Here is a 144,179-nt window from a genome sequence, read left to right on the forward strand (position 1 = left end):
ATGAAGTCTCTAGATGCATTCGAACACCTCCAGCACAAGGGGGACGTTGCAGGGAACATTTTGTGCAGTCGAGCGGGCATGTAATACCATTGTGTCATAACTCTATATGCATTTTCCCTCTGTGAAATGCTACGATAGACCCTAGTGTTGTAATTTGGCAGCGATTGGGTTAGCATTAGCAGAAGCCATCTTGTATTTAGAGGCTATCTTGTCCGTTTTCTGGAATCCATTTTGTATTTCTGGCAGCCATTTTGCCATGTGCTACCATGTGCGTGCCATGTGATCTGTCCTACCTTGCTGTTATCTGCTCTTGAAATTTGCCTAGAGACAGGTTATATTTAGGCTCTTCTGCTTCGCACATGCTCAGTTGAGCTTGCAGCTGTCGCTAGTATGTAACTGTCAGGATGTGTTCACGAGGATTAGCAACTGCTAGATCCTCCCATTTGTTGACTGAGCCTTTTCTGTATGACCTTATATGTACCTAAGACCTTCTTGTACTTGTACCGCCTTCTTTTGAGCCCCTGTGTGGGTATAAAAGGACCAAGCTTCTTCTATTCGGTGTGCTACTTCATACACTCCGAAGGGTGTTGTGTGAATGTAGTTCCACCTCATGAGGTTTAATAAACTTTGTATTTTCTATTCCAGTTTCTGTGCCAACTTCTATCCTATTGGTCTGGGGACTTGTGTAGAGAAGGGCGAACTCCTAGCCCACCTCTACAAATTGGCGCTCCAACACGGGGCTCATCGGCGACTCGGATGCCTGAAGGGGTAGTCGAAACGAAGGATTGGAATCTCGCTTTGGACGCGATTGCTGCCCGAGGAGACCCGAGTCTTGGCAACCACAGTGTTTTTCCTTTCTTTCTGATCTGACCATCCAGGTGGTGCCAGTGCTCGACTGCGATCTCTTCTGTTGATTCGCAGTGCAGTGACCATTTGGTCGATTTTGAGAACTGGCAGTTGGAACCTGGACACCAAGTGATTGGTAAGAGTTGTTCTGTGGTGCTTGTTGTTGGTTTTGATGACTGGGATTGGTAAGCTAGTTTAGCCACACTTACTGTGGCTTTTGGAATTTGTGTTGGCCAACTTTGGATTTGTATGTGATGTATATATAAATTGCAATTTATATAGGCAGGTAATGAGGAGACTTTTCTATATTTGACTTGATTTGAATGGCACATTGTACTAAAGGTACCTTAAGTGCTACTTTGGTTATTATACTGCATATTTTGCACTTTTATTGGCATGCCTGTTTCTAGCACACTTCGTAGGATATGTTGCTTTTGTAGTGGTACCAGTTTGAGACTTGATGAAGTACAACCGGCCGCCCCGGAGGGGTCGCTTAATAGTGATATGTAGATTAAATATGGTATTTCTTCTGTAATGTACAGTACGTTATGGAATAAATATACTCATAAGGATACTGTGTTGTGTTGGCCTATGCATGGGTCATTTGATTTGCGAAAGATTCAGTATGTGGAACAATGTAGGTTTGAGTGAAAGACTAGGCAAGATATGTTTGACTGTGTGCGAATGTGGGCAAAAGAAGTGCGTGAACAAATGAAGCGTAAACAAGCCTAGATTGAAAAAGAACAGCGAAAGAACATCCATGCGAAAGCATTAGAAATTAAAAATAATTAAATAAAAGAACTAAAAGAGAGAGAAGAGAGGGAGCGCCATTTACAGGTAACTGGCCAATACGCTGTTCGGCGACCACTCTATCCTATTCTGAATAGATCGTTCTCCGCCTCTGTCTATTTTTTCTTCTGCTCCTTATGAGTCAGATGAGGATTTTCCTACAGATCGGGATAAAGCACGAGCTACTCGTTCTATGTTGATCACTGCGCATTCTGCTGAGCTTAGATCTACTGCTCGCAAAGCCGCCCGTAGTACTGCTTCTGCTTCTGAACTTTTAGGTGACATGAAGGATTGGCAGGAAAGGGAGCAAGTATATTTTACAGAAGTGTTTGCTGCAGAAGTTGTTGAACGGTTTAGGAAACATTCTGACAATTTGGAGCCTGTTGATATAGCAAATGATTGTAAGCAAATGCGTGATGGTCTTTTTGTCTTTTCTCAGGTGACTGACTCAATCAGGAGTTTGGTTAAATTGCGTGTTGAGGCAGTCCGTTTGCAAGAGGATAAAAAGGCATCGAACGCAGCTGCACAAACATCTCAGACCGGCGTAGCACAAGCTTCTATCTTCGAAACAGATAAGACTGATAGTTCATGCGAAACCTATGCGGGAAGCCGCACCTTTGTTTGTTCCTCCTAAAGGAGCTGGTACGAGTGATGATAAGGCTTCCTCTGATGCAAAGGGTCATTTTATTTATAATTGGGTTAACACTCCTTGGAATAGAGCGGATGTTATGGCTCTTAAAACTGCATTACCTGATCCGCTGTAAAATCCAGCAGCTTTTAATGAGGAGGTTGAGGGAGCCATTAGCTCTTGTACTATGACTTTGCCCGATATAATTTGTTTTTCAGATTGATATTACCCCCTGATATGTGGAGAATTGTACGTAAGGTTGATGATCATGCGACTTTTGGGCCAGTCTGGAAAGATTTCGAATGATTGGATGTAGAGAGGGAACCCGCACAGAAACCATGTCAGTTAATTTTAGATCTTCCTGCAGCCACACTAGTAAAGTTAAAAACGATTATTCCGCCCAAAAAGATAGATTGGACTGTATTATTGTAGTGTAAGCAAAAGGCTGAGAAGTCAGTGCCAGATTTCTTTATGCGCTTTGAGGAGGCATTCCACGATTTTAGTGGCCAGTCCATGACAGATGACACAGGCAGGCATCTGTTCGTCGATAAATATGTCGCAAACCTGTTGCCAAGAATAGCTAATCGCCTAAAGGCCAGTGAGTGCTCATGGACTACCTCTTCTCCGGTTTCTCCTTTAACTATGGCTCAATATTATGAACGGCAGGAATTAGAAGCAAAGGGTAATGAGGATAAGAAGACTAAAGAATTAAAAACGAAGGTTATGATGGCTCAGGCTTATGGTCCGCCTTCTAGAGGTAGTGATAGAAGTGGACGTGGATTTTATGGTTCGTCTTTTCCTTCTTATACTCGTTCGAATTTGTCTGTTGACCAGTGTGCGTCCTGTAAGAGATTTGGACATTGGGCTTCCACGTGGACGGGGACAAATGAGGAATCGTTCAGGATATTCAGGGCCTAGAGGAAGCACAGGTGATCGTGTTAGATTTGATGCTAATACACGTGGGCAGGATGGGTTTAACACTTTTGATAGAAGGAACCAATATCAAATGTCCAACTATGTGCCGTCTGATTTTCAAGATTATGCTTATGCATAGGATTGCCTAGGATGGGGTAAGGAATCAGTTGAAGTTCCCGTAGATCAGAGGGGTCCCTATGTTACAGCACATGTTTTAGGGTCTACTGATCATTTTCTGGTTGATATAGGAGCTACTCGTAGCGCCTTATCTAAATAATTGGTTCCTAGGGCTCCCCTGTCTGGCTCAACCATTACATCGATAGAGTTTGATGGAACACCTTCCCTTAGCCCATTGTCACAACCACTTGCATTCCATGTTGATAAGTCCACTGCTCCATGTCCATTTTTGCTCTCTCCGAACACACCAGACAATATTGTGGGTCTTGTTATGCTCAAGTATTTCAGGGCTACGATACGATGTTCTCCTGAAGGAGTACATGTTATTTACCCCACAATTGAGAGATCTTATCTTGTTAAAGAGGATACTGCATTAGCTTCACTCCCTAGTACTTTGTGGGCTACTTCAGACACAGATGTAGGACAGATGGTTATCCCACCAGTGCACATTAGTGTCAAGGAGCCCGATTCACAGAATGAACTTAAGACTCAATCCTAAACTTACTACTATTTTGGTATTCACATGATGAACTTACTACTTTTGGTATTCACAGAAGTTAGGAATTTGTCTTAAGTTTGTCTTAAGACAGAAAGTAGTAAGTTCATTCTGTGAATACCAAAATAGTAGTAAGTTTAGGATTGAGTCTTAAGTTCATTCTGTGAATCGGGCCCAAGGAGGGCACTTCATTGCCACGATTGCCCCAATATAAAATTTCACAGGAAGGCATAGAAGCACTTATACGCATTGTTCATAATTTGATTAAGGCGGGGGTTGAGGAGGTAGTCCCTTACAATGTTTGCAACAGTCCTATTCTTCCTATTTTGAAAAAAGATACTGACACAAGGATTTACAGATTCATTATTGATCTGAGAGAAGTTAACAAGATTGTAGTACCGCAATATCCTGTGGTTTCGGACATAACAACACTACTTACTTTGGTTCCTCCGACAGCAACTATATTCTCCGTGATAGACTTGAAGAACGCTTTCTTTTCGATCCCTATTCATCCTGATAGCCGATATTTGTTTGGTTTCACTTTGAATAATCGATTGTATAGATTTTGTAGAGTTTCTCAAGGTTATACTGAGAGTCCTAGTATTTACAGTCAAGCATTGAAGAGACAGCTTGATTCTTTCGTTTTGCCTAAAGCAGTGGCTCTCATAAAACATGTCGATGGCACCTTGTTGGCAGGCAATACGCCTGAACTGTGTGAAGAGGTGCACTTTGTCTTTGCTTTCTTCTCTTGCTACACACCATCATAAAGTGTCAAGGAAGAAATTGCAATATTGTAGACCGAAGGTAACCTACTTAGGTCACCTTCTGTGTAAGGAGGGCCGTGCACTGACACCATATCACATTCAAGCAATTTTAGACACACTAGTACTTTCTACTCAAAAAGATGTTTGCGCCTTTATTGGTTTTACTTCGTTTTGTAGGAAATGGATATTAGGATTTTTACACATTGTTAAACCTTTGCTAGCGCTTTTGACGAAAGACACTCAGTGCCCCTTAAATGGACAGATGAATGTGAGAATGCTTTCCGACAGTTACGACAAGCTCTTTGTTCAGCACCAGTGTTAGGTACTCCAGATTATACGAAGCCTTTTACACTCTATGTACATGAGAAAGATGGATGTGCATTGTCAGTTTTAGTGCAGACACATAGTGATAAGCAGCGTCCCTGTGCATATTTTTCAGCAGTACTTGATTCTGTTGCTCGTGGGTTTCCTGGATGCTTCCGTTCAGTTGCAGCAACAGCTGTGTCCATACGTCAGAGTGAAGGGATAGTTTTGTCACATAAACTGTTGGTGCTAGTACCCCATGCAGTCGATGCACTTTTGAATCAGACTAAGACACAACACTTAACTAGTGCTCGCCTGACAGGATATGAATTGACATGTTTAGCACCTCATATTACCTTGAAGAGGTGCGCAAAACTGAACCCAGCCACTTTGTTGCCATATCCTGAGACTCAGTTTCAGTCAAAGGAGCCTCACGACTGTATATTTCTTAATGAGGAACAGACAAAGGGTTGCATCGACTTGCAAGATATTGGGGTCACACCCGGCGTCTGGGGCGTCTCCACTGGCATCGGCGCCGGGGAAGGTACTGTGAGGCGACCAGCACCAATCCGGATCCAGGCCTGGATCCTTCGGGACCCTGCAGCGCAAGGGCCGGAGCCGCCGGCATCGAAGGCCTACAGCCCCTAGCCGAGTATGTGGGGCCCGAAGGCACCCCTGCGGAGTCGGGTTGCCCAAAGTTCCTGTGCAGTACTTTGTTAAATTGATGAAGCTGGGCGGGGGACGCTCTAGGAAATGTGCTCCGAGGAAGGAGCCGGAGAGTGACGAAGCTCCAGTACCCACGTCGCGTTGGCCGACGGACAGAGAGAAGGCGAAAAGCAAAGATGCTTCTTTGCCTTCTTTTTGTGCATCAACTTACTTGAGGAGTGCAAAGACTTCGAAGAGGAATGGTGATGACTTTCCTCTCGATGAGGACTTCAAGCTGCGCTGTGCAGACTGCCAGGCCTTCAAATGCTTTCTGGACCGCTCCAGCAAAGACTTCAGGTTCATGGCTGGGCAGTCAGAGCACTACTTCGCATCGTGGTCATGCTCCAGGCACCAAAGGCACACAAGATGCGGAGCGGTGACAACATCAAATTGTGACAGTCATAGGGCTTGAAGCCGGTCCAACGATGGGACATCCCTTGTGCTACCAGAAGTCGAAGACTCAAAAAAGAGGTCCTGCACAGAATATATGTAACAGGGCCACGACTGGTTCAGATGGGAAAGACAGAGAGGGCAGAGTGTAAAAGAGGGTGTGGAGAACCAGGGACGTTACTCCACATACTGTGGGACTGTCAATATATACAATCATACTGGAGACACATACATGACACCTTGCGGGAGGTATTGGGGGTAAACTTGCAGCCAGAGGCGCGAAGGTGTATCCTCAACGTCTGGGAACCCACAGATTTAAATACCAACACGACGCAATGGGTAACCCTGGCATACATGATTGCGAAAAGAAGCATTGCACAGCAGTGGGGTGCACTCCAGCCACCCCAATTAAGGAAATGGGAGGAAGATCTAGACTGGAGTATGTATAGGGAACAGTCGGTCTATGTGGCCAGAGGATGCCTGGGAAACGGAGTAGGGTGTGGGGAGCGTAGAATCACTATAGAGGCGACATTTGCACCCCACCAAATCGACAGGTCAGTACGGACACTCCAGAATCCCCTTGATTTATTCAGCTCATTTATCCTGATTTATGTTGCAATATCACTGTCAACAATGTAAGATGATGATGTTGCTTGCCTGACTGTAATTGCTGTGATGTATGTCGAAATTGTTTAATAAAAAGAAATATATAAAAAAAATGAGGTTGATAAAAGTCGAAAAAGGGTTTAGTCAAAAACTGACTAAGAGGCACGCTTTCTCCGGATCTGGGCTGGCTGGCGCAGAAAAAAGAACGGACGTCAGCGCGCAAGTGCGGCGTCTAAGTAGACACCACAATGTCATCTCACGACTACGAAGCCGGACACGGAGTCGACCGACCCCTCCTACTGAAGCGCAGGGGTACTTCTAAGAAAACATTTCTCTGGATCCAGTCTGAAGCCTGGGGGTAATTCTAAGGTAACAAATCTATAGCTAATAGTCTCTTTCAGATACAATCATCCTGGGACAAGGTTCGGGGTAAAGCCCCTCATCGGCCAGGCTAGCTTGAATCCAGTGGCAAAGTAAGCAAGGGACCCATGTCTGGGCGTGCCCTGCCAACTTAGGGCAAACAAAGCAAACACAAGGAAATGATGGACAGAAGGCTGAAACTTTTCAGACACTCACCGCCAGTCACAGATCTGGGTTGAATCCATCATCGTTCTTATGCTCACTTCTCCTACCCAGTTAAGCCCAGCCATGTAAAAATCAGTCTTGACCCTGTGCCTCATGGGAACAGTCCAGACCGAACTACCAAGTCAGATCTTAACTGGACCAGAAACAAGCATCCTGGGATTCAATCTAGCCTGGCTGATAAGAGGTATTAATCCAAAACCGGTCCCAGGATGCTGGTTCCCGGTCCTTGAAAGACCTGGCTTGGCAGAACGGTCTGGACTGTTCCCATGAGGCACAGGGTCAAGACTGATTTGCACGTGGCCTGGTCTGAACTGGGGTTGGCGAAGTGAGCTAAACAACGATGATGGACTCAACCCAGATCTGTGACTGGGGGTGAGTGTCTGAAAAGTTTCAGTGCTCCGTCCATCATTTCCTTGTGTTTGCTGGTAAAACTTATTTCAAAAAGCAACCACTTCTGCTCTAAAGTACGTGCAACTAAAAAAAAAAAGCAACAGAAATGAAATCACAATGTAAAGCTTTACACAAAGTAATGAAAGAAGGGCAAGATCAACCACCTGCAAAGAAAAGAAAAACAAAAATGTTTGAAGTAAATTTGTACAAACCGAGTTTAAATATAGCTGCACAGCAGTCTATTGAGGTCAGGAAAAAAACAGAATAAGATCAGGTGACAAGGGGAAGATGAATTTCAAATACAAAGTCTGCCTTATGGTAACCCAACGTGATTAGGAAAAAGTCAGAGTAAAAGTGCATAAGGAAAGTCCGAATTCATACCAAAATCACCCGCAGCAAAAAAGGGAAATAAATACTGAAACCTATGCACTATGCAACATTGGTAGTGCCAAAGAATGGAAAGAAATTGTGAACAGTTTGCAAAAAATCCACAAAAGAGGGTGAAAACATATCAACTGAGAGAAAAAAAATTAAACCTCGTCAATTCACGTTCTTAGAAAATGTTTTTAAAAACACCAAAAAAAGGAATACAGTGTAAACAGGAATACAGTGGACGCATAAGAACTCAAGATGTAACATGCATTGGCATAGCCAATAGGTCTCACTTTTGACACCTTATAAGTGTTTAGCCATGCAACAGTTGTTGTTGTTGCACCAAGGATATTGTGCTGCATAACTAAATACTTATAAGGTCCCAAAAGCGTGACCTATTAGCTATGTCAATGCTTGTTATTATAGTAATTTGGCAATTCAACTGGCCTCAATTAAACAAGCAGTAGAATATCTCCAGAAATCCACTGCCAGCGAAATGTAACTGTCTTATAAATGCAACTGTAAATTCCTTACTAACGTTGTAATACAATGCCATGGTTATTTATTTTTTTAAAGGCTGATTAAGAGATTTGTTTTAAAAATGAAATACTATGTTCTGGTAGTAAAGAATTGTGAGATTAAATAATCAGGTTGTGGATTAAAAAAGCAACTCCACAATGTTTAATAAAGTTTGATAGCCCTCTGCCTAAAACTACACTGCGTGTTGAAGGTCCTGAACCAGAGTGATGGGGGGTTGGTAGCTAGAGGGTCTTTAACAACCGCTATAGCCCGAGGCTGAAAGTCTAGTCCATCCACTGAAGGTAAAATGTTATATATTAAAAAGGGAGAAAAAGAAAGTCAAACCTTGGAATGTCTGAGCAGAAGGTCTATACCAGTCACTATTGGCCTGAGCAACTCCACTGTCTTCAGCTCTTAGCATTCCAATATTCTGATATTCAGAACATGAGCACCCTTGGCATCACCTGCTGTCAAAGACCCCCCTCGCTCTGTCATAATCCTTAAAAAAAAATCTAGCTATCGAAGTGTTCTCAGTAAAAAATATAAATTAGCAGGATGGAAGAGAAAAATATCAAAGCAAGATTTAAATGTAGAAATTGAAAAATCGGACACAAAACGCCTAGTTCTTGAGTCAAACTGTGTTAATGCTATAGTTTTATATAATGGACTAGAAGCATTCAAAACCCTCAACCTGTTTGTCTCAGGTAATACCAGAAAGGATCCAGGAGGTTGTACTGTGGCTGACCTGGGAAGCGAGACCTGTCATCCTTTACCACAGTAAAATAGTCAGTGCACCTCTAAAGTTGTGGATTGTGATCCTCCTTAAGAGATCTGGTAAGAGGTTTCAATGACCCCCTCACACCTGTGGACTTTAATCCGTAATTTAACCCAGTAAACACTAGCTCCTGCCTCAAACGCAGGATGGATTTACATAGCAGGCTTCCTGAGGACATGTTTCTATAGATACCTAAGCTTCGTTAATGGACAAGCTATTCGATGGCTCTCACCTTTTAAGCAGGAAAATGGACTAGGCCCCAGACAGATTACTTGGGTCTGTCTGCCTCCGCCACGCAATTTCATCACATATCTTGTCCCCTTTTGGCTACAGTAGTGTTTTTCAACACTGCCAGCGCCAGACCCTGCTGCAAACCCAGCAGGTCTCACAGTTCTTTCATGGCCATGGCACACAAAGGCAACGTCCAGGACATCATGCCACTGTGTGACCTGCTGCTACAGCTGGCACAGCCGTAAAACCTCTTTGTGTCCTTCGAGACACTGACTCACCTTATTGTAGGCAGTATCCAACATTTTCTCCGGTGAATTAGATTGTGCCAGTGGCAGACCCCTCTCCCTATTCCACCCAGACTTAACAGTGGAGACGGATGTATCACTTCTGGGATGGGAAGGCCATATGGGAGACAGAGACTAGGGAACCATCGTCAGTGGCAGAGACCCAACTCCACATCAAGCTGGTGGAGTTGCGAGCATTTCACTTGGCGATGAAGGTCTTCCGGCCCACCATCACAGGAGGGCTGGTGCAGCTTCTCACAGACAAGACAGTCAATGACGGTGGTCTCAGCAGGAAGTGTCACACAAACTTGTTTGACAGCAAGCGGAGCATTTACTGGCTGCAGTTGTTTGGTCCGGCGAACAGGACCTGGAACTGCTTAGTTGAATTTGACTTCCTCCCGGGTACGCTGCCCCGAGATACAGAAGAATCCTTACTGGGTTGTATTGAATATAGTTGAGAAGTATATTGGAGAGGCCGCGATCTACCGTCCTGATGAGACCACGGTAATTAACTGGAACAGTCGAAACTTTGACTATACAGGTACTATTTCATAGAAATGATGTCTTCTAAGAATAGCCTTTGCTTAACTTGTATTGTACGAAAGTATTTACAGCCCTGATTTTGTGTACAATATGTGGATCGGACGGTTTTATCATCATATCTCTTTCATCTTGAGCACTGCGCAGTCATCACTCAACGATTTATATATACACTTGCTGCTGAGAATACAATTACAATTTTTGGAAATGAAAAGGCCTCATCTGAATTCTAACCATGATAAAAATTGTGAATTAATATCTGGCCAGGGCCTGCATATGTGATACAGACCTGTGAGATAATAAACTCATAGGCCTCTGTAGTTGTACACAGTGCACATGTTATGTTATGTTATGTTATGCGTTTTTTTTTGGCGCACAGATGCTCCAGCTAAGGAGCGTCCTGGCGCCCGACAAGGCAGCTGCACAACACAACTAAACAATAAACAAACAGTGTAAAGAACTAAGGGAATAAAAAGGTTTTCACCGCACGGCGAAAGGAAAGCAGATCCCTCATAGCACGGATCGCCGGGGGCAGGGAGTTCCACAGAACCGCCGCGCGAACTTGAAACGAACGTCCTCCTGCCCTACTCCGCTTAAAACGCGGCACAACAGCCAGTTCTAGGTCCGCAGATCTTATGGGTCGAGCTGGGGTGTAATGGGCTAGAAGGGCCATAAGAATCGTTGCTGGGGACCCCTTCAGAATCTTATAGGCGACACAGAGGACCTTAAACTGGATCCGCTGGGCCACCGGGAGCCAATGTAGTGACCGCAGGGTACTGGAGGTAGGACAGAATCTTGGGAGGCCTACCACCGATCTTGCTGCGGCGTTCTGGATCCGTTGTAAACGCCCGATCTCTGTCTGAGTCAGACCAACCAGTAAGGAACTCGCATAATCCAGCCTGGAGATGACAGTGGCTTGGATCATGAGTTGCCTGGTGGGGGCATCGAAGAACTTAAGCACTGGACGGAGCCCGCGCAGGATGCCAAAGCAACAGGCCGCCGTGCGTTTGGTGTGTGGAGTTTTCTGTACTCTGCGGAGCTCGCATAGTTACTAAAAACTCTGCTCCATGGAGCGTAGCAAGGTTTTTTTCTACGCTCGCGCTCTTCAACGTCATTTGCCGGAGCAGGGAAAATCCACCTCCTGATGAGATTTTTCCTTGCTCGCGCTCGCCAACGTCTAGTTGGCGAGCAAAATCAATCTCCTTGCGCGATTTCTCCAAGCAGGTCGTCGGATTTCTCAATGTGAGTGGTTGCGGCAGGTCACAACCACCTCGCGTTGAGAAACCTTCCTTCGCATTGACAAAGCTGCAGCTCGACTAGAAGCAGCTGCACCCTCTTGTACGGCACAAGGTGCTATTTACGATTATTTTTACAGGGCGGGACAAACACCAGGAGATCAAAATCACCACGAACAGTATGACCCTTACGCACTCCGCTGCTTGCGGAACTCCGCGTAGACCGCCAGAGTTTTCTTGTCACTTCGCGGAGTTCTTCACTGAGGAACTCCGCCTAGGCTTAATCTTGTCATGAAAATATAGATATTAGTCATATGTTAAGAAACAAGGGTGAGTAGAAACCTTTTGGGTGGAGTAAAATTTAAGACATTATTATTGTGATTTTTTTGACAATTAGTTGATTTTTGCAAGTACTAACACTTCTCTGTGTAAAGTAAAGACCTTGAGAGTTTTTAACTTTCAGATACTCAAATTGTGGATACTGTTGCAATTAAAAAAGAATTCCAGGCCAGAAATTTCTTTGGAGGTAGCATGCGGGCAGCCTTAGTTATCCTGCAAGAGTTTCTTGATGAATCCTATTGCAACTACAATATGTGCTCTCTCATGTAAAGTCAGGTTGTTAGAAGCTTTTCTGCAACTCAAGATATGCCTTACTTTTCACCTGGTGTGGATGCATTTCTCATGTGTAGTGAGATCTCCTTTCCGAGTATTACGTTCTGGCTTTCCCCTCCTGTTTAAGGCTTTAGACCAGTGTGAATTCTCTCATGTGAAGTGACATTGTATTCGTGATTAAACCTTATCTGACATTCAGAACACACATAAGGCTTTTTTCTCCCGTGTGAGTTCGCTCATGTCAAGTGAGAAGTAATTTGTAACCAAAACTTTGCTTGCATTTCGAGCACTCATAAGGTTTTTCCCCAGAATGGGATCTCTCATGAAGCATAACACTGTCTTTCAGATACAAGCTTTTATGGCATAAGGACTTTCTCCAGGGTGGAGTTTCTCATGGTGAGATATCGTTTTTCTCTGCAGATTTTCTGGCATTCAGAGAACTCATAAGGTTTTTTAACAGTATGGAGTCCCTTATGGTTAGTGAGGCTGTGCCTATCAAACAGCAATTTCTGGCTTTCACAACATTGATGATGTTTTTCCCCTGGGTGCGTCTGCTCATGTAGAGTGAGATTGAGTTTAAAATTGAAGCTTTTCTGGCATTCGGAGCACTGAATTATTTTGACAGTGTGTTTTCTTATGGCGCTTGTAACCATCTCTACCTCTGAATCTTTTCTGACATTTAGAGCACTGATATTTTTTTTCACCAGTGTGGATTCTCACATGTTCAGTGAGATGAGATTTTTGGCTGAAACATTTTTGGCATTCGGAGCACTGATATGGTTTTTCCCCAGTGTGGATTCTTATATGGTAAGTGAGACTGTTTTTTGCATTGAAACATTTGTGGCATTCAGAGCACTGATAAGGTTTTTCCCCAGTGTGGGTTCTTATATGATGAATGAGATTGATTTTTTGACTGAAACATTTGTGGCATTCAGAGCACTGATAAGGTTTTTCCCCAGTATGGGTTCTTATATGCTGAGTGAGACTGCTTTTTTCACTGAAACATTTGTCGCATTCAGTGCACTGATAACGTTTTACCCAAGTGTGGGTCCTTGTATGTTTAGTGAGTCTTTTTTTGTCACTGAAACATTTCTGGCATTCAGAGCACTGATAAGGTTTTTCCCCAGTGTGGCATCTCACATGTGCAGTAAGAAGTGATTTAAGTTTGAAATATTTTGGGCATTCAGAGCACTGATAAGGTTTTTCCCCAGTGTGGGTTATTGTATGTTGAGAAAGACTTCTTTTGTCTTGGAAATATTTCTGGCATTCAGAGCACTGATAAGGGTTTTCCCCAGTGTGGGTTTTTATATGCTGCGTGCGATGGCTTTTTTCACTGAAACATTTCTGGCATTCAGAGCACTGATAAGGTTTTTCCCCAGTGTGGGTTTTTATATGCTGCGTGAGATGCCTTTTTTCACTGAAACATTTCTGGCATTCAGAGCACTGATAAGGTTGTTCCCCAGTGTGGAATCTCACATGTGCTTTTAGAAGTGATTTAAGTTTGAAATCTCTTGGGCATTCAGAGCACTGATATGGTTTTTCCCCAGTGTGGGTTATTATATGCCGAGTGAGCCAGCTTCTTTCACTGAAACATTTGTGACATTCAGTGCACTGATAACGTTTTTCCCCAGTGTGGATTCTTATGTGCCGTGTGAGACTACTTTTTATACTGAAACATTTCTGGCATTCAGAGCACTGATAAGGGTGTTCCACAGAATGGGTTATTGCATGTCGAGAAAGACTTTGTTTGTTACAAAACCTTTCCTGGCATTCAGAGCACTGATAAGGGTTTTCCCCAGTGTGGAATCTCAAATGTGCAGTTAGAAGTGATTTACGATTGAACTGCTTTGGGCATTCAGAGCACTGATAAGGGTTTTCCCCAGAGTGGATTCTTGTATGTTCAGTAAGTTTGCTTTTTTCAATGAAACATTTCTGGCATTCAGAGCACTGAAAAGGTTTATCCCCAGTGTGGGTTCTTCTATGCCGAGTGAGACTGTTTTTGTCAATGAAACATTTCTGGCACTCCGTGCACTGATAAGGTTTATCCCCAGTGTGGGTTCTTCTATGCCGAGTGAGATTGTTTTTGTCACTGAAGCATTTCTGGCATTCAGAGCACTGGTAAGGTTTTTCACCAGAGTGGGTTATTACATGTCGAGAAAGACTTTGTTTGTTACAAAACCTTTCCTGGCATTCAGAGCACTGATAAGGGTTTTCCCCAGAGTGGATTCTCATATGTTCAGTGAAATAAGATTTACGGTTGAAACTTTTTTGGCATTCAGCGCACTGGTAAAGTTTTTCCACAGAATGGGTTAATGCATGTCGATATAGACTCGGTTTGATACTAAACCTTTTCTGGCATTCAGAGCACTGATAAGGTTTTTCCCCAGTGTGGATTCTCATATGCTCAGTGAGATAAGATTTACGCCTGAAACTTTTTTGGCATACTTTGCACGGAGAGTGGTTTCCCCCAGTGTGGATTCTCATATGCTCAGTGAGATAAGATTTACGCCTGAAACTTTTTTGGCATACATTGCACTGAGAGTGGTTTTCCCCAGTGTGCATTCTGTCAAATTCTGTGAGATAAGATTTATGGCTGTATCTTTTTTGGCACAGGTAACTTTTTTCCCCAACTTCGGTTATTTTGCCTCGAGTGAGGTGAGTTTGAACACTGAATTTGTTTTCACACTCCGTGTTTTTATAAGGTGTATTCCTAGAGTTAATATCTCTACGTTTAGTTTTCTCTTGCTTATATGCCACGGTAAGAGTGAACCTGATTTTAGAGTCGGGCTTGTTTAGATCATTTTCAGCATTTATCCATAAAAGAAATTGTGTGTAATTTTCTCAACACTTGAATTGAGCAGAATATGTCTGGAAGCAGCCCTGTAACACCTGTTGAAATTTTTCTAGCAGATAATAGTGTTTAGGTAATAGCCTCTCCGGCAGCAACTTATTTTGTGACTGAAGTTTTTCTCAAATCTATTTGTATAGGTTCTTAGCAAGGCAGAAATAAGGTGTTAGTCTGATATTTAATGATTAAACTGATAAGTACCTTTTTGCACTGACGTAATGGCAGTAACTGAGGGCGCTAGAACGGCACAGTACTATTGTGGATCATTAGTCGCAGAACATCAGTTCCTTTTCCCCTGTCTATGTTTGGTGTAAGGTTAAAGTTTGTAGTTCTAAAGACGAGGATTTATTTACATTAGCTATAGCGCAACGGTGCTCCTTTAATGCATTTTTATATTTAACAATATTACATATCACTCCTGCACAATAGATAATGTTGAGGCGATTTACATAGAATTACAGAACAGTACACAATAAAAAGGAAATAATCTGAGATGGTCATGAACACAACAAAGTGGTGAATTTTTAAGGTTTTTGCAAGGGAGCAGAGTGGGTCGAGGTGTTATATCCCGAGGCAGATAGTCTCAAACTTGCGTAACTGTTTAAAAACGGTTGTTGAACAAAGGTGATTTTCCAATCTTTTGGCTGTTAACGTGTCAGCTTCGGAGTCTTCTTTCAGTGTCTTTTCTTTGATGGTATCCAGAAGAATCCTTTTATTGTAACTTTCTTTTATGCAGTGTGTGCTTCCTCTCTAGAATTACATGATGCTTTAGATGAACGTTATTCTGTCAAGCTGAGGCAATTTGTCTTTCTGATAATATTTCAGATGAGGATGCTGAAGTGGTGTTTCTACATATTTCTGATATTGTGTGTATAGATATGGCTTTGCTCTGGGTTAATGAAATGCAAAATTAGAGACTTCGCTTACAGGTATAGTACTTTCCTCTCCACACTTAGATTTTTGGAAATTGTTTAAACGTAGAATGCTTGATGTCCTTCAATTTTTCAAAATAATCCTTCTTATGGCACTGGCATTCAGTTGCTTAGTGCTAAATCTTGCGTTCTTCGTCCGTAATTTCAATCACCTATAGTATTAAAATTAAATAGTTAATACATGTACATTTCCAAAAATATAATTTACAAGCCAAATCAAGGCACAATTTCGAAAATGTTGAGCTGTTTTTCAGACAGTGCAGAGTGTAGGATGGTAGCTTGAGAGTACTTGGATGTAGGAGTGAGGATTTGTAGAATTTTCAGCATTTTATTAAGCTCACAAAGGATACATGTACCCTATGGAGTTGTAACATAGAATCCCAAAGGCAGATATTAAAGTCATATGGACTGGCACCAAACTGATATTAAAAAATATACACTATTAATTAATTTGTAATGCAGATTTCTGGGACGCTAAGGACTCTGTCATGGACAACAGGCATTCTCCCCTGCCCTGAGTTACCACCTACTTGTATCTGCTATCCAGACTTTTGAGCTCTGGCCTCTGCCGCACGCAAATCCTTTGTGTGCTGCGAGGACTATGCCAGACCTATCCCTCTACTATGGCCCAGAGTATGAACTTAAGGGCAATGAAATTATGGCGTACTTTCATGTGTTCATTTTATTCCACCTGATTATCAGTTGTTAGGTTTTTCTGCACCTGTATTTACTAGGTGCAGAAAATCAGGACACAATTTTTTTCCAGTCAGAAAAATTAGACTGAAAAGACGTATAAGACTCTGGGTGCAGCAGAAGGAGCCAAGACTTATGCTGTTTTCTTTACTAACTGGGGGAAAAACACAATTCTTCCCTCTGTTGGTGTTCACAGTCGTTGTCAGCCTGTGATTCGGCATTGAGTGCAGAGCGTACCGATTAGAGCTGAGAGGCCGAGCCGCGGAGGAGTTAACGAGCAAGAGAAGCGGAGCCTGGGACGACTGCCCGGGTTTGTTTTGTGACCGGTTCCCGCTCCCGAAGGTTTCTCCCACTTCTCCCGTGTCCTATTATATGGGTGCTTTAAGTTTGACGGATCTGCTTTGGGGGCAGGAACGGCCGCTGCCGGCCCTGCAGTGCTAAGGCACTGCAGGGCTGGCAGGTGCGGCAGCCACTGCAGGGGTCAAATTAGCCTTGGCCTGCGGTGCTGCTGGTGCGGCGGCTGCTGCAGGGCACAGAGGAGCACAGAGGGCCCAGAGGAGCCTTGGCCTGCCGCCTGATTTTACATATTTACTAAGCATTGAGCAGAGCAGAACTGAGCCGAGGAGTGGAGTGAAGTGCCTACATCTGCTGTCTGTAGTGGGACTGGCTCTGGATTCCGCACTTGCTCCTCAATGATTGCCAGCATTCTCCCTTGTACTCTTGACAGCGATGAATAGCAACAAACAAGCAATGAACAGTGAGTGGTGAGTGACAAGTGGCAAGAGGTGTGTGGCGTATGGCAAATAGTTAAAGTTGATCAGTCCGTAAGTCGCTGAGCCATTGGAGTCTGTAATAAGTCTCTAATACAAAATCCGAGAAATTATTCAACCGGGAAAGTGACAATAGACTTTGACCCTGTTGAAGCACCCCTCAACCCCTGAATTACTCTGCATGCCTACACTACACTCCTACCAGGAGGCCGGATATTAATCAATCGATTAATTAATTAATTAATTAAGTAACCAGCAGCACCGGCGGATTCTGTACTGAGGTGTGCCTTGGGGGTGTTTTCCCTTGGAGGTGTTTTTGTCCTACCAAAGCACCCTTTGGTCTTGTCACTGGCCCGTTTGATTCTCTGAAAGAAGCAAGGCTTCTTCGCCTTAGAGGGTGTATTATGAGGTCAGGAAAGGAGCGGCCACCTTTCCCTCCTATCAAAAGGAAAAGAAAAATACAACAAACACTAATATTAGATACGTTTAAAATGAAACAGGCAGGTGACATACAGTCCTTTAAATCATCTAAGGTCCATACATTTGGGAAACTAGGAAAGTCGCCGTCAAAGTTTGATTTTATGAAAGATCCAACTGGTGCTATGCTAACATTGCTAACTGACCCATGTGATCTTCAAACTCCAATTAAACCACTGAGTAGAACAAATATTATATCCCCTAAGCAAGGAGTAAGTGTACCAGGCCACCCTGAGTCTGAATCTGAAGTCAAATGAATGTCAAATTCAACTAAGGACCAAGTCAACCACTAGGGCCAAATAATGGACCTAAAGATGTTAACTATTCCACTTACTGGTCGTTCACAACAAGAGGACGCAAAATGCACAAATCTAACAATGTGAGATACTCAGCAATTACTACCAACTAAGCAGCCAACGCCAATAGAAGAGCTAACGGTATAGGGGAACCGTCTAATTTGGGCCAAAGAAATCAACCAGAGCACGAAGCTCCAAATGAACTAAATGGTGGGGTGAAAATCATATGGGAAGCCAATACCCCACTGAAATCGGATCTTACTCTGTCTAAAATAAATTCCGTTCAAAAAACTGGACCAGCCGAAATTTAATCAAAATAACGGATCTCAAATTAATAAGGACGAATACACAGCAATCCAGAAACTCTGCCTCGTTGGAGTACTCCATATCAAAAAGACGTTTTGAATAGTAGTCCACAATTCATTAATTCTTGGAACGAGGGACATGATTTTGAAGGACCACAAAAAGAGGAGTATAAGGACCTATCATTCATAAATGGGCAACAACATAGCCCAGGTACTCAGGTACCTGGAAGTGGGAACGCTGGAGCAATTTGGGATTTATTCTTCAAAACCTCGCAATTAACTCTGGAAGCTTTAACATATCAGTCCAACAAAATCGAGGTCCAAATAGATCTCTTGAGCGCTATAGCATCCTCTGTAACCGGAATTGAGCAGAAGATAACAACGAAAAATAATCTAATAGTAAGGGCACAATCTCAGTCAATATCAACGTATGCAGAGTGTAGTTGTGCCCAGCTAATTAACAAATTTGCTACAATTCCGGATATTTTAAAAACGATAATTGACAATGTAAAAGGGAATTTTCCTAATGTGGGAATTCAACCCATCAAGACCGACTGGCCCTCCAAAGATACAATAAAGTGTAAAGACAATACTGTTGTTGTTAAAGAAAAAATAGATGATAAAACAAAAGATCAAGAAGTGATAAACCTATGCTCGACACAATCAACATTGACAGACGCAGCTCCAGAAGTTCATCTATCAAAAAGACAGAGGAAAAAACAACAGAAATCAAGAATAAAACTTCTAAAAGTATAAAAAATACAAATGCATCAGATATAGTGAGATTGAACACTGGAAACAACCATGACCAAATATCATATTGTGAAGGTGAGGGTAAACAAATGTTACCAACAAAACCCTTTTACCCTCTATTTAATAAGGATCCATCGGAGGTACAAGCAGTTATGAAAAAGTAAATGCTTAAACAAGCAAGCTGATAGTATGGAAATAATAGAGAATGGGAAAATTCAGTCCTTAGAAATGCTGCAAGTGGAGGAAAGTAATAAACAGGTGGAAAATAAGCCATCACAATTGGAAACAAATAGAGCAAAGAGTGAGAGTATAAGAGAGGATGAAACGAATAGAGATTTGTTAAAAACCTGGAAGGATATTAAATTACCACAAGATCTGGGAACCGAAATGAAGCAGTTACATAAACATCGACAATCATAGTCTCAAACTGTTAGAATTCATAATGGAAGGTTAATTGAACATGCTCAAGGTGAAAATAGCCTGCAACAAATTAAATTAAAGAACCCAGATCAAAAAGAAGGAGTGGTGCAGGTAATTCTTACGCCGGAGTATACATCTAGGGGTAATAATGATATCGTGACTCTTGGGAACATATTAAAATTGTGTAATGCAGTACCCTCATTAAAGAAAATTAAATGTACCGACATAGCATCAATTCAATTCCTCATAATCAAGAATAATAATCGAGAATCGACATTAGTAATTTGGACATCTTCTACTGCCGCCAGCCTTATTATGCAAGAACATAATCTCTTTCAGGACTGGGGAACAAAAATAACTCTCCTGAAACCTTTCTATCCCAGCCCTTTTGTTTCAAAAAAATTACAAAATCATAACCAAATGAGAACCGAGAATAATAAGAAATACTCAATATTTAAAACAAACATAGGTATGACTAACGGGCATCTTTTAAAATAATGAGAGGAAAAAAATAGGAGAATTATTATTTGACACTGTCAAATTAGGTTGGCTAACAGCAGCCCTCCATAATGTCTGGCAGGAATGACATCTACAATCTGAAGTTCCTTTAAGGGGGCCAAGAATTATGAATGAAAGGGTCAGATTATGTTTGTGGAATATAAATGGCGTTTAAGCAAAGATTCAGAATAACCAATTAGCTACTTTGTGCTGTTTTCAAATCATTTGTTTACAAGACACTTGGGCTTTAGTTCCTTTTAGATTGAAAGGGTATATGGTTATTACTCATTAGCTAAGAGAACAAGTAACTATGGCAGACCTTGTGGGGGTTTGGCTATTTCTATATCAACTGAGCTAAAAATGGAAAGTGAAATGGACGTCCCAAGTCAAAAGGATGATCTAATTGCCAAAATACGATACAAGGAACAAAATATAATTAAATCTCTTGTAGTAATCAACGTATATAATTACGAAGAACAATGGCGACCAATTTGATAATTATGATATTGCAGCAACTGGACAATGACACCCAAACTGAGATTATTATTACCGGGGATTATAACATGAATATGCTATGTTCTTACGATAGAGATGTTGAAATACAATGGCAAAATTACTTAGGGTCAATTCCAAGTTTTTCATCAACAATGGGTATGAGGGAACAAAAGAATGAAAAAATCGGCAAGACTCTTGTAAAAGAATTAGAAACGATAGGTCTAAGGGTGCTAAATGAGCAATTTCCCCAAGATTCGCCATCAGCATGGACTTTTCAAGCAGGGTATCATAGGTCTAGAATAGATTATACCATAGCATTGTTGAATCTATTTCATAGCATTTTGTCTTATCAAATAGAGGGAATATATATAAGCGACCACGATCAACAAATAATGGAGTTAAACCTAAATGGCCTAAGATTTAAAAAATATACAACACTTCCGGGAGAAATAATGAAAGTAAATTATAAGAAACTATATTGGTCAGATAACACCAAAGATTCTATTACAAACACTGCGCAGGCAATTGTTGATTTTCACTTCGAAGGATAATATTCGAATGCTGTCGAAAAATGGTCTCTCTTCACAAAGCAATTACTTACCAGTCAATCTCAATAATATGCTAATAAAGGTCAGTGGAGGAAAAAACACAGCATGTTCATTGGTGAAAATTTCGTTTGAAAGCCATCAATTAAAAAAAGGACGTAACAGAATCCTGAGATTGGTAAAAAAAGTTCGAAGTTAATTTAATTTACAGAGTAAAACCTAAAAAGATAAATAGAGGAGTAAAGAAAATGGTCTGGAAAGACAAAATGCAAGAAAAGCAATAGTTGTGGGCAAAAGCTCTATATGCTTGCAAAAGGAGTAAGTCAAGAGGCTTCTGGATTGTATTAAACAAACTGAGTAGATCTAGTAGGAAATCTACTTCATCAACAGTAACTGAATCGGAATGGGTATCGTTCATAGATATGCATTTGAATCCTACTCCTAACATGGCTGTGAATTCTACTGATTGGGCTATAAATGAAATAGGAGGAGAAAAGAATAATAACTCAGTAGCGATAACAGAAAACCAAGTATGTAAATTAATACAGAATCAGAGATCCAATGGTGCCCCAGGCCCACATGGGATTCCCGCTGTGTTGTATAAGGAGAAATCATCATATTGGTCGAGCTATCGAACACCAGTATTTAATCATGCTCTCCAATCAAGAACCGTCCCCGAGGTGTGGAAGGGATCTATCATTTCTCCGATATATAAAAGTTGGGACTGGTCCCTCCCATCCAATTACAGATTAATTACGCTCCAAGATATTGAAGCTAAATTAGTTGCATCGGTTCTACTTAAGGAGTTAATTGATTGGGCTAATGAAAACCATTTAATTCCACCGAACCAATCAGGTTTTGTACACGGTCAAGGTACAACAACAAATGTGTTAACACTGGGAATTTTAAAGGAAAAATATAAAACAAAAAAACAGCCATTATATTTATGTTTCGTTGATTTTAAAGCTGCTTTGACTGCATAAATAGGCAGATTTTATGGAGGAAACTGGATCGTTATGGCATTAGCTCCAGCCTTTTAAATGCAATACAATTGTTATATACTGATACCTGGACAAGAGTCCGGCTAGGGAATGGCTCAAAGCTTTAGAGGAAAATTTTAAAAACTCAAGGCCTAAAGCAAGGGTGTGTTTTAGCTCCATATTTATTTAATCTATTTTTATCAGACTTTACCCTTGCAATGAACAATGAGTTAGCAGACTCACCAAAGCTGGCTGAGAAACAAATATCAAACTTATTATACGCTGATGACGTCGTCCTGCTAAGCCAAACAAGGATAGTACGGCAGCGATAAATAAACAAAACATCAATGTATTCAATTGAGAACAAAATGACAATAAACGAAAACAAAAACAAAATTAATGGAAGTCAGTACCAAGAATCGGAAGGGCAGTCAATACAAATGGTACCACCAAAAGCGAGAGCTAGAAAAAGTTCAATGTTATAAATTTCTTGGGATACTGTTTGACATGAAAGGATCTTTTTCATATCATAAAATGGAGATGAAGAAAAGAGCCAAAAGTCTACAAGGGGCTTTTCGCCTACTTTATAGCTTCTTGGGAGGCCCAACTTTTACCCCATTAATAAAAGTAATAAAAGCGAAATTGCTCCCGAGCCTTATATGGAAGTGAAATACTCGTGGCTTGATGCCGCCCAGGCGGCGTGCTCCAGCCCTGAGACGCTGGCGCTGCTTTGCCAAAAGCATACCGAATTCTCGGATGAAGCCGGCTGTAAACTGTCCTTCCTTGGTAGAGAGGGTCGAGCGTGCAGCTTTGGGGAGGTTATCGCCCATGTTTTGCCATCGCCATGGAGTCCCTGGCTGCCAGGCTACGGCAACACCATACACACAGGGGCATTGGTTTCCCTTCCCGCTCTCTCCTGGTCTCAATGTATGCGGATGACGTCACCCTATATGTCCGCCACCCCAAGGAAAATCTTAGCCCCCTGGTTCGGGAAATCATAAATTTTGGCGGGCTTTCGGGCATCCAGATGAACTGGAGTAAGTCGGTCCTATTTCCCCTGACTGATGCTACTGGTCCCTTCACACCGGACTTTCCATTCGTGTGGGCATCCGGCCCCACGTGCTAGTTGGGCATCTGGTTAAGTAGGGATTTGGATGAATTGTGGAGGTAGAACTTAAGGTGGGCTGTTGATTGGCTTGAATCGAGAATCCCTTCGTGGAGCCGACTGCCGCTATCCTTGGCTGGCCGTATCGCCATAGCAAAAATGGTGGTCCTGCCTAAATTTCTCTATCTCTTCTTGAACATACCTATCCCCCTCACCTCTCATTTCTTTCGCAAACTTCGCTCTCTAGTCATTTTGCTTATTTGGGCAGGTGAACAACCCAGGGTGGCCTACGATATCCTCACCCTCCCTATGTCTGCTAGTGGGATGGGTGCGCCTGACTTTCGGATCTACGCCTGGACTCAACCCACCCCATGGAATTGACATTTTGGAGGCCGACTGGTTGTAATCAAACCAAAAAGTTGTCCCCGAATTACCGGCTCTGCCTGATCCACTTCAAGTACTTGCACAGACTGTACCGCACCCCAGTGCTGCTCCACTGGTTCGAGCTCACCCCTGGCGATACTTGTATGCGTTGCGCTGCTCCCGCCGCAGACTTTGCCCAGCTTGGCTCTGCCCCAAGGTCTCTGAGTTCTGGCAGGCAGTGTGCTCCACCGTCTCTGACATCACCGGTACTGCAGTGCGCCCAGACCCTCCCCTGTGCCTTCTTGGCTTTGTTAAGTTTTGCCCTGATGCTTCCCGCCGCCTGATTTCGATGCTTTTGGTCCTCGCCAGACGTAGGGTGGCCATGTGTTGGGGTCGGCGGCCTGCTCCTAGGGTCGAGAGTTGGTTCGAGGATGCCTATCGATGCCAGACTCCTCTCTGAGTTTTGGGATTTAATGTCTGCCAGGTCCCGCCCTGTCGACATTTGGGCTCCACTGGTCGCCTATCTCCTTTTCCCGCTCCTCTCCGCTACCTCTCCCGCGCTCCCCGCCGGGCCTGGGTCCACAGCGGCCGACAGGGTTGGTTAGTAAATGCTCCCACCTCCCCTATTTCCCATCAGCGCATCTGCTGCTTTAGACTTTCATATGTTATTGTGCTTCTATGCGTGCTTCCCCTTGGGAGGCTGTAGCCCTGGACTGTGGTTCTGTGACTTTAACATTCCTGGTTTTACTGAATTGCTATAAACGTAACCCAATTGCAACTCAATGTCTGTATTGTAATTTATCTTGCTACCGCGTGCGGCGGTTTGCACGGTGTATTGTGTCTGCCATGTTGATATTCCTTAATAAAGGTTTTTGAAAATAAAAAAATGTCACTTTTAAAAGACAAAGAAGTGTTTATTAAGAGATCCCACGCAAGGATGTTGGTCCAGGAATATACAAGTCTTAAGGTCCAACCATATTTAGAAATACCATGGTCTCTACAAACCAAAAACACCTTTATGAAAGCACGATCCGGCAACTTACCTGGCTTAAAACATGTAGTGCCCTGGTTGAGAACATCTAAGCCGACTATGCCACCTATAGGACGAAAGTATTTTGCATTTTGTTTGTGTATGTGTTCTAATGATAGCGGAAAGAAAACGATATTTGAAAAACTGCTTCACTGGCAGAGGTGTTCGTATCTGCAGACATGCCATGATAGTTTTTTTTAGACCATCGAATATTAAAATGAACGCCAATTTTACTAAATTTTTAATACTTGTTAAAAAGAAGTTGGATACTTGAGAGTTGCCCACAGGAAATATAGAAGTCTAAGATAATTAAGGACAACATTTAGTAATATTTTTATATCACACATCAATTACAGAAATGTTAATTGTCACAATTTATATTAAGTCCTGGAAAGATGACGATCTGATGTAATGTCTATAAATTGTGTTTATGTTATTTAAGAAAACTAATTTGGATTTTTTGAAATTTTAAAATCGTTGGTCTGTATTTAAATAGGTGTGTTTCCTTTAAGAATGCAGTAATTGTACGATTTTTGTTAATCATGCAATTAAAATTTACCTTACTCCCTCTGTTAGAAAATGCTTTCCCTTTCAATCCCCTGCTTCACCTATCTCCCCCAACCAACCACATGCATATATCTACCACCTGCTTAAAACAAGTGGTAAATAAAAGCAGAAAAACACTATGAAATAGTGAATGGCATGTGGTTTGACAGGCAGAAGAATCTGTTCCTGGTGGCAACTGCCCAGTCCGTGGCATCAAACTTGTAAATGGACGTTACTGGGGTAAATCCACCACAAAGTGAAAAAACAACAATTACATGAGATTTTGCTGCCACTCTAGTACTGTGCAACTTCTAACAAGGGACTATGAGAGGTCTTGGACCGGTCCTGTGACCTGGAGGGTCACACCAAGTGTTCCCTTATTTAAGGCAGAGGACTGTCATGGGTTTAACAGCTAGAGCGGTGGTGGCAATGCACCCTGTTGTAAGGATCCATAGCCTAATGTGATCTTTGCATCATGGTCAGTGGAGTGGCATCCTACTGACACACACATGTAATTCTACATTTCTATACATGTGCCCAAACTTTGCGCTAACATCAAGTGCGTGTTTAGGGTGTTGGTGTGCGTAGGTTAAATGCAATGTGAGAGTGCGACAGAGTAAACCGCTAGTCTAAGGGACACCCCCCACCACCAACCTCAAGACTCTCCCAATAGTTCAAGGCAGAAAATAATACTCTACGACAACGTGATTGTTGAGGCCCAGTTGGATGATTGTGTGCTGCCAACCGAGCCGTTCAAGGCTGCATTTGCTAAACTCCTAACACAACAGGGTCTGAATCTACTGGCTTCCTGGAAAGCCTGAGTTCGGTTTTTAGTGGCTGAATTCCTGACTACTCTGTGTCAGAGGTCCATGAGGGACTACACTTACTCAAGTGTCGAACACCCTATCTGAGCTTACGCCTGTGGTCCAGCCGGCCACAGTGTGGGCTCAATTGCTGATGCCGGACTTCCAGGGAGCTGCACTTACCGACAGGCCAGCTGTGACTATTACCTTGGGACTGCTGATCTTCAGGCAACTGCAAAGAAAAGACAGAGTGGGTGCCCTACTGAATGCAGTCCTACCTCCAGGACAAAAGCACTCCACAAAAGCCTGCTGGTGGGTCACTGCTCTCTCAAGTGTTTGGGCGTGCCATTCAAATGCCGGGAAACAGGAAAGAGACCCAGACAAGACTGACTCATCCTGTGAAAGGGTAAAACGCTTACAACAGAACATACACGCATTGGGGTGACTGGAGTGACAGAACTGCACCTATACTATATTCATGATACTCCTAAATGCTCTTAGAGGGTAAGGGGGTATCAGAACCAGACGCACCTGTCTGCAGCACATGGTAGTCTGGCATGCCTGCACTATCTTTTCACCCAGACTGTCCATAAAGTTGATTTTAGTGCCGCTACACACATAGCAGGGGGAATCTCAGACCATTCGCTGGTGGAGGTGCAACTCGATGGTCCGGTTGTGCACTTCATCCTACCCCCAAGGGTTGATCTGGGATATTTATAAGACAAGAAGTTCAAAGCTCGTATGAGAGATGGAGCAGACCTCTATTTTAAGGAGAACGGGCGGCCTGTTGAATCAGCTTGCATGCTACAGGGTGAATTTAAGACAGTGATTCGAGGCCAGACACAAGCCTTGATTGGGGGAATGCCGAAGGAACGTAAATTGAAGTGCGAGGCTGTGGACAAGGAATGTGCTTTCCTGGAGGCACACTGGGCAGGTGGGGAATCAGTTTCTCTCCCATTACACCATCAACTGAAGCAGCACACATTAAGAGCACTAATGGAAAATAGCGGGCACTCATGCGCTGGCTACCCAGAATTGTCTCTATGATGTCGGTGATAAAGCCAATGAGTTGCTTGCATGGTGTTACGGGTGCGGCAGGAATAGGCAACACGCTGATCTTAGTCTTAGTGGGTTTTATTTTGATATACAACGAGTCTGAGCTTTTCTTCTTAGTTGTTATCTTTCCTCTCGGGGAACGACTTCTCGCGGTCTTCCTAATCCCAGATTCCGCCGACGATGCTCTATGCTCCCTGTCGAGTCTTCTCCGCGGAATAGGATCTTCGGTTTCCGTCTTGCCGCTCGTTGGAAAACAGGGAGAAAGATAACGGGTATAAGTGGTCTGTTTGCTCTGTCTAATTACTGAAAGGGTAAGAGAGTGAGGACCAAACTACCGGTGACACACAAGTAAGCTATTGCCGGCGTGAGGGGTTTAGTGCTCAGGGAAGGGGGTACCAGGAAGACGGGGGGATATCCCAGGTTTAATCGGTACCAACTGCTTTACGTTTGACCCAGCCCCTGAGTTTATCCCGTACCTGGTTGAGCCATACACCTCCCGCGGGTGTATGGCTGGGCAGCTCGTGGGGTCAGTGGCTTCCTGGCTTCTCATCCTCCGCGTCCTCTTCAACGACTCTTTGTCTTCTCTCTTCATACGCTGCCGAACTCCGCTCTGCTCCGTCTCTCGCTCCGTCTCCGCTCCGCTCCTCCGTCTGCTCCCTCCGGGTGAATAAACACCCACCTGATTCGTTGTCCCTGGAATAAGACGTCTCCGTGGCCTGTTGTGACTCCTCCCACTCGTATTCCCAGTCAGCATTAAAGGGCCAGTGTTCCGATTGATTGTCTACCTTTGTGTCGACGTTCTGTAGAGAGTACAATGAGTGAGAGGTAGTGGTGGCCAATTGTTCATTTGCATTTTGTCTATATTCCTGTGCTTGTGACGACCCCAGGTTGTTACACATGGTTAGAGAGACAAGACAAAGGACGGAACTGGATCCTTGAGGACACTGACAACAAAGGGACAGAAATACCGGGAGAGACTTCCTGAAAGACCTGACCCTGCCAATGCTAACGAATGAGGACCGAGATGCACTAGACCAAGACCTGACAGTAGACTAAATAAATAAGACAATAGGAACAAATAGGGCAAGCGACGGGGTCCAATGAGCTCACCATAGAATTATATAAAAGCATGATGGATAAAATCAGAGAGTGCCTCCAGAGGAGGTTTCAGACTGCCTGAAAATAAGGGTGTCTCCCAGAGGACCAAATAACATCTGAGGTGGTGGTCATCGCAAAAATGGACGAACCGGCAACTGAGTGTGGGTCTTATAGACCTACCTCCCTGCTTAATTTTGAGACTAAGGTCCTTGCGTATGCCCAGGTGATCTGCCTGCGGACAGTAATTGCAACAGTGGATCATCCTGATCAATCGGGCTTTATGCCACACCAGGGAACGCGCTTATATCTCTGACACCTTAATGGAGTACCACATGCAATAGGGCCAGGAGGCCGGTCAAAGGAAACCAAAAGCTGTCATCGTAAGTTTTGATTCTTGAGGATGTAGCAACACCTTTTGTCCTCTTCACCAAAGCCCAGGACGGATGGTTGCAAGGGTGCCTTTTGGTGTCAGAAAAGGCATACCAAAGCACGTCAGGGTTGAGGGGGGTCTCCTTGCAGAGGCTGAAGGTAACGTTGAGGAGTCCAGACGAGGTCCGCTCATGGTGGAATCTTGCTCTAGACTGACTGGGAGCGATCCTCTAGAAAGGAGCTAATCTAACTAAGGGCTGAGCTCTGATTGCCAGCCTCCTTGACATGGTCCAATAAGATCCCATGATCGACCCTGTCAAAGGCGGGCGAGAGATCCAACAGCACCAGGGCCTGAGGAGTACCCGTCAGCCCTCTCTCGCAGTATTACGGTCTCCATTGAGTGGGCAGGCCGAAAACCAGCTTAGTGTGAGTCGAGATAGTTGGATTGGACTGTTCAATAAAATTGGACAGGCACTTCACCACATGAGCCTCCAGTACCTTTGCCAGGTCAGCAAAGAGATTGGGCGGTAATTGAACAGGATCTGGGGTTTGCCCCTGATTTCTTCAGAAGGGGAACCACAATTGCATCTTTAAAGGCCTAAGGGGCACAGCCCTAGAATAGGGACTCATTCAGAAGAGAGAGGTCTGGACCCGGGAGACGGTGAAGGCTTCTTTTAGGATGTGTGGTGGGCAGCAGTCCGTAGGGGATACAGATTTTACTTTAGACAAAAGGTCCTGGAACACCTGTGTACAGTAGTTCTCTGCAATCTTCTCTGCTGTGCACATCGGTAGTGCCCGGCTCTTCTTAGGTCATCAGGAACTGAAGTTCAGAAACTGGGGATGCCACTTGAAAACTAGATTTAAGGGCATTACAAGGGAGTGACAGGTAGTGTCCAATGGGCCCTTTGCATGGGGTGTCTATGCCCTCTAACATGCCCACCTTCTGTGAGAGGAGGACACAGTTGTAGCCCTAACTGGATAAGTCCCATCATCTTCAAGATGGTGGGCACTGAAAAGTGAACTTGACCTAGCCTCCAGCACCCGAGGGCTAGAGTTGGCAGAGGGGGGTACATCTCCTCTTCTATCAAAGGTTTCCCACCTGTCCTGCCGCCAAAAAGGGTGTGAGGACAGGATGGAGGCCAGCTCCTTCGAACAGGAGAGGCTGGGGTTGCATTACAAAGGAGACAAGACCTTTGAAGCTCCCCACCACGGATGGCTCTTCCTGTCCAGGGGAGACATGAACACCTCCACCCAGGAAAGGCATTGTTCTCAGCCTCAGAGTGCGCAGGCACTCTCCCTTGAGGTCCAAACACACTCCGGTGGTAGCAGGCTGGCTCGGGCCAGTCAATGACCACACTAAAGATTGATTGGTTTCAGGGGACCCCGCTAAGGGGCCCTCTGTTTTGCAATTTTTAATAAAAATTTACACTGGAATCGGTGCAAGTTTATTATGTTGCGATGCTTGGTGCCAAACATCACATATTTCAGTGAAGCCATCATGGAGCTGCGAACTCATAATGACGAGTGTCCAGCCTATGTACTTGCTATGGGGAGAGGATGTGGTGCAGCAGCCAGAGCTGCTAACTTGGGCACCCTTCAATGACGAGGCAACCTTCGACGAGGCATCTGTCGACGAAGCAGGTAGAGCCTTGAGAGCCATCGACCGTCTCGTCGGTGAGGAGGCATCTAACGATGACCGACCGGAGACAGTCCTCTTTTTCATCGACGGCGAAGTGAGGGAGGTGGCAGACAAGCATGACAAACATCGACGGAGAAGACGCGAATTAAATAATCATTGTAGGTTTAAGAGAAGAAAAGGTGGAAGTCGTCATTGTAGCAGTGGCGACGGAAGTCTTCGTCGACGAGGAACCCATTTTTTAGGCAAATTTGACTCAGGAAGAGACTTAGACGCCTGAGACTTAGAGGCAGTTCTCGGAGGCGTAGAGGGCATAGCTAGTCCCTTAGAAGGAGCAGGAGCCCTTTTTGAGGAAGAAGTCAGGCCTTCATGAGTAGAGGTGTGGCCTTTCTTGAGCACCTTAGCCATAGCAGATACCAACTCCGCCTCACAAGCCCTCTTCTTAGAGATGACAGTCTTGAGAGAGGAATCCCTCTCAAAATCTGATAAGGGATTATCCTTGGTCTTGAGTTTCTGTAACCACAGAAGTAGACTTCCCTCTCTGTCTCTTAAAGTCTTTTGAGGAAAAGTCCAGCAGATTTTACAATCTCTCACCTGATGTTCAGGGTGGAGGAAGTAGATACATTTTTTGTGGGGGTCTTTGGAATGAAGCCAGAGTTTCACACAAGACTCACAGTGTCTGATGAGTGACCTCTTTCTAGTAGACAAAGCAGTGAAGACGGGTTTCTGAAGAGAAAAGGTAGAGGTACTGAGCAGCGCTCAGGGAGACTCCCTAAACACGATGTGCCTCTGAGGAGAAGGTTCCAGAGGGCGCTGTCGCCTCATTGGCTGGAGTTTGTACCATATCTAATGATTTGGACAAGTTATTAAAGTGACACGTTTTTTTCCTATTAACGTCCATGTTACAATACTTCCTATTGCTCTTTTAGCTATGCTTTCGCTATGCTATTGTTATATTGCTATTCTATGTACCGTGGGAATCCCACTTCAACGACGGAGAATGATTCAAGCATGTGAATCTATAAAAGATACCCCATTACTGGAGAACAGTAGATTTCTCACAACTGAAGCTCTTACCCAAGTTGCTTTAGCCTTAGTCATCTCTCACATTGACTACACTAACTCTTTACTTTGGCATTCCGGAATATCAATCTAAAAGACTGCAACTAGTGCCAAGCCAGGCTGCTAGATTAATCTATCGCCAGCCAAGAATGCAGTATGTCACCCCTCTTATGAAAAAGTTACATTGGCTTCTGGTAGTCGAACCCAGTGCATTCAAGTTGGAATGCCTCCTCTTTACAGCGCCCCATGGCAACTGCCCAGTGTCTGTATCTACTCGGGTCCAGAGATATATACACACTCGGGATCTTAGGTCTTCCCATTTGAATCCCCTAGCTACTCTGTCCTTTAAATGCTAGAAATTGGGGGGACTAAGATTTGCGGTCCTGGCCCCTCAATTTTGGAATTCTCTTCCTCAGGACTTTAGATAGATGATATCATATCCTCAATTTTGGAAACTCTTAAAGACCTGACTCTTTCGCCAGGCTTATGAATGAAATCACTTAGCGGCAGGACTCCCTTGTCCGCAGCGCCATGAAATCTTGTGGTGTGCGCGCGCTTTATAAGTATTTTTAACATAGCATAGCATTTAACATCGTCTAATCGATAATTCTCTCGCCTCGGTGCCCACTCTGATCAGCGATCACACTCGGCAACTCTGGGCACTAGCTTGCCTCATCTTCACTAACGGCCCCACCAGACTGCTGGGGATGCCTGGTCTCACCCTGGAGATACCCATTAAGGGACCATCTCTCAGGGAAGCCAGGAAGGGTTTCGCAGCGGTCGAAGCGTGGAGGTACCCCTTCGGGAGTGATTCCAGCGCTATATAAGCACATAATTAAATTAAATTAAATGGCTAAATGGGACAACCTGGAAAGTCCATCTGCATTGGCACTCCCAGGTCTCTGTTTCACTTCAAAGTCTATTCCCTGTAGGGTGATGGACTACTTTAGCCATGAGGGATTTCCACCTTTCATTTGCATTAACCATCAGTGAGGCCTGCGGTCGGTTTGAACTAGGAAGTGAGAGCCAAAGAGGTTTGACATAAACTTCTCAAGGGCCCAAACCACAGCAAAGGCGTCAATCTAAATGGCACTTCAACGCTGTTCCCTGGGGATTAGCCTTCTACTGATGAAAGCAAGTGGCTGATCTTGACCGTGGTCATGTTTTTGGGATAGCACTGCTCCTATACCATGTTCCCAGGCATCAGTCTGCACAATGAATTGCTTGACATAATCTGCAGCTTTCAGAATAGCTGCAGAGCACATCGCTTCCTTCAGCGTGTCAAGAGCCTTTAGACAGCTCACAGTCCAGTTCACTATTTTTGGGCATTCTTCTGGAAGTCAGTTCTGTGAGGGGTGCCACAATGGTGCCATAATCCCTCACAAACCTCCTATAGTACCAGGGAAGCCAAGGAAGGCCCTCACTTGAGTCTGGGTAGTTGGAGCCACCCAGTCCAGAATGGGCTAGATCTTGGGTTGTAAGGGCTGAACCTGGCCCCCACTAACAAGGTGACCCAAGTATGCAACCTTTCCCTGCCCTATCTGGCACGTGAATGCCTTGATAACGAGGCCTGCACTTCTCAGAGCCCACAGTACTTTCATAAGGTGGATCAGGTGATCCTGCCAGGTGGAGCTAAAGACAGCAATATTGTGTAGAAATGCTGCACTCAAGGATTCCAATCCAGCAAAGGCTTAGTTCACCAACCTTTGAAAAGTGGCAGGGACATTTTTCAAACCAAAGGGCATTACAGTGAACTGATAAGACCCATCTGGGATTGAAAATGCAGATATTTCTTTTGTTCCTGGAGTCAGATCAAACATACTCCTATACTTGGCTGCTCCCAACTTGTCAATAAGTTCATCTGCCCATGGAGTTTGGTATTCATCGCTTTTGATCACAGCATTCACGCCCCAAATGTCCACACAAACCTAATTTCTTTCTTACCATCCTAGTTATGAGGCTTGGGGATTAAGACAACTGAGAGGGACCAGGGGCTCTCAGAAGGCTTTAGAACTCCCAAATCCAGCATCATGCTTACTTCAGCTTTGATGCTCTCTTTCACATGTTCAGTCTGCCTGTATGTTTTATTCTCGACAGGTAGGCATCCATCAGCGTCTACAGCATGGATACACCAGCTAGTCTGGCGAGAGGTCAAAAAGAAGAGCTCAGCAAACTGATTTAGGACTTGTCTGCAATCAGTCTCCTGAAGGGCAGGTAGGGTGTCTGACCAGACCACACCTTCCACTGACCCATCTTTTGGATTGTTGGACAGGTCAGGGCCAGGTTCACTCTTTACTTCCTGATCCTCATCTGTAACCATGAGCATGGTCACATCTGCCATGTCATAGTAGGGTGTAAGGCGGTTGATATCTTATGATTCCTTTCAGAACCAGGGTCTACCAGGTAGGTGACCCGCCTTTTCTTTCTAGGATAGGGTAGGGTCCACTCCACTTTCCTTGCAGAGCCCTAGGAGCCACAGGCCCCAAAACCCATACCATCTGCCCTGGCTGGAACTCAACCATAGCAGCCTTTTAGCATTACCAGAGCTTCTGCAGCTCTAGGCTGGCCGCAACGTTTTTGCTTACTATTTTAACGTACTCATACATCCTGGAGCAAAAGTCAAGCACATAGTCCACTATATCTGCTAAGGTTCAACAAGAGGTTTCTCCAATCTCAGACATAACTAAGCACACCTGGCCGTGCTATCCGACAGCTCCGCCGCATACTCAAACCCTTGAGGGGCTGCTAACCTATGGTGCGTGTAGACACCTAATTATGCATCTTTACAGAACAATGCGATCAGATACAGTAGGCACTACACACGGGCCCGAGAGGCCTGGAATTTAGACTTTGACATTACATTGGAAGATCAAGCCTGGCAGCAGGCCTGTGAACTAATACGCATGATTTCTAGTAATGACCATTTTCAACTGATACATTATAATTTTCTGCAAAGAACCTACTTAACGCCACAAGACCTTTATCGAATGGTCGTGTCTTGCCCAGATATATGCTTGCGCTGCAACACTGTGGGGGCTGATTCCTTACATTAACCATGATCCTGCGATGCAATACACTCCTTCTGGCAACAAGCTGTCGAAGAAATGGTGCATGCCACACAACTAAGTATTGAGCTGACACCCAAATGCTGTTTATTAGGCCTGTTTAGATGTCAGAAGGGCGCAAGATAACCTATACATTTGGTCAGCCGCCTATGGTACTGGCATGACGTAGAATTGCAATCACATGGCTGCCCCAGCATGCCCCGATTGTGCTCTGGCATAGAGATGGGCCTCTTCTTCTACGGCAGACGCTTCTATCTCGTCTTGCTCAGATTCTTCCCCGAAGATATCCAGAGTGTGTTGAATGCTTTGACGCTGCCTCTCTCGTCATCGAGCCTGATGATCGGGTAGAGTCCTCTTGGACCGAAATGACTTACAAGCGTCGTAGTCTTCCTCCTTGTGCTGCGGAGAGAGGCACAAGTTACAAACTTGATGTAGGTCGGTGCGAGGGTACTTGGCGTGCCACCCAGGACAGAAATGGAATGGAGTCCGTTCCATTTGCAGATGGCTGGCCCTACGCAGCAAAGCTCGACGGTTGCCCACAAGGTTTTCTATCAAAAATGGAGAGTTTGTCTATCGATTTGAAACGCGGAAAACACGGAAACGCGTACTGAAACAATACCGTTGAGGGTAAGGTGGACTGCGCACTGAGGGGAACCCGAAGAGCAGTTTCGGAGCGCAGAAATACGCATCCCAACCAGTTTGGCGTAAAAAAACAATCTAACAATGGAGTCGATGCCCATGAGCACTATCACCAAAAGGAGGAGTCCTCTTACCTCGTGACTGGAAAGACTTCTTCAAAAAAAACAACTTGCAAATATCCGGACCCAACACAAGATGGCAGGAGTATGCAAAGCATGTGCATCTACAGCACACATGCCTGGAAGAGAGGATTAATGGCCCCCAAATCCCGGCCGTGGTATCTGGTCATGTTGTGGCTGAGTGTGCCATGTGATGTGGCAGGCTATAGTGCTTGGTGTGATTTGGTCATTTTTGACAAGGTGGAGTGCTGAATGGTTAGGCAATTTTTGATTTTCCTTTTTTTTGGGATCGTGTGACATAGTGCTGTACCTACCGTATGATGTAAGTAAATAAATTACATTGCTATTTTACGGTAAGGATGCGGGGGTGAGTGTATTTAGGGCCGAAGCCTTGCTGATTAAATGTAGAATAACAGGCCTGGTAAGTCACTGCTGACTAGAGCAGGTTAGCATCTGCACAGGCCTTGGCATTGATCCTATTGGGGATAATATGTGACGGGCCACTGGTGACTGGAGCTGGCTAGCAACAACACTGGCCTCTGTTATTCATTACAAGTAGGGTAACAATGCATGTCAATATTGACTGGAACTGGTTGGCAGTAGAGTTGACCTCTGGTTTTGAATATTTGCAGGATTTAAGGTGCAGGGGTCACTACTGACTGGAGTTACGTAGCAGGATAATCCGTCTCAGTCGGCCAATACTGACTGAAGCTGGTTAGTATGATCACTAGTCCCAAGGTGCTACTAAAGACTCAAGTTGGCTAGAATGATAACAGGTCCCAGGGGCCAGTACTAACAGGAGCTGACTAGAAGAATAACAGATTGACGTAGCCCATCATTGGCTGTGTGGTGTGCTGGGCGATGCCTGGCATCTTATTATCGTTGGCGGGAGGATGAAGCTCTGATAGGAGCTACTACAAGAAGAGAAGAGAAACAGAACCACTGATCGCCACAGAGTGACAACTGCCCAGAAGCTGAAGAAAGAACTCTGGAACAGCAAACCTCCTCCACCCTGGAGATTCTCCAGGATAAGCAAATGATGGTAATGAAATGCAAACTGCAGCATTAAGGTCACACACTACAACATCATTCCCTTTAAACCAAAGGTAACAGCCTACAATAAAAAACGAACCAAAAAGCAACAAAGCTAGAAAATGCATTTCCAAATGCTGCAAAAGAGAAACAGTTAATACAAATGAAAAAGATTAAACTTTGTTGGTACCTTAGTAGTGTGCTTACTTCTGGGCTTCACTCCATCTGCAGCAATAACGCTCTGAAAGGAGAAATTACTGCTGTGAGTCTCAGAGTCTTCAGTGTTACTGGTCTCAGTCACGAAGACTGCGGTGTCGGAAGATAACTTTCTCTTATTTGGTTTTATAGTTCCACCAGTCACGCCATCGCTTTTAGCAGACACGCTACTGTCGGCAGCATCACAACTTCAGGCAGACCAGCAATGCGGATCTCACCACTCACACTGGGTGAATATTCAACAAGTACGGTGTCGGTTTACCAAGTAGAACAAAAGAATCGGGTCTCACAACCATACTCAGAGGCACAGCTAGCTCTGCCGCCACTTGAGCATACACAAACACCTCAGCACTTAAGCACCAGTCCCAGGGGAGACCATCTGTGAAGTCCTTGTTAACTTGCACCACTCCTGGGTCAGCGCAAGCAGCATCATGGCTAGCGTCCAGCACCGCTACCACAAACATTCATGAACATCCAAATCCTCGTCACACAAACTACCCAAAAATGGCTTTCTAGATAAGCAGCCAGCCCTGTAGTTTCTGTCTCTGTGCACTAATTTGATGTCAAAGTTGTAATTTTAAAAACAACCTTAGCAACCTTACAGGGGCCTTACTGACACCATTAAGCTTTCAAACCAAAGGGCTGTGGTCTGTGAACTTTGAATGCCCCCAGACCTCTTCTGGACAATAAGAACTGGTGAAACCATTCAGAGGAATTGGTGACATCATAAATCATGTAAAAGGGCAGTAAGCTCACTCCGTACCCTCAGAAAAACAGAGCGCACTCTATGAATGAGAGGTACCGCCTGAGCTTTAAGTTTGATACAATGCTCAACCCATTCACTGGACCCACTCGGTTAACAACAGGAGAATGTAGTAAAGTATTCTTAATGTCATTGGCATTCGATACCGGCATGTCACTCAACACCGCTGGATTATCAGGCACCGGCCTCATAGCGAAACCAACTTAGTCTGATTCTGCCATTCCATCCCTTACCTTCCATTGATAGATACACACATTTTTGAGTGAATCTTTTTACCCAATCATTCCAGCAGACTAACAAAGTAATCCAGTATATATCGATATCCTGCTCACCTAAGGCTTTGGGATTTATACTGGAGCTGGTCAGCTGTTTCTCACGGCTCTAGTTTTATCAAAGGCTACATCACACAAAATCTTGATGGGTAGTCCTGATTCCGCCCTTTCATTTAACAACACCGTACCAGCATGAACCATACACAAGGGACACATTACCTGTCGCAGGAAGGTGGAACGAACTATGGAATCAATTGCTAAAGCTAAGTTATTCCCTCTGGAGACATTCTTCCTCATGAACATCAATTGTGCCGACTTTTACAGTAGTGCATACACTCATACTGCTTGAAAATGCCCCAGCACTGCAACATTGTCCTTGATCCGGGCATTTCCCATTACTTCCCACGTGTGCCTTAAACCCACACCTGTAACAACTGCCATGATGAGCTTTCTCAGCTCAATTCCCATTTCTCTGGAGTTCACAGAACAACCCAGAGCAGTCCCAAGAATGCGACTCACTGGTGTTGCGCCCTCCTCAGAGGTCAGTGTCTTAGATGAAAGCGTGGAGCGCTCTATGCTTTTAGGAATATTCACTTCTCGGGGAGAGTTGGGTTCTGCAGCTCAGTAATCTCTCATGCAACTTCTTAGAGAATCAGTTAAACACAAACTCGTCTCTGCTACATACATCCACTCTGTTCTCAGATTTGCTAGGGGTTCTCAAAATGCAAAGAGCTGCAATATATTCCTCACACTTTCCTGACTACCTTGTTTTAAAAAGTTGTGACATTCAAGCGTGATGCTTGGTTCATCTCCATACTGAATTATTTAGAGGTTCTGTTCCCGCACGATACTCGTCCCATATTCCAAGTGCTTCAACCCTGGTAGGTTATCAACTGCCTATTTGCAGATCATTTCTAAAAACTCTCTGCTACTTTCTGCAAGAAATGGAATTATTATTTGTGGTGAAAGAGGAAAAAACACAACCCCTGTCAGAGTGAATTTTCAACGCCATTAAAAGCAATCTGGAGTCAACCCCCTGGTACCTAAGGCACGGAACAGGCAGGCTTAACTTAGGGTACTATGTAAAATATGTATGCAGAAACCAAAACAGTAAAAGTCAAAATGCAAAAAAATAAAAAAGCGAAATAGAAAAATAAAGTGAAATGTAATGAACAAAATAACACTAAAATGACAAAACCCAATAAGCGGAATCTGAGATATGAACTGTAACGCTTTAAGTAGAGATAGTGCCAAGAATCACAAGGTGCGAATGATACTCCATTGTTGCGGAAGACCTAGGCGTAAATTGATGGTGACCACGATGGAAGTCAGGTCGGATACACCAACCAGGTTCGTGCTGGTCAAAGATTTTACCTTTTGACTTTAGTCTTCTTCCATAATAGGAGTGCACTTCTATAGCCTCCCAGGACCTCAGGGGAAGCACTTAGAGCCTCATATGGGCTCAGTCAAGGACCAACAGCCAGGACCAGTCCAGTCCATGCAACTGGTCAGCTGGACAGTTGCAGCAAAGGCCTTTTTAGTGTACTGTATCCTTGTAGGTTGAACAGGAGGTCAGCCGTATTACCCTACAAGTCTACTTCTTTGTCCAGAGTAAAGGACGGAGCAGATCCAGTCCTTCAGGGCTTTTTTCAGATCACAGACAGGAGGTCCTGTCCTCTTCTGCTCTTCCTCAGGTCTAGGAGTGTTCTGAAGTGGGTGCCTGCAGATGCCTCATTTATGCCGGCACAGGCTATTAAGTGGGACTGACTCCTAGGTATGCCCAAACCAATGGAGTAAAGGTTACCCGGCAATCAAACCCACTTTAAGCATTTCTAAGATGACAAACTTCTTCAACCACACAACATTTGGTCTTTGAGAGATGAGGGTGTCCATGGGGCATATACTGTGGCAGTGCTAGTGCCCTTCCACATCCAGCAAGGTAGGTGTCATGCTTCAAAACATGAGCCTGCTCCTCGTTGGGCCGGCGCTGCAATGCCCAACGGGCACCCTTACAGGGGCTCTTTATCGAAGATCTTTTGTTCCTTGCCGTATGGGTGTAGTGGGTGTGAGGGGCCTTAGTCAAGTGTAGATGTGTGTGGTGTGGTTTAAAATAGGTTAGGGATTTCTCATGAAGACTTTATTCTGTTGGGTACCCTACCTAAATAAAATACTAAGGGAGCAGTAGTGTGTTTTGTTATCTATGCGACAAAATACCTATTCTACTCCCAGATGGTCGACATGTTTCTCGCCTTAGAAATGTCAATAATTGATCAGTGGTGATTCTTCAGGACCGTGAGTCAAACAAATTGTGAAAAACAACCTATCTACATACAAGTGTGGTAAGGGTGCAATGCTACCTACCACTGGTATTCGCCTAGGGAATGGCCTCCTAGGGAACAGAGATCACCTGTAATAAAAACAAACAGTGAAAAGGCACAGCAGTCCTAAGTTTTTATACTACAGGTCATGAGACGTTTTGCGCATTATATTCATTAGAAAGTTGAAAAGCACTGTTTATCAGAGGGGTAACCCATTGATCAGCGACCACCTGATATTCACAAGGCTGATGCGCCAGTGTGTGCAAGACTCACCGAAATTAGTGTGAAGTCTGGCCTCATCTGATGCAACGGATAAAAGACACCCAAACAGTGGTGTCACTATGAAAATAGGAAAATCGAAATTCATTGAGTCAACGAGATAGGCAGGCACGAATGTGTAAAGTCTGCAACGGTTGAAGCACACATGCGCTGGGAGGAGGCACTGTCTCGCACACAAAGGTTCAAAAAGTGTCATGAAATGTTGGTTTATAAACAAGGGGGACTGTTGTGTTTTCAACCTCGTGGCACCCCACTCGTATCGTATCCCAAACAAAGAACCGTGGGGAGTGGGCAGTGTCAATGTTTCCTGTGGCTAAATATGTGTGCAGTCTCGAGGCAGTCAAAAAACAACTCCCTGCTGCCCGTACGGACTTGTGTGAACAGTAGGGCGGGGACCACAGTATCAGCGGATACACTGGGGAAGAACAAAACAAGACACACCCCGTTACCATACTCGTAAACCGTTTGTAGCTTTTGCGGGCAAACAAGGAGTCACTATTCCATGCTGTACGAGCGCTACAAAAAAGAAGACGACACAAACACCTACAGTGGTGCTTACCTGTTCCCAACGCAGAACCAGTCTCTCGACCTACCCATACCGCTGCTCTTCAGGAAGGTGAAGTCTGCTCCGGACGCGGAGTATAAGTACTTTTCATGCATGTTGGAATGACTGTGGTGGAGGAGTGGCCTCGTTACTCAACAGCGAAGAAGGCTGAGAGGCATGCGTTAAATGCTTAAAACAAGGCGGCCTTCTTGGAGTGTAGTATATAACCCAGCTAAGAGGTAGTTGGCCCTAGAAAACTACGTACGCTGAGTGTGTATCGCCCTGTGGGTTGTCTAAGTGTATATACAATTCAATGTAATATAAGGGTATATAATAAGTCCTAGTTAAGGTGAAATCAGTGATAAATATGTTGGCACAGTAATGGTATAGCGTATGCCAGCCTCCCTTATATTAGACTGTGCCGGGGTGAACAGCCACCTAGGTCCATGCGAAGTTGAAAGAGAGTACGTGGGTCGATGTGAAGTTAAAAAGCACCCGGTAGAATGTCTTGGACGTTTAATTAGTTATTCTTTTAAGTGGTGTTACGGTAGAGGTTCCTATGGGCCAAAACAGTACAACAGGTAGGCACAATGTGTCCGTCAGAGTACCCTATATTTGGCTATAAGAGGGTAGAGCGAAGAAAGTGTTTAAGGCCAGCTTGATATTACTGTTGTGTTGGGTGACAGAAACGTATGTTACTTCGTAGTTGTTCCAGGAGGAATAAGTGCTAGGGTGATGGAGGCGTTTGTAATCATGCTAGTTGTCTCATTGTCCTTAGTAGGCCAGATAAAAAACAATTAGAGATAATGAAGGAGATATGTTCTGCAGGTGCTTCAGGTGTTCAGCGAAACCCAGGGGATATCATCGTTAACTGCATCTAGGGCATGACCGCTGGACTTAGAAAAAGCCCAATAACTATTCCCTCTTTTTAACCCTTTCGATGCCGAGCTCAGCACGTCATGAGGCACAGTTGAGCTGTGCTGATGACGAGCTGAGCTCGTCATGAACAATGAGGATTCATAAAATGTCAGCACAGGAGGGGAAAATGCACAGCAGCCATGGTGTTAATAGCATGGCAAATATGAATTGCCATTCAATACTATCGAATGCCATTTGGGCATCCAATGAAAGGAGTACCTCCTCCTCATCTTGTGTCTTTTTGGTCCAGTATGGCCTTCGAAGGTTGAGCCGTGTGTCCCTATGACGCATAAACCCTGACTGATCCAGATGGACCACTGTGCTAGTATCTTCACCAGCACCTATGCCTCTGTGTTTAGCAAGGATATCAACCTATACGACCCACACTCGACCAGCGATTTACCTTTTTGGGGGATCACTCGTGGCTGTGCGTTGGTCCAGGGGGAGTTCCCCTTTTTCTCCTAACTCACATTTAAAAGATGGGGAGCAACCTTACTTGCTAGACTCTTGTACAGTTCAAGTTTTTCAGTTTCTCTATTTTGTTCTTTTCTATGACTGCCTATTTGTGCCTGGGTGTATCCTCTGATCACTGCCTTGTAAGCCTCTCACAAATTGGAGGCCGATTCCACCGAGCCCTCATTGTCTTGAAAGTATTGTGTAGTTTGCAGTAGTGGTGGGTGACATTTCAAAGTGGTGGGGCGGCAAGTGGTCTGCGAAGTTAAGTACAGCCCAATAGCAATCAACGTATTGGCGTTGCCACAACTGCCTCTCCCTCCCTCTGTGTCACTCCATCCCTCACTCCCTCCCTCTGTGTCACCCCCTCCTTCTGTGTCACTCCCTCCCTCTGTGTCACTCCCTCCCTCTGTGTCACTCCCTCCCTCTGTGTCACCCCCTCCCTCTGTGTCACTCCCTCCTTCTCTGTCACCCCCTCCTTCTGTGTCACCCCCTCCTTCTGTGTCTCCTTCTGTGTCACCCCCTCCTTCTGTGTCACCCCCTCCTTCTGTGTCACCCCCTCCTTCTGTGTCATTCACTCCTTCTGTGTCACCCCCTCCCTCTGTGTCACTCCCTCCCACGTTCTGTCCCCGCTTCCCTCACTTCCTCCTACTGTCCTTCACCTCACACGTTTCTCTTCCACCCACCTATCTCTTCTCCCTTGCTTGGGTCACTCTTTCCCTCAACCCTCCCCCCCTATGTTTCACATGCTCTTCCTCTTCCTTCGTGCCTGCCCTCCCCTCTCAGCAGTGACCTAGCTTCTCTCCTCACCCCCCCTCTCTCTCTCTCTCTCCCTCTCTCTTACATTCTCTTATCTTCTCTCAGGGCTGTCTTCTCTCTTCTCGTCCCCTTCTCTGCACGTTGCCCCCGTCTCCCTTTCTGCCTCTCGTTCTCTCCGTCCACGCTCTTATCTCGTTTTCCTCCCTCGGCCCCCTCCACTTCACTCCCGCCTCTCGCTCTCTCTCTCGATGTGAAAGAGATGCTACTTAAAAAAACACTGCACCAACATCACAGTAAGTTGATAGCACCGCAATAGGAAAAACAGTGCTGCTGCTTAAGTGTTGTTCGAAAGCAAAATGTTGCATATTTTACGCGAAACAAAATAGTGTTTCTAATTTTGGATCTGATATAGAAATTTCTACCTGTGACACAGACAACGGAAAGGCGTGCGAGTTGGACGGCTGAAGTGGACGCATCTTCACACCATTGCACACACAATTTTACAGGTTTCCATGACACGGATTCGGTGACTGTGGGCAGATGGAGAGGCGATCACTGTTTGTTTCACTTTCAGCTGTAACCGGAATCGGGCACCGCCGGCGCCAACGACCAGTCCTCCTTGGCTTACGACAAGACGAATGCTGCCGCCGGGCCAACCCAACGCGCGGCATCCAATGGGATGCCGCTTGCAGGTGGACCAGCCAATCCTGGCGCAGCAGCAGCGCCAGGATTGGCTAGGGGGTCATTTTGCTGCTCGCCCTTTCGCCCTAAGGAAACCCGGGCTACAGCAGCACTGTGAAGCACCCCAGGGTCCCACTGGGAAACTTACAGTGCGCATGCTTGAAAAAGTTGAAAACTTTCTCAAGCATGCGTACTGTAAGTTCCCCAGCGGGACTGCGCACTACAGTCTGCTGCAGCCTGAGTGTGTGGACTGTCACTCAAGCTGCAGCAGGCCACCCCCCTGCGCAATTTTAAAGATACGGCCGGTGGCCGCGATGCGTCCATGGTGGCTGGTGGGGCTCCGCCCCTACGCCCCAATGGACGCACCGCTGCTGGTAGTTTGCATCTGTACCTTTTGCATGAACTGCTTGTTTCTGACGTGCCATGGCAGTGTAGTGTTTCTCGTTGGTCCCTTTAATTGCACTGTGACTGAGGGAGTGGTCGGATATAGAAAGCGCTTTGTGTGTGGTCTCCCAAAACTGTCCCACCTGTGATTTGAATGTGAAGATGTACTCTAGTCTGGAGTGGCGTTTATGTGCCGCGCAGGTATGTGTGTACTGTTGACTCGATGGATTATGAGCCCGCCACAGGTCAATCATGCCCATCGCTGCTATCAATCCCTGTAGTGGTTCGCTTCAGAGTGTCCCCATTGCCTCGGTCAGTCTATCTAACTGCGGGTCCATGACTGCATTCATGGCATCCCCAAGAATGGGCATGCCTATGGGCAACTCAAGTATGGTGTTTCCCAGCAGTGCAAGGGTATCACTATGCAGACTCGGAGGAATGTATACCGAGCAAAGGTTCAGAGTTTTCCCTTCCCAAGAGCTGGTGATTGCTACATACTGTCCTAGCTTGTCAAGCCAACACCTATTCACTATCAGTGAAACGGATGCCTTAATTAGAATCCCCGCTCCCCTTGAGCCTGAGGTATACCTTGCGTGCATGTGCAACTTGTAGCCATATCTATCCATTGCATTTCAGTGATTGCCTCTTAGGTGGGTCTCCTGAAGCAGCACCACGCCAAGACCATGCCTACGAAGGCAGTGGAGCAGCAGCGTTCGCTTCACCTTACTACCCAAACCATTGATATTCCACGTCAAAATTGTAAGTGCCATCACGGAGAGTTGGTCATGTTATGGTGAGTGAAAACTCTCAACCCCTCGCCCCCCAGCTGGTTAAGTGCATCTCCTTAGCACCTGTGTCCACCTCCATGGAATTGTTTCATGTGTCCGACAGCTCTCATCCATGTGCCCTCCTGTATTACTGTGTTTATTAGCTCCGAGCATAAAAATAACAACTACTGTAACAATCACACCCACTTGATGGGTTTCTATCCCTTTAACTTGCACCCCCCACCCTGCTTCCCTGCTTGAACTACCCTCTTCCCCAACCTGCAGGGAGCTTTTCGCCCTATAGAACATGCTTAATGCTAAGGTAGGCTGGAGTCTCTCATCTGACCCATTCTCGCCTGCGTTTCCAGCACATTGTAACTATTAAGTTTTGTTTAATTGCATAGTGCCTTAGTTAAAATATCTCTTCCCATTGTCATCTATATTTCGTTGTCCCCCCTCCCCACTCTAGGGCCCCCCCCACCAACAGCAAGGCTACTGGAGTGAAGTCCATTCCTCGCTGCTCCCTGTTCAGAGCCTTTGCACAGGTGACGCCTCCTATAGCCAGTCTTGTTTCCCGCATAGTCACTCAACGCCATTCTCCACCAGACCGGTTCTCGCCTCTCTTTTGGCTTCCCACGAGCCTGGGGGTCTCTGCTGATGTAAGAGGTTTTATATAGCGCTGGCTGGACCCAGGAGTATCAGAGCACTTTACAAGGTGTTTCAATGCAGGTACAGTGTGTATAAGCACAGACAATGGATTAATAAAAGTAAGTCCACATAGGATACATGACAACTAGATGAAAAAGTAAAAACAATTGCTAGACACTATGAGAAATACAATATAGCGGTCACAGCTTGGTGCGAAGCTTCACCTAAGTATACAAAAACATGCAAGAAAAAACTGAGGGTCATAAGGAGGGGAGGTAAGGTGATCAGATTGAAGGAGAGGGGGTTGGGTAGGCGGGTGGTCACTAGCCATATGCGGAGCAGCTAGGTGTGGTGATGCAGAGGGGCGAGGCTACTAGGGAGAGATTAGAAGCCCCAGTATTTATTAAGGAGAAGAAGTTTGAGTTCTTTTTTGAAGCTGGGGTAGAACTGGTTACAACGGAGGTCTTTTGGGAGGGCATTCCAAATAAGTGGGGCATTGCCTGAAAAGGAGCGTGACTGAGTGGAATTCTTTTTCTGAAGGGGGGATAAGTAGGAGGGTGTTGGAGCTTTTCAGTGATCGCGTGCAGCCTGCTTTGGTCAGTTTGTTGGAGAGGTATGTCGGTGTGTTTTGGTGGAGGATTTTGTGCGTAATGCAGGCGGTTTTATATGTGGATCTACCTTCAATGGGGAGCCATTTGAGGGTGGGAGAGATGTGGTCAAATCGTTTGCAGTCCGTGATAAGCCTAGCCGCGAGGTTGAGCACTGATTTAAGAGGTGCCAGGTGGGTTTTAGGAATTCCGGTGAGGATGGCATTGCCGTAATCAATGCACGATAGAGTAAGAGATTGGACTGCCAGTTTAAAGTCATCAATTGGGATGAAGGGCTTAATTTTCTTAAGGTTACGGAGGGTAAAGAGGGCTCCTTTGGCAGAGTTGTTGATGTGTACGTTGAGAGTTAGGCGGTTGTCAAGGGAGATGCCTAAGGATTTGACTGAGGTGGCTAGGGACAAGGAGCAGTTAAGGGCGTTAAGGTCTGTGATCCACTTTTGAATGGAGAGCTGGTTGTTTTTTGGGGAGAAAAGAATAATTTCAGTTTTTTTTTTGGTTAAGTTTGAGATAGTTCGAGTGGAACCAGGCTTGAATTTTGATGAGGGTGTTGTTGAGGTGGAGGTTGTCGGCATGGGTTTTTATCTTATGGTAGAGTTGTGTATCGTCAGCGTAGAGGGGATAGTTAATCCCAGCTTGTTTGAGAATGAGGGTGAGGGATTCCATGAAGAGGTTAAAGAGAGAGGGAGATAGTATGGATCCTTTCGGAACTCCTATAGAGATGGGGAGGGGTTCGAAAGGCAATTGTGGATTTTAATTTGCTGAGCAGATGGGAGTGGTCAGATGCACTGGAGCTCCGCGGCAGTCCCAACACCGCCAGGCCCCGCTTCAGGCAACACAGGACACGGAGGCACATTGGTCTGCCCAGCAACAGGTCCAGGATCGGGGGCGGGCCGATGGAATGCAGGCCCATGGCGATCCCGCGAAGGAGGAGGCAGATCGTGTTCAGTGAGCCAAGGCCCAGGGGGTCAGCGCCCACCACGGGGAAAGGAACCGACGGGGGAGGCAAGGAGGGGCTCCCCGCCGGGACAGCCAAGCAACGGCAGCACCGCGGCCCGCACGAAGGGCCGAGACCAGGAGCGAACTAGGCTTCACTAGGCCGCAGCGCCACACCACCCGGCCGCTCAGCAGATGGCCCCCAAACCCTGCAGGCACTAACCCCAGGCAGCGGCACAACTCACCAGAGGGGAACGGAATGACGATCTCCGCAGCGGAGCCCAGCACAGCCAGCAGGCTCACCACCAGCAGCAGCGGCAGGTCCAGCAGCTTGGAGCTCGCCACCGGTACAGGGGCTCCGGGCCCACCACGAGGCCAACAGCGTCGACCAGCGGGCCAACAGAGAGGCGGAAACTGGCCAGGAAGGTGCAGGACAGCCCCCGGGGGCGGAGATCAAAAGAGCAGCGCTGGCGAGGTAAGATGCCAGGAGGAAAATGACGGATTGTGTTGCTTGGCCGGCAGAGCCCACTTAGAGTGCGGCCATCTTGCAGCCGGCCAAGCCACGCCCCCACAGTGTATCATTTATAAGAAATGCTTTTGCTCTTTGGCTTTCCTTTCGAATTTACACTATGTGTAGTTATTGAATATTATGTACTGTGCATACATTGAGTATGTTGTCGTTTCACCCTTTTGCCTCGGTGGCACGGAAAAAATGGGTGGAACTGATGTCATCACACCCACTAGCCTCTCTTATGGCTCAGGTGACGAGTCGCGTGCGGAGGTGTGGTATTGTGACGTCCTTGTTGGCGTGCTGAGCTAGGAAAAAAGTTTCTGTGGAATGCTGGCGCAGGGGATATTCATACAGTGAGGAATCCACAGGCAGACACTGTATCCACCAGAAAAAGCGTTACCGAAGGTAAATTACTCCCAACAAGAGCTTTCACACATGTTTTTTTTAATGTGAAACATGAAAAATGCAAAAACAAGATTTATCCAAAAAATAGGAAGGTGAAAGAGCGCCATGCACTTTGTGCCTGCCTGCAGTGGGAACCAGCGCTCGCCATTGCGGGAAGGGAGGGGGCCATCTGTTTTCACTCAGCCGTGTGTTTATATTTGCATCGCGCTTTCACTTTCACTTTAAATGAAAGCACCATGCAAAAATAAACATGGGGCTGAGTAAAAACAGACGGCCCCATAAAGATAAGAAATTGCTTTGCGACAGCAGCAAAGCAGACAAGCCTGTCCGGATGGACCGGACGAAAAGGTGAAGGGACAGCGGCTACAAAACCCCATTTCCAATGGCAGGCCACCGTTTAGCATAAATGGTGATGCAAGCCAATGAAAGTGAGGGGCGGCGCTTTGAGTCCCCTTCTCAAATCCCCTCTCTTACTATAACTCTAAAGGGCAAGCAGCGCATGTGAAGCAACGCTAGGTGACACCTAAAATAGGATTGAGTTCAAATCTTCATGCATTGCATTCAAGGCACTGCTTAACTCCAGTCCAGAATACCTTAGTCGACGCTTCCAGTGGTACGTCACTAAAAAATCACTGCCCATATCTTATACATCAAATCTCATTATAACTAAGGGTAGAAGCGCTCCTTGGGGATTGTGCAGCTGTTTCTTGTGCAGATCTTCTTTCCGGGCAGGACTTCTGTCAGCTGTGCCATGAGCAGATCTTCCTTCCAGGCAGGACTTCTGTCAGGTGGTCCTTGTGCTAATCTTCCTTCCAGGCAGGACTTCAGTCAGCTGTGCCTTGTGCAGATCTTTCTTCCAGGCAGGGGCTTTTGTCAGCTTTGCCATGTGCAGACTTAAGTCAGCTGCGCCTTGTGAAGATCTTCCTTCCGGGCAGGACTTTTGTCAGCAGTTTCTTGTGCTGATCTTCCTTCCAGGCAGGATTTCTGTCAAGTGCACCATGTGCAGATCTTCCTTCCAGACAAGGGCTTCTTTCCTCAATGATCAGTTCAAAAGTTGGGAGAGGTAGAACTGGTCTCGGTCATCTTCTTTATTGCAGCTCTACTGGTCAAGCCACAGAGCTCGAGGTCTGAGATGAAGGAGAGTCTGGATTTTCTGATCTCCGTAGAGCATTGGGACAGTCCTACCGCATCCAGCATATACAAGACTCCAAGAGTCAACGCTACAAGTGCTGCTCCAAGGTTTAATTCAACCGGACCGTCAACAAGGTGTCAAATTAGGCTCCCACAAATCCATCTGTAGGAAGCTCACCAAAGTAGTGCCTCAGGGCTCTTGCTTAAGCCCCACGTTATTTAACGTATATGTGGCCCCCTTGGCAGACATCATAAGATCTCACGGGTTCTCCCCAATCTCCTACGCTGATGACACCCAGTTGCTGTATCCCTTCCAAACCCTCACACCGACAGCTATACAATCTTTTCAAAATGGTATGAGAGCCGTGGCAGATTGGATGGCCCATAACTTCCTCCAATGCAATGTGACCAAAACCGAAGTCATGTTGTTTGGAGGGGCCACCCTGCTATGGTCCCCCGACTGGTGGCCACTTGAACTAGGACCTGTCCCTGTACCAAAACAGACTGTCAAAAATCTGGGAGTGCGCCTAGACCAAGCATTGATACTAAAAGATCATGTCAATCAAGTTACGGGCACTTGTTTCCGAGTAATTGGGCTATTACGATGCATTTTCCCCTTCCTGCCTGACATCCACAGGAAGACGTTGGTACAAGCATTGGTCATCGGTCGGATAGACTATTGCAATGGACTCCTCATCTCTGCCAATCAAGAACAACTGGGCAGACTGCAGGTGGTACAAAACACCGCAGCAAGACTCATCTTGAATGCCTTGCCCCGAACTCCTTCACGTCCACTCCTCTCTCAACCTCATTGGCTCCCGGTGAGACAACGCGCCAACTTTAAAGTTTGCTGTATAATGCACAAATGTATTTACGGGTCTGGCCTTAAATACTTAAGAGACATATTTGTCCCTTACTCACCCGGACGTGTCCTGCGTTCTAGCAACACTATGTTGCTACAGGTCCCTAGAGTGACGAGAGCAAGACAGGGAGGACGGGCCATCTCACTTAAAGGCCCCATGCTATGGAACTCTCTGCCCCCACAGCTGAGACACACCCCTAATCTTCTCTCCTTTAGAAAGAAGTTAAAAACATACCTTTTCACACAAGACTAATGACTTCTCCTGTTATTTTGCAGTCTCACGTCCTTGGCTGTTCCTAATACCCTTCCAGAAGCTACGCGCGGAGATACCCCTTCGGGGCGGATTCAGGCGCGATATAAATATATAAATAAATGAATAAATAAAACCAATGTATCTGAACATCCCCTGGCAAATGCCAACTGAAGAATAAACATCCAGCCAGCACCAGCAGAGTGCAGAAAGCTTTTCAGACACCTCGTGGTGCTTGGACGTTCTTTATCTGTCATAACTGAAGATGTTAAACCGTGGTAACATCTATTCCCTTTGGACAAGGTCCTCCATTTTGTCATCAGAATGTAACTCATCCTGCGCAGACACAAACCCTCAAGTCCGTATTGCTTGAAGCTAGGTGGTTCTCACACAAAAGAAGGCCCTCCAAAAATTGCTGACATTTTCTTACACCCCCTGGACAGCCATGGCAACACCCACACCAACTACACCCCCTCAGGGATCACCAGTCCATCTACCAGCATCAAGACTCAGATCTTTCAACCTTCTCTGGTACCGTCTTTGGAACGGCTCATCTCTGAGATTCGTGGAAGCTCCACACTAAGTGAGCTCAGAGTTCCCTTGTAAAACCATCTCATGAGAGTGGAAGAAAAGAACAATAAGTGACACGCACTGCACAGAAGTGTAAATAAATCTACCATTATCATTCCATGTACCATTGTTCTACTGCTGTTGTTTAGATATGGATGTTTTGCCGTCTATCACAGCAGCTTCTTCGTTACTCAACAGTTTGTTTTCCATCATACCTACTTACCTATGTACTGTTTCTGACCACATGTTGTGCTGTCTGTTGCTACAAAAATTGGAAATAGATTGCTACTGCAGGATGAGTGCAGCGTCCTTGTAGTCAGATGCACTTGATTGAAATATAAAAGGTACCATGTTTGTTAAAAAAGCTGCAACTATTAGAATAATAACACACCAAAAGCAGTGCATACAATGCAATAACACGGACCAGGTACTAGAAAAACGTGAGTCAAACAATGCAATAACACAGGTCAGGCCTAGGAACACGTGACACAAACAATGCAATACCACAGACCAGGCATCGGGAGAATCTGACGCAAATAATGCAATAACACAGGCCAGGCACCAGGAGAATCTGATGCAAACAATGCAATAACACAGGCCAGGCACTAGGAGAATCTGATGCAAACAATGCAATAACATAGGCCAGGCACTAGAAGAAACTGATGCAAACAATGTATTAACACAGGCCAGGCACGAGGAGAATCTGATGCAAACAATGCAATAACACAGGCCAGGCACTAGGAGAATCTGATGCAAACAATGCAATAACATAGGCCAGGCACTAGAAGAAACTGATGCAAACAATGTATTAACATAGGCCAGGCACGAGGAGAATCTGATGCAAACAATGCAACAACACAGGCCAGGCACTAGGAGAATCTGATGCAAACAATGCAATAACATAGGCCAGGCACTAGAAGAAACTGATGCAAACAATGTATTAACACAGGCCAGGCACTCGGAGAATCTGACGCAAACAATGCAATAGTACAGACCAGGCACTAGGAGATTCTCATGCAAACAATGCAATAACACGGGCAAGGCACTAGGAGAATCTGATGCAAACAATACGATAACATGGGCCAGGTACTAGGAGAATCTGACGCAAACAATGCAAAAACATACGCCAGGCACTAGGACAATCTGATGAAACAATACAATACTACAGACCAGGCACTAGGAAAATCTAATGCAATCAATGCAATAACACATGCCAGGCACAAGCAGAATGTGATGCAAACAATGCAATAACACATGCCAGGCACAAGGAGAATGTGATGCAAACAATGCAATAACACATGCCAGGCACTAGGAAAATCTAATGCAATCAATGCAATAACACATGCCAGGCACAAGGAGAATGTGATGCAAACAATGCAATAACACAGGCCAGGCACAAGGAGAATCTGATGCAAACAATGCAATAACACAGGCCAGGCACGAGTAGAATCTGATGCAAACAATGCAATAACACAGGCCAGGCACGAGTAGAATCTGATGCAAACAATGCAATAACACAGACCAGGCACCAATGGGTTTGCACCCAGTGGAGTTACTAACAGAAAGTGTTCAGTGTCTAACAGCAGGAAAAGTTCTATTCTGTCTGTAAGTTCTCTTGAGAGGTGAGCATGTAATAGGTGGCGGGATTCAGGGTACTGTGTGGACAAGAGGGTGGGAGGGCAAAGACTAGTTTCACATGGCCTGAAGTATGAGCAAAATGAGTAATATTTCAAGGAAGTATTACCATATAGTAAATCATGCAGTCAGTTTATTTTTTTTTTATAATATGGACGGACAGAAAATCGACCTACAAAAATATGGGAAACAAAATTTCGTAGTCAAGAATATTGATATCCTATCTACATTAAGCACAAAAATATCGAAACAAAAAAATATTGTTGTTAAAAATATTAGTTTTTTTAAAGTTAAAAAAGAATGTAAAATAACTATATATATATATATATATAAGAAACATAGTTAAATATTTTTTAATATTTTAAAATAACTAGTATATATAATGTTAACATAAATTAAATATATACATATAATATATATTATATATATACTTACTTAATATTAATTAATAATAATTTTCTTAACTTCTAAATTGTTAACACAATTTGTATACATGTTAAATACATATATACACATGCAAGTTCAAGTTCAGCATTTGTATAGCGCACTACTCACCCAGAGGGTCTCAAGGCGCTTGGGTGTGGGAGGCGGGGTTAAGTTACTTATCAAAGATCCAAGTTTTTAGTTGTTTTCTGAAGGAGAGGTGGTTCTGTGTAAGGCGGAGGTGGGTGGGGAGAGAATTCCAGGTTTTGGCCGCTAAGTAGGAGAAGGATCTTCCTCCCATGGTAGATCTGTGGATGCGTGGAACTGCGGCGAGGGCTTGATTGGACGATCGTACTTGGCGGGTGGGGGTGTAAAAGGACAGCCGCGTGTTGAGGCATTCAGGTCCTAGATCGTAGAGGGCTTTGTGTGCGTGGGCGAGGCGACGGAACATTATTCTCTTGTTGATGGGGAGCCAGTGGAGGTCTTTCAGGTGACCGGATATGTGAGCTTGGCGGGGGATGTCTAGTATGAGTCTGGCTGAGGCGTTTTGGATGCGTTGGAGTTTTTTCTGTAGTTTGGCTGTGGTTCCGGCATAGAGGGTGTTTCCGTAGTCCAGTCGGCTTGTGACTAGAGCATGGGTGACTGTCTTTCTTGTTTCGGTGGGAATCCAACTGAAGATTTTTTTGAGCATGCGTAGAGTGTTGAAGCATGATGATGAGACGGCGTTGACTTGTCTGGTCATCGAGAGGGAGGAGTCTAGGATAAAGCCCAGGTTGCGTGCGTGGTCCGTGGGGATGGGTGCGGTTCCCAAAGCCGGTGGCCACCATGAGTCGTCCCAGGCAAAGGGGGATGAGCCTAAGATGAGGACTTCTGTTTTGTCTGAGTTCAGTTTTAAACGGCTGTTCTTCATCCACTCGGCTACTTCTTTCATCCCTTCGTGTAGGTTGGTTTTGGCGGTGTTTGGGTCTTTGATGAGGGAGAGGATCAGCTGAGTGTCGTCAGCGTAGGAGATGATGTTGAGGTTGTGTTGGCGCGCTATGGATGCGAGGGGACTCATGTAAACGTTGAAGAGGGTGGGACTGAGTGATGATCCTTGTGGTACCCCGCAGATAACTGGGGTGGCTTCTGATCTAAAAGGGGGGAGGCGGACTCTCTGGGTTCTTCCGGCAAGGAACGAGATGATCCAATCTAATGCTTTTCCTTGTATTCCGACGTCGCTTAGGCATTGTATAAGGGTGCTATGACAGACTGTGTTGAAGGCTGCGGAGAGGTCTAGTAAGATGAGGGCAACTGTTTCCCCGTGGTCCAGTAGTGTTCGAATGTCGTCGGTTGCTGCGATGAGGGCGGTCTCGGTGCTGTGTTTGGCTCGGAAGCCGGATTGTGAAGGGTCGAGGGATTTGTTGGATTCGAGGAAGGTGGCGAGTTGATTGTTGACGGCTTTCTCAATGACTTTGGCAGGGAAAGGGAGGAGCGAGATGGGGCGGTAGTTTTTAAGTTCAGTGGGGTCAGCTGTGGGTTTCTTCAGAAGGGCGCTGAGTTCGGCATGTTTCCAGCTTTCCGGGAAGGTAGCGGAGTTGAGGGAGCAGTTGATGACGTCTTGGAGATGGGGTGCGATAAGGGAGTCTGCTTTGTTGAAGATGTGGTGGGGACATGGGTCTGTTGGCGATCCTGAGTGGATAGAGTTCATCAGGCGGATGGTGTCTTTAGTGGTGATTGGGTTCCAGGTGCAAAGGTTGTTAGAGGGGTGTTTTGGTTCTGAGGTGGGTGGAGTGGACTGGACTCCGGATTGGTTTTCGAAGCTGTTATGTATATCGGCGATTTTGTTGTGGAAAAAAGAAGCTAGGGAGTCGCAAAGGTCTTGAGAGGGAGTGATGTCGTTGGTGCCTGCGGTGGGGGTGGTAAATTCTTTGACGATGTTGAATAGTTCCTTGCTGTTGTGGGCATTGTTGTCAAGTCGATCCTTGAATGCTGATTTCTTGGTAGATCGGATCAGTTGGTGTTTGCGGGTGGCGTTCTTGAGGATGGTCAGGTTGTCAGATGTTGGGTTTTTTCTCCAGGCTTTTTCGAGGTTACGACAGTGTTTCTTGGATTTCTTAAGGTCATCGTTGAACCAGGGTGCTTTATTGTTGCCTTGCTTGATTTGATGGTTTTCCAAGGGAGCTAATTCATCAGCGCTTTGGGTGATCCATTGTGTGAGGTTGCTGGCTGCTTGGTTTGGGTCCGATGATTTGGCAGGAGGGATTTGGTGAAGTGATGTGAAGAGCTGTTCGATGGGAGGAGCTTCGCGGGCAACCAAGATGGCCGCGTAAGCTCGGAGCTCCGCGGACCTTCCGATCCTCCTCAGATATCCTGTCTGAAATCCTGACCCACAAGGGTGGATTCTTATTGCTGATGGTCTACTGAGGCGAGAACTGTTTTCCGATTTCGAATCGGTGCTTCCTACGCTGAGCTACGTCGAGTGGAACTCCGTGCCAGTGCTGTGCCATTGTCTCTCCGGACTCCGTCACTCCGCACGATCGATCTGCGGAGTGGCTGCCTGTCGTCTCTGCTGGCGGAATACTAGCGCCCGCAGTGCGTTTTCAAGACGGCCTGGTCTCCCTGTCCAGCCCGGAAACTTTATCTTGCTCGTTGGGCTCGGGCTTGACTGGCACATCCCTTTGTCCTCATCGGACCCAACATGGCGGGCAGAGGGGACCCCGACAAGACATCGAACAAAGGCGTCCGCGGGAAAGCACAGTCGCAACAGAACAGGATTGAGCGCTATACCCAGCCGAAGACGCCGCCCGTTACGGGACCCTCTGCCAAGAGCCTCCCGCCTACGGGCTCGCCCGACGGCTCCGAGCCTACCCTGGGCAACATTATGGGAGCCATCACCAGTTTCCGGGCGGACATGCAACAGCAACATGAGGTCTTGACACACAAGGTGGACACTATGGCCGTTGACCTGACTCTTATTAGAGCCGACCTGGGCAAAACTAATGATCGAGTCAAAACACTGGACATTAGGACCTCCAGCCTGACGGCCGACGTCTCGGACCTGCAAACAGAGGTCCGGAACCTGCGGATGACTGCAGATCAATTCTCAAAGAGGCTGGAGGACTTTGAGGGTTGTGCCAGGCGGCAGAACGTCCGCATTATTGGTGTCCCGGAGGGCTCGGAGGAAGCGGCGACGGACCTCTTTGTTGAAGAACTTATAAAGACCCATCTGGCACCGCCTGGCCTTAGCAACTTTTTCTCGGTGGAGCGAGCCCACCGGGTGCCGGGTGGCCCGCCGAAGTCGGGCGTGGCGCCTAGGCCATTGTGGCTCGACTACTCAACTTTCGCGACCGGGACGCGGTCCTGCAGGCATCCAGACGACATGGACCGCTCAAGTACCAGAACGCCGACATTCATTTCTATCCGGATTTTACCAGGACGGTACAGCGGCAGCGCCAAAGCTATGCCGGGGTGAAGCGGAGATTGCGTGATATGGGATATAAATATTCCATGATGTTTCCTGCCAAACTCCGGATTGAACATGAGGGCCGGGCCCTTTTCTTTGACTTTGCCGAGAATGTGAGTGACTGGTTGGACACTTTGTCGCCGCGCCGGACCTATGAGACTTGGCTCTACAGTGGGAAAACCGTCGCTTGGTCTTTCCGCCTCATGTGACTATTGGGTATTGTTTTAATTGACCCTGTTGACTTTCCTGTTTGTACATGGAGGGTGGCGGGGGGTGTTCGCGGAGATTCCTCACTCCTCTGGGTCTCTTCTTGTAGAGTAGTATTTGGGGCGACAGGCACACTGCTGGTTGGGGGGGCTTTTTAGTCTTATGCAGGGGTGCAGGGTGGGGGGTGCAACTATGCAAGTTTATCTGTGTGTTCGTTCTTCATCTTCTCTTTTCTTTGGGCAATGGATTGTGTTTACTACTGTTTACTTGATGATCGAGTTGGCTGGGGTCGGGTGGGACGGGTTGCGGGACGATGGGGGGTAGGAAATTAAAAGTGATCAGTTGGAATGTTAATGGGTTGGGTGACCGTGTTAAGAGAGGGGTGGTGATTCAACTGATAAAGAGACATATGCCCGATATTGTGCTTTTACAGGAGACGCATTTGGTAGGGAACTCCTGCAAGGCCCTTAATCGTAAAGGCTACAAAATGGTGGCCCACTCTGGGTTCTCTTCGGGTTCCCGGGGGGCGGGTATCCTGGTGCGTGCGTCCCTTCCCTTTGAGATAGACGTCACTGTGATTGATGAGAGGGGACGCTACGCCGCAGTGGCGGGAAGATGGGAGGGGCGTTCCTTAGCGCTACTTTCGGTTTATGTTCCCCCGGGCCTGCAATCCAGTACCTTCCAAGACCTTGGTGGCGCCATTTTGTCCCTGCCTGCGGGCCTATTGATAATGGGGGGTGATCTCAACTCAGTCTGCTCTGGCTCCCTGGACCGCCAACCGCCGAGAGATCTCTGCAGTTCCCAAATGTGGTTGCCTTCCTTCCTCGATTCCATGGGGTTGGTGGACAGTTGGCGACTGCTACATCCCGTGCTCCGCCAATTTTCCTTCCTATCGAGTGCCCATGGAAGTCTGTCCCGTATAGATTACGCCCTTACCCCGGCTGCGCATGCACCTGCCGTGTCTGAGGCCCGTTTTCTGGCACGGGGTATTTCCGACCATTCCCCGTTATGGGTCTCGTTTGATTTCAACATTCTCCTGTCTGACCGTCCGGTGGCGGTAAACCCATGGTATTTTCGTAATCACAAGACGCGTGCGCTCCTGGCCAAGGCCATCGACCTCTATTTCTCGGAAAATGTAGGCTCGGTTGGCTCGGCTATCACCTTGTGGGAGGTATTCAAGACTGTGTTGAGGGGTGAGGCCCTTGCTCTCATTGCGGAGGCCAGGCGAGTCAGAGATGCCGACCTCGCGCGTATTGAAGATGAGGTTCTGTACCTCGAGTCCCGTTTGGGGCCCGAGCCCGACCCTTCTCTTTTGCATGACCTCTCCCTTAAACAATCGGAATACCACGATCTCGCCACGAATGCTGCCCTTATTCTGGCCAAGGAACAGCAAGGTCGTATTTATGACGTTGGGGACAAGGCCGGAAAGCTGCTGGCTTGGTTGGACAGGCGCGAGATGGCTAGCCGTGTGGTGCCGGAGATCTTGGGCGATGACGGAGTGACCGTCACGGACCCAAGTGCCATTGCCGAGTCTTTTGCTGATTATTTCCGGGGTGTCTATACTTCCAGCTCAGACCGCTCCGAGGCTGACTCGGCCGCGTTCCTCTCGACAATTGACCTCCCGTGTCTTTCTGAAGAGGACCGTGCCGACATAGATCGGGACATAACCGCTGACGAGGTTGCCTTGGCGATCCGTGCATTACGGTCGGGTAAAGCGACTGGCCCCAATGGTATCCCGGTCGAGTTATACAAAATTCGACCGGATGTGGTATCCCCGTATCTGCGGACTATGTTCCTGCGGGCTCGGGAGGAGGGCCTCCTCCCCTTGGATCAGCGGTTGGCCACCATCGTGGTTATTCACAAGGAGGGGAAACCGAGAGACGTTTGCAGATCCTACCGTCCCATCTCTCTCCTCAACGCGGAGCCTAAGATCCTAGCCAAATTGCTTGCAAATCGGTTGATTGGAGTCATCGGTGATTTGGTGCACCCGGACCAATCGGGTTTTATTCCCCGCCGTAACACTGCCCTTAACCTGCGTCGGCTTCATGGTGCCATGGCCAGAGCTCACACTCTGGAAGAACTGGCTGTACTTGCTTCTCTTGACGCCACGATGGCCTTTGACTCCCTTGAGTGGAGTTATCTTTGGGCGGTGCTAGCGAAGCTTGGCTTCGGACCGGGCTTCCTGAGCTGGGTGCAACTTCTTTACGCTTGCCCGTTGGCTAACGTTACAGTCAATGGCCGCATGTCGGCGTCCTTTGCTCTCCACCGAGGTACCAGACAGGGTTGCCCCTTGTCACCTCTCCTGTTCGCGCTGGCCTTGGAGCCACTCGCGGCCATGCTACGTGCGCACCCGGACTTGCACGGTATCACTTGGGCCCCGGGCTTTGAGGATAGAGTTTCCCTATACGCAGATGACATCCTGCTCTATCTTACTTCTCCCTGCAAGTCACTTATTGTAGCATGCGACGTGCTCAGGCTGTTTGGACGCCACTCTGGCCTGGTCATTAACTGGGCTAAGTCTTCCCTTTACATTCTAAAAGGGGACACGCCGCGCCTCCCTAGAGGCTGCAATATCCAGTTGGCCGGACAGGGCTTTAAGTACCTGGGAATATACATTTCCGGTAGTTCAAAGGCGCGATATGATCACAATCTCCTTCCCCCTCTCCAGCGGCTGCGGAGAGATGTGGATAGTTGGCGCAAGCTCCCGCTCTCTCTCCTGGGCCGGGCGGCATTGTTTAAAATGATGTCCTTGCCCAGGTTCCTGTATGCCCTACAGAACACTCAGGACTCGGTTCCGGCTCGCTATTTCCGAGAAATTGAGAGCCTGCAACGTGCCTTGCTCTGGGAGGGTCGACCCCGTGTCGCCATCCAGAAGCTCATATTACCGTGGTATGACGGAGGTATCGCCTTGCCGGACGTACGGCGGTACTACTGGTCCTCTCAGCTCACTGCCATCAACCATGGTTTTTATGGCCCCGCGGATAGCCCAGGCTACGCAATGGACAGATGGCTCTTGCGCGGTGGCAACTACTATCGCGCCCTGTATTCCAGATCCTTCGATCGGCGCCTCACGGGCCCGACCAAGGCAGCGGTTCACATCTGGCGGATGATTACTAAAGCACAGGGTTGGCAGGGCAGACTGACTGGATTCACCCCACTGTACGACTCTGATATCCTGGGCAGACTGTGGCACACCAAGGGTTTTGATAAATGGGATCTCATAGGTATCTCCAGGGTGGAAGGCATGGTTGTTAAAGGAGAAGTCAAGACCTTTCCCCAACTGCAGGCCGAGTATCATTTGGGCAGCTCGGAGTTTTTCCGCTACGCCCAACTGAGGCACGCGTTGATTTCTGCTAGGCCAGCGGAGGGCGAAATCCCTGAAAGCTCCCCCTTGGAGGACAGGATTCTGGACGGCCATATGCCTGACAGTGCCATTTCCTTGTCTTATAAAAAACTGATAAATGTTAGAACTGACCTCCTCCTGCGCTTGAGAGAACAATGGGTGGCAGATGGCCTGGAACTTGACGACGAGGACTGGCAGAGTGCAGTGTCCTCCCCTAAGGAGGTCGCCATTTCCTCGCGTCTCCGACTGGTGCAATTCAAAATCCTTCACCGGGTGTATGTCACCGGCCCCCGGCTTGTGCACATGGGCTTCTCGCCCGATGGCCTTTGTCGTCGTGGTTGCGGGGTACTCGCTACCTTTATGCATATTCTGTGGGAATGCCCCGTTATCGCCCCTTACTGGGCGAGAGTACATCGGATTATGAGAGAGGTGACTGGTGTTGAGTTGGCTGCGGAGGCGCGGAGGTGCCTCCTCAATGTCTGGGAACCGACTGATTACAACACGGCGCAGACTCGTTGGGCGACACTAGGCAATATGATTGCTAAGCGAGATATTGCTCAGAAGTGGGGTGCTGCTACGGCCCCCCTGGTGGTACAATGGAAAGCCAACATGGATTGGTGTATGCTCAGAGAAAAGACGGTTTATGCTGCCAGGGGGAGGCCTCAAACGTGGAACAAAGTGTGGGGGGCATGGAATGCGTACAGGGGTGATGTGTGCTTACCACCGGAGCCTATTCCCCGGGACGAACACCTATCACCGTAACCTGTGACACCAACTGTCTTATGCTGATTGTACTTCTCCTGTTCTTTCCTCCCCCCCTCCCCATCCTACTATTCATTCTTTTATCGATTCTCTACCTGTCCTCCTCTGCCTCTGACCGACTCATACACGTCCTCTTTACTCCATTGCCTTTCTTATGCGCCCTTTGGCGTTTCTTTCTTGGTTTGGTTATCTTTATAAAAAATAAAAAACAACCTGCAATGTTCTGATGTAAATCGCCTTGCACTATTTTCCTCCTGATACTATGCTGCCTTGCCTCCGGGATGTTAGGCTGAATAGCTGTGTGCTCTTTTATAATAAAGGTTTTAAAAATTAAAAAAAAAAAAAAAAAGAGCTGTTCGATGGTAATTTGGTTCCAGTGTCTTCGGGGAATTGGTTGTGGGTGGTTGTGGGTCGTGCGCTTTTTGTAGTTGAAGTGAATGCAGCTGTGGTCCGTCCAATGAAGGGCTGGGGTGTGATTGAAGATGTGTTTGCTGGAGGTGAAGATTGGGTCGAGCGTGTGCCCAGCATAGTGGGTGGGGGTGTCAACAAGTTGTTTGAGTCCGAGATTGGCGAGGTTGTCCAGAAGGGTGGTGGTGTTGCTGTCGTTGTTCTTTTCCAGGTGGAAGTTGAGGTCTCCCAGTAGAATGTAGTCCTCGGAGGGGAGGGTGTGAGGGCTGATGAAGTCAGTGATGTCTTCGCTGAATTGTGTGCGGGGTCCTGGTGGCCAGTAGATGAGGGTGCCTCTGAGTGTGGTCTTGGGGTCGGTGTGGATCTGGAAGTGTAGGTGTTCCGTGGAAGAGAGGTTATCGTCAGAGCTGGTCGTGATGCGGATGGTGTTCTTATGGACGATGGCGATGCCTCCTCCTTTTTGGTTGGTGCGGTCTTTTCGGATGATCTTGTAGCCGTCCGGGATGGCTACGGAGATGTCGGGTGCTGATGAAGCATTCATCCAGGTTTCTGTAAGGAATGCGACATCTGGCGATGTGGGTCAAGTAGGTTCCAAAGTTCAGTGGCGTGACTATGGACCGAGCGGGTGTTGAGCAGGATGCAATTTAGGTAGTTAGTGTCGGAGTTCTGTTTGGGGTTTGTGGATTTAGTGTGGGTTCTGATGCAGTCGAACTTGCAGGAGTGGCAGGTATTGCAACAGTAGAGAAGATATTGGATAGCGTAGGGGTTAAAACTACTGTTCCCACTGCAGTGAAATGTAAATGTAAATGTAGAGTATTTATATAGTGTACTTCTACCCGGAGGCCTCGTAGCGCTGTATTCATACCGCTGTGGAACCCATCCTGGCTTTCCTGTGAAATGTCCACTCCTGGGCACCCCAAAGTTGAAGCCAGGTATCCACAGCGCTGCTGGGGCCGTTGTGGAGATTAAGCAAGCTATTGCCCAGAGTCACAGAGTGTGACCCATGATTAGACTAGACCCGAGGTGAGAATTATCAGGTCCGGGGAAATTGTGTTTAAGAGCCGCTGAGGCGGGAATGGAACCCTGGTCCCGGGCCAGACCTCTGCATCAGGGTCTGCCGCTCTAACCATTGAGGCACGCTTCTTCCAGTGAGTGGAACAGTAGGAAAAATATTGGATAGCGTAACTGTAAAAATTACTATTCCCTCTCCAATGAGTGCAACAGTAGGGTAAGTGTTGGAGGGGTAGGGGTTAAAATTACTATTCCCACTCCAGTGACTGCAACAGTAGGGTAAATATTGGATAGCGTAACTATAAAAATTACTATTCCCACTCTAATGAGTGCAACAGTAGGGAAAGTGTTGGATAGCGCAGAGGTTAAAATGACTATTCCCACTCCAGTGAGTGCAACAGTAGGGAAATTGTTGGATAGCGTAGGCGTTAAAATTACTATTCCCACTCCAGTGAGTGCAACAGTAGGGTAAATATTGGATAGCGTAATTGTAAAAATTACAATTCCCACTCCAGTGAGTGCAACAGTAGGGAAATTGTTGGATAGCGTAGGCGTTAAAATTACTATTCCCACTCCAGTGAGTGCAACAGTAGGGTAAATATTGGATAGCGTAGTTGTAAAAATGACAATTCCCACTCCAGTGAGTGCAACAGTAGGGAAATTGTTGGATAGCGTAGGCGTTAAAATTACTATTCCCACTCCAGAGAGTGCAACAGTAGGGAAAGTGTTGGATAGCGTAGGGGTTAAAATTACTATTCCCACTCCAGTAAGTGAAAAAGTAGGAAAAGTGTTGGATGGCATATGTGTTAAAATTACTATTCCCACTCCAGTGAGTGCAACAGTAGGGAAAGATTTGGATGGCATATGTGTTAAAATTACTATTCTCACTCCAGCAAATGCAACAGTAAGGAAAGTGTTGGATAGCGTAGGGGTTAAGATGACTATTCCCACTACAGTAAGTGAAATAGTAGGGAAAGTATTGGATAGCGTATGTTTTAAAATTACTATTCCCACTCCAGCAAGTGCAACAGTAGGGAAAGTGTTGGATAGCATAGGGGTTAAAATTACTATTCCCACTCCAGTGAGTGCAGCAGTAGGGAAAGTGTTGCATAGCGTAGAGGTTAAAATTACTATTCTCACTCCTTAGAGTGCAACAGTAGGGAAAGTGTTCGGATAGCATAGGGGTTAAAATTACAATTCCCACTCCAGTGAGTGCAACAGTAGGGAAATTGTTGGATAGCGTAGGCGTTAAAATTACTATTCCCACTCCAGTGAGTGCAACAGTAGGGTAAATATTGGATAGCGTAATTGTAAAAATGACAATTCCCACTCCAGTGAGTGCAACAGTAGGGAAATTGTTGGATAGCGTAGGCGTTAAAATTACTATTCCCACTCCAGAGAGTGCAACAGTAGGGAAAGTGTTGGATAGCGTAGGGGTTAAAATTACTATTCCCACTCCAGTAAGTGAAAAAGTAGGAAAAGTGTTGGATGGCATATGTGTTAAAATTACTATTCCCACTCCAGTGAGTGCAACAGTAGGGAAAGATTTGGATGGCATATGTGTTAAAATTACTATTCTCACTCCAGCAAATGCAACAGTAAGGAAAGTGTTGGATAGCGTAGGGGTTAAGATGACTATTCCCACTACAGTAAGTGAAATAGTAGGGAAAGTATTGGATAGCGTATGTTTTAAAATTACTATTCCCACTCCAGCAAGTGCAACAGTAGGGAAAGTGTTGGATAGCATAGGGGTTAAAATTACTATTCCCACTCCAGTGAGTGCAGCAGTAGGGAAAGTGTTGCATAGCGTAGAGGTTAAAATTACTATTCTCACTCCTTAGAGTGCAACAGTAGGGAAAGTATTCGGATAGCATAGGGGTTAAAATTACTATTCCCACTCCAGTGAGTGCAACAGTAGGGAAAGTGTTGAATAGCGTAGGGGTTAAAATACTATTACCACTCCAGAGAGTGCAACAGTAGGGAAAATGTTGGATAGCGTAGAAATTAATATTACTATTCCCACTCCCATAAATGCAACAGTAGAGAAAGTGTGGGATAGCATAGGGGTAAAAATTACTACACCCACTCCAGTGTAACAGTAGGGAAAGTGGTGGATAGCATAGGTGTTCATTTTAGGCACTTATAATTTAAATATTTTAATAGAAATAACATTTGAAAAAGTTCATTAAAAGAATTATTAATAAATATCAATACAAATAAATACATGTTTACGTAATTAACATTAAATTACATTTCACCCTATTCCCCTCTAAATACACTACACACTATACATAAATTATAAATTAATTAAAAATAATGAACAATTAGTAATTAATTAATAATAATTTCACATTAATTATTTAAAAATAATAATGACTTATTTATAATATATTACTTCCAAATATATTCCCCTATAAACCAACAACACACTACACATAAAAAATAACACAATTATTTTGTATCAATTAATAAAACAATATTACCAATTAATAATTATTTAACAATTATTAATTAATAAATATTAATTAATTAAAATAAATAATTAATTATAATACATTAGTTCCCACCCTATTCCCCTATAAACACACAACACGCTACACATACAAAATTAACAAAATAATATAATTAACGATTAATCAATTAATAAAAATGAATTACCAATTATTAATTAATACACAATAATGCAATTATCAATAACCATAAATAAAACTAATAACACATTATGTATTATTAATATACGTATTAATTAATAAAGTCATAAAAGCGAATGGCCAATTATTAATTACCAATACATTAATAATAAATACAAATTAAATAAAAATATTAATTAAATAATTAAAGTACTTCCCACCCTATTACCCTACAAAGCCATAAAACGCAACAGACCTAAAACACAATTTCTCATTAAAATTAATTTATATTTAATAAAAATGTCTATTTAATATAATTTAATTACTTCCCACCCTATTCCCCTATAAACCCACAACCCGCTCTAATACTAAAATGCAAATGTTTATTAAAATTAATTTATATTTAATAAAAATTAATATTTAACTTAATATAATTACATTTCTTCTCACCCTCTTCCCCTATAAACCCACAACCCGGTCTAATACTAAAACACAACATTTTATTAAAATTAATTTATATTTAATGAAAATGATTTTTTAATTTAATATAATTAAATTACTTCTCACCCTATTCCCCTGTAAACCCACAACCCGCTCTAATACTAAAATGCAAAATCTGCCTAAAAATATTTTAATATTTTCTAAACATTTCATACATATATTTAAAAATAAATAAAATACATTACAAAAAATATTAAACGCATACATATAAAATACATACTTAAATACATAACACTAATATAAATATTGATATTATTTACAACTATATTTTTGCTAACGATATTACTTACATCAATATTAAATAAAACAAAATTACTTACCTTAAGGTCGATATTCTGGTCACCGATATTCTTGCTGTCGATATTCTGTACCTACGATATAAAAAACTTGATATTAAGGTAGGTTGATATTACAACATCGATATATTGACTGTGCACCACTTTTTTTGGGCCAGGTGTGGGGTATTACGTACCAAGTGGTGTCAGAGAGATTATAACCTTCTCTACAAGGGTCATCTGCTTTACAATGAATTTCAATACGAGGAGAGACTCTAAAAAGCAGCGGCGGGCATGGAGTGAGAGGAGATAATGCAGATTGTCACTAACGTTATGGAACAGCACACAACTTTAGAGGCTATGTAGATACAAGGGAGACACCTAAAATGGGCTCTCCACCTCACATGAATCCAGTACATGAAAGCGCCTTTACACACAGACCAAGCTTCCTTATTTATTATTATTGATTTTTTTTGGGAGATTTGTAAAGCGCACAAATACCCTGGGGTGTCTCGGTGCTACGGACCGCAGTAGGTAACCCTGTTGGAGATCTTATTGATTGAAGAGTCAGGTTTTTATCAGCCTTCTAAAAGTAAGCGAAGACTGACAGGATCTGACCTCCAGCGGGATAGTATTCCAGAGTTTACCCGTGGAGACCACAAATCTTCTGTCGCCCCAAGAAGCTGTTTTAGTGTGTGGCACATTTAGCTGAAGTGTATGTGAATCTTTGGGGGATATATTAGAAATTCGGATCTGTTTTGTGAGATGCTTTAAAGGCTATGCAAATTGTCTTGAACTTTATCCGATTCTTTACTGACACCAGTTATAATTCTTGACAATGTGGGAAATGGACTTGAATTTAGGGGTTCCTGATAAAATTCTAGCAGCTGCATTCTGAACTGTTTGAAGTTTTTGAATGACCTTCTTTTGCACATTCGCAAACAGTCCATTGCAGTAATCTATGGGAGACATAACTAAGGTGCTGACTAGAGCGTTCAGAGGAAGAAATGGCAGAAGTTTTTTAATCATGCGTAATTTGTGAAACGATGCTGAGGCTACCGAATTAGCATGTGGAAGAAAAGTCAGTCTATCATCAAATGTAACACCCAGATTCCTAACCTTGGTTACTGGAGTTGGTGGGTGCCCATGGAGGGGGGCCACCAGGTTTGAGACCAGCAGGGGAGTAGTTTACCGAAGAGCATGACCTCTGTTTTTTCAGAGTTTAATTTGAGGCAGTTGCTGGCCATCCAGCTACAGATGGCGAGAATGCCTTCCTGAAAGTTAGCTGCAACCCTTTCTCCGTTGTTGTTCATAGCCAGCACCAATTGAGTATCGTCGGCGTAGGAAGTAAGGCCCATCCCATGAGCTTTGATGACTTTGGCTAGGTCCGACACATAGATATTAAAAAGAGTCGGACTCAGGGATGAGCCTTGAGGGACCCCACATGGTAGGGCCAATTGGGCAGAGTGGAAATTGCCTAAGTTTACCGACTGAGTGCGATTGGTGAGAAAGGATTGCAGCAGTTCTCTGGCCTTGTGTTGGATGCCCATACAAGTGACACGATCGATCAAGATAGTATGATCGACCATGTCAAAGGCCGCTGAGAGGTCCAGCAGGATGAGTATTGCTGTTCCTCCCTGGTCCAGGATAATTCTAATGTCTTCCGACGCCTTAATTAAAGCGGTCTCTGTTCCATGGCCTTTGCGGAACCCAAATTGAGTGTCATCTAAGAGATGATGGTCTTCTATATACTTGGAAAGTTGAATATTCATGAGTTGCTCTACACTTTTAGCTGTGAAAGGTAGGCTAGTTATAGGCCTATAGTTTTTGGTAACAACTGGGTCCAGGTTGGGTTTTTTAATAGAGGTTTTAAGATTGTCTTCTTCCAGGTGGTGGATAGGTTCCAGAGGAGAACATTACATAAAAAATGTTGAATAAAACAGCAGCCACCTGCTCAGCAACTGGTGTGAGTGCGTCCTGTGGTCAAGGGTCATTTGCTGACCCTGACTTTATAGAGGACATTGTATTAAGAATTTATTTCTTCTGCTGTTATGTTTTCAAATTGCTTCAAACAATGTTCTGGGGTACTGTTGATCAGAGGTTGATCGGCCAACTTGGTGTGAGATGCAAATTCCAAATAGATGTTGTTAACTTTATTATAGAAGTAATCCGCTAAGGAGTTACATAGTGACTGGGAGGGTGTTGTAGCAGCGGTAGGTGTGTGACCTGACAGCTTAGAGACTACTTGATAGAGCTTTTTATTGGAGTGTTTTGCCGATTCTATTTGGGATACATAGTATTCACTTTTTTCCTGTGCAATAATGCGTTTATATATGGCAAGCTCATCTTTGTAGAGGAATTTTTCTTCGCTGGTGTAGGATTTGCGCCATTGCCTTTCCCGATTTCTGCATACTTTCTTTTGTTCCCTTGGGGTTTCAGTGAACCATGGGGCTGACGGGGAGGTTCTATTTTTGGAGAGGGTTTTGCTCGGTGCCAGCAGATTGAAGGCCTTCTGCAGCCAGTTGGTGTAATTGGCCACGGCAGTATTAGAGTCTGGCGAGGCATCTGGTCGAGGGGAGGACAACTGGGTATTGAGGAGATGATTGTCTACCTTTATTCAAGCTTTAACTACATCTGGCCTATTTATGCTGGCGTTTAGGAAAGGCTTACTGTGGGTAGAAATGTCAAATATGAATGCGTGATGGTCGGTCCACACTAGAGGGAGTATATTTTTTACAAGGATATTTTGGTTATTTGTGAAAAGGCCATCCAGCGTGTGACCCGCTGTGTGGGTGACTTTATGAACTCGCTGTGACAGCCCTGCTGCTTCTAGGTCCGCAAGTAGTGACGAGGTGTCCTTATCTAGGTGGTTTTCTAAATGAAAGTTGAAGTCGCCTAGAATACAGAAGGTATCTTCGGCTACTGTGGATTCTAGGAGGTTACCTAGGCCGGACAGAAACTCTGTTCTCGATCCTGGGGGGCGGTATAGTAGTATCCCCTTAAATGTTTGGGATGGAGTGAGCAGGATCGTGAAGTATAGTGCGTCGCAAATGGAAGAGGGGATAGGATCTATTTTAGTAGTTAGCTGGCTGCGAAAAATTATTGCCAGCCTGCCTCCTTTATTGTCCAGTCTATCTTGGTTTTAAGGCAGAATAGCTCTCGGGCGTAGCCACTACGAGGTCTGGTCCAGATGCAGGGTCTGTCCAAGTCTCTGTTATAAAAAGGACATCGAGTTTATGATCAGTGAGTAGCTCTGCTATCTCATCCTTATGTTTGCCTAAGGAGCGGGCATTGATGGTGGGAAGGCACTTATAAATATGCTCAATACATCTAGAAAAATGATGTAAAAATAACCCTTGACACAACCCTTAAAGAGGTGGGCAATTCACAGGCGTGTGCGCACAACACCACTAGACATAACATCTAATCCCAGCTTCACCACTTTACCTAAATATGCTGGAAATAGACACCAAATGTTCCTTCTCGACAGTGCCACTATACAGGTCATTATCCAGGGATTGTAATCCCTCTGCCTCTCCATCACAATCTCCAACACCCCAAGTGTGGTTTACTGCACTACGAAACTGGACAACCAGGAGACTCTGTGTTTATTCCTGACCTACAATGTGTGAAATAGTGAGCTTCAGGAATCACTAACTAAATGTATGCCTTTCCCCCATTTATGTCCAAGATCAGGGGTATATACAACCATTCTAAAGTTGTAAGTAATACTGTGTTTTTTAAAATGGCCCCAGACTGTGGTGATGCGTCTTTAACTAAAGATTCCTTCCAGCGGCTCCTGGAATGTTGTTGTTGATGCGTTGCCAGGTTGTTACCGGCAGTTACATTCCTGGTGCAGTTGGGTGAGTGGTGAATAAATCTTACTCTTAGCCTACCGATGACACGAGAGTTTGATTACCACATAGACATTGCCTCTGGGTGGTACACATTGCTTTTGGGATGAACAAGATGATATCTTAAATGTGTTTATTGAATGGTTGAATGCCAGATCAGTAGATATACAATTCTGTGTGTCCAGTAGCCAGTCATCTATCACATTTTTGGATGTAGCAGTCTTTGGCCACAATGGCAGATTATGAACTACCATCAACGAGCCTTCTCTGGCGCTGCACAAAATATTTGGAACTCTCTCCCACCGGAAATTCATAGAATCTCCTCCAAGGATGCTTTCAAGTTGGAAGCAAAAAGATTCCTCATGAAGAAAGTTCTTACCTTATCACGACGGACCCTAATCGCTCTGTAAATACTACAGCATTGGTTGATAATTCTGTTTGTTACAATTGTATTTGCCCCGCTTACATCATTATGTATCATCACTCCCTTGATGTCATTTTATCTTTGATGAGCCCACTCTACGTTAACCCTGAATTAGATAGGATCTGTTATGTTTGCTCTATGTGATTTTATGCTTATTAGTTTCACCATTTTAGTCTTGTTGTGATCTGTTTCCTTCCTCTCCCTCTAACTGTAAAGCGCTCTGATATCCTTCGGGATCAAGTTCGCGCTATATAAAACTTTATAACTAAAGAAATAAATTGTTTACCAAATCAAGGGTTAGGAACAATGCCCTGCATTATACAAGCCATCATCCACACAGTTTACATGACAATTTGCCTTCGGGCCAATTTCTCCGAATAAGACGGAATTGCTCAGGTAAAAGTGATTATTTTATGAATGCAGAAATTCTTGTGCACAAATTAAAGGAACGCGGATACCCAAACAAGTTGCTGAAAATACGATGAAACGTGCTTGGTGGACTCCAAGAGAGACCATTCTGGAAAATAGACCAGCAAATGACAAGTTAGAACGCATGGTATGCATCTCCACATTTTGTTCAAAGACTACCTGTAGGAAAGTGGGTTTCTGTTATAGTAACCCCCCAATTTTTGACAGACCACTGATTCAATTTGACTTGATGTGCCCTGGTACCCTGTCATTCACCTCCTCTGCATCCCTGGACAGGCCTCACCTCCTCTGGACCCCTGGACAGGCCTCACCTCCTCTGAACCCCTGAACAGGCATCTCCTCCTCTGCACCACTGGACAGGCCTCACCTCCTCTGCACCCCTGGACAGGCCTTTCCTCCTCTGCTCCTCTGGACAGGCCTCTCCTCCTCTGCCCCTCCTCTGGACAGGCCTCTCATTCTCTGCCCCCCTGGACAGGCCTCTCCTCCTCTGCTCCTCTGGACAGGCCTCACCTCCTCTGCCCCCTGGACAAGCCTCTCTTCCTCTGTATCCCTGGGCAGGCCTCACCTCCTCTGCACCCCTGGACAGGCCTCTCCTCCTCTGCACCCCTGGACAGGCCTCTCCTCCCCTGCACTCCTGGGCAGGCCTTTCCTCCTCTGCCCCTCCTCTGGACAGGCCTCTCCTCCTCTGCCCCTCCTCTGGACAGGCCTCTCCTCCTATTCCCCTCCTCTGGACAGGCCTCTCCTCCTCTGCCCCTCCTCTGGACAGGCCTCTCCTCCTCTGCCCCTCCTCTGGACAGGCCTCACCTACTCTGCACCCGTGGACAGGCCTCTCCTCCTCTGCACCCCAGGACAGGCCTCCTCTCCTCTGCACCCCTAGACAGGCCTCTCCTCCTCTGCAACCCTGGACAGGCCTCTCCTCCTCTGCACTCCTGGACAGGCCTCTCCTCCTCTGCCCCTCCTCTGGACAGGCCTCACCTCCTCTGCACCCCTGGGCAGGCCTCTCCTCCTCTGCACCCCTGGGCAGGCCTCTCCTCCTCTGCCCCTGGACAGGCCTCTCCTCCTCTGCACCCCTGGACAGGCCTCTCCTCCTCTGCACACCTGGACAGGCCTCTACTCCTATGCCCCTCCTCTGGACAGGCCTCTCCTCCTCTGCACCCCTGGACAGGCCTCTCCTCCCCTGCACTCCTGGGCAGGCCTTTCCTCCTCTGCCCCTCCTCTGGACAGGCCTCTCCTCCTCTGCCCCTCCTCTGGACAGGCCTCTCCTCCTCTGCACTCCTGGACAGGCCTCTCCTCCTATTCCCCTCCTCTGGACAGGCCTCTCCTCCTCTGCCCCTCCTCTGGACAGGCCTCTCCTCCTCTGCCCCTCCTCTGGACAGGCCTCACCTACTCTGCACCCGTGGACAGGCCTCTTCTCCTTTGCCCCTGGACAGGCCTCTCCTCCTCTGCACCCCAGGACAGGCCTCCTCTCCTCTGCACCCCTAGACAGGCCTCTCCTCCTCTGCAACCCTGGACAGGCCTCTCCTCCTCTGCCCCTCCTCTGGACAGGCCTCTCCTCCTCTGCCCCTCCTCTGGACAGGCCTCACCTCCTCTGCACCCCTGGACAGGCCTCTCCTCCTCTGCCCCTGGACAGGCCTCTCCTCCTCTGCACCCCTGGACAGGCCTCACCTCCTCTGCACCCCTGGACAGGCCTCTCCTCCTCTGCACACCTGGACAGGCCTCTACTCCTATGCCCCTCCTCTGGCATGCCTCTCCTCCTCTGCACTCCTGGACAGGCCTCTCCTCCTCTGCCCCTCCTCTGGACAGGCCTCTCCTCCTCTGCCCCTCCTCTGGACAGGCCTCACCTCCTCTGCACCCCTGGACAGGCCTCTCCTCCTCTGCACCCCTAGACAGGCCTCACCTCCTCTGCACCCTTGGACAGAGCTCACCTCCTCCGCACCCCCAGGCCTCACCTCTTCTCCCCCCCCCTGACAGGCCTCTCCTCCTCTGCCCCCCTGGACAGGCCTCACCTCCTCTGCACCCCTGGACAGGCCTCACCTCCTCTGCCCCTGGACAGGCCTCTCCTCCTCTGCCCCTCCTCTGGACAGGCATCACCTCCTCTGCCCCCCTGGACAGGCCTCTCCTCCTCTGCACCCCTGGACAGGCCTCACCTCTTCTGCCTCTCCCTTGGACAGGCCTCACCTCCTCTGCACCCCTGGACAGGCCTCTCCTCCTCTGCACCCCTGGGCAGGCCTCATCTCCTCTGCCTTCCTGGACAGGCCTCTCCTCCTCTGCATCCCCGGACAGGCCTCACCTCCTCTGCACCCCTGGACAGGCCTCACCTCCTCTGCACCCCTGGACAGACCTCTCCTCCTCTGCACCCCTGGACAGGCCTCTCCTCCTCTGCACCCCTGGACAGGCCTCACCTCTTCTGCCTCTCCCTTGGACAGGCCTCACCTCCTCTGCACCCCTGGACAGGCCTCTCCTCCTCTGCACCCCTGGACAGGCCTCACCTCTTCTGCCTCTCCCTTGGACAGGCCTCACCTCTTCTGCCTCTCCCTTGGACAGCCCTCACCTCCTCTGCTCCCCCTGGACAGGCATCTCCTCTGCCTTCCTGGACAGGCCTCACCTGCTCTGCTCCCCTGAACAGGCATCTCCCCCTCTGCACCCCTGGACAGGCCTCACCTCCTCTGCACCTCTGCACAGTCCTCTCCTCCTCTGACACCTGGACGGGCCTCACCTCCTCTGCACCCCTGGACAGGCCTCTCCTCCTCTGCACCCCTGGACAGGTCTCACCTCCTCTGCACCCCAGGACTGGCCTCACCTCCTCTGCACCCCTGGACAGGCCTCTCCTCCTCTGCACCCCTGGACAGGCCTCTCCTCCTCTGCACCCCTGGACAGGGCTCACCTCCTGTGCACCCCGGGACAGGCCTCTCCTCCTCTGCACCCCACTCAGGCTCATCACCATGAATGCCAGGGGGGAGAATCTGATCCATGGATTAATAAATTGCAGCCAAGTGAGTTGGCAGCTCTCCTACCTGAGCAGAAACCTGTCCAGGCTCTCTCCTCCTCCTGGGGGTCTGAGGGGGGTCTGTAGATGGAGGTAACTACAGGGCTCCTTCCTTCTCTGCTGCAGGCTGAACACACCAGGAGAGGCCGGAAGTGATGTCGGCACCGCTGCTTGTGCTGTCTCTGCCACCGCTGACCCGGAAAAGGAAACCCCTCTCCCTTTCAGCCAATGTGCAGTTCAGCATCAGCAGGCGAGGAGCGCCCTCTGGTGGCCGCTGACGGAACCACCGCCTCCAGTCTTTAAAGTGAATTGGAAATGACATCCTGAATTTCATTAAATACATGAAAATGTAAGAAAACTGCCGTAATTAAACTACTCAACGTTTTTCTGTTTTTCTATTTTTCCTGTTTCTGTGGGTAATTCTTTATATTTGATAGGACTGTGTATATTCAAACAACTTTCCAACGATTTGCCCCAAATTAAGTTTTGCATTTCTCTGCATTTTTTACCCACTCACTCCCATGTGGAAACAGAGACCATTATGAAAGGACTGACTTCATGTTCAGCTTTTCTGCACAATACAAAGCCCCTGAAAGAGAAAAGAAAAGGGACTCTATAAGAAAAGGGGCTCTTCATTCAAAGTGCATCACTCCTTTTGCTTGCTTGTTTCTATTTTCACTTGAGTTTCACAGTTCATTATTACATATTATTTGGGATGTCTGATATTTCTAGGATGGAAATATAGGGTGGGGGTGTAAAGGGGATGGATTTTCGTTTAGATTCTTCAGGGTTTCATTTTGTTCGTGTTACCAGGCACATGCTCCTGCGAGTTGAACAGGATCACTTTGATTCTAATGAGTAACAAATTGTTGTCAGACTGTGAGATGGGATATAGTATAAAGTCATGGACTGATAATAGTTTGAATACTAAAATTAAGAGGGGGACGTTATGTTGTTTGTTGAACATCACACCCCTGATATCCTGTTACTTCAAGAGACTCATTTACTAGGTACAACGTTTGTGTTCCTTGGTAGTACACATACACCTGTGTCAATCATGCAGGATTTACTCAGTGGTCCACAGGGGTCGCCATTCTTCATTCGCCTCTGTAGGTCCTTCCCATTTTCAGTACAGACAATTCATGTAGATGACATAGGTAAATATGTCAGTCTCTCCTGCGGGCTTTTCGATCATTCACCAGTCCAACTAGCCCTCTGACATCGACAGTGGGAGTTGAAAAGTATGTGGTGTTTGAATGCCTGGTGGTTATTAGATGATACTCTTGTCAAACTTCTTCTCAGCAGTTACAGTTTGGGAAGTATTCAAGGTAGTGCCTAGAGGATATACCATGTGATACCAAAGGGGATGATGGCCGGAGCCTTTGAGCCAATCAAACACTCACCCCCAGCCAACTGATCTGGGTTTAATCCATCGCCATTTTTTAGCCCACTCCACCACCCCAGTTCAGACATGGCCATATGCAAATCAGTCTGACCCTGTGCCTCAAGGGAACAGTCCAGCCCGAACTGCGAAGCCATGTCTTCCCTGGACCGGAAACAAACATCCTGGGACCGGTTTCGGATTCATATTCCTCATCAGCCAGGCTATCTTGAATCCAGCAGTAGAGGGAGCAAGGGACCCACGTCTGGGCATACCCTGCCAACTCCAAGCGAACAAAGAGATACCTGGTATCGCTTTGTTCGCCCCAGCCAGAGCATAGCAGCTTCCCTGCCCGCACTGGTCCGGACACGGAAACCTGTGTTTGCTCTCGCTTTGTGGGAGCAATTTTAAAGCTCCTGCAAAGCGAGAATAAACACTACGTCTGCTCCCAGCAGGCAGGAGCATTAGAAAATGCACCTAGCTGCTGTGAGCAAACTTTACAATTGCTTCCCTGCCCGCTGTGAAGTGGGCAGAGAAACATAAAAAAAATTGCTCTTGCATGCAGGGAGCAGCATTTTTAGCTTCTCCCTGCGAGCGGGAGCAATGCTGGTACATGCCGGAGGCGTGGAGCATCAGAGGCAGTGCCCTAATGTAACTATAACTCACACCCTGGCCATGCACTGCTAATTACCCCACATATAACATCACTCATGATAACTTCTATGCCATCATTGATGATATAATTTGCAGTAAAATTATTGATATGAAAACTGCATGGTGGGCGTGCAAGTTATAGTTACCCGAGGGCACGTGTTATAGTTTCTTGAGATAACTCTAACCATTACTGCTGAATTTCTATGGTTTTGTGTATAAATTGTGATCCGAACTATACCGTCCCTGTAACCTTTTTTTTTTTTTAGCTAATTTCTCAGGTTTTTTTCAAATTCTATTTCCTAACTAGAACGTCCCTGTACATTTTGTTTTTTTTCAGTGGATAAATATATAAATATATATATATATATAATATTTATAGTTAAGCACCTATAGAACTATGGAATTACTAGCCCCTAGACAATCTCATAAAATTCTCTTTTACAGGTAACTTGGCAAAGGTGTAAGAAGATCTTACTCAGTAATCACAGTGAAGAAGCTGCGTAGACAACCTTTGCTAGGACTTTATCACAGTAAGGTGTTCAGAAAATAGCCTCTCATACTATGAGGAAAAGTATAAAACGATGAGTTAGTCCGAGACCTAAGAGGAACAACATTCTGGATTATGACCTTTGCAGGAGCGTTTCAACAAAAATCAAATAACCATTACTTTATAACTGATGACCCTTTACCCTTACTTGATGCTCTTAGGTTTATGAGAAGCTCTTTGTACTGAGCTCCTCCATTCCACAATAGTTACTATACATAATTTTGCCGTCATGCATTGATTCTATCCTAGAATGTGGTTGAATGAGTCTCTGTAAATAAGAAACTCATCACATATATTTATACAATTAATCTAACCGGGACTCATTTACACAGCCAGCGGTGACCAAGATCCAGCTCGATGATAAACACCTCTGTTATATACAATTCATCTGACCGTGACTCATTTACACAGCCAGCGGTGACCAAGATCCAGCTCGATGATAAACACCTCTGCTATATACAATTCATCTAACCGCGACTCATTTACACAGCCAGTGGTGAGCAAAGATCAAGCTCAATTCTAAACACCTCTGTTGTATACAATCCATCTAACCGTGAATCAGTTACATAATCAGCGCTGGGTGAGTTAAGATCCAGCTTGATGATAAACACCTCTGTTATATACAATTCATCGAAGCGTGACTTGTTTACACAACTATTGGTGAGTCAAGAACCAGCTCGATGATAAACACCTCTGTTATATACAATTCATCTAACCGTGACTCATTTACAGAGCCAGCGGTGACTAAGATCCAGCTTGATGATAAACACCACTGTTATATACATTTCAACTAACCGTGACTTATATACATACCCAGCGGTGAGCCGAGATCCAGCTCTATGATAAACACCTCTGTTATATACAATTCATCTAGCCATGACTCATTTACAGAGCCAGCGGTGACCAAGATCCAGCTTGATGATAAACACCTCTGTTATATACAATTCATCTAACCATGACTCATTTACACAGCCAGCGGTGAGTCAAGAACCAGCTCGATGATAAACACCTCTGTTATATACAATTCATCTTACCGTGACTCATTTACATAGCCAGCGGTGAGTCAAGAACCAGCTCGATGATAAACACCTCTGTTATATACAATTCATCTGACCGTGACTCATTTACAGAGCCAGCGGTGAGTCAGGAACCAGCTCGATGATAAACACCTTTGTTATATACATTTCAACTAACTGTGACTTATATACATACCCAGCGGTGACCAAGATCCAGCTCGATGATAAACACCTCTGTTATATACAATTCATCTAACCGTGACTCATTTACACAGCCAGTGGTGAGCCAAGATCCAGCTCGATGATAAACACCTCTGTTATATACAATTCATCTAGCCATGACTCATTTACAGAGCCAGCGGTGACCAAGATCCAGCTCGATGATAAACACCTCTGTTATATACAATTCATCTGACCGTGACTCATTTACAGAGCCAGCGGTGACCAAGATCCAGCTCGATGATAAACACCTCTGTTATATACAATTCATCTGACCGTGACTCATTTACACACCCAGCGGTGACCAAGATCCAGCTTGATGATAAACATCTCTGTTATATACAATTCATCTAACCGTGACTCATTAACACACCCAGCGGTGAGTCAAGATCCAGCTCGATGATAAACACCTCTGTTATATACAATTCTTCTAACCATGACTCATTTGCACAGCCAGCGGTGAGTCAAGAACCAGCTCGATGATAAACACCTCTGTTATATACAATTCATCTGACCGTGACTCATTTACAGAGCCAGCGGTGAGTCAAGAACCAGCTCGATGATAAACACCTTTGTTATATACATTTCAACTAACCGTGACTTATATACATACCTAGCGGTGACCAAGATCCAGCTCGATGATAAACACCTCTGTTATATACAATTCATCTGACCATGACTCATTTACACAGCCAGCGGTGACCAAGATCCAGCTCGATGATAAACACCGCTGTTATATACAATTCATCTGACCGTGACTCATTTACACAGCCAGTGGTGAGCCAAGATCGAGCTCGATGATAAACACCTCTGTCATATACAATTCATCTGACCGTGACTCATTTACACAGCCAGCGGTGACCAAGATCCAGCTCGATGATAAACACCTCTGTTATATACAATTCATCTGACCGTGACTCATTTACACAGCCAGCGGTGACCAAGATCCAGCTCGATGATAAACACCTCTGTTATATACAATTCATCTAGCCATGACTCATTTACAGAGCCAGCGGTGAGTCAAGAACCAGCTCGATGATAAACACCTCTGTTATATACAATTCATCTGACCATGACTCATTTACACAGCCAGCGGTGACCAAGATCCAGCTCGATGATAAACACCTCTGTTATATACAATTCATCTGACCATGACTCATTTACACAGCCAGCGGTGACCAAGATCCAGCTCGATGATAAACACCTCTGTTATATACAATTCATCTGACCATGACTCATTTACACAGCCAGCGGTGACCAAGATCCAGCTCGATGATAAACACCTTTGTTATATACATTTCAACTAACCGTGACTCATTTACACAGCCAGCGGTGACCAAGATCCAGCTCGATGATAAACACCTCTGTTATATAGAATTCATCTGACCGTGACTCATTTACACAGCCAGTGGTGAGCCAAGATCCAGCTCAATGAGAGAAGGAAGCAGTCTGAGTAGGAATCTTCTGTTAATTTGTTTTTAGCATTATATGTTTCAGATGTGACATTTGTTTTAACCTAGAACTGCCTTTTATCTAAACTGCCTCTTAACTGATTACGTTTCGCGCATTGTTTGGATTGCTCTCCGGTCCACCGCAATCGGATTTCCGATTGATTGAGTGGAGAGAGCACGCCCATAGTCTTTCAGACCTGTGGGGCGCCACTCTAACGGTTAGCGCTCTAGTGGACAGCCCTCCCAGGTATAAAATCACTGCATTTCCTGCCGCGCGCAGTGGGCGTGCCACTGGCCCAACGAAGTCGCACCTAAGGCAAGCCCGTCTGCGCTCATCCGCGCCTGGACGCTGCCGGCTGCCAGGGGATGCTGCCGGTTTATCCCAGGCTGGTGTACCCTAAGGAGAGGTTGGTAGAATATGGGCTTGCCTCAGCTTGTGCAGGGGAGAGAATTAACCTGCAAGTAGTAGGTGCTGTCACCTTAGAGAAGTGCCCCGATTGTGGATGGACATAGCGGGAAGTCATGCATACTCCCCTTAGTTCACTATTATGTTCCATCCCCAGTCCTACTGGAAGGGTGCAGGACACTGGAAGTGAGAGACAGACCGGGATGGGCCTAGCATTACCATATAAGGGGTTGTATCTGAATGCGCGATCTATCCCAAAACACGTGGTGGAAATTTGGGACCTATTAGACGAGACCAGGCCAGACATCTGCCTTTTCACCGAAACCTGGCTGAATAATGAAGCAACGCCAGCTTTGGCAATGGCTTTTCCACAAGATTATGCTGTGGTCCATCTGGATAGATCAGGAAAACAGGGTGGAGGTTTGGCCATTCCCACTCGTCCCCCTTATCATATTAAGACTCTTGATACACTATCTTCCCCCAATATCGAGCTATTGATCTTCAGAGGGCATCCCCGCCAAGAGATTGAGTGGGGGGAGCTCTAGCATATCACCCCCGGTAGGTATCAGGAAGGAGTTTTGTTCAGCACTGCTAGAACGGCTGGCCCCTTATACGTTACAGACCAACAGGTTTCTATTGGTAGGGGACTTCAATCATCCTCTGGAGGTTCTCTCCAATACAGAATCTGTCCGTCTGGTGGCAGTGATGGAAACTCTTGAACTGACCCCTAGAGTCACTAGCCCTACACATGTGGCTGGACATGTGTTGGACAGGATTTTTACCAGCATCCCTGAGTTAGTTGCCGAACCCCCCCTAAAGTTAAGCTGGACTGATCACCTGGCACTACATTTTTCTTGGGTGTTGAAAAAACTTTCCGGCCCCCCACACACTCACAAGGAGTTGCGTAGATCCTGGAAAAAGGTAACTTCCGCTGCGTTTAGTCGGGTCTATATCCCTCCCATACTTGAAAGCTGTGACAATTGTGAGACTGCCTTAGAAAGGTTCGAGGCCTCTATAACGGATGGCCTCGACTCTATTGCACCTTTAAAAAGGGTAAATATTCAGGCAAGGGCAGCTCCTGCCCCCTGGTATTGAGATAGTCTTAAGAGAGGGTGTTAGAAAGAAAATGGAGGAAATCCAACTTGGAGCATGAGGAATCGCGCTACCGAGTGGCTCATAGAGCCTATCTAAACAGCTATAACATAGCTAGGCAATCCTACCTAGGCTCCCGCATTATGGAAGCTAGGAATTCCTCTCGGGAGCTCTTCTATCCTAAAGGAATTCACAAACCCGAGGTCTAACAACCCACTCCAGCCATCCACCCAAAAATTATGTGAGGATCTAAGGAGCTACTTTACTAAAAAAATGAACGTGATCTATTACGCCTTTGGGCCTGAAGAGGTAGCTCTTGAAAAGGTCCCTGTGCCTGAAAACCACTGTCCTTCGAGCCTAGAATATTTTCTCAACATCTCAGGGGAACAAGTAAGCCTGTTATTAATGCAGGTGAAATGCGGTTCCCGCTAGACCCGGTGCCGCCTGTTGTTATGTCTGAACTAACCCCAGTCTCATCTTATGTGCTTGCTCAAGTTTGTAACATCTCAATAGGCACAGCAATGGTGCCACGAAAAGGGAAATGCGCTCGTAATAAACCTTTGCTTAAAAAGGCATTAGCGGACCCTACGGATTTACAGATTTTAGATTGATTTCCTCGCTTCCCTGTTGTTAAAAAATTATGGAGACACTAGTCAACCGGCACCTTTCCTGCTACTTGGAACAGAATAACTTACTGGACATATCCCAGTCGGGCTTCCGTGCTTCTTATAGCACAGAGGCCGCTTGGTTGGAGGTTACTGACACTTTAAGAATGTCTCTGGACAAGGATATCCCTGTGATGTTAGTTCTGCTTGATCTGTAGGTGGCCTTTGCCACCATCTCACATCGCATCCTGTTGGACAGGCTTCGAGAGATTGGTGTCAGAGGCATGGCCCTTAAATGGATTCAGAACTATCTGTTTGATAGAACACAGAGTGTCCAGTTGGACTCTTTTGTGTCAAAAACCACTTTGGTAGATAAAGGAGTCCCACAAGACTCAATATTGAGCCCTACCTTGTTCAATATATGTGTGGCCCCCTTACCTGCCACCATTAGGAATTGTGGTTTTGAAACTATTTCCTATGCAGACGACACACAGGTGATAGTCCCCTTTGAGGCTAACCCTTCAGTAACCAAACTTAAATTTATAAACTGCACGATCAGCATAGCAAGCTGGATGAGGAAGAATTACCTCCAACTCAACTCCTCGAAAACAGAGATCTTACTGTTTGGCAAGGCGGAGGAGATATGGACCCCAGATTGGTGGCCAGCAGAATTAGGAGAATCCCCTTCACCTAGAGGATGGGCTAAGAACCTGGGTATCAAAATTGACAACAAATTATCCATGGAAGAGCAGCTGAAGAACGTGTCAGGCACGTGTTTTGGTACTGATCCAGCGCTCCTACCAAAATTCTGCATAAATGACGCTACCTACTACCACCAAACTTACCAGGCCCATAATAACAACAGGGTGACTGAATCATGAGGCGACTAGATCTATATATGTTGTTTAAACAATCCTCAATAAACAAGACCAGCTCGTCATTTAGAAAGTTTATTCATACAAATCACGAAAACGTAGGTTATGGAACTTTATTAAACAAGCATTTTAAAGAGATGTCATTTAGAAAGGTTTCATTCAGATTTCAATAGAGAGAGCTTTATTCAAGAAATATTATTCATTAGCAGAAATAAGCGAAATGAGCATTTCCAAAACCTAACTAATTCCCTGTCTCTACCCTCATCGCCTAGAAACTAAGATTTAATAAAATCTCCTGTCCTTACGTGCGTTTGTCCATCAGCGTAACACGACCCTCTGGAGTCAAAGAGCGTAGGCAAAATGTCTGCTCCTCGGGCCAATTCTTATACCCTTTTCCCTGTCTAAACTAACTAATTTCTGCATACCAGCAACCGAATTCTGGCTCTCCATTGGCTGAGCCAGCTCATGCCACGATAATGTGTGACATCTTCCAGGATGTATGACGTTACAACACATTATTTTACAACGCAGACCGTTACATCGCAATTTTTACAACGCAGGATCCATTACAATGCATGCCTTTACAACGCATGTTATTACATAGCAGATACTATTACAACGCATTTATTTTATTTTATTTTAATTTCTTTTATAGCGCTGGAATCAATCCCGTAAGGGTATCTCCGCACTGAGCCAGCTATAGAGTTCTCAGTCAGTGCATCTAGAGGAATTAAGTGGACAGGAATGCTTCTTGATAAAGAAGGGTTTTCAATGTTTTCCTGAAAGATAAGTAGTTAGTAATTGATCTGACATCAGGTGGTAATTTGTTCCATAAGGCAGGTCCAACCGATGAAAAGGCACGGTCTCCTTGTCTGGATTTCTTTGTGACCGGAGGTTTTAAGAGCGTTTGGTTGCTTGAGCGAAGAAACCTGCTCGGCTGATATAACACCAGAGATTGAGACAGGTATTTAGGACCTACACCATAAATGCACCTATGGACCGTGCAGCAGATCTTAAAATCAATGCGCTGTCGTATGGGAAGCCAATGTAATTCCTTCAGCAGGGGCTTGGAGGGGGTTCTAGCTGGTGCGCCCGTGACCAGTCTTGCTGCCGTGTTCTGGACCACCTGCAAGCGACCTATTGCATCAGCATTTGCTAGTGTCAGCAGGCCGTTGCAGTAGTCCAGACGACTGGTCACTAAGGCCTGCACAAGTGTCTTTCTGTAGGTGGCAGGGAGATACGGGAAGACACGTCTAAGTAGACCAATAGTATAAAAACACAATCCTGCAATGTAGTTGGTGTGCTCCTTCAGGGTTAGCTTTTGATCCAACTTCACCCCGAGATTCTTTACATGATGTTTAGATGTGGGTGCAGGGCCAAGATCTACCGGCCACCAGTCAGGGGACCAGAGAATGCTTGCTTTACCAAAGAGCATGACCTCAGTTTTTGTGACATTACATTGGAGGCAGTTCGTCGCCATCCAATGTGACACCGCCCTCATACCCTCAGCAAAATTCTCTTTGACTCTAGAGTCAAGGGAATTAAAAGGGTAGAGGAGCTGGGTGTCATCAGCGTAGGAGATCGGTGTGAACCCATACTTCCGCACAATCTCAGCAAGGGGGGCCACGTATACATTAAACAATGTTGGGCTAAGACACGAGCCCTGTGGCACCCCCTTTGTGAGCCCCCTAGAGTTGGAGCGGAAGGGGCCCAGGCTGACAGATTGTGACCTCCCGGAAAGGAAACTCTCCAACCAAGATAGTGCAGGGCCTCCGATTCCTACTCCTTGCAAACGGCTGAGAAGGATGTTATGATCCACGGTATCGAAGGCTGCTGACAGGTCCAACAGCACTAGAATCATGGAGCCACCTCTATCCTGTGACATTTTGATCTGATCAGTCACGGAAAGAAGGGCTGATTCGGTGCTTTGGTTGGGCCTGAACCCAGATTGTGATTGGTCCAGGCCCCCTGTCGCTTCGATAAAACTGGAAAGAATGGTATTTACATGCTTCTCTGCCAGTTTGCTGATGTAAGGAAGGAGAGAAATCGGACGGAGGTTGGAGAGTTCAGACCAGGGCAGGATGGAATTTTTGCGTATGGGGTTCACCACCGCTTCCTTCCAGGCTGATGGGAGCAAGCCCTCAGTGTAAGAGAGATTAAGTAATTTCTGGATGGAAGGTCCTACTATGTCAATAAGAGGGGAAATGAGTTTGGCAGGTAGCAGATCAGTGGGGGAGCCGGTCTTTACTTGATGAATGAGTATGGTCAGGCCCTCAAAAGTTATTGCTGGGATTACCTGAAGGGTCGTTACAGGGGTCAGTATAGGGGACATTACAGGGACCTCGTTTCCCAGAGGGTCTGAGACTGCAGTGATTTTTTGGTATATCCCTTCTATTTTGTCCTCAAAGAACTGAGATATATCATCACACAAGGCCTGGGTGAAAGTGTCTGGGCTCTCACACACCTCAGGATTAGTGAAAGTCTGGATGATTTTAAAAAGCTCTCTTGTGGAGTTACCTGCCTCTTCAATTTGGGCTGTAAGGCCTACTTTCCTGGCCTTTTTGATATTTTTATAGTAGGAGGTCATTGCTTCCAGATGACGGGTTTTATCTTCCTCCTTGCCTGTTCGTCTCCAAATTTTCTCTAGTTTTCTGCATCCCTGCTTTTCAGTTTTTAGGGCCTCGGTGTACCAAGCTTCTCTTTTGGCCATGGTAGGTTTCTTTACGTTTTTCTGAGGGGCAAGAGTGTCAATAGCCATCGTCAGGGTGGAATTAAACTTACAGAGAGCAGTATTGATGTTGTCAGAGTTGGAGAATGTTGGTTGTTCCCATGTTTGCATGAGTTTAGCAGAAGTTATTTTATGCCAGGGTCTGCGCTTAATATGCTGGGAATGCGAGCGAATCATAGGATTAGTAAGGTGGGTGAAGGAGAAATTAATCAGTTTGTGGTCAGACCAAAAAATGTATTTCGGGGAAGAACAGTCAACATTCGGATGCGAAGTAAAAATCAGGTCCAAAATATGGCCACCTGAGTGAGTGGGTTCACTGTTTCTAAGATGGAGACCTAAAAGAGCAAGGTCCGCGAGAAAAACTTTAGTGTCCGGGTGATCCTTAATATCAACATGAAAGTTAAAATCTCCTAAGAGAATAAAATCTCCGTTAGCTTTCAAATGAGGAGCTAACAGTTCAGTGAGGGCAAGAGAGAACCCCGCATTAGGCCCAGGCGGACGGTAAACTAGTGCTCCTCGCCAGTATACCTTGGGGCTGAATGCTAGGTGGAAAATTAACACTTCCATAGTGGGTAGCATGACTTGGTCTAAGATTCTGATATTCAGAGTGTCCTTATATATGATGGCGATTCCACCTCCTATTTTCACAGGTCGATCAAGCCGGAGAATTCTGTATCCTATGGGTATCCCCAGAGTGATAGTAGGGGTAGTGTGGGGTTTCAGCCAGGTTTCCGTTAGGAAGCAAATCTCTGGTTGAGTACTATGAATGGTATCCCATAATTGTGTATGATGTTTCGGGAGGGATCTGAGGTTCAGCAAAAAACTTTTTACGCATGCCATTACAACGTAAGTATAGGTAAGTATATCTTTTTAAAAAAATGTAATTAAGTTAATTTAATTAATTTAATTTAATTAATTTTAAAATAGTAATTAATTTAATTTAATAAATTTAGTTGTATTAATTTAATTTAATTAATTTAAAAATTGTAATTAATTTAATTTAATTAATTTAATTTAATTAATGTAATGTAATTAATTTTAAAATTGTAATTAAATTAAATTAATTAAATTACTTTAATTAATTTAATTTAATTAGATTAAAAAATGGAATTAATATAATTTAATTAATTTAATTTAATTTAATTAATTTTATTTTATTAATTTTAAAATTGTAGTTAATTTATTTAATTAATTTAATTTAATTAATTTATAAATTGTAAATAATATAATTTAATTAATTTAATATAATGTAATTAATTTAATTATTTTAAAGTCGTTTTTTACAAAAACTGAACCCTAAAAATACCCCTGTACCCCAAAACCCAAACCCAGCCCTAAAACCTAAAAATATCCCTGTACCCCAAAACCCAAACCCAGCCCTGAAACCTAAAAATACCCCTGTACCCCAAAACCCAAACCCAGCCCTGAACCCTAAAAATACCCATGTACCCCAAAACCCAAACCCAGCCCTAAAACCTAAAAATACCCCTGTACTTCAAAACCCAAACCCAGCCCTGAAACCTAAAAATACCCCTGTACCCCAAAACCCAAACCCAGCCCTGAAACCTAAAAATACCCCTGTACCCCAAAACCCAAACCCAGCCCTGAAACATAAAAATACCCCTGTACCCCAAAACCCAAACCCAGCCCTGAAACCTAAAAATACCCCTGTACCCCAAAACCCAAACCCAGCCCTGAAACTTAAAAATACCCCTGTACCCCAAAACCTAAACCCAGCCCTAAAACCTAAAAATACCCCTGTACCCCAAAACCCAAACCCAGCCCTAAAACATAAAAATACCCCTGTACCCCAAAACCCAAACCCAGCTCTAATACCTAAAAATACCCCTGTACCCCAAAATCCAAACCCAGCCCTGAAACCTAAAAATACCCAAACACCCCAAAACATATACCTCAGTACCCCAAAACATATACTCCTATACTCATACTTATTTTTAAAATTACTTAAATTAATATATTTAATTTATAATATAAAAAAAACATAAATAAATATATTTATTTATAATTAATAATGATTAAATTAATTAAATAATAATAAATAAAATAAAAAAATTATATACTTACTTATACTTACGTTGTAATGGCATTCGTTGTAATAGCATCTGCTATGTAATGTCATGCGTTGTAAAGGCATGCGATGTAATGGATCCAGCGTTGTAAAAGTTGCGTTGTAATAGAAGTCCGTTGTAAAAGTTGCGATGTAACGGTGCAATACCCATCTTCCACCTCAAGTCCGGGCCTTTACACAAGCCCATTGTCTCTCCACACTGTTTTAACGGCACTTCCTCAGACTGCTCTTCCTGTCCTTGGGCATTAACATCCAGTCCTTCCTGTGGCACAATAGACTTTAAGAAAATGTTCTTACAATGACATCCACAAGGAAACTTTCCTCTGCCACGTAGCTTTATTTTGCAGGACAGGCCTTCGTTTTTCTGCAGCTCTTAACGATCACCCTCTTGCCTTTTACAGGCCCCATCACGAGAACTAATATTAAACAGACACAAGGCATTGATTAATTAAAGAACTGAAATGTATTCTGTTACCCACCCCCTTTACTAATTGTTAACCCATTAATTATGTTACCTAGCAAAATCACATTTAAGCAGCATCATACATTACCAAATATGAAATCCAGACCGAACTCCATGAGCCTTTGTCACAGAAAAGACAGAACATGAGCACAGAAATAAAGCTTTGTGCCATCAGTTTAAACAGCCGCATTTAGTACTGACAAAGACAATAGACAGTGTCAATTTATTATTTTTGCGTTTGCAACACATAAGCACATCTGTTAGTCCTGTGTGTTCTGAATGTAGGTGCATTTTAATCTAGGTTGAATTAGTTATCACACAACATGCACATTAATCACGTTATAGTTACAGGGCCTTGACTGCACAAGCTTTAAACAAAATTTTGCTCGACAGCCTGCTTCATCACCATGAGGATGCTCAGAAAAATCTTTCAGTGGATCCCGCTAAATGCTAGAAAGACTCTTATCCAGTCACTCCTAGTTAGTCGACTGGACTATGGCAACTCTTTGTTGGTGGGAGTAAGAGAGGACTTGGCGGCCAAACTTCAAGTGGTTCAAAATACGGCAGCCCGCCTGGCCCTCAATAAGCCTGCTCGAACCCCCTCTTTACCTCTCTTTCACCAACTGCATTGGCTCCCCATTGCCATCTTTAAGCTGTTGTGTATGGTTTTCAAGGCCCTCCAGGGTATGGGCCCATTATATCTGACAACAAAATTGATTGTTATCAACCCGTACGACAGCTGCGATCCAGCAACTGCAACCTGCTCTGTACTCAGAGAATTCGGAAGACCAAAATGAGTGGGCTAGCCTTTTCTTATCTGGCACCCAGTTATTGGAACTCTCGCCCCGAAGAGCTCTGTGCCTGTTCCAGGTTCTTTCAATTTAAGAAACTGCTTAAAACCTGGCTTTTCTAATCTGGTTCCCACTGTCAATAGGTTGTTCTCTTCTCAAGCGCCGAAAGATCCCCCTGGGATGATTCGCTGCACCCAATAAATGACCAAAATATAATAAATAAACAAAATAAATGATAAACACCTCTGTTGTATACAATCCATCTAACCATGAATCAGTTACAGTCAGCGGTGAGTTAACCTCATAGATGCTATTAAACATCTCTCCCCAGTGCTGCGCTGTCCATTGGAACTAGTGCTGAATGGACGTCCAATGGTCGTGCGCAGCACTGGGGAGGTAGTGCTGCCGTCGGCCAATGCACCGAGGCAGCACTTAAGGGGTTAAGGTCCAGCTTGATGATATACACCTCTGTTGTATACAATCCATCTAATCGTGCATAAACTACATAGTCAGCGGTGCGTAAAGATCAAGCTTGATGATAAACACCTCTGGTAAAGGGCCACTTTGATGGGTGCATTTACAGACGCAACGATGGACAATGGAGTCACTTCTTCCACATCAGGGCTTGGGTGGTAAATGCAGTGCACTACAAGCATTAACCCTGAGAGTCGCAGCTCACATTCTTCTCCTTTCATTCTTCCATGTCAGGGCCGTAGTGGTAAATGCAGTGCACTGCAAGCATTAACCCTGAGAGTCGCAGCTCTCATTCTTCTCCTTTCATTCTTCCATGTCAGAGCCTGGGTGGTGAATGCAGTGCACTGCAAGCATAAACCCTGAGAGTCACAGCTCACATTCTTCTCCTTTCATTCTTCCATGTCAGGGCCTGGGTGGTAAATGCAGTGCACTGCAAGCATTAACCCTGAGAGTCAAAGCTCACATTCTTCTCCTTTCATTCTTCCATGTCAGGGCCTGGGTAGTAAATGCAGTGCACTGCAAGCAATAACCCTGAGAGTCACAGCTCACATTCTTCTCCTTTCAATCTTTCATGTCAGGGCCTGGGTGGTGAATGCAGTGCACTGCAAGCATTAACCCTGAGAGTCACAGCTCACATTCTTCTCCTTTCATTCTTCCACATCAGGGCTTGGGTGGTAAATGCAGTGCACTGCAAGCATTAACCCTGAGAGTCACAGCTCACATTCTTCTCCTTTCATTCTTCCATGTCAGGGCCTGGGTGGTAAATGCAGTGCACTGCAAGCATTAACCCTGAGAGTCACAGCTCACATTCTTCTCCTTTCATTCTTCCATGTCAGGGCCTGGGTGGTAAACGCCGTGCACTGCAAGCATTAACCCTGAGAGTCACAGCTCACATTCTTCTCCTTTCATTCTTCCATGTCAGGGCCTGGGTGGTAAATGCAGTGCACTGCAAGCAATAACCCTGAGAGTCACAGCTCACATTCTTCTCCTTTCATTCTTCCATGTCAGGGCCTGGGTGGTAAATGCAGTGCACTGCAAGCATTAACCCTGAGAGTCACAGCTCACATTCTTCTCCTTTCATTCTTCCATGTCAGGGCCTGGGTGGTAAATGCAGTGCACTGCAAGCAATAACCCTGAGAGTCACAGCTCACATTTGTCTCCTTTCATTCTTCCATGTCATGCCCTGGGTGGTAAATGCAGTGCACTGCAAGCATTAACACAGAGAGTCGCAGCTCTCATTCTGATCCTTTCACTTGTTTCGCGTCAGGGCTTGGGTGGTAAATGTTGTGTACTGCAAGCAATATACCCGAGAGTGACAGCTCACATTCTTCTCCTTTCACTTTGCTGTTGGACACTGTTCTCTGGTCGCTGTCACTGAATCATTACTGTTGTAGAAAACAACCAAACACCACAATCAGCTGTGACTATTCACCAGTGTGTGCTTGTTAAATTAGTTCTTCTTGCAGGGACTCAGTCCAAGTCTGTTGAGTTTATAGGTTTTATCACTAATCCCTAAAGTTAGCTGAAAATACCCTTCTTAGTCCAAGCATTGTTTCTAGAGCTGCTTTTGTTGCGTGGATTTTGCTCATGCACAGAACTATGCGCAGGAAACCAGGACCTCAGTGTATTGTGGTGTACCAAAAACCCACCTCAGTGCCCAGAACCCCGATCCGACTAGCAACAGTGCCTCATTCATTCTCGGTACTACAGCGAAGCTACCAATGATTGGACAACCCAGAGCAAGTGACTTTGGGACCTCTCAGGAATAGTGGGAATCAAGAACACTCTTTCGTTTTTATTCCTATAAATGTCCACAATGTGAGTAATCAGAGACACGGTTTAGTTTAAATGTTTATTTCAACTACATGCTCTAAGAAGCAGTATCTTTGCTAACATAAGTAAAAAGATGCATAAAATCATTACAAGCTGCATTGTTACAATTCCATAAAATACAAATGGAGAAATCATATTATAATGATAGTGCAACCAGGTCTATAGCGCCTTGTGTACCACCCTCCCCTTGATAGGTAATAAAATATTAGCGGATCTCTAGGTTAAAACGGGGACCGCATACCACCAAAGTCAGGTGAAGTGAATCACATCCCAGACCAGCACAGCTCTTTGTTGATGGAAAGGTTTGTTCCGAGTGCTAGTCTCATGCATGCAAAGCAATATTAAAAGCACCTGAGTTTCAGAAATGAGCAGCTGTGTTCATGTTGTGTCTAGAGCGTGGGTCGATCAACCTGCATCAACAGCATACATTGTTATTTTAACCTTGACTACTTTGTGCAGACTTGAGGTCACAGTGTGAGTCTAGAGATGTGAAAAACAGACTGTTCTAATGTGAAGAAAAAGCAAGCAGTTTGTCTTTATAAAAAAAGAGACATGTAGTGTCATGTGCAAAAACAGCGAAATGGCGTTTGAGCAACTAACTCACTTATGCTAATATAGCAATGTGTGCAGGCAGAACCGTATTCATCCCTACACTTTTACAAGTAGCATGAACAGGAACTCTTGGATGTATTTTCTTTGTAACTCTTCATCGCCAAATAAAAACCGCCAGTGTTTCTTTTCTTTTATTCCACATTGTGCTAGTCTCCCAGTGGATTTCCTGTTATATCACGTTGTTTTTTTCTATGTGTACCGAAGTGAACAATCACTGGGAATAGACACTTTTATTATTCTACAAATCTTTGGTTTTCTTCTTTTCTTCTAGTCGAGCCTTTATTCATCTGGTATTTGAATATCCTACATGATTATACATATTTTTCCTGTAATTCCTTCATCTCACAATAACGGCACTGTTCTGTTCCTGTCAATGTCCTCAGATGAGTCAAAATTATTTTTATTGTTATTAAGTTCTTTCTGAATTCACTGCATCTCTAGGGTTATTTCTAAGTGAGTTAAATGAAGGTGTGTGTTCGCTGAGGCTATGTAGGATCAGAAATTGACAAAAGCTCATCACACTTTTAGTGCAATTGTACGGTTTACCCCAGGTGTGTTCACAATTGACAAAATCACTTCTGACATTCATTGCAATGCCCATTTTTACTCTGTGTATGTTAGTTGATGTATCCGTAGGTTTTAAAAGTGACATAAGATATTCACACATTCACTGCACCTGAAAGGATTTTTCTCTGTGAGCATTAACTGATGAATCCTTAATGCGAAAGATTTCCTAAAGGTACTTCTACACTCACTGCAGTTGTACGGTATTTACAGAGTGTGTGTAAGCTGATGTTGGTGAGTAATTTTGCCACAACCATGGAGCCAAAAAAACTTCCCAAACATCTGCCCAATTTGACAAATCTGAAAATTATTTTTTGTATTATCTGTCTGTAAAGGAAACTCCACACCTAAGCACAGAACGGTGGCTCCCTCGCACAGTGTATAAGACCTGTCATCCTAAAGAAAAAAGGTACATCAAATCTCCTTTCTGATTAATTAGTGAAAAGGGAAATCATAAAGAACAAAAATGAATAAATATATTCTTTTCTCCCAAATAGATTAATCTTTTCTATTGACTCATGGCCAAACAGATCGTACAAGACTGAGGTAATACTTCCCACTTATATTTACAAGAGTGGATGATAAGAATAAATTTTAAGGTAAGATACCTTACCCGGGGTCAATAAAATTAACCCCGAATACAAATTGTAATGGAGGAATGATAATTATTTCCTCCAAGCGCCAGCCTATATATATACAGAAGAATGGCTGGGACAACTTAGTTTCATTCACAGATGCCTAATGTCGGTTTCAGTCAATAGAGACTATCTGTTAAAAAAGTGATAGGGTGATGGGCTGTAGTATGGTTTTGAACCACCAAGTAGCAGTATGACCTGTATAAAATTTGCTGTTTTGATTAATAATTAATCATGCCTTCATCGACAGGATGTTTTCAATGCTTTGTTAGTAAAACTACAGAACTGTACAAGTGCAGGGTGTCTAATAGTCACATGTATAGTCAAAAGAATGTAGTTCTTTAACTGTAGAATATGTACAAATCAATAAACAGTGGGTAATTGTATGTTTTTCTAAAATAACCTTTTAGAATCGGTCCTGAAGAAGGTGTTACATAAAGAAAACCGAAACGCCGCGTCAACCTAAACCTTCGATTCTTGTTGTTATGTACCCAATTTGTTTTTATTTTTATTTATATGTATAACATTGTGTGCATTGATATTCATATTTTACCATTGTTTTTAATACCACGGCATGTTTTAATTTGCATTGAAAAAATACATTTGTACTTTTTCTACCAGAACGCAATTTGTTTTCACATTAATTTCGATTTGAGTCACCCTGTAGTACAAGCATTCCATGTCTTTTCAATTTGTCTTTTGAATATGTTTCCAAATGGCTTAAAATTGTCTATTTACAAACAAGCATATTAAACAGCAATTGTATATTATTGTCAAATCCATACTAAGACCGCCCAAGACCCGCCCACACGCAAATTTGTCCTATTGGACAAATAGGACCTGTAGATCCACAAGCGTGGGACATCCTATATTTTCTATAACTATTCCCCCTAGTCCCAGATAAACTACCTAAGGGAGCCTCCTCATTAATTTCTTCTGTAAGCTGATGTCTACATAGGCTTGATAATTGACTACATTTCTTCACACATTCATTGCACTTGAAGGCTTTTCTTCTGCGTGTGTTCGCTGATGCCTGTTTAGAATTGATAATGGACTTCAGCTTTTCAAGCATTCATGGCATTTCAAAGATTTGTTTCCCCTTTGTGAGCTCGCTGATGATTTCGTAATGCTGAAGAGTAAGTAAAACTACTGCCACACTCACTGCAATGGTAGGGATTTTCCCCTGTGTGTGTTCTCTGATGTGTGTGGAGGTGTGACAGTAGCCTAAAACTACTTCCACATTCACTGCAATTGTATGGTTTTTCCTCAGTGTGTATTCGCTGATGTCTGCGGAGGCCTGTTAACTGCCCGAAGCTCTTTACACATTCACTGCACTGGTATGGTTTTTCCCCTGTGTGTATTCTCTGATGTGTGCGGAGGTTTGCAATTTCACTGAAGCTCTTCACACATTCACTGCAATGGTAAGGTTTTTCCCCTGTATGTGTTCGCTGATGTTTTTGGAGTTTTGCTAACGTAATGAAACTCTTCACACATTCACTGCAATGGTATGGTTTTTCCCCTGTGTGTATTCTCTGATGTCTGTGGAGGTTTGTAATTTGATTGAAGCTCTTTACACATTCCTTGCAATGGTATGGTTTTTCCCCTGTGTGTGTTCTCTGATGTGTGTGGAGGTGTGAGAGTAGCCTAAAACTACTTCCACATTCACTGCAATCGTATGGTTTTTCCCCTGTGTGTATTCTCTGATGTGTGCGGAGGAGTGTATTTTGACTGAAGCTCTTCACACATTCACTGCAATGGTAAGGTTTTTCCCCTGTGTGTGTTCGCTGATGTGTTTGGAGTTCTGCTAACGTACTGAAACTCTTCACACATTCACTGCAATGGTATAGTTTTTCCCCTGTGTGTATTGTCTGATGTCTGTGGAGGCTTGCAATTTGATTGAAGCTCTTTACACATTCCTTGCAGTGGTATGGTTTTTCCCCTGTGTGTGTTCGCTGATGTGTTCGGAGTTCTTGTAATCGACTGAAGCTCTTCACACATTCACTGCAATGGTATGGTTTTTCCCCTGTGTGTATTTTTTGATGTACGTGTAGCTGTGAAATCTGATAGAAGCTCTTTACACATTCCTTGCAATGGTATGGTTTTTCCCCTGTGTGTATTTTTTGATGTGTGTGGAGGTTTGAAATTTGACTGAAGCTCTTTACACATTCATTGCAATGGTATGGTTTTTCCCCAGTGTGTATTCGCTGATGTTTTTGGAGGTGTGATAACCGACTGAAGCTCTGCACACATTCATTGCAATGGGATGGTTTTTCCCCTGTGTGAATTCTCTGATGTGTGTGGAGGTTTGAAATTTGACTGAAGCTCTTCCCACATTCATTGCAATGGTATGGTTTTTCCCCTGTGTGTGTTCGCTGATGTGTTTGGAGATGTGATAACCGACTGAAGCTCTTCACACATTCAGTGCAATGGTATGGTTTTTCCCCTGTGTGTATTCGCTGATGTCTTTGGAGGTGTGATAACCGACTGAAGCTCTTTACACATTCATTGCAATGGTATGGTTTTTCCCCTGTTTGTATTCGCTGATGCTCTTTTATGGTTTCTAATTGGCTAAAGTTCTTGACATATTCAGTGGAATTGCACGATTTTTCTCCTGACCGTGTTTCCTGAAGGGTCAGCATAGTTAACAAACCACTTGCGTTATTTTCACATTCCCTGTATGTGTGTGATATTGTGGACGCTTGATTTCCGATTTAACAATAAAATACAAGACTCACTAAATACCTGCCACATTCATAATATCAGTTAAGGCTTCCTTGTGGGTGATTGCATCTTTAGATTGGATAATGGCTTCGCATGCTTGCGGGTAAAGCTTAATCTTCTTTCCGGCAGGTGCAAATTGGGACAATACTCTGTACTTCAGAGAGCAGATCTCCCCTTTCCTTTAGCCTCCAGTTGTTAGGATCCACTTCGTTGTGCTTTTACCTGGTGCCTGCAGTTTGGCTAGAAAGAGTTTGCAATACACCTAGAGCACTGAATGCTGGTCTGGTGCCAGTTTAGATAGCGAAGCACTGCTCTAGCCATATCATGATGGTGAAGCGACTTGTAATGTGTACAGCTACTCCAAAGAGTGTCCTGGGGCCAAGCACAGGTCAGAAAAGAAAGTAAATCAGTTTGGTTCAAACATGGACAAAAAGCCAAGTTTTCAACCTATTTTTAAACATTATCATGTTGCTAACAGCTCAAAGCTGAAGAGGGAGTTTGTTCCAAGCTATGGATCCCAAATAGACACGAGACCTTCCTCCAACTCTCATACCGGCCTCATGATCAAAGCTGGTGTTGGACACTTGTTTATACAGCGGGTGATTTGCCAGTTTTGTTGTCTTGGTTTTGTTGAGGTCATTTCTTCATCTTGGGGTGTCGAGGTGCGGAGCTCAGACTCGTACACTCACTGAATTGCCTTTGACTGTGTCTTCCTGGATCTGTCCTCTGCCTCTGATTGCACTGATGTTTTTGGAGCTCCTTATTTTTGACAATTTGTGCTGGTTTGATGTGTTATCTTCATTATTCATAATCATTTAAGGCTTATTTTCTGTTGGATGTAAAGAAATGCAATATTACTAAATGTAAATGTAAAGAATGTGAATACACAATATTTAACCAGCTGTAGAAGACATCTCTTCTCTACCATATTTGAAATTTAGTAAGGAACATTTTACCATACATGGATATTTCATTAAAACTGTGGTTGAACATGTCACATTGTACTTACTTCTGAAAAGGCGGTGTTTACCATTATTCACAGAGTAACTTACTAAAGAAAGGGCAGCTACAGAGCACTCATGTGCTACAGGTAGAGTTTTAGTTAGATATACATGGACAAGATTTCATTTAAACAGAACAGATTGTGGAAAAAGAGAGGAATCAGGAAGCGCTGCCGTTAATTCAGTTTCAGAAAGAAGCTACCAAAGGTAGCTCTTCAGTAAGTGTATAACAAAGGTAACTCTTCAGGAAGTATTTAACCAAGGTAACTCTTCAGGAAGTGTATGACAAAGGTAACTCTTTAGGAAGTGTATAACAAAGGTAACTCTTCAGGAAGTATACATGACAAAGGTAGCTCTTTAGGAAGTATATATGACAAAGGTAACTCCAGACACCTTTTTCCACAATGCTTTCCTGTTCACACTGGATCAGCTCCAATGTCAACTCCCGTCTTTACCTAGCAGCTTACTAAGAGTCTTTCTATAAGTGCGACGGTCCACATGATCGCGGTACTCGCGGTTGCAGTCCAACTGCCACCATCCAGGCGAACTGACCGCCATATTATGAGTGTGGTGGTGGGACCGCCCCCTGCCAGGATCAAGGATCCCGCTGTGGCGGCGGTCTGCAAACACCCCAAATATGTTGGCAGTGCCGATTCCGACATCGCCGATCATATTACGGTCTGCATATCCACCGTCCTTTTCCCTGGCGGGGACCCCGCCATGAAAAGGATAAAGGACATGCAGGTAAGGGGGCCCTCACAGGGCCCCGGCCGATTCTGCTCCTGGGGTTGCATGCGGGGGGCACATGTTGTGCCACCCCATGGAATTGCACCCTTGTTCCCGCACAGTGTGGCATGCATGACATGGCGCAGGAACGTGCTGCAGGCACTCTTAAGGTGGTGGTATGCTGTTTAGGCTCTCTAATGAGCCTAATACAGCCGCCGCGAGACCGCTGCTGCACCGCCCAACCACCCTGGATTTAGGTCATAATCCGGCGGCGGGCTCTCAATGGGCTTGGCAGTCTGCCTGGTACCTCCGCTGTGGTAGTCCCATTGGAAGACCGCCACACTCGTAATAAGCCCCTAAGTCACCTTCAACACATTTTACAGTCCTCCGGGCTCAAGCATTTCTGGATCCTTCTAACCTGGAAGACTGGAGCATTATCCTGAGTTGAGGTGGATTTTCTATCAGCGTAATATATATCCATCTCCCTTGAACTAGTGCCTGATTCTGAACTGAATGACAACTTACAAAAGTAAGACTTTAGTTCTTCCTAAACTAGTTAAAGTTAAGATCCTGTGGTATTTCAATCAGCAGCTCCTTCCAGGGTTTTTTGTGAAACAGAATGAGGGGTTATTCCAATGGCCCGTCTTTATGTTGCGCACACAGATATGGCAAACAAACATTAAATCATGTCATTCATTATTCAAGGATATCAGTCATTTATTCCTTATAGAGAATCCATCACAACCAATAATTTAACTGAAATATCAAGCATCCAACAGATGTGTGCATATTAATAATTGTTTTTGTTTTTCAACATTTACAAGATATTTGACTTATTGTTGTCTGTCTGAAGGCCAGGATGCTACTTTGTGACTCATCAGGGCTTTGGTAGAGCGGGAAGAGGTGTCTGATGTCCACAGGTGAAGTCTCATGTCTCCATTCCCATCTTTCTTTTATCCAGGTTTACCTCATTCCATGTCCTTCAGCTCCCTAATCCCCTCGGTCTGTGTACTCACTCCACAGGGTTCATTGTTGGGTGAGGCAGGGGACACACGTGAAGAATGCACACAGCAGATGCAGATAATGGCCTGATAGAGAAGAGGCCGTGGTTGGCAGTACGGAGCTCACAAGCTTCATTTCAGAAGCTCACCTGGGAGGTACTAACTGAGGAGGTGCACAGGAAGGGGCCAATTAGCTATAAACAGAGAGAGTGCACAGGCGGGTGCTTGTGAGGTATAAACAGATGAGGTGCACATATAGGTACCTATGAGGTACAAAGAGAGCAGGGTCACAGGTAGGTGCTTATGAGGTCTAAACAGAGGAAGTGAAGAGGTAGGTGCTTCAGTGCCTCGGGGTCTATATCTGCTGCTAGGCCCTCTTCCTATAACGCTGGCTCCTGCTCCTTTTACAACACTTGCTGCAGACATAGGGCCTGATTTAGAGTTTATCCGACAGGTTATTGCTTCAAACATGACAGATCCCGTCCGCTTTATTACAAATGCCACAGAATATAATGCACTTTTAATAGGGTGGACGGGACACCTGCCACATTTATGACGGAATAAACCATCCGCCTAAATATAAATCGGGCCCTTGGCAGACATTGTGTCCAGTGTCTTTTCAGTTTGGAAAGCATCCATTTTATTAATGGCACAGTATTATCTCACCACTGCTGTGGCTTGCAGTCAAGGCCATTATGAACGGACTAAGTTGTGTGCCAGAACGCCTGTGAATAGTTTAGCAAGAATGTTTAGGAGGGAGATGGGTCTGTATGATGAGCAGGGCTAGAGGGCTTTCCAGGGCCTGTGAATAAACGTTATTACTGTTTCTCTCTTGGTGTCAGTGGGCTTGTCTGTGTCCCCAGAAGAGTTTGCAGCTTATCTTATTTATGCAGAAAGAGTTGGTGTTTTGAGGACTAAGCAGCTCTTTCAACAATGTTTGAAAACAAAACTAGTCAGGTGATAGCTGCCAGGTGTAAATCTTTTGCATGTGTAGAATTACACACTAGTAAATGTATTTACTATTTATTTATTTGAAAAGTTGTATAAAGCGCGAATATGACATTTGCGGGTATCAGAGCGCTGTAAATAGAGGCCGAAGCATGCCTGAACATTTTTAAAACAACAAGGAGTAAACCATAAACAGTAAACAAAGTCAGATACCTACAAGTTCAGTTTCTCATATAGTGCAAAAAAAAATTTTCCTGTAACATTCAGTGAAACAATCATATACTGGCTCGTCACAGCATAGTAGAGTAAATGTCAAATCTATAATCCGTCCCGAAGTAATCTTGATATTTAGTTGCGAAACAGCCCTAGAGTAAAATAAAAGGTTAACAACCAATCAAAACTACGCAGCAAAAAATACGTTGGGAAAAAATTTCAAATCTGTCAACAAGGGGACTAGAGAAATAGTACATTAAGGAGCAGTTAATGACCACTCAGGAAAATCCATTTGGCCTGTTTCTTGAAATAGGCAGTGGGGGGATTGATTCTCAACTCCGTAGGAAGATCGTTCCAAGTTCTAGGTGCAAGGCCAGAGAAAGCACATTTTGTAGGTACTTTCCTTTTTGAATTTTGGAGGTTTCAAGAGTAGTGTGGACGTACTTCTTAAGTTCGGACCGGCTCCAAAAAGAACAAGCTTGTTCACCAGATAGGCTGGAGTGTTGAAATGCAGGGCTTTGTGTGTGACGCAAGTTATTTTGAAATGGATCCTGGCTTCAATAGACAACGAGTGGAGCTGCAAAAGGTCAGGTGTGATGTGATCGTGTGTTTTGGAGCCTGTGATGAGCCTGACCGATGCATTGAGCGTGGCTCTGAGAGGGGCCAAGCTCGCTTTAGGAAGTCCTGCAAGGGTCACCAGGCCATATTCCAGTCGAGATATCACCAGGGATTGTACTGCAGGCTGTAAGTCTTCTGGCGGAAGGAAAGGCTTGAATTTCTCAATTGTGTTAAGATGAAAGTTGGCACCCCTAATGGTGGTTTTGATGTGAGTTTGCATATTAAGGTATTTGTCCAAGGTAATGCCCTATGATTTAGCGGAATCCACCACATGAGGGGTGCAGTTCAGGGCTGTGAGTTGTTTTAGCCATTCGCGGATCGGTGCAGAGTGGTTGTGGGGGCAATCAGCAGGAATTCAGTTTTGAGGGTATTCAACAAAAGATGGTTCTGGGCTAACCATTGTTGAGTTTGCGAGTGTCACGTTTCAGCCAGGGAGGTGTAAGATTGGCAGCCAGAAGGTATGAATGTACTAATAAGGACAGAGAACTACAAGTCCCATAAAACCTGCAGGAGGGCTCTGTCTTCACTGTTTACTATCTGTCCTACTACTTCCTATATATGCTTCCCTTTCCTGTTGGCCAGTGCTTTTCACTTGTTTTCTAAGGTGCAGTCCATGTCAGAGGAGATACGCTGCTGTATATCTGCCCGTGTATTCTTGCCGAGGTACCAGGGGATGCCACATTGTGTGATATACACAGCTCCTTTTTCCATTCAGCAAACTTACTACGACGGTCCAACGGGCCTTCTCTGATGGAATGCGAGCTGTGTCCCAGTGGATGGTAAACAACTTCCTGCAATGCAATGTAGGGAAAAACGGAAGTGATGCTGTTCGGTGATGCTCCTCTTATTTGGACCCCGGAATGGTGGCCTTCAGATTTGGGCCCCAATCCCGCCCCTAAATCAGTTATAAAAAACTTAGGAATCCGATTAGACCAGGCCCTTAGCCTAAAAGAGCAAGTGACACAGACTGCTGGCTCATGCTTCCACATAATAGGAATGCTCCGGAGGGTCTTTCCATTACTTCCGGACTCTACCCGTAAAACTTTAGTCCAGGCTTTAGTGATCAGTCGCCTGGTCTATTGTAATGGGTTCCTGATCTCAACTAATGACTCCCTATTAAGCAGACTGTAAATAATCCAAAATACTGCAGATAGATCAGTCCAGAATGCTCCTCCTAGGTCACCTTCGCACCCTCTACTAGTGAAGCTCCACTGGCTGGCCATCCGCCAATGGATTAGGTTTAAAGTCTGCTGCATTGTCCACAAAGCACTCCATGATCTGGGCCCATCCTATCTGACTGACAAATTTATTTCTTACACTCCTTCACGCGCCCTGCGTTCCAGCAGTAAAAATCTTCTTGAAGTACCTATTGTTAAGAGGACAAGATTGGGAGGGAAGGCCCTCTCCTACCTCGGTCCTCGTCTCTGGAATGAACTTCCTGACTCTCTCAGACTCTGTTCAGAACATACAACATTTAGGAAATTGCTAAAGACTCTCTTGTTTCTCACTTATTAACTTCGCCAGTTCCTACTCTCCTTCCTACTCTCCTCCTCAAGCGCAGAGATACTCCTTCGGGAGTCGATTCTAGCGCTATAAAACCCAAAAATAAATAAATAAATATCCAGACCTTGATAGAAACTCGAAGCCGCGTTTCCTCACTCGCCGGCAAAGCCTTATGCCGCGGTGTTTCCAAATATACTTTTTTTTCCACGCATTCGCGCTGAAGCGCGATCACAACCTTTTAACCCGCCAGCTGCGTCTGTCAGCATTTTTAGGCTTACGGCTCGTGTTCGCGCTGGAGCGCCAAAAACAAGTAAATAGCCTGATTTCCTGCTACCGGATCACTACATTCCTGCTTTCTGGACCCTCGCAGAAGCGCTCGTGAAGAAAGAAGTTGATTTCTATTGTTTTTTCCTTTGGATGTTCTACCCGCAGTAAGGGTGCGTTCAGAACAACATCTTTTGGGTTGTGATAATATTTTATTTTTGCCTAGAGGAGCCGTTGAGAGGCTCGGATGAGAGACAGTCTATCTGGGAGGTCAACATGGTGTTTATCAAAACCTTATATAACTGGAGCCAAACTATACACGCATCTTTTGGGAGAATAAGAAAGGATGAAGATGGCACTTTCAGATAAGTACTCTTAGTTACTGACTCCCTACACTTTTGTTGAAACTTGCTGAAGTGTTGCAACCGTGAACAATCTGAAACAAAGAACTCTAATTCTTTTCTTTACTTTATTGTTACATTTTGTGCCTTTTGTATTATCAGGATGATTGTGGCAGATTTTTGGTCACGGTTTCATTATATATATATATATATATACATATATATATATTCACTGAAAAAACCAAAGGTTAAAGACCATATATAGTTAGCTGCACATTTTATTGATATAAAACCAATGAAATTCCCTATATAGTTAGGTGCACTAACTATATATTTCGCGCATCCGCAATCCAATGCTGATGATGTCACATATTACATCACTCATGACATGGTCAGTGACATCACTGATGACATCTCAAATGACATCACTGATGACATCATCCAGTGACTGTGTGTTTTTTAAAATTTTAAATAGGTTTTACATATTGAAGAATGAGTGGATGTATAAGAGTATGGATGAAGGATTTCATTGTATCAGTGAGTAAGTATGTGTTAGTATAAGTGTGGAAATGTAAGGTGTTCTGTGTTTAACTGTATAGATGAAGAAATCAAAGTGTGATTGATTCTTTACAAGACTGACTAGGTGTGTGAGTAACTCCATGGATGAGTGGCAGTGTGTGAGTGTCTGCATAGGTGTATGAGTGCATATGATAGTGTTGTAATGATGAGTGACTGTGTGTACGAGTGATTGTATGGGTGAATGAGTGAATGTGTGGGTACACGTAGGAATCAGTGAGTGTGTATGTAGTAAATGTTATTCGTGTGTCAATGGTTTCAAAAATGATACTCTGTATTTTACACTAGGTGTAACCGAGGTTATATTAGAGTATAAGGAGGTGCATTGTATTATCACATGAAGTATATCATCAGTGGTGTGATCATTGATGTTAAATGAGATGTCATCAGTGATGTCATTTGAGATGTCATCAGTGTTGTCATCAGTGATGTCACTGACCATGTCATGAATGATGTAATATGTGACATCATCAGCATTGGATTGCGGATGCGCGAAATATATAGTTAGTGCACCTAACTATATAGGGAATTTCATTGGTTTTATATCAATAAAATGTGCAGCTAACTATATATGGTCTTTAACCTATGGTTTTTTCAGTGAATTTTCAAGGTTTTGTAAATGCAAATTCCTAACTATATATGGTCTAAACCTATGTTTTTTTCAGTGAATTTCATTGGTTTTTTAAAAGCTAATATCTATAGCTGTAACATACATGAGGAGCTATATATATAATATATATATTGCAAAATTGAAAAGTGTGTATTCGAGACAAGAATGTGTGTATTTTCAGCTCTCATAACCTGATGTCTGGAGATAAATGGGTGAATGTCTAAAATATGGTTATAGCTGATATTTAAGTGTTAAATCATGTGGTGTGAAGAATTATTACTAATATCATTAAGTTGGTGCCCGGGCATTGCAGTAATGGCTATTTTGTATTATCCAGGTAAAGGCATTTCACATTTCTAAAGCATTTTTCATATTACTGCTGGCAACCATGCCTGATGCACTAGGGTGATCACTGCTGTAATAAACATGCTTATGATTGCCAATACAAACTTATCTGATGTGGTCACTATTGTAACACATATAATATTAGCAGCTCATGTTGGTTCTCACTGAATATAAGTAGATCTTACATAAAATGTTGGAGACCCCTGGGCTAGGCTTATTGCAAGGATTACCCCAATCACCTTTCGCGTGTTTGTAGTAAGAATTTAGCACTATGTTTGAGTAATGCAAAACGTCTAAATAAACAAATGTAGATTTTGAATAGGGAGTGCTAGGGCTCAGGTGGTGCCAACCCAGCCATAATTTTCAAGAATAAGTGTTAGTTAAAGTGGTTAGTTTGTTCAGGAAACCATGTATTTCGCATTTATGTGAAACCTAAAGGTGCTGTTGCTGTATGTGAAGAAGCGTGTGTGTTCATCTGCGTGCATTAAAATGTTAATTTTGAGGTGTATATATTACACGGTGTTTAAAAGCACATTCAGCATTTACGCTTTTTTCCCCATTGTTTGCAGGTCAGCTTAGAGCGGAGAGGGGTGGACAGGGCAGCAGGCAGAGAAGTCTGCCATTTGATCAGTACTAAAAACCAGGTCACGCCTTCGAGTGTTGTGTGGTTCGTCCACCTGAAAATAATCGAAACATTGTTTTCTGTTTTGCAAGAAAGGGTGAATGAAATCTGCTAATGCCATGCAGCGTGGGAAGAGTGGATATGCATATTCACGAGGCAAGGAGCAGCTGGTGCCACGCACGCCGTGAAGCTGAGAGGGTTTGTGTTTAGACAGCGCGCGCCCATCATTAATCAACCGCCAGACTCCGGAGATAGCAAGAACACTCCATCAAATGGCAAATATGTGTATAGAAAGTAACAAACAACACAAAAGTGCTGATATCAGTCTCATCTAAACGTCTCCTCATCAGCCTCCACAGGGAGAAGAGTCATAGTTATGTGCGTGTGCGCTCTAACTTTAGACTTTATCTGAGCCCTCCCCAGCCTGCGTTACTCACCGGCTGCTCTGCGGGCGGGCTCCTCGCTTCCCCGGGCGGCGGCTGAACTGCGGCGGGGGCGGGCACTGACAATGTGCCCCGCGCCCCCTCCGCCACTGCTCCAGCCTCCCTCTTGGTCTCGGGGGCTCCCTCGGCACAGGGGAGCCCCGCACCTGTCCGTCCCGCCTCCTCTTCGTCCTGGTGCCGGCTGCTTCCTTCTCTCCTCGGGGCTCCCTCAGCACACAGGAGCCCCAGCCGCAAACGACGCTTCTGTTCCAGGTGGCAGGGCTCCCTCCCATCACGGGAGCCCTGCAGAGTCAGCCACGATCTTCCTTCTTTCCCCCTCGTGGCGGGGGCGGGCATTTCCGGTCGGCCGCGCTGGGATTGGCCGGCCGGCCCCAGCACTTCCGGGTCGCCGCGGGCAGCGCGGCGGCCCGATTTCAGGCGGGGAGGGTGCGCGCACGCGTGCACGCCGATAGATATATAATTGAATTTGAATGCAAATTTCACAGCAAATACTGGACGGATTTACACCAATTAAAAAAAGCATAATCTGCGAACCGGTCTCTTCATCTCTGCCAAATTTCAAATAATTCCGTTCAGCTGTTCGGGCTGTAGCCGTGTCTAAAGGTCCTATGGAAATTTGCATGGGGAAAACACGTTTTGGGACCCCCCTTTTATCTCAGCCCCCACTTGACGAACCCCCCTCAATCTTTCAGGAAAGGAGCGGAGCGTAACAGGCCGTCTTCTTTGAGAAATTCACGTAGATTCATTAACTGGCGCCAAAGTTATTCCCAATAGAATGTTGGTGATTTCCTATGGAAACTAGGTCCTAACTATATATACCTACTGGCTATAAAATGTCTAATAACTTTGGCGTTTGTGGACGGAATTGGCTGAAATTTTCAGGGAAATTGAACATTTTGTTTCTGAGCAGCCCCTGACAATTTGGGGGGGTTTCATCAAGGGGGGGCCGAGAAAAAAGGGGGGTCCCAAAACGCGTTTTTCCCATGTTAATTTCCATAGGGCGGTTGGCCTCACTTTTAGCTCGAACGGCTGAATGGATTTGCACGAAACTTGGCAAAATTGTAGGGACTGTTAGCCCGATGTGCCTTTGCTAGGTCTCAATATATGTGCTCCAGTGGATTTTGAGTAATTTAGGTTCAAAAAAAGATATATATCTGGGCGGAGCCTAACCACACATCTGATCTGATTGGCTGTCAGCACTTCATCCAAGAAGTGTTGGCAGCCATCTTGGGACCAATATACATGATAGCACCTCATTAAAAAGCATTGTAGTTAATAGAGGGTTTTAGGACTTTAGTTACATTATAAATCATTTGTTGATGGTACCATACTCGTTTTAGGAATTGTGGTGGGTTCTAAGGTGATTTTACCATGTGAAAAAACCTTCTGCTGTGATATCATGAATATTGTTTGAAAGAAAACTAATATCTCATGATTTTCCCACAGTGGTTTGGAAGGGGATCTATAAGCTAAACTGAAAGCATATTTTCTGTAAATTCACATTATCTTTCTCAGTCATGTGAAAATGAAGTCTGACATTCTCAGTAAAACATGTACATCCAACAAGGACAGAGACTGTCAGTTGATTCCTTTGTGTTCTACTGCAGCCTCCTAGAGTGTTCTAAAGAACAACTAGAGCGCTAACAGTCCTACTTATTACAAAGGTATGGCACACCTGAAGCCATCTTGATTGGAATAAAGTGGTAACTCTTAAAACATTTAATTTAAAAAGAAACAACATGAGGGGGTATATTTTGCCATAGAAAGTATGATTAGTGCTGCAGAATGAAACATTAGGGCACATTTTGAGTGACTTCTCAAATCCTTTTCTATTTCATTAAAACATTCTGACATGCAGTCTCCCAAAATGGCCACCAGAGACAAAAGAGCCCAAATGTAGCCCAAATATCACCCAGATGTAGCCCAAGTATAGCCCAATGCAGAATCTTTTAGAAGAAACTGGAAATTCCTAAACTTGGAGGACTTGAACAATGCTTTGAAGGAAGATCATCCAAGTTTAGATGGAGACATGGACAGCATTGCAGAGTTAACACAAAAGTGGCTAACTGGCGCCGTTGACACCTGCTTGCCCCTAGCCCGTTGCAAGGGAAAAGTCCATCGCCCTCCTGCTCCCTGGTTTACAGAAGCCTTGAAGAAAGAAAAATCTACCTGTAAGAACCTAGAGAGGCAGTGGCGAAGAAATTACGATCTTTACCAAAAAGAAGTTTACCGAAAGGCCAGAAACTGTTACCATTCAGCATGCATGAAAGCCAAAGCTTGCTATGTCACCAATACTATTAACATGGCCGTAAACAAATCCCAGACTCTCTTTAACACGGTAAAAGAGTTAGCTGGGGAGAACGTTAGAGCAGAACCTACCCCTCTTAATACTCAGCAATGCCAGGACTTGGCCTCTTTCTTCACGAACAAGATTGAGAACATCGTCTCTAATATTAAAAATGCCAACATGTCAACAGACAAACAAGGAAACACCACCTTAGTCCCTAGAGTCAACTGTCGTCTTGAAGCCTGGCCGCCTATTAAATTAGATATACTGAAGGAACTACTAAAATCAATCAAATCGGGTTCTCCCCGGGACCCTATTCCTGTCAGTATTATAAACAAATTAGAGGATGCTGCTTTAACTCCCATAGCAGAAATACTGAATGCCTCCATGGAGCAAGCCATGGTTCCTGCTCTATGGAAGCATGCCATGGTTAGCCCCCTACTTAAAAAACCAGGCGCAGACCCTTTGATATTGGCTAATTATCGCCCAATCTCATTGCTACCTGCCTTTTCCAAGATCCTAGAGAGACATATCCACAAGGCACTCTCAACCTATGTAGAAAACAACAATCTCCTACACTCGTCTCAATCTGGGTTTAGGAGTGGTTTTTCTACTGAGACGGCCCTGCTCGGGGTCACAGAAAAGATCAGGGAGCTTATGGATGACGGCCAAACAGTAGCACTGGTCTTGTTAGACCTCAGTGCGGCTTTCAACACCATTTCTCACTCCATACTGCTAGACAGGCTGGGGGAGAATGGTGTCGAAGGCAGAGCTCTGGAATGGATTAGATCCTACCTATCCCTCCGCACTTTCCAGATCTCCTCTTCGGAGGCATGCTCTGAGGTATTCCACTCTCCTCACGGTGTGCCACAAGGATCAATTCTGAGCCCTCTGTTTTTTAATTTATACCTACGCCCACTCGCCAACCTAACAGAAAATTTTGGCCTAAGTTTAATGACCTATGCAGATGATTCACAAGTCTTATTCTCACTTTCTAAATCTGACGTCTCTACCCCATCTGCATTAAAAGTAGGCCTCCATGAAATCTTTGGTTGGATGTCAGACAACCAACTCAAACTAAATGGAGATAAAACAGAGGTTCTCCTGTTAGGAAATAGTAAAGATCTCTGGAATGATTCCCATTGGCCACCATCATTGGGTAAACTTCCACCTCCAGCCTCTCAGGTTAGAAACCTTGGGGTCATCATTGATGACTGTGTATCCATGTCCCAGCAAGCTAACAAAGTAGCAGGTATATGCTTTGCCATTCTCAAATGGTTACGCAAAATCATCTGGATGCTGCCACCTACTACCCAGAAGACCGTGGTCAACGCCTTAGTGACATCTCGGCTTGATTACGGTAACATCTTATACCTGGGCTCAAATAAGGCAGTGATAAAGCGTCTACAACTAGTGCAGAACGCCGCGGCTAGACTGCTTTGCAAAATCCCCAGATCTGCTAGGATCACCCAACATCTCAGGGATCTGCACTGGCTTAAGGTCGAGAACCGTATTCGCTTCAAAGCCTTGAGCTACCTATTTAAAATCAAAGCTGGCACGGCCCCCAAATATCTTCAGGCCCTTGCTAAGCCCTACCTCCCAAACCGCAACCTGCGTTCAGGTACAGTGGCAAACTTTGTAGTACCAAGGTTTAAACGAGCCAGAATAGGCGGGAGATCTTTCTCCTACCTGGGGCCAATGCTGTGGAACACACTGCCCATCCATATACGTAAGGAGGAAAGCTACGTGAATTTTAGGAAAAGCATAAAAACGTGGCTGTTTAATAAATAATTGCTTTGTCTGTTCTCTCCCCAGTAATATTTGAGTGTTTTGCAGTTCTGGCGCCGGGAAACCCTTTGTGGGTAGCTGCGCGCCTTATAAATGCTATAAAATAAATAAAAATAAATAAATGACAGAATGTCCCAGAGTGTTCTAAAGAACAACTAGAGCGCTAACAGCCCTACTTATTACAAAGGTATGGCACACCTGAAGCCATCTTGATTGGAATAAAGTGGTAACTCTTAAAACATTTAATTTAAAAAGAAACAACATGAGGGGGTATATTTTGCCATAGAAAGTATGATTAGTGCTGCAGAATGAAAAATTAGGGCACATTTTGAGTGACTTCTCAAATCCTTTTCTATTTCATTAAAACATTCTGACATGCAGTCTCCCAAAATGGCCACCAGAGACAAAAGAGCCCAAATGTAGCCCAAATATCACCCAGATGTAGCCCAAGTATAGCCCAATGACAGAATGTCCCAGAGTGTTCTAAAGAACAACTAGAGCGCTAACAGTCCTACTTATTACAAAGGTATGGCACACCTGAAGACATCTTGATTGGAATAAAGTGGTAACTCTTAAAACATTTAATTTAAAAAGAAACAACATGAGGGGGTATATTTTGCCATAGAAAGTATGATTAGTGCTGCAGAATGAAAAATTAGGGCACATTTTGAGTGACTTCTCAAATCCTTTTCTATTTCATTAAAACATTCTGACATGCAGTCTCCCAAAATGGCCACCAGAGACAAAAGAGCCCAAATGTAGCCCAAATATCACCCAGATGTAGCCCAAGTATAGCCCAATGACAGAATGTCCCAGAGTGTTCTAAAGAACAACTAGAGCGCTAACAGTCCTACTTATTACAAAGGTATAGCACACCTGGAGCCATCGTGATGGGAATAAAGTGGTAACTCTTAAAACATTTAATTTAAAAAGGAACAAAATGAGGGGGTATATTATGCAATAGAAGGTATTATTAGTGCTGCAGAAAGAAAAATTAGGGCACATTTTGAGTGACTTTTCAAATCCTCTTCTATTTCATTAAAAAATTCTGACATGCAGTCTCCCAAAATGGCCACCAGAGACAAAAGAGCCCAAATGTAGCCCAAATATCACCCAGATGTAGCCCAAGTATAGCCCAATGACAGAATGTCCCAGAGTGTTCTAAAGAACAACTAGAGCGCTAACAGTCCTACTTATTACAAAGGTATGGCACACCTGAAGCCATCTTGATTGGAATAAAGTGGTAACTCTTAAAACATTTAATTTAAAAAGGAACAAAATGAGGGGGTATATTTTGCCATATGAATTATGATTAGTGCTGCAGAAAGAAAAATTAGGGCACATTTTGAGTGACTTCTCAAACCCTCTTCAATTTCATTAAAAAATTCTGGCATACAGTCTCCCAAGATGGCCACCAGAGACAAAAGAGCCTAAATGTAGCCCAAATATCACCCAGATGTACCCCAAGTATAGCCCAATGACAGAATGTCCCAGAGTGTTCTAAAGAACAACTAGAGCGCTAACAGTCTTACTTATGACAAAAGTATGGCACACCAGAAGCCATCTTGATTGGAATAAAGTGGTAAGTCTGAAAACACTCAATTTAAAAAGGAACAACATGAGGGGGTTAATTTTGCCATAGAAAGTATGATTAGTGCTTCAGAAAGAAAAATTAGGGATCATTTTGAGTGACTTCTCAAATCCTCTTCTATTTCATTAAAAAAATTCTGACATGCAGACTGAAACATGCACTTTGAATACCAGCAGCAGACGTCCCTGGTGAGCAGTAGCTTTACTACAGTGATCTAATGTGCAACTAGAGTGCTAACATTCAGAATTTATGGCAAATGTGTGACACATCTGAATGCCTTCTTGATGGAACCAAAGTAAACAAGCATTGAAAATGCAATAGATCTCGCCCTCGTTTAAGTTAAAGCCATTCTGTTTGTAATGAGGTGGCTTTTTAGCTTTGCTTTTATTAGTGTTTTTTCAACTTTTATGTAAATAACATGCATCTGTATGCATATAAGTATATGTATGCATGCATTTATGTTTGTATTTATATAGATATACAGATGATATATGTTTATATATGTATGTATATATATATATTCACTGAAAAAACCATAGGCTATAGACCATATATAGTTAGGAATTAGCATTTACAAAACCTTGAAAATTCACTGAAAAAACCATAGGTTATAGACCATATATAGTTAGGAATTAGCATTTACAAAACCTTGAAAATTCACTGAAAAAACCATAGGTTATAGACCATATATAGTTAGGAATTCGCATTTACAAAACCTTATTTTACTCACACAAAACCATTGAAATTCCATATATAGTTAGTTGCACTAACTATATATCGCGCACCACAATCCACTGCTGATGATGTCACATATTACATCATTCATGACATGGTCAGTGACATCACTGATGACATCACTGATGACATCTCAAATGACATCACTGATGACATCACTGATGACAACATCCAGTGACTGTATGTTTCGGTAAAGTTAAAATATGTCTTACATATTGAAGAATGAGTGGATGTATAAGTGTCTGGATGAAGGATTTAGTAGGTGCATGACTGAATGTATGAGTGAGTGATTAAATGTGTCTCACTGAGTGCATGGGTTAGTGACTAAACTGTCTTAATTTGTGCATCATTATGTCAGTTGTTCTGTAAACTGTTGCATGTGTTGATAAGTAGCTATATGAGTAACTATATGGGTTATTGATTGGTTGCCCAAGTATTTGTATGGGAGACTGAGTGTGTGTGTGGGTGGCTGGGAGGTGTATGACTCTGTGCATAGATGTGTGAGCAGTTGATTCACTAGATGTATGGTTTCAAAAGTGCATGTGGAAACAGCTGTATGGGCGGTTGACTGTGTGCATGAGTGTATTGGTGAGTGAATGGATATCTCAGTGCTACATGTCAAAGTAAGTACATATGTAAAACACAGTACATGTGAGAGTTGACATATATAAATAACTGTGCATAAGAGCCAGTGAATGTATGAGTGGCTGTATGGATCATTGTGAACTTGTATCAGGGATTGTATAAGAGAGTAAATATGTGTTAGTATATGTTTGAATAAGTAAAGTTTGTATAACTGTATAGTTGAGGAAATGGAGGTGTGATTGATATCAGGTCTCCTATGCTACAGACCGCCCTCTCTGCCCACGACAGCCCTTCAATCTCTGATTGATCTGATCTACGACCTTTCCAACTCGCATACCAATTTTCTAGTACTGGGCGACTTCAACCTGTGGCCTTCTGGCCCCCATGACCTGGCCTTTCGAGAACTGTGCCAAGCCTGTAGCAATATCCAACTTGCTCAACTGGTCCAGGTACCCACCCATGATAGGGAACACATACTAGACTTGGTATTTGCTGATAAGAACTTAGTTGTGGTAGATAAGGTCGAGGCCCAGGGTTGGACCGATCACTCCCTGATTGTTTTGTCCCTTCTCATGCCTGCCCCATGGAGACCCAATAAACCGGCTGGCAGGAAGTTGAATCGGCAATGGAATCTTCTCCTTAGGGAGCCGATTCGACCCACACTGCTACCGGGAACCTTTCACATGGAGGAGAACGTGGATAAGAGCTATGCTTCTCTCTGCCGGCATATTGTATCATCTCTTGATGACCTGGCCCCTTTGTGTAAGGTGAGAGACAGGCCCAGAGGCCTAAATGCCTGGTTCAGCGAAGAACTTGGGCACTTTAAACTTCGCTTCAAACAGGCAGAGCGTACATGGAGGAGAGGATATAGGGAGCAGGATAAGGCGACTTATAAAGCAGCCCTGCATGAATACAAGGCACAGTTAAGAATCGCAAAAGCCAAGTTTTTGGAAGACACTTTGGCGAAGGCCTCTAACAAATCTCAGACCCTGTTCAGATTGGTTAAGACTTTGTCTGACCCGCCTTGCACGGCGTCTACTATCCCGGCCTCGCAGGCACTGTGCGACTCGCTGGCCCTTGCATTTGAGGAGAAAATCAGGACCATCCTGACTGGACTCAAAAGTTCTGAACAATCTGTAACATCTGCAGTCTCTTTTTTGGACCCTTCTGACAACCTGGGCTCCAAATGGGCACCTAGCAAGGAAGGTATGCCTCAGCTGTCCACCTTTCCTGTTCCCTCGTTAGAGGAATTTGTTATCCTGGCAAGTAGTGTATCGTCAGGATCACCGCTGGATCCAATGCCTCATAAGATCTGGAAGGCTTTTCAAGATGAGCTTTTCCCTCCGTTGCACTCCATCTGCTGCCAATCATTGACCACAGCGTCAGTCCCAGACAGCTGGAAGTTGGCTATTGTAACACCTTTGTTGAAAAAGGCTTCTCTGGACCCTCTCTGTTCGGCTAATTACAGGCCAATTTCGCTATTATCATTTGCGATAAAAATTCTCGCGAGATGGGTCACAAGAGCCTTATCCAACTTCCTGGAAACAAATCTATGTCTGGATGCTGCACAATTTGGCTTCAGGCCAGCGCACGGCACCGAGACGGCCTTGGTCACCGTGTTGGATGATCTGCGAACGCGAGTCGACAAGGGCAAGTCTGCATTCTTGGTGCTACTTGACATGTCGGCCGCGTTCGACACGGTGGACCATGAAGTACTACTTGGCCGTCTTCGGAGTGCGGGAGTGAGCGGTCTGGCCCTAGACTGGCTCACTTCCTATTTGGATAACCGACAACAAGCCGTGGCATTACCACCATTTCGATCAGCCACTAGGCAGGTGAAACAGGGAGTCCCTCAAGGATCGACAATTAGTCCGATCCTATTTAATTTATATCTCCGCCCCTTGATAGCACTGATAAAGTCATTCGGCATATCTGTTGTCAACTATGCCGATGACACTCAGTTGATTTTTTCATTTGAGGGATCAGAGACCATTTCAAGGGATGCCTTTCACCGTTGTATGGCAGCCACAGCAGCATGGTTGCGAGCCAATGCGTTGCAATTCAATGGGTCAAAAACAGAGGTACTCTACTGCTCCTTGGACCGAACTCCCCGTACACTACCGGCCGATTTTTGGCCAGTGTCCATCCCGGGCTTGGTGGAGGCGGCAGAGTCAGCTCGCAACCTGGGAGTTCTATTCGAACCCAATTTGCAGCTTGATGCCTCCGTAAACAAGACGGCAGCAACGTGTATGGGTTTGCTCCGTGCTCTACGGAAAATCTTGCCACTTCTCCCACGGGGCTCCAGAGCTGAGGTAGTGCGTAGTTCCATTCTCAGTAGGATCGACTACTGCAACGCACTACTTCTGGGTGCCCCGAAGATTCTGGTCCTAAAGCTCCAAAGGATTCAGAATATGGCCGCTAAATTGGCCTTGTCTCGACCGCGGTCCACCTCTTCATCGGCAGCTCTGGCCGATTTGCATTGGCTCCCAGTCCAGCAGAGAATTGCGTTTAAAGCTCTCTGCCTTGTTTTCAGGGCCCTGCATGGACTGGGACCAATACCTCTTCAGAATCTCTTCCTCTGGTATCAGGCAGCCAGACCTCTAAGATCGTCTTCGGCGTTCCTGGTAAAAGTCCCTAAAATCAATAGAATGAGAATGGGTGGTCGCGCTTTTAGTTTTACGGCTGCCACGCTGTGGAATACTCTCCCTCTAGCATTGAGGAGTTGCCCTGATCTGCTTACTTTTAAAAAGGACCTTAAAACTTACTTGTTCCCCAGAGTAATGTAGCTTATGTAACAGATGTATGGATAGGTCTCAGCGCCAGGATACCCTTTGGGTGACAGCTGCGCTCAATAAGCAATAAATACATACATACATACATACATTCTTTGCATGACTGACTAGGTGTGTGAGTAACTCCATGGATGAGTGACAGTCTGTGAGTGACTGTTTACACTGATTGTATCTAAGGTTATATTAGAGTCTGAAGAGGTTCATCGTATTATCACATGAATGATATCCTCAGTGATGTGATCAGTAATGTCAAATGAGATGTCATTAGTGATGTCATCAGTGATGTCATTTGAGATGTCATCAGTGATGTCATTTGAGATGTCATCAGTGATGTCATCAGTGATGTCACTGACCATGTCATGAATGATGTAATATGTGACATCATCAGCAGTGGATTGCGGGTGCGCGATATATAGTTAGTGCAACTAACTATATATGGAATTTCAATGGTTTTGTGTGAGTAAAATAAGGTTTTGTAAATGCGAATTCCTAACTATATATGGTCTATAACCTATGGTTTTTTCAGTGAATATATATATATATATTATGTATTATGTTGCGTATTTGCACAGTTATAAATCTTTGAGCATTTGCACATAACAAGATTTGCACTTTGAAAACTTCTATGCATTTGCACTTTATATTGGACTATTCTTTAATCAAATGTACCATTGTCATAATCACCAAATTCTTGACTCCGGTTTTGACAACGCAAACATCATAGTTGTCAAATTGTATAAATATGGCTTGTTTTAACTCAAACACACACCACTCCAAAATGGCGGGACCAATATGTGTGTGTTTTTGGAAATGGGTTCCTACTTCAGTCCTATTTTGATTGTACTGAATTGTTGGAGGAGCGTTTTTTGGCGCGCACTGGTGTAATTAAGTGATGTATTTAACTTGATGTTGTACCGTTAACCCGCTGACAGTGAGCAAGGGCGTTCACGCCCGAAACGCGTCTGTTTGGCAGTGTGTTGCACCTCTGCACCTTATGAAATAAAGGAGTTATATCCGAAGAAAGTCTGGCTTGGATTTAATCAGCTGTGTCTGCGCACTGGGTTTGGTGCAAAAGGCGTTGCACTAACCTTCCGGTTGGAATTCGTATTACACAGGACGAGGTCGGCTCCTGTACACGCAGACCCTTCTTGAAACGAAGCAGGCTGGTAGAAGACTGACCATCTGGATTGTGTTGCTGGGAAGCAAACCACACCAGCCCCCTGCATTTCGGAGCTATTCACGTTATCGTTGAATCCAGTGACGGGACTTTTTGTGTGCCGAGGGAGCCGTCGGAAGTCGGAGCCGTTTGGTACGGAAGTCCAGTTCTACTGTTGATCCTCGGAAGTGAAACCCGGGAGCAGGTTGAAGAAGTGTCCGAGCAGCCAGCGGTAAGGAGACGCGCGTTACATGTGCAGTCTCTTGCTTTTTCATATAACATACGTGCATATCTACTGAGGAGCAACCATGTCAGAGGAGCGGGAACGGGAGGAGGCGTTCGAGCAGCTGTTTCAGAATTTGCCCACAGTGAAACAGGGTGGCAATATGAGTAAAAGCGCTACAGTGGTTAAAGACAGCGATGCGAAAAAACTACTGCGTGAGCTAGAGAAACACATGAGAAGTGAACTCACGAAGTGGTGGGAGATCCGCTCACTAGAAAAATATCGAGAGGTGAATCGGGTCCCCCGGGGCTTAAGAATTATGCTGGTGCCCAGCTTTGAAAACCCTAATCCATTATTACTGAAGGATTGGGCAGAGAGTAACCTGGAGGCGTCCATGAGGCTTCTATGCTTGCTAGTAAAATATGCAAAAATCGATAGGGACAAGGACCTTTTGGAAATAACGAGAATTAATGAAGAACTATCAAAGGACACGTTTTCAAAGGACATTGCCCTAATCGAGCAAACACGCAAAGACATAAAAGACAGACTAAGTAAGCATGAAAGCACGATCAAGCAAAGGAAAGTGTATAAGTTTGCCAGAGACGAACAGGACTACAAACTCGGACAAATTTATACGTTTGCGAGGAAGTACGATCAACTACGCAAACAGAGAGCCACAGGAGCTAAACTAACCAAAACTGCACCTGCACCCCCCCAAGTCCAGGCAAGCACGTCAGAAACGGGTAATCTTACTGCCTCAATTTCATCAGAGAGCCTGGTTCCAAGCAGTGAGGAATCTGATGGAGGAGCCCAGGGTTCAGAGGAAGGGGATTTGGGGCAGCTTACCCTGGACGAAGAGATGGAGTTCGTGAGGATTCAAAGAAAAGGTACTCTACGCTCGAGAAACGCGAAACCAAACGGCGCAGAAACGCAAGGCGTAGAGAACGTCGTAAATGCGCCAAAAAGCAAAGGGAGGCCACGGAGGAAGAAAAACGTGGTGAACAAGCAAGAAAAAACCATTGTTAATCTGACTGATGTGCAACTTGACCAAGCTGAAAAACAACTGTTGGCGTTAGGATTATCATTCTGTCCTGAAAGCAATTTTAACTATGGGAACACTCGTGTAGATGTTTTCAAGTTTATTAGAAAATTGAAGTTACGCAAATACTACGCCATCAAAGGGGGTTTAACTCAACCCAAAAAAAACGGGTTAACCACACTCAATACAGATAGAAGCGGTCTGCAAGTCAGAGATGTCCCCCTTTTGAAATCAATGCATGGATTGCGTAACGAGTTAACATCAACTCCTAGCACTCAGGAAGTGGCCGACGAGGGAAACATCGAAATCAGCCAAAGTGAACCCAGTGGCTTTAAACCACCCTCGACATTTATTCCGTCTATGCCCAAGGATGCCATAGACACCTATGCAGACCTACTAACCGATGGTTTGAAAAAATTGCACATTCAAGTTAGTAGAAGTAAGAATCACATCAACCCCAAGACCAAAGCTTACAATGATTTAATGTTGAAATTACAATCTGATAACACCATCATCATTAATCAATCTGACAAAGGTGGTAATGTGGTTCTTTGGAGCAAAGCCGAATACATGGAGGAAGCTTATCGCCACCTTAACGACACAGCTTGTTATGAACCTTGTGACTCAAGAACAGTCAGAAATATCCAATTGGAATACTGGAAACAACTCAATGGTTGGAAAAGGGATGGTCTTCTTACCAAGGAGGAAATGAAATATTTGTATAAAGAACATCCGGTGATACCGAATTTATACTTCATCCCCAAGGTCCATAAAAGGGTAAAACCGGTACCTGGCAGACCGATAGTGTCAGCTATTCATAGCCTGTTTGAAAACACCTCGAAATACATCGATCATTATTTGCAGGACTTTGTGACCACCCTTCCAGCGTACATTAGAGACAGTACGGACTTTCTAAATAATCTGGAACAATGCAAATGGTCTCCAGATTTTCTGCTGATCACTATGGACATTGCCAGTTTATACACTAGCATATCACATGAGGATGGTATGAAAGCTTTGAGATTTTTTCTTGGCAAAAGACCAGTTGAATTACACAAACATAGTGCTATGTTGTTATCCATGGTTGAAATATGCCTCAATAATAACGTTTTCTTGTTTGATGACAAAATGTATAAACAATTGCGAGGTGTGGCTATGGGGGCATGTTTCTCCCCGACCTACGCGGGGCTCCACGTGGGTTGGTGGGAGGAGCATGTCCTCAGGACGCAGTTCTCCACCATTTGGCAGGAAAATGTAGTTAAATATATGAGGTATATTGATGACATATTCATCATCTGGAGAGGGAGCAGAGAGGAGGCAGAAAGTTTTGTCAATGCTATTAATGTCAACAACTCCAACCTTATCTTTAGTGCAGATACTAGCAAGACTGATGTCAGCTTTTTGGATGTTCAAGTGAGCATAGTGAGTGGCTCCATAACAACAAGCCTGTACAGAAAGAGCACAGCAGGCAACACCATTCTGCACGCTCAAAGCTTTCACCCGGGGCACACGATTCGATCTATCCCATATGGAGAATTCCTTAGGATACACAGAACGTGTAGCTCAGCAGAAGAAAGGAATTTCCACCAAATGGAAGCTATGAAGAGGTTGGAAGCTAGGGGTTATAAAAGCAGTGCCCTGAAAATAGCAATGAGCAAAGCTAATAAGATTGATAGGACTAGTCTCCTACAGGCCCCCTCTGACGTAATGCCTTTACTTGATAACCGTGATGAAAGCCAACAAGCAATAAGATTGATCACTGGCTTCAGTCGTCAGGCCAGTCAAATTTCAAAGTTAATCAAGAAAGAATGGTCAGTTATATTGACTGACCCCATCCTTAAAGAATTGATGCCCAATAAACCATTAGTGACTTACAGGCGAGCATACAGCATGAGAAATGCTTTAGTCTCGAGTTCACCAGAAACAGCTAAGAAAGAAGATTGGTTGTCTCCTCGGAAGGGTTTCTTCCGCTGTATATCGTGTAGAGCGTGCAAGTTTGGCACCAACACCAAATCATACACGACACCATTCAGCGATAAACCAATCAACATAAGGTCTCATTACACCTGTAAGACTGAATTAGCAGTTTATGTTCTCACTTGCTCGTGTAATCTGAGGTACGTTGGAAGTACAAAATTACCTGTACACCAACGTATTCTACAGCATTTGAGAGCTATAGTGAACTGTGACAAAAACTACCCTGTGGCTCGCCACTTCGATCAATTTCACAACAGAAATTTATCCCATCTTAGCTACTATGTTATAGATGCGGTAAGAACTAGCAAGAAGGGTGGGGACTACGAAAGGAAATTAAGACAGATGGAGTCCCTGTACATAGTTCGCCTTAATACCAAGATCCCAGGAGGGTTGAACATGGGAGAAGACCTTAGCACCTTTCTGTGAATATTTCTAGTTCTGTTGATCGGGCATAATGGAATGGGCAAATGTGCATTGTCAGTCCGGCTACCTTTTCTGTATCTGTATTTTTAGTCACGTTTTTGCTGTCTTTTTGAAATTATTGCTGTATATGCTATTCTATTGTTCAACATATGACTCTGTTTATCCATAGGTAGATCTAGGGTCTGTGGCAGGGACCTTAGAGTACCAACATATGTCATATCCACTCACATCCACCTGCGGAACTAATGGGCAATGTTGAAGTTCTATGCAGTATCATATTTTAAATGTAACTGAAGCAGCTAAGCACAATGATTTAATGAGTATTTGGATTATTTTTGTTTCACATAAACCTTGATGTTGTCTTGTTTAGTCTAGCAGGACATCTCAGCACTCCCTCACCTTCACATTATTTTTGCACTTTTTACGATACATGAACACTTAAACATCAATTGGTTTTATTTCTGTCGCGTACATACATAGATCCTCTAAATCTAAATTTTAGGAACCCGAGCATGGTGATACATTAATAGAGCCTAAAACATGCCAAATATAAGGTTATTGCATCACATGGAGTCTATGTTTCTGTATATATTTGCGTATTTGCACAAACAAATGTGGTTTTTTATGTATGACAAACTACGAAATGCTGGTACAAAAGAATGAATACAAAGAATAGATTTTAATGTGTGTATATATATGAAATATTTTCATTTGCCGAGTAATGTATTTGTACAGGTATTATGTTGCGTATTTGCACAGTTATAAATCTTTGCGCATTTGCACATAACAAGATTTGCACTTTGAAAACTTCTATGCATTTGCACTTTATAGTGGACTATTCTTTAATCAAATGTACCATTGTCATAATCACCAAATTCTTGACTCCGGTTTTGACAACGCAAACATCATAGTTGTCAAATTGTATAAATATGGCTTGTTTTAACTCAAACACACACCACTCCAAAATGGCGGGACCAATATGTGTGTGTTTTTGGAAATGGGTTCCTACTTCAGTCCTATTTTGATTGTACTGAATTGTTGGAGGAGCGTTTTTTGGCGCGCACTGGTGTAATTAAGTGATGTATTTAACTTGATGTTGTACCGTTAACCCGCTGACAGTGAGCAAGGGCGTTCACGCCCGAAACGCGTCTGTTTGGCAGTGTGTTGCACCTCTGCACCTTATGAAATAAAGGAGTTATATCCGAAGAAAGTCTGGCTTGGATTTAATCAGCTGTGTCTGCGCACTGGGTTTGGTGCAAAAGGCGTTGCACTAACCTTCCGGTTGGAATTCATATATATATATATATATATATATATATATATATATATATATATATATATTTTTTGCACAAAGTTGCCGGTAATCCTGGGCTCAAACTGCACAGCGGTCCCTTCCTCAAAACCGGCGTTTTTGAGAAAATATTCCACGTTTCCTGCCTGCCCTCCAGGGCACAGAAAAAGGTCGGGACACTCCGAGATATTGAAGGTGTTTATTTACCACAAAGGTTCAACAAAGCCGACGCGTTTCGCCGTTAGGCTTGCCAATACTCACCAATGCACAGTCTACACTTAAACCTTGCGATTTATGGATTGTCACCGCATATGCCAAGCAAACAGGAAACTGTTTACGGCGAACATATAAGTCTTTAACAAGCAAAAACCTAGCAGAACAACGACCAATTTGCTGTACTTCCTCAATGCCATCAAATTTAATTCTTAAAACAAGTATATATATAAACCAAACAGCAAGATGCACGCTCTCAGCAGCTGCCACAAAACACCAACACAGGAATAATCCAAGGGTGTTTATTCCACAAGCTTGTGGAATAAACACCCTTGGATTATTCCTGTGTTGGTGTTTTGTGGCAGCTGCTGAGAGCGTGCATCTTGCTGTTTGGTTTATCCGTTTTTCCGGCTGGCTCGACCGGAACGCACGCCACCTCCCTCGGGGCCTCCAGCACTCTGTCAGAGCGTTTGTTGGATATATATATATATATATATATATATATATATATATATATATATATATATATATATATATATATATATATATATATATATATATATATTACCTACTGGCGGTCGCCAGTAGGTATATATAGTTAGGATTTTTTCCCTATGGGATTTCTGAAAATTCTATGCCTAATAACTTTGGCGTTTGTGGACGGAATTGGCTGAAATTTTCAGGAAAATGGCACATTTTGTTTCTGAGCAGCCCTTGAAAATTTGGGGGGGTTTTGTGGAGGGGGGGCCGAGAAAAAAGGGGGGTCCCAAAACGCGTTTTTTCCATGTTAATTTCCATAGGGCGGTTGGACTCACTTTTAGCCCGAACGGCTGAATGGATTTGCACGAAACTTGGCAAAATTGTAGGGACTGTTAGCCCGATGTGCCTTTGCTAGGTCTCAATATATGTGCTTCAGTGGATTTTGAGAAATTAACGTTTAAATCAAGATATATATCTGTAACAGCGCTCCGGGCAGCGATCCGGTTAGCGAACCTTTCGCGTATCGGAACTTTGCGATGCGAAGCTGATTGGCCCTCCGGTGTCTGTCAACATTCTAAACAGTCCGGAGCGGCCGCCATCTTGTCTCTCGGTAGGATCGAGAGACAAGAGGAGGCCAAAACAAAGGGGGAAATTACCATAAGGGGGCATAGTAGATCCTCGTTGACCCCCTAGGTTTTATGTGGAGGTTTTAAAAGGGCCTAGGAGGGTCCAAAAAAAAAAATTTTTTTTTTGCGTGGTAAGCGCCAAGTTCGCGAACCGGAAAGCGTTCTGGGCAGCGAACTTTAAGGATAAAAGAATGATAGACTTTTCTAATACTGTATGTTAATTATTTGTTGTTTTTGTTCGTTTTTTTATTTATTTATTTATTTTGATTTAAAAAAAAAATATTTATTATTTTCATAGTTCATTAAAACTTCCAGCATTATATCATCTGGTATCTCGTCAAACATGGATGTTTCTGTCTCTTGTAAGGTTTGAATAAATTGTTCGTCAAAAGATTGATCCATAAAATCTTCATCCACATTTTCTTCAGTTATATATATATTCACTGAAAAAACCATAGGTTATAGACCATATATAGTTAGGAATTAGCATTTACAAAACCTTGAAAATTCACTGAAAAAACCATTGGTTTTAGGCCATATATAGTTAGGGATTTGCATTTACAAAACCTTATTTTACTCGCATAAAACCATTGAAATTCCATATATAGTTAGTTGCGCTAACTATATATCGCGCACCCGCAATCCACTGCTGATGATGTCACATATTACATCATTCATGACATGGTCAGTGACATCACTGATGACATCACTGATGACATCTCAAATCATTTTGAGAAGGAATTTACATGTAGAAAGAGGTCTGGTAAATGGATCAATGGGTAATGTTGTTGATTTTGAGAAATACAGAAATAGAGATGGAGTAGAATTTTTAAGAATTAAATTTGATGGCATTGAGGAAGTACAGCAAATTGGTCGTTGTTCTGCTAGGTTTTTGCTTGTTAAAGACTTATATGTTCGCCGTAAACAGTTTCCTGTTTGCTTGGCATATGCGGTGACAATCCATAAATCGCAAGGTTTAAGTGTAAACTGTGCATTGGTGAATATTGGCAGTTCTGTGTTCAAGGAGGGTATGGCATATGTGGCATTGTCACGAGTTAGAACTTTATCGGGATTGTACTTGATTGACTGTGATGTCACAAACATTTGTGCGGATCTAGATTGTGTTAAGGAATACAATAGGTTAAGAAGAGAGTATGCGCCACATTTGCCTCAATATCCTTTGTTTGAGAAACGTGTGGTAGGCCGGAAACGTAGAAATAGCAGTAATAGTAGGGAGGTTGTTGCAAAAAGACTAAAAGTCAATGAACCGAAAATTGTTAGCAGAAAGAAAGTGGATTCTGTTGAAGATGTTGTTGGTTTTCAATTTGAAAACAGTTCTGGTGTCAACTGCTATGCAAATGTAGTGGTTAATGTTCTCTTTTCACTAGAGAGTTTAAAAGAACAGATTCTGTTGAATTCAGAACAAATGAGTGAATGGATATCTCAGTGCTACATGTCAAAGTAAGTACATATGTAAAACACAGTACAAGTGAGAGTTGACATATATAAATAACTGTGCATAAGAGCCAGTGAATGTGTGAGTGGCTGTATGGATCATTGTGAACTTGTATCAGGGATTGTATAAGAGAGTAAATATGTGTTAGTATATGTTTGAATAAGTAAAGTTTGTATAACTGTATAGTTGAGGAAATGGAGGTGCGATTGATTCTTTGCATGACTGACTAGGTGTGTGAGTAACTCCATGGATGAGTGACAGTCTGTGAGTGTCTGTTTACACTGATTGTATCTAAGGTTATATTAGAGTCTGAAGAGGTTCATCGTATTATCACATGAATGATATCATCAGTGATGTGATCAGTAATGTCAAATGAGATGTCATCAGTGATGTCATCAGTGATGTCATTTGAGATGTCATCAGTGATGTCATTTGAGATGTCATCAGTGATGTCATCAGTGATGTCACTGACCATGTCATGAATGATGTAATATGTGACATCATCAGCAGTGGTTTGCGGGTGCGCGATATATAGTTAGCGCAACTTACTATATATGGAATTTCAATGGTTTTATGCGAGTAAAATAAGGTTTTGTAAATGCAAATCCCTAACTATATATGGTCTATAACCTATGGTTTTTTCAGTGAATTTTCAAGGTTTTGTAAATGCAAATTCCTAACTATATATGGTCTATAACCTATGGTTTTTTCTGTGAATATATATATATATATATATATATATATATATATATATATATATATATATATATATATATATATATATATATATATTTATATATATCATTTTAATATCAGAGTACTGTTGCTTCTTAGAGCACTGCTGCATTTAAAACAGCTCTGGTAACCCTTCTTAGTTTTAAAACACATCACAGAACAATTGATTTTAAATGGTGTAAAGCAAGGGTGCTACAGACTTTCACTAACTGTAACCTAAAGACATAATTTAAAAACAGAAGAATGATTAAAAACAATAAGAAGGGATAAAGGCTAGGGGCCTGTTGAGCCCGAAGGAATTCGCCAAAGGGTATACTGCGTATGAGAGATTTGGGGTGGCTACTGTCAGCATGGAGCAGAGTGTTCCCATCGGTGTTTTTTCTAAACAGTTTAGTAACAAGTTCACCATTAGACACTCTGATAGATAAATCCAAGTGTGAAACAGAATTTTTGGATTTATCTATCAGAGTTTTTGGCGAATTCCTTCGGGCTCGAAGGAATTGCAGCCAGGAACAAGATTTCATCGATGAAGGCAAATGTATGACAGAACGCTTTTTGGAAAGAGGCTATCAACCTAACATAATTAAAGAGGCATTTTTGAAAGCTAGTAGGATCTCCCATGCTGACCTACTAACCCCCAAACTGAAAACCACATCTACTGATAACAATGATATAATTAGATTTATATCTACTTATCATTCTAATTCCTGGCAGGTACAGAGATGTTTGAAAAAACATTGTAAAGTCCTTAGGACTGAACCTACTTTAGGTGAAGTTTTGGATAATAATCCGAAGGTTACATTTTGCAAAGCGGACTCACTAAGGTCGAGACTTACTAAGAATGATATTAACAAGGCAGCACAGAAGAAATCTGATATACAAGGTTTCTTTACTTGTATGACATGCAAGGCCTGAAAGTCCAGTTCCAATGTTAAAAAAGTTTTCTATCCTGTTGAAGAAACTGAAAAGAACATCAGTAAACACCTCTCCTGTCTGTCTGACTACTGTGTGTATGTCTTGGTTTGCCCGTGCGCGAAGAAATATATTGGTAGTACCATGTTTCCAGCAAAGAAACGTGTCCTGGAACACATGCGGGCAATCCAAAACAAGGACCAACATTCACCAGTTGCCAGACACTTTGAAGAACTACATAACAGCAATCGTAATTTGCTGAAGTTCTTTGTTATCGATAGAATTCCTCCGAATAAGAGAGGGGGTGACAGAATTCGGAGGTTAAGGCAAATGGAGAGCAGGTACATCTTAGACCTAGATACCAGAATTCCCTTTGGGTTGAATTCGGAAGAAGAATTGGTCTGGCACCTGGGAGATTAGATAATCCCCTTTAGTCAAACTTTTTCTTTATTTGATCTGTTAGTGGTAAAATCAGCATTTCTGTATGACAATTGTATATATATGTGCCTTTGAGCCTTCTGCAGCTGTTGGAGCTCTGATGTTTTTAACTCACTAATCATTCACATATTTTTCACTATTTGGGATATGTCAATACTCATTTTAAGGCCACAATTGGAGTTATCTAGGTCGGTGCTTACTGGCGTTATTTTTCTTTTATGTCCAGGTCATGAAAGCTTGAAGGCTTCTATGTGAAGAATTCCAAATGATCATACCCACTGGGGTTGAAGCGGCAAGAGGGTGCTACATTAATTTAACTGCGGTCTTTTGGCATTTTTTCTTTGAGACTGTGTGCATATATATATTACCTATGACTTAGACTACATTGCAGACCTTATTGACCTTTCCACTTGGAATATGTACTTAGTTGCTCTTTTAAGGAGCTTGCACTTATTGTTGCACTTATTGTTTCATTTGCCATGTGTAGCGCAATTTCACACTTGGGATAGCATATTTCAGCCGTATAGCTACATTTGACTGGCCATCATGGTTTATATTATATTTTATTATTTTTGAAATGATGAGGTTTGGCCTTATATGCAATTGGTCTTCAATCATTTACGCCTGATATTTCCCAAAGTATGTCATTCCCCACAGAGAAAAAATGTGTGGCCATTGAGCGCTTTACCTAATTTATTTATTCCTCTGACCATGGTCAATTTATCACTTGCCTTCATTGTAAACTACACTAAACACCAGATATCTCCAGACTGATAGTAGCTGCATATAATATGTTTACAAATGGCCGCCACATTGATGTGTTGACATTTAGTCCTTTGTTTATTTTCATTCACAATGTGATGTCATGCACTTTTTTGTTTTTGTAGTAAATTTATTTAAGGTTTTGAGTTCCATGCATTAATCACCCGTGATCAAGGCGAGGTGATCGCTGAAACGCGTTGGGTTTGTTCCATCCCTCAAGTGTATATGCTGGAATAAATTAACTTTCATTGCAACTCTACGTGGATGTTCTATTTTTTCGGAGCGGAGTGCAATTGCAGAAACGTGCTTTTTGCTGTGAAACCTATAATATATATATATATATATATATATATATATATATATATATATATATATATATATATATATATATATATATATATATATATATATATATATATCTCAAACAAGGTTGTCTGCTGTAAGAAGATCCACACAGGTGAGTAACAATACGCCTCAATTTTATTGAAGAAATCAGCGGTGTCAAGCAGCAGAATGTCTCGCCATAATTCACTGTCCTGCCCAAAGCGTTTCGTGCACTGAAGCACTTTGTAAAGGGCTGCGGGCATCTCATAGACATACAGGACGGGTGAAGCCTGTGGAATTGATCAAAACCTCAGTGAATTCTGCTCTGCAACTCCATTCCGTCTCACCACAATTAAGAAAACAGAATCCTCACATACCCATGGGAAAACGACAAGTAACATTATTACATGCTAAAATGCATATAATCATCTCACAAAAGTGAAAATGAAAATACAGCAAGCAGTGAGAGCAATGATGATTTTGGGGTCCTTCCTAACAAAGGGAGAGGACCAAGCAGAATCCTTGAACACAAACAGCACACAATGCTGAAATGATTTGGTGGTGGTCCCATCCTCCTAGGACCACCCCAAGCACAGGTATGGTCAAAAATACAATTCCAACCAATGGCCCTGCAAAGCATTATGGGACGAAATTTTAGAGTGCAGTGATTATTATAGTATCCAATATCAAAACCCTCCTCAGGGGGCAGGCTCTCAGGCTCAGCTGAGAGCTAATACAATTATATTTACTAGAATCGTGCCCCATAATGCCCCGCTTTCAGCAAGCAAGAGCATTTTTCTGGTCTCACTTGCTAGAAGTGGAACACAGTTTGCTGTGGCTTGGCCGGAGCGGTATAGCTCCCGCCAAGCCACAACAAACAGCTATGTCCCAGCGGTGGGCACCCTAGGAAATAGCAGGAGTCTGCCCTGGGGGTGCCCAGGGCCATTATTGGCTGCAGGTTCTTCATATTTTCCCCAGGGCTACGGAGGGGCCATGTTACCCCCGCAATACATTTAACATAAAAGAGGTGGCAGTCCCTGGGGTTGCAGGGGGGTCTGTGTGGCCCCCACGCATCAATTAACAGTAGAGGCCTGGAGAGGTGGTCCCTGGGTCTCCGGGAAGACTGCGCTGGCCCCCCCTTCCAAATTGACAAAACGCCCAGGGAGGTGGCATTCCTTGGTGCCACAGGGGTTCTGTGTGGCCCCCGCAATATTTAAAATTAAAGCGCTGAGAAGGTGGCAGAACGGGGGGCCGCTCGACCCATGCTTTGTGTAAAGAGAAAGCCCCAGGGAGGTGGCGGACACTGGGGCAGGTGGGGAGTCAAAGAGCCCCCCCAATTATAATTAAATAAGCACCGGGGAGGTGGTGTTTCCTGGGCAGTGGGGGAGGCTGTACGGGGCTCGACAAATCCACTCGCTCGCTCGCATGGGAGAGGGAGAATTGATTAGGACGAGCTATTTTTAGGTCCTACTCGCCCTTTCTGGTGAGTAGGAAGACAAACTAACTTTTGTCCTTGGTCTTTGAAAACGGAGCAAAAGTGACAAGATAACAAGATTTAAAGGCATTTTTATTGCTCACAAAGGGAATGAGCAATAAAGATGCCTTTAAATCTTGTTATCTTGTCACTTTTGCTCTGTTTTCAGAGACGGAGGTGAAGTAGGTTACAGTCAGGTCGAGGGGATTTTCCAAGGTACTAGACATGCAGGACTAGTACAATTTTTCTGATTTTTCGAGCCTTGCTGTGCGAGCCTCCTCCACTTTAATTTTTAAAAAAGCCCCGCGTAGGTGATGGCCCCTGGGACAATATTCAGCTTCATGGGGGGGACCTGTGTGCCCCTCACTCTATTATTTTTAGAAATGCCCTCAGGACCTGGCCCACATGGGCCCAACACAGGAGACCACGCTTGGTTTAACAACTGATATATATATATACTTGCCATTTTGTTGAAAAGTCATGCGGAGAAAAGGCATGCGTGGTAAATGGTGATTCTAAATGCTATTTCCCTCTATGTCCAGTTTATCAAGGCCTAGGGTTTAGTATCACATCAAGAGATAGCGCAGGATTAGACTAATTAAGACTCGAATTGGTCTCATAGCGTCATGGTACTCAAAGGGACATGAACCTAAACTGAGTCAATACCGTCTACGGAGTCCACTTCAATGGGCCTTTGCTACCAGTGTCTTAAAAGCTTCCAGTAGCACTTACGCTTCTTTTAGTGCTGAGGCAGTTTTGGTATTTGGTTCACCACAGAACGAAAGGCCTGACTAGTCCAGTTGAAACTTCAAATTTAAATTTAGAGAAGACTGTTAACTCAGTTGTTACCTTTGTACTTTGACAGGGGTTCTTTTCAGAGCATAAAAATGTGGTGGACGCCCACATTCGATTTTGAAGGCAATCCACCAAATGTTTACAAAGTGGGAGTTTGTTTCTGAAAAACACACTGTGAGTTTTTTCACGGGTAGTGTGGATCATTATTTTCTTTTCTGTCCATCGCTACCTGGTTTTACCTGGAGGTGACTAACAAAAACAAGCATTGCAATGCAATATGTCTCGCATTTTCAAGAGTTAGAGCAATGGGTATTGCAAATAGCAAAGTATTTTACCTAACTATATAATGTGAGGTTTGGTTTGATTATGTGTTTTTAAAAATAATACATGTAAACTTAAGGGTATTTAAGGTAAAATAAAAAGTAAATGTTAAATGAAAATAGAATCAAAAGGTATTTAACTATTAAGCACATGTAAGATAAGGAAAACAGTCCAAAGTAGATATATTATAATCTGTTATCAGATGATCCTGTGCCATTTACTTTGTCTTTACCGACCGCTGTTCTTCCTGCGTTTGTGACCGGGAGGTAGGTGTGAAAAGCTCTTCGTGGCGAGCCCGGTAGGATAAAACAAAAGCATGGCTGCTAACTTCAATATGAAGCGGTGTGTGCAGAAAAGGAAGGCGTGGCCACTACTATGAAAGAATGTGAAAAAGTGAATGAGAGGTGTGGCACACACAAGTTATATGTCATAATTAACCACCACATTTTAAACATACCTACAGATGGTATATGCATGTATATATACTAAATGTACACAATAAAATTAAACAAATGAAAATATGTATGCACTCTACTAATCTATTATAGCATACCGGGAGGGCAAGGGTGATAAAGCAGGCAGTCCTGTTCAGAACACTGCTAGCCGGTGACTGCCTGTCTCTGCATCCTTCTGTGTACCTGCTTCTATCTGGGGGTGAGGTGCCTGTTATGCAGCACTAAACACACACCATGTACCACACACACATCTGTATTGCACAGTTTACTCCGCGTTCAACATTGCGTCGTTTGGGTTTCTTGTTATATATGCTTTCATTGTTTTAAGTTTTACTGGTATTATGACCTTCTCTCCTGCACAACACTTCATTTAGGAAAGGAAATCCTAGGTGCGAGAAAGGACGCACAAGAGCAAGCCCTCTCACAGGGGCAGGGAAAGTAAACGAAAGAAGACAAACATCTGCACCCAAAACACTTACTGCGTCCTCAGTAGGCACATAATCTGGTGTTACTTTCACTATTAGATTAGTTTTGTACCAGTTTTTAACTGCACCGTGTTCTTCCCTTTTAAGGCCCTGCCTCGCATCTAAGTCAGTCCTAAAACAGTTTTAAAAAAACTGCATCTTTTGCACATATCTTATAAAAATGTTTGTTCTGAAAATGTACTGTGTACCAGCATTAGAGGGCAGGAGGGCAGGATACCAACATGTAGCTTCAGCGGTTAACCGGAAGCTACGGGCAGCGGCGTGGGGAAGGAGCTACTTTCCTAACCACACCACACTACAACAAGCAGTGACAAATGGAATGCTGTCCGTTCACAAGCTGGGAAATGGTAGCAGCTGACGTAGGCGCGCCTTGCCGGCACACAATACGCGTGCACATGTCCTGTCCGGGCGCGTGCACATCTCCTGTACCTCTTCCAAAAAGAAATCAACGACAATAGATCTCGCCAAGTGAGCAGCAAATGCGCTGCATCGCTAGGTGAGACCTAAAAAGGACAGTACATCATCCACCCTAAATAAGGTGGGCAATGCCCCTCCTTTGATGATCCCTACTCTCTTGGTTGTCAGAGGAAGCTTGAAACCCTTAAGGTCTGCCATCCAGGCAGTTTATTCTTTCGTATTTGCAAAAGAGTACCCAAACTCTAAATCAGGTCATAAAAGTCTAGGCGACTATGCTCTTGTTTGGGTAACACCCAGGATTCAAGCCCTGGCACGGCACGGGCACAGTTCTTTTACCCTTCCGGGAAGAGCTTCAAATGAGTCATGATGATTACATTCAGGCTGGCCTGAACCTTCTAGATCCGACGGCCACTTCACACACTGTTGAACAATTACTTCTCGTATTGAATGTCCTTCGGTGGGAGGCACCAAGGGCAGCTCTACAATCGTTCTGCTTCTTCAGCGTAGGTGTTCCTACACTGTTGTTTTTCTGCTTGCTTGTTCTACTGCTACTGTGTAGTATCCTACACCTCTGTCCATACCTCATCAAACTTGTTGTATTCAAGTGCTCCCAAGTGGCACAGGTGATTGGCTTTGTTTGCCACCGTGAGTCTCACTTGTATTACTTCTACTCTATGTGTGGCTTTATCTACAAGTCTCAATCTAATTCACATTTATTATGGTTGCCTCTTGGGACATCGAAAATTTCAACTGCCGTGTTTTGGTTCAAAAGGAAGCCACGCCACTTAGTAGCAGAGTACGCTCTTACCTGCACATGGATTTGCATGCAGATCCTGCTTTCAATGTCCCTGTGACGTCCTCCACTTGTGGAATTATCGTTGTGGCCGGCCTTCAAGACCGCTGATTTCTGCTTTGCTGCTTCATGTTCGAACATGCCACGAAGCTCCATGGACTACATACAAAACTTTCTGCCATATTGAAGTTGACCTCCTATGTTGTGCTTCTATTTTTCAAGCTTCAATCAGCAAACCAACAACTAGCGATGATTATCGCTATGTTGGTTTAGCGGCAATATTAATATCGCCGAGCTCCGCCGATTTTTATTGCTTAGGAACCTTGCTATTATCAAGGTTTATCTCCTAAGCGATAAAAATCGGCCGAAATGCATGAATATTGCTGTAAAGTCAGCGATAATCATGCATTACCGAGCAAATGCTCTTAGCCAAGTTATCCACCTATCATTGGATAACATGGCTAAGAACAGCTCTGGGCAGGCGTTAGATTTTGGAGATAATCGCGCTTAGCGCGATTATTTCCAAAAGTTGGTAATAGGAGACAGAGATGTTAGCAACTGTTTCCAGTCGCTAACATCTTGGCACACCCACTTTGCATGTCATTAGCGATAATTATCACTGACATGCAAAGTGGGCACCTAAATGCCCGCTATATCCTACTAGCTGTCGCTAACTGGTGTTAGCGACAGCTAGGTAATAGGGCAATACAATTATCGCCGCTTTAGCGGGAAAAATTCCCGCTAAAGCAGCGATAAGGCCCTTGGTAATATTCCCCCATGTTCTCCGCATTTGCACTCATCCGGCTAGTACAGCGTGTGAGAGTGTAAAGAGAATGTAAATCTCGCACCACTTTACGGAAGGCACAGCTCTCTTTTTCATTGTGTGTCAAGCCCGGTCAGTCTCGCAATGATTGCTTACAATTAGAGCGTTTAGAGGTTCTGTTCAATTTTGCAGGTCCCGACAGCTGTTCCCTTTGAAACACATTTTTTCTCAAGGACGTGTTGATCTGAGCACTTATTCATTACTCTGTAGGTTCTTTTCAACTTCAACACAATACGTGTTGGACCTGGCCCTTTTGGCAGGTTCACTCCGAAACTTTTTGCTTTTTCCTATGCTGTTTCTGTGACCTGGTGTTGGTGATTTCAGGTCTCTGCGCACTTTTTCACTGTGGTACAGTGTAAAGTGCGTGAGCTCTCTGTGTATGTGTGGTGAGTGACCTGCCCTCCCATAGGAATGAATGGGGAATATGTATGCCCATGGTAGTTCCTGATGTGTGGGGAGTGCAGGGTCGAGTTTGGTATGTGCAAACCCGTGAGATTGAATGCTGCGCAATGGTATATGCGGCATGAATGTGTCTAGTGTAGAAGTGCCACTTTTAGAAGTTGGTATATTTGTGTAATTTGTGTCTGGCGTGTGATTGGCTGAGGCTGGCTGGGGAGCCTGGCTCCAAGAGTCTGGGAGGGTAAGCCCCGGTGGTGAATGGAGTGTTTAGCATGCTGATGTGAGGGGAGGAGTGAGCCTGAGCCTGCTTGTGGATTGACTGTCTGGTCTGAGGGTCCTGAGTGAGGCTGGGTTTTCCCCACACAATGCTGGCTCCACCCCCTAGGGTGAGTCTGATGTCCATAGCCTGCCCAGTGAAAGGAATTCCCTATAACCAGTTCTAGCTGGTTCTCACACTGCCTGCACCCTGCTAGACAAAGGATTTATCTGAATAAAAAGGGGCTGTGTCCCCTTACAAAATGTTCTTGTTTCTGACTTGAATCCTGCCAGGGGCGTGCTGCTGCTTGGGCCGAGAGGGAAGCTTTGTCTTCCCTGAGCCCTGCCCAGCCCCTGGACACCTGATGGACTTTCCTGGGGGAGCTGGAGGACTTTTCTTTGTTGGGAGCTGCTGTGCTCCACCTCTCTTGTCCCTGAACTGGGTTTATAGTGCTGTATCCTTTCTCATAGCGCTGCAGAGCGCTTTGTATTGCCTTTAAGCACCTTTACCAGTAGTTACTGGTTGTGACCTATAATTGTTATTTTGTGTTACACTTATTCTAAGTTCTAAAAGAGCTATTTCTAAAAGTGTTGATTCTGACAGTAGCCCATGTGGCTCTGTCCTGTACATAATCCCTTGTGAATATTGCCCGTGGCAGTTGGCACAATGCACATGCGTGACTTCTATCGGATGTGTTTTGACAATACAGAAGTTATTTTTATATAACCTTGTGTGGAGTCTCTTTTGTGGTGTGCCTAGGATGGTGTTGCTGTTGTGTGCTTGCGCAAATGCTTTACACATTGCCTCAGAGTTTAGCCTTACTGCTCGTGCCAAGCTACCAAGCGGGTGAGCAGGGGTTATGTTGGCGTGTGACTCCCTTGCCCTGATTAGAAATAGCCAGTTCTAACAATACGTAATTTTTGTGACGCTTCATTTTTTTTTCTCATGTGTTTTTCCAGTTAAGACTGTTACTAGCTATGTCAGTGACGTTCCTTCTGGGTTTGCTGTTGCCCAGGTTTCTAGCCCTAATTCAAGGACATGTCTTTACGTGCCTGGTTCTTTCCTCAATATCGCTGAGGTGTATGTCTAGGCCACTGGTTACACATGTTTACCTGAGCACAACTTCTCCTCATGTGCCTTTCAAACAGAAGTTTTTCTTGCGTTTCTGGCACCATTTCGAGGTCATATTTTTACAGAGCATGCTGTTTCTCATGTTTCTAGCACTATGTCAAAGACCAAGCTTCGCTGTGTTCTCTTTCTTGTTAGCTCAATGTGCTCAATTTCAAATGATATTTATTCTGCTTGCGCATGGTTTTTACAGTGCTGTTTTGTTTTCTAAAATTGCAATTCAAGGTTAACCTTGACATGGCAATGTTCTCAAGTGTCCGCTGTATGGTATGTATGTATTTCAATTTAGTTCAGTGGGTATTTATATATATATGACCCTAGTTACATGCTCTCAAGATTTCAATTACTCGATTATCTCAATTTGTCGTCTATCAATGTACATGCTTTTGTTCAGTTACTCTCATTACAGTTGTAGTCCCTAGTTGGGATTACATTGTGTTGTACTTTCCACGGTACTCACAGTTTCAAATGGTCACCCTCAACAGTACAATTGCTCTATTTTTCAATATGTTTTTCAATGTGTGACCTTTACTAAGTTTTCAATTTAGGGTTGCTGTCTCTCAATTATGTTGTTCTTCTCACGTTATCACGTTATTCATAGTTTCTAATGGTCACTCCCAACAGTTCAATTACTCGATTTTTCAATGTTTTTCAATGTGTGACATTTATGAGGTTGTCAAATTTTGTTGGTGCCTCTCAACATTTCAATGTTTTTTCAATGTTTGACCTTTTGAGGTTGTCGATATGGGGGTTCATCCCTCTCAATTCTTCTATGTTTCTTCAATATAACCTTCACTAGGTTGTGGATTTTTTCTCCTCTATTTTTTTATGTGAGACCCTTTATGAGGTTGTCTCGATATGTTTTTTTTTCACTTTCTTTTGACCAATATGGGACCTGTTACTTTGTAATGCTATTTCAGATGTGTCTACATTATATTTTATTGCTGTTTTAACAGGGTAGTATGAAGGATCTTGTTATGTTCTTTCCTCTGCTTCTCTGTTTGCTATTTCCATGTATTCAATGTCTTCACACCTTTCCTGCCAGTGGGTGTGTCTGGAGTACTTCTTGGGCTTCTCCCTCTAATTTCTTTCTTGTTGTTCTATGGAGAAGGGAGGATCAGTACTTATTTTTATGTGTTTGTAACCGTCTGTTGTCCCTCCAACTCTTTCCACCTTCCTGTTCCTTTCATTAGTTTTTCTCTTTTGCCTGTTCCCGTTGTTCCTGTGTTTTACTTCTTTACTGTTCCATCCATTGTTGGGTTAGGAAAGAAAGGGAGATATGTAGTATCCTGCACCTCTGTCCATACCTGTCCTTCTCCTCTTTCATCCCATGCAATGCCTTTAGAATGTTACAGTGTGATGATGCTCAGTGGAATGTTGGGTGTCTCTCAAGAAAGGCACAGTTTTGATGGGTTGAGCTGCCTGCTGGCTGCTCCTGGTGGGGCTTATACAATAATACTTCTGGACTCAACTACTTATCTTCAATAAACCAACTTGAAACATCTCAAATTGTCCAGCTTCATTACTACATGCTCTGGCAATAGTTTATGGAGGAACCCAAAGGATATGATAGCTCATCCTATCTCTTTAAACCGGATTTGGCACCGCTGAGGGGTTAAACCACCCCTTTGGTCTGAAAGTATTATCCTTTGCTGATGACACACAGCTGTTCCTTAGGCTGGACAGGGATTCTGACAATTCCATCAGTCGTCTGAGGGTGTGCTTGACAGTCATTTACTTCCTGATGACTACTAAATGTATAAATATTAATAGAGTTCATACTGAAGTTCTTCTCATTGCTAGAGGACTCTCAACAGGAAAGCCAGAGCTTTGTCCCACACCAGTTGAGCCTGACTAAGCTAAAAACCTTGGACGTACATTTGATAGCGATGTCTGATTTCTTCCTCAAATTCAAAAACGTTTGGTCTTCTTGAGTTTTACAACAGGATTACTGGAATGATTCAACAAAACTACTACCCACTCCTAAAAGAGCTGAGGGGGTAAGAGCTTCTTTTTCTCTCTTGGCTGGACTACCTACCTCAGCTTGTGGAAGGCTGCACGGGGAAGACAGCTACACTTTCAGAATATGCTGTTCAGAATATGCTACAGAAATTGCAGGTGCTGCCAATCACTTTACTCTCTTATTTTCGATTTGAACATCTGACCATAAAACAAATGTTACTAATGACCAAAATATGTCCTTTTTAATTAAGTTTTTTTTATTTAGAGGAGTATTTGTTTTCTATTTTTAAATCTCACCCATTTAGAAATTTCAATGAAAATTTTTTTAAGACCTTATGTACAACAACAAAAGATTCATTATTCAAAAAAGGAACAAAACTTTTTTGTCACAAGTAGAAATTTTTAGACTTTTTTGGACAACATGTACTACATACATTCAATCATACCACTCACAAACCACACTATTTACATATATACACACACAACAAAGAACATATAAATTGTATCTACAATGTAATAACTTTGATTTACAAAGAAGCCTAGAAAGCAATCATATTTTTCAAAAACATTTCAAAAATAAATATCACAGGTTTTTTGGTTTTTAAGGCTTGAAAAGTCTACGCGTTTCGAACTCATATAGATGAATGAGTTCTCGTCAGGACCAAGGTCTGTGAAGAGAGAAGGGGAAACTTATTGGTATGCTATTTATTATGACCACACTGACTACCCCTACTGCTAGCTTCCGTCTCTTACCTCTCAGTCACTGAAGGACCAGAAGTACAAATGAACTTCATTTGACCTGAGGCCTCACCTACTGTCCTCTCTTACAGGGGGCTGGATGGGGATTGAGGACCGTCAGTGACCAGAGGCCTCACCTATTGTCCTCTCTTCCAGGGGGCTGGATGGGGATTGAGGACCTTCAGTGACCTGAGGCCTCACCTATTGTCCTCTCTTCCAGAGTGCTGGATGGGGATTGAGGACCTTCAGTGACCTGAGGCATCACCTATTGTCCTCTCTTCCAAGTCAAGTCAAGTCAAGTCATAAAATTTATATAGCGCACTACATACCCGGAGGGTTTCAAGGCGCTTGGGGAGGGGAGGGGGGTTAGATATCCTTAGGGAGGGGGATTATTTGTCAAATATCCACGTTTTAAGTTGTTTTCTGAACGCTAGGTGATTCTGGGTGAGGCGAAGGTAAGCGGGGAGTGAGTTCCATGTTTTGGCAGCCAGGTATGAGAAGGATCTGCCTCCCATGGTGGTTTTGTTGATGCGAGGGATAGTGGCGAGTGCTTGGCTGGAAGAGCGAAGTTGGCGGGAGGGGGTGTAGAAGGACAGTCGAGAGTTGAGGCAATCTGGTCCGATGTCGTAGAGTGATTTGTGTGCGTGGGTAAGCAGTCGGAAAGTAATCCTCTTATTGACGGGTAGCCAGTGGAGGTCTTTAAGGTGGCCAGAGATGTGTTCATTGCGTGGGATGTCTAGTATGAGCCTGGCTGAGGCGTTTTGGATTCGTTGTAGTTTCTTCTGGAGTTTGGCGGTGGTACCTGCGTAGAGGGTGTTTCCGTAGTCCAGTCGGCTCGTGACCAGGGCATGGGTGACTGTTTTCCTGGTTTCGGTGGGGATCCAGCGAAATGTTTTTCTGAGCATGCGAAGGATGTTGAAGCAGGATGAGGATACGGCGCTGACTTGTTTGTTCATTGAAAGTGAAGAGTCCAGGATGACGCCAAGGTTCCGTGCGTGGTCTGTCCGGATGGGTGCTTTTCCGAGGGCTTCCGGCCACCAGGAGTCGTCCCATGCAGAGGGGGATTTACCTAAGATGAGGACTTCTGTTTTGTCTGAGTTCAGTTTCAGACGGCTTTGTTTCATCCATTCGGCGACTTCTTTCATTCCTTCGTGTAGGTTAGTTTTGGCGGTGCTGGGGTCCTTGGTGAGAGAAAGGATCAGTTGAGTGTCATCCGCGTAAGAGATGATGTTGAGGTTGTGTTGGCGGGCGATGGTTGCGAGGGGGCTCATGTATACGTTGAAGAGGGTGGGGCTAAGTGAGGATCCTTGTGGTACGCCGCAGATGATTTCAGAGGCCTCGGACTTGAATGGTGGGAGGCGGACTCTCTGGGTTCTTCCGGAGAGGAACGAGGTGATCCATTCCAGTGCCTTTCCTTGGATTCCGATGTTTCTGAGGCGCTGTAAAACGGTGCTGTGGCAGACTGTGTCGAAGGCTGCAGAGAGGTCGAGGAGGATGAGGGCGACTGTGTCTCCATTGTCCAGTAGAGTTCGAATGTCGTCTGTTGCTGCGATGAGGGCGGTCTCAGTGCTGTGTTTTGCTCGGAAGCCAGATTGTGAAGAGTCGAGGGATTTGTTGGCTTCGAGGAAGGCGGCGAGCTGGTTGTTGACAGCTTTCTCGATGACTTTGGCCGGGAATGGAAGAAGTGAGATGGGGCGGTAGTTTTTGAGTTCGGTGGGGTCTGCTGTTGGTTTTTTCAGAAGGGCGGTGAGTTCAGCGTGTTTCCAGTCTTCTGGGAAGGTAGCGGAGTTGAAGGAGCAGTTGATGACGTCTCGGAGGTGCGGAGCTATGACGGAGTCTACTTTGTTGAAGATGTGGTGAGGGCATGGGTCTGTGGGGGATCCAGAGTGGATGGAGTTCATCAGGCGGATGGTGTCCTCAGTGGTGATTGGGTTCCAGGCGTTAAGGGTGTTAACGGGGGGAAGATAGTCAGCTGATGGTAGGGTGGGTTGGCTTCCGGGTTGGTTGTCAAAGCTGGGCTGGCTGAGGGTGGAGGACCTTCAGGGACCTGAGGCATCACCTATTGTCCTCACTTCCAGAGCGCTGGATGAGGGTGGAGGACCGTCAGTGACCTGAGGCATATCCTATTGCCCTCGCTTACAGAGGGCTGATGAGGGTGGAGGACCTTCAGTGACCTGAGGCATCACCTATTGTCCTCTCTTCCAAGGGGCTGGATGAGGGTGGAGGACCTTCAGGGACCTGAGGCATCACCTATTGTCCTCACTTCCAGAGCGCTGGATTAGGGTGGAGGACCTTCCGTGACCTGAGGCATATCCTATTGCCCTCGCTTACAGAGGGCTGGATGAGGGTGGAGGACCTTCAGTGACCTGAGGCATCACCTATTGTCCTCACTTCCAGAGGGCTGGATGGGGGTGAAGGACCGTCAGTGACCTGAGGCCTCGCCTATTGTCCTCTCTTCCAGAGGGCTGCATGCAGGTGGAGGACCTTCAGTGACCTGAGGCTTCACCTATTGTCCTCGCTTCCAGAGGGCTGGATGGGGGTGGATGACCGTCAGTGACCTGAGGCATCACCTATTGTCCTCTCTTCCAAGGGGCTGGATGAGGGTGGAGGACCTTCAGGGACCTGAGGCATCACCTATTGTCCTCACTTCCAGAGCGCTGGATGAGGGTGGAGGACCGTCAGTGACCTGAGGCATATCCTATTGCCCTCGCTTACAGAGGGCTGGATGAGGGTGGAGAACCTTCAGTGACCTGAGGCATCACCTATTGTCCTCTCTTCCAAGGGGCTGGATGAGGGTGGAGGACCTTCAGGGACCTGAGGCATCACCTATTGTCCTCACTTCCAGAGCGCTGGATGAGGGTGGAGGACCTTCAGTGACCTGAGGCATATCCTATTGCCCTCGCTTACAGAGGGCTGGATGAGGGTGGAGGACCTTCAGTGACCTGAGGCATCACCTATTGTCCTCACTTCCAGAGGGCTGGATGGGGGTGAAGGACCGTCAGTGACCTGAGGCCTCGCCTATTGTCCTCTCTTCCAGAGGGCTGCATGCAGGTGGAGGACCTTCAGTGACCTGAGGTTTCACCTATTGTCCTCGCTTCCAGAGGGCTGGATGAGGTTGAAGGACCTTCAGTGACCTGAGGCCTCACCTATTGTCCTCTCTTCCAGAGGGCTGGATGAGGGTGGAGGACCTTCAGTGAGCTGAGGCTTCACCTATTGTCCTCGCTTCCAGAGGGCTGGATGAGGTTGAAGGACCTTCAGTGACCTGAGGCCTCACCTATTGTCCTCTCTTCCAGAGGGCTGGATGGGGGTGGAGGACCGTCAGTGACCTGAGGCATCACCTATTGTCCTCACTTCCAGAGGGCTGGATGGGGGTGAAGGACCGTCAGTGACCTGAGGCCTCGCCTATTGTCCTCTCTTCCAGAGGGCTGCATGCAGGTGGAGGACCTTCAGTGACCTGAGGCTTCACCTATTGTCCTCGCTTCCAGAGGGCTGGATGAGGTTGAAGGACCTTCAGTGACCTGAGGCCTCACCTATTGTCCTCTCTTCCAGAGGGCTGGATGAGGGTGGAGGACCTTCAGTGACCTGAGGCTTCACCTATTGTCCTCGCTTCCAGAGGGCTGGATGAGGTTGAAGGACCTTCAGTGACCTGAGGCCTCACCTATTGTCCTCTCTTCCAGAGGGCTGGATGGGGGTGGAGGACCGTCAGTGAACTGAGGCTTCACCTATTGTCCTCTCTTCCAGAGGGCTGGATGAGGGTGGAGGACCTTCAGTGACCAGAGGCATCACCTATTGTCCTCTCTTCCAGAGGGCTGGATGAGGTTGAAGGACCTTCAGTGACCTGAGGCCTCACCTATTGTCCTCTCTTCCAGAGGGCTGGATGAGGGTGGAGGACCTTCAGTGAGCTGAGGCATCACCTATTGTCCTCGCTTCCAGAGGGCTGGATGAGGGTAAAGGACCTTCAGTGAGTGGAGGCCTCACCTATTGTCCCCGCTTCCAGAGGGCTGGATGGGGGTGGAAACCTTCAGTGACCTGAGGCTTCGCCTATTGTCCTCTCTTCCAGAGGGCTGGATGCAGGTGGAGGACCTTCAGTGACCTGAGGCCTCACCTATTGCCCTCTCTTAAAGAGGGTTGGATGGGGGTGAAGGACCTTCAGTGACCTGAGGCCTCACCTATTGTCCTCGCTTCCAGAGGGCTGGATGGGGGTGAAGGACCTTCAGTGACCTGAGGCCTCACCTATTGTCCTCGCTTCCAGAGGGCTGGATGGGGGTGAAGGACCTTCAGTGACCTGAGGCCTCACCTATTGTCCTCGCTTCCAGAGGGCTGGATGAGGGTGAAGGACCTTCAGTGACCTGAGGCCTCACCTATTGTCCTCTCTTACAGAGGGTTGGATGAGGGTGAAGGACCTTCAGTGAGTGCAGGTATCACAAACTGAATTTTCTTCTTGTTGTCCCTCGACTCAACCCTTCCCTCAGTAACGTCATAGTGGCTTCAGGAACGACTTGACAACATACTTATTCCGCTGATGTGATGTTCTGTTAGCTTGGACTTTGTCTGCCTGTTTTATCCCTATCAGTCTATTCCTGGTTCCCCCAGTGCTATGATCACTGTGTCAAACGTACGCTCTACTGGTAACGTGTTACTACAGCTCCAGGGCCCTGGATCAAGCTTCTTGTGGCTTTGTTGACTGTGGCCAGCTGGGCTTGAAGGATCGTGTGGTTTGTGGGTCTCTCACTGCTTTGAGGCCACCGCCAGCAAGGACTTCTGTCAGCGGTGCCTTGTGCAGATCTTCCTTCCAGGCAGTTCAAAGGTTGTGTGAGGTACAACTGGCCTAGGCCAACTTCTTTATTGTAATTCTACTGGTCAAGCCACAGGGCTCAAGCTGTGAAATGAAGGACAATCTGGATTTTCTGAGCTCCGTGGAAAATGTATGCAGTTCTACCGCATCCACCACATACTGCAAAACTACAAGAACTGAAGCTAGAGATTCCAAGGATGAATACAACTGCTCTTTCTGCACATCCCCTTGAAAATGGCAACTAGTGAACATACGGACTGTACCAGCACAGTGCAGAGAGCTTTTCAAGAACCTCGAGGTACATTGACTTACTCTATCTGTTGTAACAGAATATGGTGATCCTTGGTAACATCAATGCTCTTTGGACAAGGTCATACATTTTGCTATCAGAATCCAATTAATCCTGCCCAAACACACACCTTCAAGTCCATATTGCATGAAGCTTGGCGGTCTTAGTCCTCAGCAAGCCCTTTGTAAATTGCTGACATTTCTTACACCTCCTGGACAGCTGTGCAAACACACAGACCAATTAAACACCCTCCAGGAGCTACCAATCAATCTACCAGCACTTGTAGTCCAATCCAGACTCCAATCTTTAAAACCATCTACCAGCATCCAGGTTCAAATCTTTCAACGTTCTCTGTTACCATCTTTGGAACTGCCTGTCTCTGAGATTCGAGGAAGCTCCACGCTCAAAGTTAGTTCGTAAAATCCCAATAGACTGGAAGACAAGAACAAATAATGACACACCGCACAGAACTGTATGTTAATCAACCATTTTTTCATAACATGTACCATTGTCTTACTTCTGTTGTTTCAACATGGAGGTGTTGCTGTCTGCTTATCACAACAGCTCCTTTATTTAAAACCTCAATCACCAGTTTGTTTTACATCATACCTACCTAGCTGTTTACTATTTCTGACCTAAATATCTCTGGAAGAAATGTTGTGCTGCCGTTTTCTACATAAATAGTTAATGGATTACTGCTGCAGGAACCGTGCAGTAAGATACACTTTATTGGGACTAAAGGTACTTTGTTAGAAAAGCTGCAACTACTAGAATAATACCATAACAAATGGAGAGCACACAGTGCAACAACACAGACCAGGTACTAGGAGAATCTGATGCAAATAATGCAATAATGCAGGTCACACACTAGGAGAATCTAATGCAAAAAAAGCAATAACACAGGCCAGGCACTAGGATTGATGCAAACAATGCAATAACACAGGCCAGGCACTAGGAGAATCTGATGCAAACAATGCAATAACACAGGCCAGGCACTAGGAGAATCTGATGCAAACAATGCAATAACACAGGCCAGGCACTAGGAGAATGTGACGCAAACAATGCAATAACACAGGCCAGGCACTAGAAGAATCTGATGCAAACAATGCAATAACACAGGCCAGGCACTAGGAGGGTCTGACGCAAAAAATGTAATTTCAGGTGCAGAGGCTAGCTTTGTATACTATAGGTACAGATTCACACCAAGTCATGGTATCTTTGCATAGTTTAAGCCAACAAGTGTTCTGCTCCACTAGATTGTAGGTCTTACAGTTTCTATTGTGATGGGCATTAGGTGAGCTAGTTCACTGGGTCACAAAGGATGCCTTTATGCAGGGCCCAAATGGGTTCTTCAGATACCAAGCACTGGAATTGCCGATCGGAGCTCTTCTGTGAAATTATGTCTGTCACACCCTCTTCCATCGTCACACGAGGTGCAACTGGCAGGATTCTACAATAAGCCAAACCAGAGGATTTTTCTTAAATTTGCCTTTCAACCGGTCTCCAATCAGCAAGAGAGCTTTTTTGTAATTTGCAGCAGTCGCCAACAAGAAAAGAGGATCTTTTTGTTTCACCTTCCTGCTCTGACGTGGAGACAAATGGGATGGAACAGGCTACAGGAGGCCGGATGTGTATTCCACCCCTATGCCAGACATCCTGTGAACAACAAGGGGGTTCCTCAGGGAAGCTACCAGGGGCCCCGGATAGAAGAGCCCAGCTCAGCCCCAGGGGCCCCAGATAGAAGAGGCCAGCTCAGCCGCAGAGGCACACGGATAGAAGAGCCCAGCTCAGCCCCAGGGCCTCGGATAGAAGAGCCCAGCTCAGCCCAAGGGGCCCCCGGAGGGAAGAGCCCAGCTCAGGACCATGGGCCCCCAGATAGAAGAGCCCTGCTAAGCCCCAGGTGTCCTCGGACAGAAGAGCCAAGCTCAGCCCCAGGGGCCCCTGGATAGAAGAGCCCAGCACAGCCCCAGGGGACCCGGATAGAAGAGCCCATCTCAGGACCAGGGGCCCCAGATAGAAGAGCCCAGCTCAGCCCCGGGGCTCCCGGATAGAAGAGCCCAGCTCAGCCCCAGGGGCCCCCAGATAGAAGAGCTCAGCTCAGCCCTGGGGGCCCCGGATAGAAGAGCACAGCTCAGCCCCAGAGGCCCCCGGATAGAAGAGCCCAGCTCAGCCCCAGGGCCTCCGATAGAGGAGCCCAGCTCAGCCCCAGGGGCCCCCGGATAGAAGAGCCCAGCTCAGCCCCAGGGGCCCCGGATAGAAGAGTCCAACTCAGCCCCCCAGAGGCCTCTGGATGGAAGAGCTCAGCTCAGCCCCAGGGCCCCTGGATAGAAGAGCCCAGCTCAGCCCCCAGGGGCCCCGAATAGAAGTTCCCAGCTCAGCCTCGGGGTCCCGGATAGAAGAGCCCAGCTCAGCCCCACGGGCCCCCAGATAGTAGAGCCCAGCTCAGGCCCAGGGCCCCCTGGATAGAGGAACCCAGCTCAGCCCCAGGGCCCCCAGATAGAAGAGCCCAGCTCAGCCCCAGGGGCCCCCGGATAGAAGAGCCCAGCTCAGCCCCGGGGCCCCCTGGATAGAGGAACCCAGCTCAGCCCCAGGGCCCCCAGATAGAAGAGCTCAGATCAGCGCCAGGGCCCCTAGATAGAAGAGCCCAGCTCAGCCCCAGGGGCCCCCGGATAGATGAGCCCAGCTCAGCCCCAGGGGTCCCGGATAGAAGAGCCCAGCTCAGCCCCAGGGGCCCCTGGATAGAAGATCCCAGCTCGGCCCAAGGGGCCCCCGGATAGAAGAGCCCAGCTCAGGACCAGGGGCCCCAGATAGAAGAGCCCAGCTCAGCCCCAGGGGCCCCCAGATAGAAGAGCCCAGCTCAGCCTCAGGGGCCCCTGGATAAAAGAGCCCAGCTCAGCTCCAGAGCCCCCAGATAGAAGAGCCCAGCTCAGCCATAGGGACCCCCAGATAGAAGAGCCCAGCTCAGCCCCGGGGGCCCTGGATGGAAGAGCCCAGCTTAGCCCCAGAGCCCCCCGGATAGAAGAGTCCAGCTCAGCCCCAGGGGCCCCCAGATAGAAGAGGCCAGCTCAGCCCCCAGGGCCCTGAGGATAGAAGAGCCCAGCTCAGGGACCCCCGGATAGAAGAGCCCAGCTCAGCCCCAGGGGCCCCGGATAGAAGAGCCCAGCTCAGGTGCCCCCGGATAGAAGAACCCAGCTCAGCCCCAGGGGCCCCCGGATAGAAAAGCCCAGCTCAGCCCCAGGGCCCCTGGATAGAAAAGCCCAGCTCAGCCCCAGGGGCCCCCAGATAGAAGAGCCCAGCTCAACCCCAAGGGGCCCCGGATAGAAGAGTCCAGCTCAGCCCCAGGGGCCCTGGATAGTAGAACCCAGCTCAGTCCCAGGGGCCCCCCGGATAGAAGAGCCCATCTCAGCCCCAAGGGCCCCTGGAGAGAAGAGCCCAGCTCAGCCCGAGGTGCTCCGGATAGAAGAGCCCAGCTCAGCCCCAGGGGCCCCGGATAAAAGAGTCCAGCTCAGCCCCAGGGGCCCTGGATAGTAGAACCCAGCTCAGCCCCAGGGGCCCCCGGATAGGAGAGCCCAGCTCAGCCCCAGGGCCCCCCCCCCCGGATATAAGAGCCCAGCTTAGCCCCAGGGCCCCCGGATAGAAAAGCCCAGCTCAGCCCCAGGGGCCCCCAGATAGAAGAGCCCAGCTCAACCCCAAAGGGCCCCGGATAGAAGAGCCCAGCTCAGCCCCAGGGGTCCCCGGATAGAAGAGCCCAGCTCAGCCCCAGGGGCCCCGGATAGAAGAGCCCAGCTCAGCACAGGGGCCCCTGGATAGTAGAACCCAGCTCAGCCCCAGGGGCCCCAGATAGAAGAGCCCAGCTCAGCCCCAGGGCACCCGGATAGAAGAGCTCAGCTTAGCCCCAGGGCCCCCCGGATAGAAGAGCCCAGCTCAGTCCGGCTCCTGCAGAGATTCCCTCCAGGATTATACAGTCTATTTCTACAAACACAGCAGAAGGTGCTGACAATCTCCTACCTGAGCAGAGAACTGTGCAGACATGCCCAGGCTCTCTCCTCCCCCTGGGGCAGGTCTGGGGTCTGAGGGGGTGATGAAGGTAGCTGCACTCCAGACAGGGCTCCTTCCTCCTCTGCAGCACACGAGGAGAGATAGGAAATGA

General features: G+C 45.0%; 1 protein-coding gene and 1 long non-coding RNA gene across 2 annotated transcripts; both read right to left on the reverse strand.

The window, feature by feature from the left end:
* Nucleotides 1-11,727: 11,727 nt before the first annotated feature.
* On the reverse strand, nucleotides 11,728-94,580 carry LOC147737196 (uncharacterized). Its single transcript, XM_086923147.1, has 3 exons — nucleotides 92,223-94,580; nucleotides 83,242-83,829; nucleotides 11,728-14,475 (listed from the first exon to the last, which is right to left on the reverse strand). Exons 1-3 carry the CDS (start codon nucleotides 93,771-93,773, stop codon nucleotides 12,739-12,741), a joined length of 3,876 nt encoding a protein of 1,291 aa, XP_086779273.1. The 5' UTR covers nucleotides 93,774-94,580; the 3' UTR covers nucleotides 11,728-12,738.
* LOC147737197 (uncharacterized) lies at nucleotides 15,371-72,853 on the reverse strand. Its single transcript, XR_015295550.1, has 4 exons — nucleotides 72,728-72,853; nucleotides 65,052-65,102; nucleotides 36,288-36,338; nucleotides 15,371-16,094 (listed from the first exon to the last, which is right to left on the reverse strand). It is a non-coding gene; the product is annotated as an uncharacterized LOC147737197 (long non-coding RNA).
* Nucleotides 94,581-144,179: the final 49,599 nt, after the last annotated feature.

This window comes from Lissotriton vulgaris, chromosome 1_1 (genome assembly GCF_964263255.1).
Source record: "Lissotriton vulgaris chromosome 1_1, aLisVul1.2, whole genome shotgun sequence".
NCBI classification, from domain to species: Eukaryota; Metazoa; Chordata; class Amphibia; order Caudata; family Salamandridae; genus Lissotriton; species Lissotriton vulgaris.

Excerpts from the sequence above, each read along its gene's own strand:
- LOC147737196 (XM_086923147.1), bottom strand. The coding sequence starts at position 93,773 with ATGCTGACCCTTCAGGAAACACGGTCAGGAGAAAAATCGTGCAATTCC. Across the intron at positions 83,830-92,222 it reads CTCACAAAGGGGAAACAAAT|CATATTAAGCGCAGACCCTG; the intron begins CTTTGAAATGCC and ends TCGCATTCCCAG. Across the intron at positions 14,476-83,241 it reads CCCCTGTAACGACCCTTCAG|TTAACCCATTCTGTGGAAAA; the intron begins GTAATCCCAGCA and ends TATCGACATGCA.